The 142588-nt window shown below is 40.0% G+C and overlaps 8 protein-coding genes and 1 non-coding gene across 16 annotated transcripts; 3 read left to right on the top strand and 6 right to left on the bottom strand.

Moving 5' to 3' along the window:
* Positions 1–83924: 83924 nt before the first annotated feature.
* LOC101158815 (alpha-1-antitrypsin homolog) lies at positions 83925–86047 on the bottom strand. Its single transcript, XM_011491746.4, has 5 exons — positions 85918–86047; positions 85127–85739; positions 84778–85048; positions 84550–84697; positions 83925–84451 (listed from the first exon to the last, which is right to left on the bottom strand). Exons 2-5 carry the CDS (start codon positions 85728–85730, stop codon positions 84260–84262), a joined length of 1215 nt encoding a protein of 404 aa, XP_011490048.1. The 5' UTR covers positions 85731–85739; positions 85918–86047; the 3' UTR covers positions 83925–84259.
* A 4368-nt stretch (positions 86048–90415) lies between these two features.
* On the bottom strand, positions 90416–95829 carry clmnb (calmin b). Of its 2 annotated transcripts, none has more exons than XM_020714766.3 (10): positions 95622–95829; positions 95302–95363; positions 95133–95228; positions 94941–95024; positions 94767–94859; positions 94488–94699; positions 94207–94400; positions 94023–94105; positions 92667–93700; positions 90416–91764 (listed from the first exon to the last, which is right to left on the bottom strand). In XM_020714766.3, exons 1-10 carry the CDS (start codon positions 95695–95697, stop codon positions 91638–91640), a joined length of 2061 nt encoding a protein of 686 aa, XP_020570425.1. In that variant the 5' UTR covers positions 95698–95829; the 3' UTR covers positions 90416–91637. The 2 variants fall into 2 exon arrangements, with proteins under 2 accessions (XP_020570425.1, XP_004083858.2); XM_004083810.5 differs by having other exon boundaries at positions 90416–91767; positions 95622–95828.
* A 1468-nt stretch (positions 95830–97297) lies between these two features.
* Positions 97298–97573, bottom strand: LOC111947124 (small Cajal body-specific RNA 13). Its single transcript, XR_002872939.1, has one exon.
* Positions 97574–97638: 65 nt separating this feature from the next.
* On the bottom strand, positions 97639–98416 carry prkrip1 (PRKR interacting protein 1). Its single transcript, XM_004083661.5, has one exon. It carries the CDS (start codon positions 98414–98416, stop codon positions 97850–97852), a length of 567 nt encoding a protein of 188 aa, XP_004083709.1. The 3' UTR covers positions 97639–97849.
* Positions 98417–98817: 401 nt separating this feature from the next.
* Positions 98818–100297, top strand: glrx5 (glutaredoxin 5 homolog (S. cerevisiae)). Its single transcript, XM_004083663.5, has 2 exons — positions 98818–99115; positions 99477–100297. The coding sequence occupies exons 1-2, from the start codon at positions 98818–98820 to the stop codon at positions 99647–99649; spliced, it is 471 nt and encodes a 156-aa protein (XP_004083711.1). The 3' UTR covers positions 99650–100297.
* Positions 99194–111837, bottom strand: ints9 (integrator complex subunit 9). 2 transcript variants are annotated; one of them, XM_078942652.1, is made up of 18 exons: positions 111384–111837; positions 106018–106145; positions 105875–105935; positions 105730–105792; positions 105423–105562; positions 105229–105315; positions 104924–105044; positions 104660–104794; positions 103892–104003; positions 103625–103805; positions 103434–103494; positions 103112–103283; positions 102902–103026; positions 102043–102210; positions 101830–101928; positions 101631–101762; positions 101322–101552; positions 99194–100071 (listed from the first exon to the last, which is right to left on the bottom strand). In XM_078942652.1, exons 2-17 carry the CDS (start codon positions 106080–106082, stop codon positions 101376–101378), a joined length of 1899 nt encoding a protein of 632 aa, XP_078798778.1. In that variant the 5' UTR covers positions 106083–106145; positions 111384–111837; the 3' UTR covers positions 99194–100071; positions 101322–101375. The 2 variants fall into 2 exon arrangements, with proteins under 2 accessions (XP_078798778.1, XP_023808683.1); XM_023952915.2 differs by lacking the exon at positions 111384–111837 and adding an exon at positions 106451–106746.
* On the top strand, positions 107044–118339 carry pla2g7 (phospholipase A2, group VII (platelet-activating factor acetylhydrolase, plasma)). Of its 2 annotated transcripts, none has more exons than XM_011491747.4 (11): positions 107044–107187; positions 107296–107427; positions 107527–107677; positions 107765–107858; positions 110077–110145; positions 111837–112008; positions 112588–112701; positions 114743–114834; positions 115985–116155; positions 116226–116374; positions 116442–118339. In XM_011491747.4, the coding sequence occupies exons 2-11, from the start codon at positions 107335–107337 to the stop codon at positions 116540–116542; spliced, it is 1206 nt and encodes a 401-aa protein (XP_011490049.1). In that variant the 5' UTR covers positions 107044–107187; positions 107296–107334; the 3' UTR covers positions 116543–118339. The 2 variants fall into 2 exon arrangements, with proteins under 2 accessions (XP_011490049.1, XP_004083712.1); XM_004083664.5 differs by having other exon boundaries at positions 107265–107427.
* An 80-nt stretch (positions 118340–118419) lies between these two features.
* Positions 118420–138398, bottom strand: tdrd6a (tudor domain containing 6a). 5 transcript variants are annotated; one of them, XM_078942335.1, is made up of 21 exons: positions 138200–138398; positions 129890–134273; positions 129705–129772; positions 129528–129587; positions 129282–129339; positions 127020–127814; positions 126844–126911; positions 124808–124865; positions 123399–124373; positions 123162–123241; positions 123024–123080; positions 122754–122946; positions 122499–122575; positions 122373–122426; positions 122201–122264; positions 121897–121991; positions 121042–121095; positions 120906–120924; positions 120689–120756; positions 120566–120614; positions 118420–118866 (listed from the first exon to the last, which is right to left on the bottom strand). In XM_078942335.1, the coding sequence occupies exons 2-21, from the start codon at positions 134220–134222 to the stop codon at positions 118784–118786; spliced, it is 7308 nt and encodes a 2435-aa protein (XP_078798461.1). In that variant the 5' UTR covers positions 134223–134273; positions 138200–138398; the 3' UTR covers positions 118420–118783. The 5 variants fall into 5 exon arrangements, with proteins under 5 accessions (XP_078798461.1, NP_001347870.1, XP_078798462.1 ...); NM_001360941.1 differs by having other exon boundaries at positions 121897–121994; positions 138200–138369; XM_078942336.1 differs by lacking the exon at positions 122373–122426 and having other exon boundaries at positions 121897–121994.
* Positions 138399–139317: 919 nt separating this feature from the next.
* On the top strand, positions 139318–141072 carry sf3b6 (splicing factor 3b, subunit 6). Its single transcript, XM_004083665.5, has 4 exons — positions 139318–139470; positions 139795–139913; positions 140401–140539; positions 140636–141072. Exons 1-4 carry the CDS (start codon positions 139441–139443, stop codon positions 140723–140725), a joined length of 378 nt encoding a protein of 125 aa, XP_004083713.1. The 5' UTR covers positions 139318–139440; the 3' UTR covers positions 140726–141072.
* The last annotated feature ends 1516 nt before the right edge of the window (positions 141073–142588 follow it).

The following is a 142588-nucleotide window of genomic DNA, read 5'->3' as shown; positions in this document are numbered from 1 at the left end:
ATTTTATTGGAAACAAAAGACTGTGGGACAAGAAAATTTAATGCCAAACAAATGAAAGATAGTGCCAAACAAATGAAAGATAGTTGAAAAGTTTGACATAAAGTTATATTAAAACGAGGAAGGATTTAAGTTTCCACAAGAAACACTTGACTTTTAGAAATGTTTGTTAGTCTGACTTTTCACCATTTTGATTCTGGACAAATTTAGACTCTTGAATCCAGCTTTGTAGCTATGTTTCCTTTGTTTAACCTTCTGTGCAAGAAGGTAGCATTTTCTAGTCCCAGCTGGGTTACTTCTTGGTCGCTGATGATTCTAAATGGACTGTAACTAAGCAGCACATGCTCCTGCCTCTTACTTTTCTGGAGTGTTTGCTTTCCACCTTTTTTTTGGCCCGAGGGTACAACTAACACTGAGGAAACCTTCTCCTGACTTTTTTCTCCCCTCAAAACAGACATCAATAGATTACTCTTTTAAACTCCTATGGTTAATCCCCTCACAAACCTTTTTAGTATTCCTTTTTTTCCCACAGAGGAGACTCATCCATGTCTTGCAGCCTTATGAATTCAACCCTTTGCTTCATGTTCCTCAAGCTTCTTGGGGATCTTCTAGCGAATGCTCTGTTCCTGCATCAGTATTCTGAGGGTGGACCGTGCTCTCCCTCGTACTTCATGATCGCAGATGTCTACAGTTTGCAAGTGGCTCCCTGAGGTCTATCCAACCTAGAGTTGCCCCCTATTCCTACTGTCAGATGCACAAAAGGGGGGAGCGGGGCATCTGTTGGTCCAAACTAAGAGAGAAACAAAAACAGAGCGATTTCATAAAAAAATGTGCTGCATTTTCACATAGGTCCAAGAACAAATCATCACATCTGGAAATGAACTTATGGCATCCTTGGACGCATAATTAGGCTTTTGATGAAATGCAACGGACATTCAAGCAACCACTTCCATTGAATAGTCTGTGTGCATTGTGGGCCTCTTTTAAAACACATTTTAACTGGAATTAACACAAAAGTTCTATTTGTACGATGATTTTACAGATACTATTTTGTGTTTTGGAATTGTAGATTCAGACACCCTGAAAAACTGGCAAACTTCCTATATAGTTCAGTGAGTTTTTTGACACAACTGCTACAGGAACATTGAAATGCTAAAATGATCATGAGAATGACGTCAGCGTAGAGTCGGCCTCGGCAGCATGTCTGCTTTTCGCCCATGAAAAAGAAACAACATTCAAACTTTGGCAAAAATGGATGTGCATATTATTCATAGAAAAGGAAAGCGTTTTTGCTTATTACTGCTAGCTCAGCTGAGAAAGTTGGTGTGTGTTAGCCTGGGGGCGGTGCTGGCAGTGCAGAGTCTTCCTAGAAGGGGCCGTTCACCACTTTGTGACATCACAATGTGAGGACTCACTCGTTTTCGGGGATTGGGAGGGGCTGGTCCTCAGAGAGCAGGGTTTTAGAGAAATACTCAGAAACTGGTGAATGGATCAAAAAACACTTTGGGGTTGTTTTTAGTGAGGAATGAACAATATTATACACTTAAAAACTCAAAAAAGTTGACTTTGCATGATATAGGCCCTTTAAGAAAAACGAATTAATGCCAAAGAGGTTCAAAATGCTTTCCTTTCATGATACAAGAAATGGTCACATGATGCTAAAAAGAATTGGCAAATGATAGTTTAGCCTATACAAGAAACTACAACATAAAAACATCAATATAAAAAACTGAACACAACTGAAAAAATGCTAATTTAGACAAAGAAAAATGGCCAGGACAAATAAATCACTTGTACAGAAAATATTCTCGTAATTCAGAAAATGAAACAAAAAAGTAGGTTTTTAGCTTTTAGAGATGTTATGTGACATTTTTTGTCCAAAAAGACACTTTCTAAATTAGTTTTTAGGACTACATTTAAAACATAAGTTTTTTCAAACTGGATTATTCCAGTTTATTTAAAAAAATGTTTAAATAAAAAATGGAAAAATAGGATTTAAAAAATATGGTAAAACCACTCCTAACCATTACATTTTTAGAATAAAAGCAGCAAATACATGTTGCTACTCCTATTATAATTTGAAAAATAATTCAAGACAAATGTATTTGTGGTTTTGACTCTTTCATGGTGCACCTTTTGCAAGTAGCCTGAACAAACTCAAACTAGTCAACAATTGAAGCCAAATCCTTTTTTTTATGCCTCCTTGAGCTCGAAAAAGAAATATTTAATCTACCTTATGAATAATGAAAGACATATAAGCAAAAAGAATTAGCATTACATTATTGCATGCTCATAAATGATTCTGCCACGATAAAGCAACCATCTAATAAAATATTGTCCCCCACCAAAGCATCCAAGTGAAGCAGAGGGCATTTGCAGTGCTCTTGGAGATGGAGGGTTGTTGATTACATGCCAAGAGGCTGTGAAATTAACTTGCCTTTCACCTTAAATTCCTAGTGATTCCAGGTTCTGCCACTGAAAAAAAAATGGATAGAAGTGCAATCATGCAGAAGTGGGCTCTGCACTGAGGTTTGCAGTATGCTGGAGTGTGCGTAGGGACAGAGGGAGATGAATGTGTCCTGTGGCAAACCATGTTTAATTACACGATCAAGAAAAGAATATAAGGGCATCCGTTATATCCACTAACCTGGCAAATATTCAGCTTTAAGGTAAACACAGGGGTACTGGTTATTTTTGACAAATGTGCTCTGGAGAGCCTGAATAAATGTGAAGGTTAAAACCTGGGCCTGGCATAGATTAATATTAATGAATTCATTTTTTTCTAATTTCAGCTGAAAGCTTAGCTATAAGTAGGGCTAATGGGTGTATCTGAATAGCTTTTTTTTTCTCCCGCACAACCTAGTTAAATACAGACATGCCCTGTTCAGAAGGGAAGTAAAAATTCCAATTTTTGCCTAACTCAATCTGCAGATCAATGTGAGCCAACTCATATTTACTAATGTCGATGACAGCCACGCTAACTGTGTGACTCTTACAGCCTCATCTCCACGGTGTCGGAACTGCTTGTATAAAAGTAAAAACTTCAGCCTATAGTTCAGGGGGAAATCATGTACTATGCATGGCATTGCTGAGACAACAAAAGCATCTCTTCTTCTGCTCCCTACAGTTACCTCTGCAGGCATTGTTTTTCTTGTGTTTTCTGCCCTGATGCCTACTTTCACTGTGTCCGTTTGTTGCAGGGTTTTTTTTATGTTTTTCCCCTCATAAGGGAAGCGTTACACGTGGGTGCAGTCAGATTTCATTTCTCTTTGTGCTTGCTTGTTGTTTTAGCTTCATCAACCTGTCAATCAACCTTTGACCTAACATGCACACCAAATGGAAAACGCACAGGCACATACAACACCGAGGAAAAACAACAGAAAGTACAGCAAAGTAGGAATGAAGGAAAAACTTTTTTTTTTTTTTTTTGCCTATCTGCTGCTTTTCAGAGGAAACTGTGAAGTCTTTTGGTGCTTTGCATTGTGACTAATCATTACTACTAGACTTTATTCATTCATAATCCCATTCATTCAAGTTAGTCCTTGGAATTTTTATACAGAAATGGCATATATATGGCGTGTAAATGTCCTATAAATGTCATATACTTGTATAGCGCTTTTCTACCTTCGTCAAAGGCCCAAAGAGCTTTACAGTCACTTTCTATTCACACACTGATGGCAGCTGCACTGCCTAACACTGGCGTCGACAACCCTGTTGCTGCACCACGGCCTGCATTGGAATTCACAACAAATGTTGTCTTTCCTACGTTGGAGTTCTTTCATAACTTTATTTGTGGTCCGTAACTTTGTTAATGGCATGTGCTTTTGTTTTGACATCTAGCTCAGTTATGATTTTTATATCTATTTGACTCTTCTCAGTTGATAGGCCTATGTCCATTTTAACTCCAATGTCCGTCGGTCTGTTTTTAGCCTTTACAATGCTGACCTGTTTTCCATCAAAATATGTTTTCTGGGGAAAGATAGGTTGGAGTTTTGTTTGTTATTTTGGCCTTGGTTCAACCTGAAGCCTTTTTGCTTCACTTTAAGTTCTTGTTGGTTGTTATTTATTAATCTGTAAATACATTTGTCATATTTGTTTGGAGACAATTCTTTTGGTGCTTTTGTTCATTTAAATTTGGTGACAAAACCATTACTTTTTATGTTATGCTCCTCTAGGGACCCTGGACTTAAAAAGGGGTATAAGAGTTATAATGGAGCTTCATTCACCTGACCACATTTCATTAAGTTGCTGTGGATCACCATTGTGGTGTTATGCCATTATGTTAAAGAACTACAAACTAGCTTTTAGGATGACGTCACAGCAGCGCATGCCTCGTGACGAGACACAGTAAAGCATGTAAGAAGGGTTTTAAAATAAATGTTCTAACAAATACACAGTTGGACCCTATTTTTTGTTTGATAACACACAATCATTGCTTTACATTTGTTCGTGACGCCTTCATTCCTAATCTATTTATATCACGTGATCACCAGCTACGGTGGCTGTTTTTGTTTCGTTGTTCCGCTCCAAGGACGGATTGTATTCAGACTGAAGAATCTCAACCGAAGCTCAGTCCGATTGAAAATGAACCGAGACCACCTCAAGAGATGGGTCAGAGAGCAATTCCTGGTCCCAGACCAGTGTCCGCCTGGGTGTATTCAGGCTGAAAATATATTCTGCATTTTCGGGGGAAACAAACTCTGGTTCACTTTAGGCGAACTTAAATGTGTCCAGTCTGAATAAACTCCTGGTGTTTTTACCTGCCAGTCCAGTGAATAGGTCTGACTTTGTCTCTTTGAGGTTTATTTAGAACATAGAAACATAGAAAAAAGAAAAACAATCAAACAATAAGGTGCACTTAAAAGCCTTAATTCTTTTCAAAAGCAGCCGTGCGCCTCATTGTCGATGCAGCTTGACTGTGTTGGTTTCAAGAGGATTCAAGTTTGGGTACTCACAGTAATGTTTGTTTCAGCGGCATCAGCATGTTTTTTTATGTGCTGCCAACAAGGTTGGTAGTTAAAGGGGTTGAGAACACGCCAACACAGCTAACACAGCTAACCCAGCTAACACTTCTAATGTGTAGCGTGTAACAAACAAGCTCTGAAATTACTGTGAGCGCCGTAAATAGAGTCTGACTGACCGACGCACTAATCTGACTCTTCTGTCTTGCTTTATGAAATAATTTAAGCAATCGCCTTGTCACTGATGGTGCGCCCTATAATGCAGAAAAATACGAAGTGTTTTCTGCTTATCAATCAGATTATCAGTCACAGCTTGTAATTTATGGATTTAGCTCCCAGCCAAGATACAAAATTCATAAAAAACATGAATTTCAAATAAAATTAGAGAACAGTTTTAAGAGTTTAAAGGCTAATAAAGGAATGAAGGCCATTGCTACAAAGGTATTCTTGTTTATATGAAGACAATTACTATTGCTATGCAACCTTATCAAATGAGGTGTCAGTTTTTTCTACACTTTAATTTTTTTTTTTTTTTTTTAACTTGTCCTGTCCAACAGCTAGGCAGGCAGATGAGAGCTCAGGGCCTCTTGTGTTGGACATATTTTACTTTAACAAGAGGGGTTATTAATCTTCAGACAAACCAAAGGTATGTCTGAATAAACCCCTTTTGTAATTGGGGCCAAACTTTTATTCATTTCAACCATGATTGAAAATCTTTGGTGTTGGACCGGACGGAAAAGGAAAGAAGGGAAGAAGAGGGAGGGATGTGGGGGGGGGAATAGTGAGAGGGGGGGGGGGGGTAAGACCATGAAGCAGCATAAAGCAGACAGGTTTACTGGTTGTTTATCATTACGGTACAGTTCAAATGTAGTACAAAAAGGGCGGGGCCTGTTCACACGCACTCAAATATTATCAACACACCTGCTAGCTGCAAAAAATGTTCACATGTCAACATGTACACAAAACAGATAGTGTTCACGAACGCATACCTATGCCTTTAAACCAACTAGTGTGAAATCTTTCATTCATTCAATCATGCAAACTATAAGTGCAAAGTGAGCTAACACCTGTGCTCAGGTGAGTGTTTATGTTCTTCTAAAATGGATGGTGGAATGTGAAAAGAAGGAGGAGGAGCGCCCAGCCACCCCCACACCCAGACCCCCGCCACAGCAGCAGCGGCAGCTGGAATTCCCCCAACGCCACACGGGAACAGGCAGGGAACGACTGCCCCCCGGGCGACCAAGACCGCCACACAGGCCAGGGCCAGCAGGACCACCGCGAGGCCCCCAGAGCCAGAGAGCAGGGAGGCGCGGAGGGAAAGAGAGCGCCGCCCCAGCCCAGCCAGGAAAGCAGCCCCCCCGCCGCGCCGGAAGAGCCCAACGCAGGGCCCCACCAGAGAAGGACGCCCACAGCCCCAGACGAGCACCCCACCACCACCCAGGAGTTCCGGGCATCCCCCCGCCCCAACCCCAGGTACGAGCCAGGACCCCCCAAGGGTGACCCGCTCCGCACTCCAGGCAGCCACCCACCCGGCCCACGGTTGGTCCAGGGAGGAGCAAGGCAGGGGCCCGCCACCCCGCCCAGGAGGGGGGAACCCCGGGGAAAAAAGGGGTGTTATAAATATGGCCCGACCAGGCTCGGCCATGTTGGAAGTTTGGCGGGGCCCAGCGCTCAGGGGCAAGGACCAGGACCCACCCCCCAGGGACACGAACACCCCCGGCTCAGGTGTAATATGAACCCCCCACCGTGTGGAGAGAGCACCGCCGGGCCCAGGGAGCCGGCACCCAAGGGACACGGCCACCATCGCCAAGGGGCCCGCACCCCCCACCAGGGAAGGGGTAGGGGACAGATGGACCCAGGTCCCACCTTCCTTGCAAAATGTGTGTGCGTGTATGTGTGTATGAGAGGGTGTGTGTGTGCATGTGTGTGTGTTTATGTTGGAATGTATATATTGAAGGGGGAGGGGTGTGTGTACTAAGGAGGGTGCAGTCAAAATTGGCGAGTAGGGCACTAGGGGGACATCTCCTGATTACTCACAGTGATGTCCCCTCACCCTCCCCACCAAGGGGCCCTAAATGTCTTAGGTGCGGTTAAAATTGGCGGGTAGGGTGCCAGGAGGACATCTGCTGCTTGCTTGCAGTGATGTCCAAGCACCCCCCTACCAAGGACCCTTCATGTCTAAGGTGCAAATAAAACCGAAAGAGGGGGGGCCCACTCCATACGGCAACCATAGGAGGGGGGCCACTGCCAAGTAGCCCCCCCCAAGGCGCATCGCAGGCTAGACCCCCCACCCCCTCACCCTAATATGAGGTTATATGAGGAAGGGGGTAAGTTGGGGACAGATGGTAGACTGTCCCCCGGTGGTCAAACAGCTGTCTCCCAGCCCCCCCCCCCAGCAAAGAGGCCAGGGCCACCCAGCCCAGGGGCCCCACCCCCGGAGGTGCCGACACCCCAGGCCCGGCACCACCCACCCCACACAGAGAGAGAGAGGAGCCAGAGAGCGCCGCCCCCCCCGGAGCAAGCCCAGGCCCCCACCCCCAGACGCCGGCCCTAGAGGTGCTCTGGTTAGGCCTTGACGGGACCGAGGAGGCCAACCGGCCGAGGCAACCACTGATTGCCTCAGCGGAGACCCCGACTCGTTAGCCCCCCCCCGACCCGTACCAATAATGGGCCCCCCCCTCCCCCCCACCCCACCCCACCCCAGACCCCGCAGCCGAAGCGGATGACACCCAGAGCGACCGGGGGCCCCGAGAGGGTTGTCCCGTCCCGTCCCAGAGCCAGGGAAGGGCCGATCCCAGCCCCAGGTGCAGATGGGCAGCCCATCCGGCGCCGCTGCCCCCCCCCCCCCCCCCCCCCCCGAGCAGGGCCCCCCGCCAACCCCCCCCAGCGCAGGCAAGGGGACCACCCCCCCAAGCCAAGCCAGACCACCACCCCACCCCCCGACCACGCACCCCCACACCCAAGCCCAGAGGACCACGCAGCGCCCCAGCCCGCCCCACCCAGGCACCGGACCCGACCCCCGACCAACGGAGCCCCCACCGCCCCCGCCAGGCACCGGAGGCCCCGACCCCCACCCCAAACCACGGCAGAAGGGCAAGGAGCAGCGACGACCAAGCCCCCCACCCCTTAAGTCATGGAGTCAACCACAGGAGACCAGAGAGACCGAATTCCTTCAAAGTTAGTTGAGCTTTGGGCTGACATTTTTTCCAAGCTGATATGATCAAACAGCAGATTTCTATGTTGACTTATGTTTATATTTTTCTTGTTTTTCCAATTTATTAAAATAGTTTTTTTGGCAATACAAAGAGTTGTGAAAATGATAGATGCTAATCCTTCTTCTATATCAATGGCACTCATGTCACCAAGCACACAAAGTGACGGTGAAGCCGTGTTTGAAACCTTAAGCCAGACTGATAAATCGGCACATACCTGCTGCCAGAGAGCCTGGACAGGAATGCAGAACCACAGTGCGTGCATGTAGCTGTCGGTTAAATTATTATCACAGTGCTCACAAATATCTGAGTTACTGAGACCCATCTCAGAACATCCTCTGTCCAGTGTAGTAAATTCTGTGAAGAGTTTTGAGATGGATTAGCTGCAAATTTGGACTTTTTGTCAGTTTAAAGGTGTTTAGACAGAGTTCTGACCAGAAGCTGATGCTGTGCTGATGCTCAAATCTGCATCCCATTTTTTTGTTGGAAGGGCAATATTGTTATCTAAATTACATAAAAGTTTGTATATTTTGGAGAGAGTTCTATTCATTGAAAAATTAATCAGAGTGGTAACTACATCTGGTAGCTTTAAATCGTCGTCTTTAAATCTATACTTTTTAGTAATACTTGATTTAAGTTGCTGATATTCCAAGAAGTTATTTATTCCATGTTTGTCTTGAAGTTCCTGGGGAGTTATGAATCTTCTATCAATAATTACGTGCTCTAGTTGTTTTATGCCCCCTGCTTGCCAAGCTGGGAAGTGAATCATTTTTTTGTTAATAAGGATGTCCGGGTTGTTCCAGATGGGTGTCATTTTGCACGGTTGAATTGATGATTTTGATATTTTGAGAAATTCCCACCAGGCTGTTAAAGTGGCGTTTATATTAATGCTTTTGAAACAATCCTGTTTTTTAACTGTTTGGCTAATAAATGGTAGCTGTGACAGGTTGATCTTTCCACATAACGCCTATTCCAAGTCTAACCATGAGTTGGTTTCTGGACTTCTACACTTTAATTTTTAAAGTTTTTTGGACTTTCTTTTCTTTAAGATGTGACTTTTATTTTGGATTGCTTCTTTTGACAACCATATTTATCAATTTTCTTTTAGGAATTGACAACAACATTTTTAGAGCTGAGTTGTTTTTCGTTTCCTGATCATTTTTATCGAAAATAACCAACTCCAAATTGTTTGGAAACTGCTCTGAAGTATGCTTGTTTTCCCCCTCACTGATGTGCAGCACGAAATAGTTGTCGAAGGTCAGAGTAAATTTCTTTTCACCTCAATTTTATAAAAAACACAACAGAGCAGCAAAGGCATGGAGAGTGAGTTCAGTTCACCACACAATCCAAATTTATGGAGCATTTTTATTGGTTTAATAAAATCATTCAATTTATGCACCAGTACTTATCAGAAAATGTATATTTACATAATTTGAGACCAAGCAGGGGGCTTTAATTGTGTTTTTATAATAGACTAAATAATAATAATAATAATAATGCAGCTCTTTATTTAATGAAAACCACTTCAACCTTAGTAAAAAAATTGTATATAGTTTCATTAATATTTTTTTCCTGTTACTGTTACATACTTTCCTTCTTAATAACAATTAAATAATAGTTCAGTAGAAAAGTAAACATGTAAATTCATTTCCATGAGTTCTTTTGTCATGGTCGAAGTAAATGTTTGAAAAAATGGGTTTTTAAAGAACTAAACAAAGGTGCTTATACTCCACATAAATATAGACGTCAGTCACTATAACATAATAAATGAAATAAGTACGGAATGCCAATTCATACAGAGCTCCTCTTTGTTTTCCATCGCAACCCTCTTGAGTCTCGACGGCAGCTGGAAGTCACTTTTATTGAAATTCCAGGGTTCTCCTGAGCTACGTGGCAGATTGTTAATTACAACAAGTCTGAAAGAAAATTACTTTATTGATTTGCATCAGGCGAGCAACTCGTAACGAGAATACAGAGAAGCTGGGCTTGGATTTCCCTGATCTCGATACAAAACCGCCTATGTAGTCCCGGCTGCTCCACGGAGTGTTTTATGTCACTTTTGACAATCCTACCTTTGCCCCCGTGTTGTATGTATTTGCTATGCATCATTGGCAGTGGAGTCACTCAGCCTTGGGCCACAGTCCAGTCCCCCCATGTGGCTGACAGATTCTGATATGGCGCTGCTGCCTGGTTGGCAATAGCTCTGCTGGGGGAGCTACAAGAGTTCAGTGAGAGAAGCAGAGGCTGCCCATTTAAAAAAAAAAAAAAGAAAAGGAGAAAGGAAAGAAAAAGAGAGGTCATAGACCTTAAACAGGGGTAGTGGGACAAAGGAGGAGAAAATAAAAGGAAACGGTAATGCGTCGAGGCCAAAGCCGGATAAATGGAAGCACTTTGGGCAAATGAAGACATCAAGCCTGACACAACTGGCTGCAGTCCAGGTAAAACAAAGGGATAACAGGAGAAGATATGCTGTATGGGAAATTATCCGAATGGTCAGGGGCATGGCTTCAACAGCCATTCTAAAGAACTGACAACTGTAGATGAGGCAGAAGATGCTGAGGAAACATGTCAGGCAATCACCCAAAGCTGGAAACTGTAGCCATAGCCACTGAAAAGAAAAAAGAAAGCTTTGAAAGTTCCTCCTACAATGCACAAGGAGATGAGGTGGCATGGTCATCCAGCAATTTTTTTTTTCTCATGTCAAAGCATGAAATTAAGTCCCAGCAGTCAACATGCGTAGCAGGGTAAAAATGTAATCTTATCAGGCTGTCCCCGCCGCTGCGCTGTAATTGTTGTGATTTCCACTCAGACATGCAAAACTCCTGACAGCTCGCTGTTGTGCGTCTACAGACAAACACGTAACATCACACAATGAAAAACACATCATTCACACACCACAGTTCTCGTCTGAGCTGTTATGTATATCAGCATAATTAAAAAGTCATCTGCTACTCATCAAGTTTTGAACATAACTTCAGGCTCGGATGAAGAACTTGTTTTTCTTAGATGCCAGCTTCCATCTTTTTTGCTGTGAGATCTTGAAATGCTTGGAAAAATTCAACAACCGCCATGTGTTTTACCCCAAAGGCCTTGGTCTTTTTGTTGAAAGCCTAAGTAGTGAGATTTCGCAGCTATGGGTTGTAAAATAATGACTCATTGTTTCATTAAAGGTGTATAAACACAAAAAGTGCAATAAATGTATACACCTTCATTTGGTTGGTTTGCTTAAATGTTACCCTCCCAAGAATGTCAATTCTAGTGTGCTTTTACACTGGTATAGTCCCTGTAGACCAGTTTGGATTACAAATCCATAGCCTGAGGAAGCAGCTTGATTTGGTAACCAATGAGAAGGCATGGTTAAAAACATGCTGTCTGAACGAGGAAACAATGAGGAGGAGCTCAGAGAAGCGACTTAAGCCACTCAAGAAGTCATGCAATCATTTATTGATGCAAACTGTGCGCTGATTCTTCAAGCCCAAGACCTTGAAAAAGAAACCAATCAGCTAAAAAGGCAACTTCATGAGAGCACTAACCACACTCATGAAGAAGAACAGGGAGAGGAAAGAGACCAATGTCTGGATGTGGAGAAAAAGGAAGATGAGGAGGAAGAAAGCAAAGAGAAAAACAAGCCGGGCATCAAAGAAATGAAAGAAATAAACGATGACAGAGAAGCTCAAATTGCAAACAACGTTGAAGAATCGAACAAATGTCTTCAAACACTGCAGCAGGAAAATTTCCACAAAGAAGAACAAAGAAAAAAGGAAAAAGAAAACAGAAAAAGTCAAGGAGCCAGAAGAAAAACCACTGAAGAGGTTCTCTTTTGTTAAGTTCTTTTGGAGGTTGTTTGGCTTGAAGACGTAAAACCAGACAACCAACTACTGTTTTTCACTCTCCTGTCTTCCAAGTACCCCCCCAAAAAAAACCCTGCATTTCTTTGCACCTCCCCCCACCCACCCCCATCTAAACCACACACACACCTAAACACACCCATCTACACAAACACACTTACACACATAAAAATATTAATACTGTGATATAAAATAGAGAAATTAATGACAAAAAGGTAACTTGCTGGACTGAATGTCAAATGGTTCAACGTGTCTTTCTTTACTTTATCTATTTATTTTTCTCCTTTTACTTGATTTGTTATTTATTTATCATAAATCAATATTTGTATTATTGTTAGTAGTAGTATTTTCTTTCTTTTCCCTCATCTATTGTTATTGTTGTTATTTGTATTTTGTTTTGTGTTTTATGGGGGCCGGCTTCAATAAGCTACATTTCTGCCTGCACCATTTTAAAAATACATTTTTATACTATTTATGTTGTAGTCATAATTGTTATCATCTTCAAGTTAGCATCATATTGTTTTTAATATAATTTGAAACATTTTTAAAACAAATGTAATTACAAAAAAGTCACATTGAGTTCTCTGAGACCTTTCAAAGAAGAGAAATGAAAGACAAAACCAAAGTGCTATAGAAGACTAAGGAGGTTCTTTACTGTAGTTAGAAGGTTCTTCACGTCCCACATTATCTAAAAGACTTGAAGAACCACCTGTGGGTTTTCTCTAGGTGCTCCAGTTTCCCCACATTAAAGAAAAATACGTTTAAAGACAAAAGACCACAAAAACAAGACAAAACACAACATAAAACCCAAAAAAGTCACAGAAGGAGTTCTCTGAGGCGCTTCCTGCTATGTTAGAAAGGTTTAGGCGATTGCCATAGCATTTCGCTAGTCAGAATAGTCTACTTCTGCTCAGTCCTGACCTATGCGACAGAGCAGCCACTACAATATTGATTGTAATATAATTTGAAACATGTTTCCAACAAATGTAATTACAAAAAAAAGACACATATTGAGTTTTCTGATTAGAAAAACCAACTGTGGGTTTTCTCTGGGTGCTCCAGTTTCCCCACATTACAGAAAAAAATGTCTTTTTTCAAAGACAAAAGACCACAAGAGAATAAACTTAACTAAAAAAAAAGACAAAGCATAAAACAAGAAAAAAAACAATAATGAAACCACATGAAGACACAGTCCAGTGTCTTCATGTGCCAGTCCCAAATCCGGATAAAGGCAGAGGGTTGTTTTTGTGGCGAGGGTGGCTCTTACTCATCTCAGTAGCTCCTCGATAGCCGAGAAAACCATGGCTAGCGGAGATTTGTCAACAGAGTCATGGCCACTCCCCCTCCACAGGGACCTGCTTTCTGAGACACACAGGCAAATCTTTCATCCTCATCTAGGTCATTTGGTACTATGGGTTTGGCTATTGAGAGGTTAAATCTGGTTGCCACTGGTCTCTCACAAAACATTGTGGAACAATTGTGAAGGTGAACTAAAACCTCTGTGGTGGCTTATCAAGGTTCTGACATTCTGTCATTTCTGCAGGACATGCAGAAAGGTCTAGTTTTCTCTACCATCAAGCTGTACTTGGCAGCTTTCTTGGCTTGCCACCTTGGTTTTGGCTTTGGGAACAAAACGGTGGGCCAGCACCCGCAGTTCATGAGGTGAGCGCATTGGCTTTTTGGCCCTGTGGATTTAGACAACAGCTGACTTCCATAAGTCAGACCAGTTATTTGAGTCATGGGCTCCAGCACACAAAGGAAAACCTTTTACAAAACACCAGCTGTCATGTTCGATTGTGTAAAATATTGTCATGGCTTATAAGGACAGGTGATTGGAACCCCCTGCTAGTTTCCACGCGTGAGATGACCTCTTCCTGGGCGCTCTTTCAGGGGCATCCAACTGGCAGCCTGTGGCTTTCATACAAGTTTTAAGTAACTTGGACCGGTGTAAATTCAGGGTAAGATGCACCGTCTGCTGTAAATCTCCCTTGCATTGCTTAGGGAGTTCATCTCATGATCGTCAGTTAGTTTACGTTGTCTCCGTTGCGTCTCCGGCCATTCCCCCCTCCCCCCTGGCTCCTAGAGGAATGATTCGTCCTGCTACCCATGTATCGAGTTGTTGGTCAAACTCACTTCGCTCATTCAAAATTTAAGTAGTCAGCCCCCCTGCCCTCTCCCTTCTTAATGATTACTTGTAAAATGCAAGTTATGTGTCATAAAGCGCTTGTTATAGTACGCTTAATATAACATAACATTTTATAAAGTTTTATTTTGAAAATAGAAAAGAAGTATTAATTTTTAAACCAAGACCCGTTTCCTGTTTCTTCGGCTTTCTGCCGTGACATTTGCGCATCAACAGAGTGGAATTACAATTACTGTGTAAAACTACCTTTGGGGTACGGAGAGACCGATGTCATTGCAGACGTGAAGGAGACATTGTTAGCATTCCGATTGATTAATGAATGTTCTATATTTGATGACACTTGTTTTTTTTTTGGGGGGGGGGGGGGGGGGGGGTTACGCTATATTACAAAAAACCTACCATGCCTCAAACCAGAAGGTATTTTCCAATATCGATGTAATGGATTTTTTTTAAGACTGCGACAAACTGGTGACCTGTCCAGGATGTCCTATGCCTTCGCCCACAAGTGGCCAGATATTCTCTGGCAGCCCTGTGACCCCAAAAGGGACAAAACGGTTAAGAAGATGAATGAATGGATTTTTTTTTTTTCATTTTGAAATGATTTTATAGGTATAGGTCAGTTCGATTAACAACTTGCCTCAGACAGATTGATCTGGTTGGATTGTTGTAAAAAAAAAAAAATCAATTCATCGATGGAGTAGATGAATCGTTCCACCCCCACCACTAAGTCATGTTAATGCACTCTTTTACGCTTTGGCTAGATTTGATCTTGGCAGTTTGGTATTGGATGGGGCCAATGCTATGACTCAACTTCAAGATGTCACCTGGACGAATGAGGACTTTCACCGATAGACTAGAATTCTACCTAACTCACTCTTGGAAACGGAGAACTAAAGTCAGTTTGGAATCAATCAACAGTTGATGAAAACTGAAAAAGACTTTGCTGATAGCTTTAAAACACCTTAAGCAGTTCTCCGTTTTCTCTCGGTCAAATCCTTAGCATATTCCGTAGTGCCAGAAAAATCAAGACAGGTTTGTGGGCGGCCGCAAAATAAGATAGAAACAAAAAATGTAACATAAAGACACACAAAATGCCAATGTGACAACTGATTTTTGGGCGGCCATGGTGGAGCGGCCTCTGATTAGAGGCTTACAGGTTCGTTCCCGCCCTGCCTGTTCATTTTTTGAAGTGCCCTTGGTAAGACACCGAACCCCACATTGCTCCTGGTGGTTTTAATTGGGTGCCAGTGTCCAGCATACTGTGACTTTTGGACACTTTGGGTCTTCTAAGAAGGTAGTGAAGCGATACATAAGTACACACCCTTTACCATTTCCAGACAAAATGGAGTCTAGATCCGGCAAAATGTCAAAAGGTTAATCCACATTTTACCAGTGAAGAATAAAAATATTTATAGTATCTGTGTGGGTTTTTTCCGCTCTTAGACATCTAGATGCTGAATAAATCTGTCATCAACATGTAATTGCAGGGTTACTGATGCCAGTGTATTATCCATCAGTAAACTAAGGAAGGGGCGGGGCTTCAGGCCCATCGGATGAAACCAACAATAGAAATTATCTTTTTTTTCCCCCATTTGCTGGCCTCTAAATGAATCTCCCCTTTCTTCTTCCTTGCAGCCTCTAAACTTTAAAGCAATGAACAGAAATATTTTGCAGACTGATTGCTAATTGTTTTCCCATTTTTTAAAAGCAACTCTGCTGCACCGCGGTGGCCCGGCTAAAATAATGACACTGGCGGAGACTGGATTAACAAACCAATCATCCGGCATCTCTCCCGTTTCTCTGCCTCTAATGTCATTAAGCGTGATTCAAACACCTTGTTACCATCGACTGGGGAGTAAGGAGGCCTGATTACTCACACACTTTACGCTTTTTATGAGCTTGTGGGTTTCTCTTGCCTCTCTAACACTTTTTCTAGCCATTAATCTAGCAAAGCAGGAAAAGCTGAGGTAATTACGTATTGATTGCAGAGAGCAGGTAAAGTATTCAATATGTGGATTTGTTTTTTCATAGGATAAGATTTCTGCCTTTTCTCTTCCGTCAGGTTTGAAATATGAAAATTGCTAGTTCTTGTTAAGTTTATGGTGGTCTGTTTTGTGACTCATGAGTCTGAAGAATGGCTCCTTCTGTACGTCCAATGAGTCTTTCATTTCCGTATAAACTATGCGTGCGTCCTTGGCCGGTGTAATCTAAATAAGGCCTCTCTGTGGACTGTACAATAAAAACCTGTGCTGACTGATGAGGATGAAGGGATTAAGGGGATTTCTGATTTATTGGTGAGCAGCTTTACCTGTCTGTTTTATTCACAGAGGTCTGTGCAGCTTCTTCCAATTGGCGTCTTTTTTGACTCGATGACATTAAAATGACAATGTTAAAATATGTTAAGCCCATTGTTTGAATTTGTTTAAAATTATAAATCCTTTCTGGGATGTTTTTATGTTTCCGCACAATTCCGATAAGGTCACAACAATCGGATAGCTGTAAGTTATTAGGTATTTGTATCTTGACTATAACTTTTCTCTACTTTAGTTATTGTCAGATTTATTTTGGAAAACATGCAATTAAAAATTGACACATTTTTTGTCCCTTCCAAACTTCAGCTTTTAGATTCTTTGTAGACCTGTGAACTTTGCTAACGTCGCTCTAATATATCTGCAAAGCACATTGCTGCTGACCTCCATTTGTGGCAGCTGCCTTGGTTACAACTGGACTCACTTTTTGATCATCTGATTATGCCACGTTTATGTTTTGCCTTTCATTTACTCTAATATGCAACTTTGACATAAATCAAATAAATGTGCAAACATGCTAAGAAAAATAAACTTGCTATTTCAAAATCGAAAAGGTGCATTATCCAGTTGACTTGCCTCAAAAAAATAGATTGACCAGATACTTGGTGTGAATGTTAACAGCCTGAGTGCTCTAAATTATTTCCAATCAATTTCCAAATTTGCTGCGTTTATTTTATAACTTTGCCTCCCACTTCCTGAAATGACTATTGCTGATTTAACACGTTTCTTCTGAAGGCCTTTCTAAAGTCTAAACATTGTTAATTGCAGACTGTAATTGACCTAGCTGACTTAATAGCACAGCAGGCAGAATTTATCTAGTGAAATTCCTAAGTATGACTGTCGTGCTGCTTAAAAGGGCGTAACATCACAACCATTAGAATTTATCCAGATGCTCAATATGATAACACTGTCATCTCTCATTTATTCAAAAGTAGCTGTGAATGCAGTTTATTTTTCTTTCCATCAAAACTCTGGATGTGGATTTTCCCCTGTTTCTGTTATTTACAACTTTTTGCAAATTGTCTAGTTTACAAAAAAGCAGCTTTTTAAACCATAGAGTGTTTAAGTTGGCCAACTGTTGGGAAAAAGAAGTGGGTCTCTGTGTCTAGTGTTTGTGTCAGCCAGTGTAAGAGTAGTTTTTCTTTTTAAACCTTAAAAGCCAGAGGCGAGACCTGGTCGCAGTACTCAGGGACAATAGGAACCGTTTTTGTTAGAAGGAAATGCAAGAGGAGCATAAAGGACTGGGTTACGATACATATGAACTTAATTAGCCTACCCCAAAGTTGGTGTAAAGGTAAAATAAATTAGATTAGATTAGATTAGATTAAAACATCAAACAGGTAGAAGGAAAAATCCAGAGCCTTTTCCATCTCATTTCTTCCCCATCAGCTTTATGACTTATCCCCTAACACTACTACATTAACCATTACATTCTATTCATTGAACAGCATAACCAATAATTGGGATTTTGTTGCATAAAATGTATTTTACTCCTATATCGGTTATCAAAAAAAATCCTGAACGAAAACAAATCCTTGGAGTCTTGTCAAATTTCTTTTTAAAAGATAAAAAAGGCTAACTTTTCTGTCATTTTTCCTTGGGAAAAACTGCTAATTTAAATGCAACTAAACAGATATGTGCAACCTTTCTTCCCTCCCAGATGAGCCTTTTTTTTTAATCCACATGAATAATGTTATTAGACAATTTTTTCCAAAAGCCTATGACGATTTTCTCTTTTAATGCTTATCGGTGTTGCCATGACAAACAGGGAAATTACCTCATGTTTCCATGAAACTTCTGAGCATACAGCACACAGGCTTGCAACAGTGCTAAAGAGGCTACAGAGCCAATGAGGCCACACACCCTGATGTATTTGTATTCCCCCTCTAAGCCTGTCTCTTTAGGATCTGGGCAAACACAGCAGCAGCAAAATGAAAGTGACACAGCAGGGAGGGCAATGTTTCCTGCATTACATCCCACTCTTCATGACATGTTTACGCGTACGCCCGTGGAGCGTGCGCGCCTGTTTGTGTGGGAGTATGCAGATAGAGCGTGAGGAGGCAGCCTGCTCCCTCGGTGTTCCCCGCAGAGAATGTGATTAGCTGCTCTCTCCAGGACAGAGACCCCAGCCAGCATCTGCGCTGCCGCTCTGAGACCTTATTGATGAGCTGCCGTTGGCGATGACAAGTTTGCTGTGTGTCATAGCGCGCCTCCTGCAGGAGAGCCTTGGGCAAGAGCAAAAAGAAAACAAGGAAGGATTTCTGACCAGAATAGTACATGTGACTCAAACAGTGTGTGGTCTAATTGTTGATTTACTGTATAACAAATTTTAAGTCCTTTGTTGCATTGTTAAAATCAATTTAAAATGTGACATTTGACCCCACACCAGGTTACAAGAGCAACAAAAAATATAGATCTATTTAGGTCAATTTTTGATCGAACGATTCAAAAATAAACGACCTTTGTGCTGCCAAAATACCTCCACGAACATTTGTTTTGTCCCCCAATGAATATAGTATTATGTTAAAAAAGAAGATTGTGTTAAATGTATTGCTGACAGCTCTCTGTTTAATCTCCTGCTAGCTTACAGCCCCTCAAGTTAACATTACCAGTGCAACAAAAATTGTGAGCAAAATTGGAGCTGTCCAATATATAATCGAATGTTGAGCCAGATGTCAGCTCAGACGAGGAAAACAAAGGCATTCATGGATCTAGTCGTCTATTAGTCGATGCATCGGAATATGTTATCCAACATGAGAAAAATGCCACAAGAACATGTTAAAAACACAACATAACAAAAATTGTGGGTCTTCAGTTATCATCACATCTTTACTGACTTTCACAAAGCAGCTGAAACAGCATCCACATCCAAACATTAACATTATAGACGACACCCAAAACCTTTTTTTCAAGAGAGACTGGACAGGAATTAAAAAAAGAAAAACCAGATTTCAATACACTGACTTTTTAAATGATCTATAAAAAAAGGTTCTACTTTTGCCTGCATAAGCAAATGTTTCTGTGCCAGAGCATCTCAACTCTGGGCTTGCAGCCATAGGTCACCATCCAGAAGATCTCTGCCGAAGCCACTTCACTTCTTTTTTTTTTTTTTATCTCCATCCACGTTGCATATCTTCCAGCACAGAACAGTCATCCTTTGTGCACTTGTGTCTTATCTGGACGCTGCTGTCCTCACAGAGGCAAAGATGTTATATCAGCCCATTGCATCACTCCTTTGTCCTGGAGACAGGTAAGAGAAAGGCAGCAATACAAAGGAAGGTATAAATCATCTGTTCTTTGTTATTATAATTGAAAAATACTGGCGGGTTAAGCTGCTGAAACCAGAGATGGGAGCTATGAATGATATCAAGGCTGTGGAGGTGTTCACTTTGGAGAAACTAATTTCATGAGTTCATTTCCGCTGACTATACAAGCCATGATGGAAAATTACATTTTCTTAAAAGTATCTATATAAATTTCATATTTTACAGTTTAAATACAACTTTTACTCAAATTAAGTGGGATGTCATCATTAAATAAAAATGATTTTTGTTAATTTTTCAGGAGAAAAGTAAAAGAAAAATCATTAGACTCTGGGGAAACCATGTCCCTGAAAGCCAATATGGCTATGGCATATATATGGATATTATATCTCATGACACTTTTTTTAAACTTGTTGAGATATTACTCTTACACTTCTTGGTCACTCTTTTCCCAAGGGTAAAATAAAAACTGTATTTCAGATGTGTTTGTCTCACACAGCTTCTTGTTGACTTTCAGCAGCTTGTTCCCTGGAGTGCACTTACAGTAAGAAACGGTGAAATCGGTGAGTGATGTGTGACCCCTCTGTGGCTCTTTCTTCCTTTCCTCAACCAGCCAGGACAGAGCAAATATATGATTTGGTCATATTTCAGTTTGAGCCCAAACAAGTTATTACCAAGGGTGTGGGCTTGTGTTGCAAACAAGATAGATGAAAGAGGATCCCAGCCTCCTTGTTAAAACACAGAAGAAACAGAAACACACCCCCTCTTTTTTAGGAAAATTTGAGGGAATGGATCCAATTTGCCCTCCCATCCTCTTAGCTCAATACAAACAAACAAAAAAACCACAGCCCTCTGGAGGTTGTTCCGTGGACTTCCACGCATCTCTAAAGGCTCCTGGAGCTGTTTACGCTCCATAAATCTACTTGTCAAGCAAAGAAATGTTGAACTTCTGAAAAACACGAGGACACATGAGCCTCAGTATTTTTTTAGGAGTTCTTTTTTGTGAAGTACTGATTGATGGTCACATGACCCCAGGGTCCCCACGCCAGGAATTGGCCTTAAAGGGTTTCTGTGCTGACTGTGGACTGGACTCCATGCGACACAGATTCTGCACCTCTCCTCCCTTCAACGAACTCCTGGACGTTTCTTTCCAAAAGAAGGCAATATTTACTTTCATTTTGAGCTACGTACTTGCATTTGACACATATTTAAAAACACAAAACTAAACTTGGGTTTTTGTACGTGCTTTTACCATATTGTGTTCACACAGGTCTGTCATTACTTGCTGTTAACGCCGCATGTACTCGCAGTTGAAAGAGGCTTAGTTAGAAATGTTAAAGCAGTGCAAATCTGGTAAATCTTGCTCCAAGCTTTTCCTTTCACAGCTCTATTCCAACATGTGGCCACTGATAGTGTGTTGCCAGTTAAACCAGGATGAACTTTCACCAATCAAGGACTTACATTTGGTAGTAACAACATGAATGGTGTCCCTTTTAATTCATGTAAAGTGTTTATCGTTTTAAAATGTATCATGAAGGAGAAATTAATAATTGTCGTTTGTGCCCAGCCAGAATGACACCAAGTCTTTCATATATCAGAATAGAGCTGTGAAAGAAAACGCCTGGAGCAAGATTTATGAGATTTGCACCGCTTTGACATTCCACTCCAAACCTCCTCCACCTGTGCAACCTCCAATGTGCTAGTAAACAGTAGAAAAAGATAGATAGATAGATAGATAGATAGATAGATAGATAGATAGATAGATAGATAGATAGATAGATAGATAGATAGATAGATAGATAGATAGATAGATAGATAGATAGATAGATGGATGGATGGATGGATGGATGGATGGATGGATGGATGGATGGATGGATGGATGGATGGATGGATGGATGGATGGATGGATGGATGGATGGATGGATGGATGGATGGATGGATGGATGGATAGATAGATAGATAGATAGATAGATAGATAGATAGATAGATAGATAGATAGATAGATAGATAGATAGATAGATAGATAGATAGATAGATAGATAGATAGATAGATAGATAGATAGATAGATAGATAGATAGATAGATAGATAGATAGATAGATAGATAGATAGATAGATAGATAGATAGATAGATAGATAGATGACTTTATTAATCCCACAATGGGGAAATTTCATTTCTGTGGCAGCAACACGACATTCAGAAATAATCTATATAATATAACATCAATAAAGGACATCACAAATGACATTTATATTAGATCATTAAAAATATTACTAAAATTATTATGAAAAATTATTATCAAAAATGAGATTCTTATTGAATAAAGAAATAAATATTAAATATTAAATAAATACAGCTGCAAAAGTGTAAAAAACATGCGGTCTGCAAAACAAAACTGTAAAAATACATTACAAATTTTTTCAAAATACAGAAATAACTAATGAAGTTCACACCAAAAACAAAAACAAACAACTGTTCAGGAACAAAAAACAATTTAAAATTGAAAAACAACAACTACAACAAAAGTAAATGAATCAATGACTAAACAGAAAAACACCCCTGGGACCGTGGAGTGTCACTTTGACACGGTGTTGTACAGTCTGATGGCTGTGGGGAGGAATGACCTGCGGTAGCGCTCCTTCTTACACTGAGGGTGCAACAGTCTTGTGCTGAAGGAGCTGGTCAGCGCCTCTACAGTTTGGTGTAGGGGGTGGGAGGGGTTATCCATGATGGATGTCAGCTTAGCTAACATCCTCCTGTCCGCCACCTCCTCGATGGACTCAAGTGTGCAGCCCAGGACAGAGCCGGCCTTCCTAACCGGTTTGTTAAGCCTCTTCAAGTCTCTGCCTGCACTGCCCCCCGCCCAGCACACAACTCCATAAAGGACCACTGAGGCCACCACAGTGTCGTAAAAGGTCCTCAGCAGCTGTCTGCACACGCCAAAGGACCTCAGTCTCCTCAGCAGGTGAAGGCGACTCTGGCCCCTCCTGTACAGAGCATCCGTGTTGTTGGACCAGTCCAGTCTGTTGTTCAGGTGAACACCCAGATATTTAAATGTGTCCACGACCTCAATGTCTGAACCCTGGATGGTCACCGGTGACTGTGATGGTGAGGACCTCCTGAAGTCCAGGATCAGCTCCTTTGTCTTGCTGGTGTTAAGCAGCAGGTGGTTAACTTCACACCAGCTAACAAAGTCAGTGATGACCCCCCTATACTCCTGCTCATCCCCCCCTGATACACAGCCAACAATGGCACTGTCGTCTGAGAACTTCTGCAGATGACAGTGGTGGGAGTCGTAGGTGAAGTCTGATGTGTACAGGGTAAACAGGAATGGGGAGAGCACAGTCCCTTGAGGTGCCCCTGTGTTGCAGACCACAACATCAGACACACAGTCCCGCAGCCTCACAAACTGTGGTCTGTCTGTGAGGTAGTTGATGGTCCAAGCAACCAGATGTTGGTCCACACCTGCAACCTCCAGCTTCCTCCTCAGCAGTGATGGCTGAATTGTGTTGAAAGCACTGGAGAAATCAAAAAACATGACTCTCACAGTGCTCCCAGGGGCCTCCAGGTGAGACAGGGCCCGATGCTGCAGGTAGATGTTGGCGTCATCCACCCCGATGCCTGGTCGATATGCAAACTGCAGCGGGTCCAGTGCTGAGCTCACCTGAGTGCGGAGATGGCTGAGGATGATCCTCTCCATAGTCTTCATCAGGTGGGAAGTCAAGGCGACAGGTCTGAAGTGGTTCGGTTCCGTAGGACGAGGTACCTTTGGAACCGGAACCAGGCAGGAAGTCCTCCAGAGGACTGGTACCTTCTCCAGTCTGAGGCTCATATTAAATATGAACAGCATCACCACACAGAGCTGGTCTGCACACTCCCTGAGGAGCCTGGAGGTGATGCTGTCAGGGCCTGTTGCCTTCCTGGCCTTTGTTCTCCTTAACTCCATCCTAACCTGATTCAGGGTGAGGCAGAGGGGGGTTGGAGGATGGGTGGGCGGTGGCTGGTCTGGTGCTGTGAGTCGTTGGGGGGGTCCCTTTGCTTCTGTTGGAAGAAGGGGAGAGTGGACTGTTTGGTGCTGAGGTGGTAACAGCTGCAGCTGGGAGGAGACGCCTGAGCTGGAAAGGTGTGAAGAGGGGGCCGTGTGGGTGGAGACTGGGGGCTGGGCAGAATCAAATCTGTTAAAGAACAGGTTCAGTTCATTTGCCCAGGCTTGGTCACCTCTGACCTGGCGACCATTTCCAGCCTCAGACAAAGATGAACCCCCACCCTGCTCGTTCAGTGTGAACACCAGGGGCTAAATGCGCATTCTTGAATGTGCGTCACATGCTTGATGTGTACGTAGCTTCAGGGAGCGCCAAGCCACCCTGCCGAAAAAGCGAGTATTGGTCGCTTGTATTTGGGACCTGGTTTTTTCGGTTATGACATAGAGCTCATGACTATAGGTGAGTATTGGAACGAAGATTAACTGGTAAACTGCTGAACCCTAACCGCACAACTGCAGACGCTGCACTAATCAGCTTGTGTCACAGTTTGAGTTTTTTTGATATGTCATGTTTTGAGTTCTGCTTTCCTGTTTTATTATGAAAGGTTTCCTGATTTGTATCATGGTTGTAAGATTTGCTTTTGGTCCCCATCTGTCCTGATCGTTGTCACCAGGGACTCGTTTGTCTGTATGTATTTAAGTCCTGTCTTTCCCTTCCTCCTGGGCTGGTCCATATTACGCTGTTCCCCTCTTTCTGTGTAGTTTACTGGTTTCCCTTTCAAGTGTTTTTGAGTGGTTCGAGTTTCTAGTTTGGTTTGCCTGTATAGCAGTGGTTTTTGGTTTTTTATTAAAGACTTTGTTCACCTGGAACTCCTGCCTCCTCCTCTCTGCGCTTGGGTACTTCCTAACCTCCCTCCGTGACAGCTTGTCAAACTCACACCTAAATCTTCCATTCCAATAGTTCTTTTTAAAACTCTGTTGGGTTTCTCTCCTCCAGTTTGTGCAGTGCCATACTGGACTTACGATACAGGTCACTGTCCAGCTCCAGTCACAGTCTGGGTGGGTCAGAGTAAATTGAATGAAAGGTTGACTTTTTGAACCAAGTTATTTGAAGTAAATCACATTGTAAAATATGTTTTTGTTTACATTTATTAAGATACGCCTGTAGCTGCCAAGGCAAACACAGCTAAAAGTTCAACGACTTTATTGCTACCTAAATGATTCAATAAACACTTTATTAGGAGGAGTCATATGTCGAGGCAAAAGCGCCACACTTGTTTAAAGCAACCCCGCCGAATTTGTGTTTGGTTTCCCGCCACACCATGCAACAGAGACTCCAAAGCTTGTCGGCTTTGGGAACAAACGAACAAGAAAAGAGCGCACCCGAGCAGCCAAGGTCCTCTCTGCCCTCATGGCTGCTCACTGATCGCGGATGATAAATGGCTGAACACAGCCGAAGCCTCATTTGGCTCTCATGGCATCAGGTGATAAAAGTGGAGCCCTTGTCAGGGATGGAGTGTGCTCTGCTCAGCAAGGACAAGGCCTTACACCCACAGAGAGGAGAATGGATTTAATATACACTGCAGGCAGGCTACTAACACATTAGGAGATGGTGGAAGTGGAAGCAATGTGCCAAAAAGCAGGAATTCAAAAAGAAGGATGGTAGGTGGAATTGCAGTTTTTATTTATAGGGTAGGTCATCGTGAAGCTCTGTGTTAAACGTGCATACAGGGAACTCCCATTAACCTTAACTGATGGAGAGGTGTGGCATCAGCAGGACTGGGATCATCATTCTGCAAACTGTGGATCCAAAGAGTAGAATGACTAAAACAATAGACATCTTTAATTTTTTGATTTGAAATGGTTTCTTTCAAGCAATCAAGTAGGAATAATACACAAAAACAATACAATCATCAGTTATACATTCATACAATAACTAATCAAACTTAGTATAATTAGACATATTAATAAATATTGCTTGAGAGGGAGTGGAAGGAAGCAAACCTATACAAACCCACCCCTGTTCTACCGTAACCATTTTTTTACATGATTTATCAATATCCGGTTCCTGGAAAGCACATGACAAAGATGAATTACTTAAATTATTTTGTAAAAAATAACTTTTAGAAAATCAACATGGCAATGAAGTATCCAAAATATATGCAGATTATGTTACTTATAAAAGTCATTGATATGATTGAAAACAAAATACTGTATCAGTAAAATAGACAAAACACTGTTTCAGGAATTTTCATAGAAAAATTTGATCAAGTATCAAAAGTTAATAATATGTACAAAATTATGTTTCATTAGGAAAAATTCATGAATCAGCTTATTAAAAAAATATTTTTAAACAAGTGAAGTAATAAAATTATAATTAAATCAATTTGACAATTTTCAATAAATGATTAATCATTTGTTTTATTATTTTTTGTATTTTTTTTTTATGATAAAGTAATGCTATGAAGTAAAATAAAAAGTAAAAAAGGGTCCATATTTGTCGAAAGACCAAGGCTGGTATTCCTTCTTCTGCTGATTAACAGCTGTTCTTCTCGGTTTAAAACAAAGTACACGTTCACATAGTTCTCTTCGCTGTTATGTCTGCAGACATTAGACAGAGGTCTATATCCTTCTTAATTCTTTTCTATCAGTTCGTGTCTTAGGTACAACTACACTTGTGGGTGGGTATGGGCTCTCGGAGAGCAAAAAATGAGAAAAGGTCATAGTCAACAGGTCACGGTTATTGAAATTATGCAACACGTAAGTGCGAAATAGGTGAGACACAGGCGTGTCTTACAGATTTTTTACTTTTCCAACCCCCCTGACTCCAGTAAACTGCACAAGGAGGTGGTTAGGGCTGCTCAAGTGGAAGTTGTCCACTCCCTGCACGTAGCCTGGCTGTTATAATTGAGGAATTAAGACAGAGTGTAGTTTTGTGTGGGCATCCTGCAGATATCTTACTGGCACTTATGTATCATCTGCACACCCGTGAATGCTGCATTTGCACACGGTCAGTGGAGAGCCAGTACTTGCACAGTAAAGGCACTGTACGACAGTGTGACTTGTACGTATAAATGTAAGTAACTTACCCCTTACAGGGGTGCAGAGTACCAAAAAACCCACAACACCTGTACAGGTCAAGCCCATGTATCGCTGCATGTGACTAAGGCTTTAGAAATGTGTACCTCGTGAAGAGGACTTTAACACAGAGTTCTGTAATTGAGCAGCCAGTTTGCAAATGCTCGCCTTACGGAATACAGCATGCAGCCTCTGCTATAATTGATTGAGCTTCATCTTAAGACAGTGAACTGCAGAGTCTCAAAGGAAATCTCACTGCCGGATGCCTTCAACTCTAATATCACACTCAGCACCTTCAACTCTGTCTCCTCCTGATCTCCAAAACTAATAAAGCTGCATTGGCATGCATGCTGGTAACATAATGTGATTCACTTATTTACCCCTTCTAAATGAAACCTTAAAATCAATTGTTTTGTCATTGCAAGTCTATTTTTGGTCTTGTCAGAAAGACTGACAAAAATGTTCTTCATGGAGCTGGAGGAAACCAAAGAGAAATTTCAGCTTTCAAAACAATATGAATGTCCAAAAGTACAAATGTGCTACAACTTTGAGCTTTATAAACAGAATTTGAGGCAAGTACTAGTGTGCCCAAATCCTTTTGGAAAATAAATATCACTTGATTGTTTTTTTTTTTGAGAACCCGGGATCAGGCTTTTAAGTCACAATGGGGTTCAGAAAAGAAAAAGATCAGAGGCACCCATGAGGTAAATAACTATTTTTGTTCAAAAAGAGGGGAAAAAAAGAGACTTGAGGCTTATTAGCAAAGGTATCAACAGAAGCTAACAACACAGTTTGAAGGCACAGTGAGAAATCCGGGGAAAACAACTAAACCTTGCTTTTTATCTCACTGCAGTGTTCTTTTTAGCTGCAAAGAATTTATTTTCTATTATTTCAGTGAAGCAAAAAATGCTGCAGCTTTGAGATTTGTTTACAAAAACAAACCTAAATTTTAAAAAAATCCTGTAGATCCCTTTATATTAGGGAAAAATAAACTGCATCCACTGCCTTTTGGTGTAAATCTCCTTGAAAGACTAAAATGGACTTTGCTTTCTCTTAACCCTTTCACACCGGAGATGTCGCCGCGTCACCAAAATAACGCACGCTATTTGACATACCATAACTCTTAGACTGTTTACACAGCTGATAGTGACATGACGTTCAACCCTCTAATATTGGTGGTATTTACCCAAAAATAAAAACACCTTTTGAGCAAATTAGAAATACAATAACCCTGTTACTGTAATGTTTTTGAGTTTTTTGTTAATTTAAAGTTGGGAAAAAGACCTTATTTTAAAACCACCCTTTAAACATATAAAATGCAGATTTGGACATTTGCACTATGTCTATTTAGATACATAACATCATTATATTCATTATATAAGTATTCCTACTCTTTTGCGCTTGCTTGGATTTGTGGTTCCTTTGTGGACATTTTCTGTGAATATACGCACTGAGCCTCAAGCGAAGGACAAAGAAGCAGCTTTGTGTCATAACATAACCCTTTCAGTAGTGAAGTACTCATGCAATCAACATAAACCAGCAGCTTTACGCTGTTTTGCAGCATTAGTTTACTCCACGTCAGATCCAGCTGATTTCCACTAATTTCATAAACAATTGAAAAGTCAAAGCACGCCAATGAGCATCTGTTATTTAGGCGTCACCAGTGACATCTCTGGTGTTAAAGGATTCAAGTTGGAATCATTGAAACAGGAGCTACAAACAATCGTTGTGGCGCAGGATGCAATGAAGTGTGACCACAGTGCACTTCTCCACAAAAACAGAAGGAGAAACCAAACTGGGGGGAGCCAGAGATGTCTACAGAAAAAAGAAAAGCATAAAATTCACAGATTCCAATTTGCTTCAAATCTTATCTTTGTGCTTCTTTTATTGCAATCAGTGTTCACTTCTATTGTCATTTTCTTTCCACCTCACCCTTTCCTGCTATTTAATTAATTAAATAAATAAGTTACATCTTTCATTTGCACACTCCTCCTTTTATGTCCCATATTGTGAGTTCAACCATAACATCAAGAGACCCTCATGCGATTTAAGCAGCAAAAACATGTTGTTTTCTTCCCTCCAGCTGGTAGAAACCATGTAATGTCAGACTACAAACAGAGGTTCTGTTTAATATACTGTACACCATCTATGATGATTACAGTAATTATCCTTTTAAGCTATAGGCTTTCCTGTAATTATTCCGTCCGGTATTAATGTCAATATGTCAAGGTTCTAATTTACCTCCTGTCACTACATTGGGGCTTGCCAAATATTAGCCATCTGGCATGGCAGCGTGTGGGGGCACAATTCTATCTAATCTGTATGCTAAAGAGATGATTATAAATTATGTCTAATCGCAATCTCCTGAAGCTTTGGTGATTTCCATAACTCATAATATTGTAGGCTTAATAGCTGCAAACATTCCTCTTCTTGGAATACATGCATCAGTCAAACATATTAATATTTAAAGAATGTAGGATTCACGTTAATATGTTTTAATTAAATTCTTTGGGAGGCCAATGGTAAATTTGTTTAGAAGAAAATCAACCTAAAATCTCAAATCTGCACAGGTTTGTTGGGTATCCAAGATCAACCCAAAAAGAATAAGGAAAACCTTTATGCTACGTATACACCTTGCACATGATGCATGTTCAAGGACACGTTAAGCGGGCATTCTTGCACGTCCTTTTAGCATACAGTGGTTGTACTGGACTGTTGGTCCCCAATACAAGTGCATTTACTCACACTGGAGGCTTGGTTGAAAATGTTAAAGAGGTGCAAATGTCGCAAATCTTGCTCCAGACTTTTTCTTTCGTAGCTCTTTTCCAATAAATTAAAGACTTGGTGTCATTGAATTCCAGCCAGCGCATTTAATAATTTCTCCTTCATGATCAATGTTCAAATGGTTGGAATTAAAAGAGATGCCATTTATTTTTCTCTACCAAATCCGAGTACATGATTAGTCAAAGTTCACCCAGGTTTATCTTCTAATGCGTGTTTAATGGTCGAGCTCGCAAACAGACTTAAAAACTTGCGAAGTGATGCATGAGTGTGAGAGATTTGAGCACAGAAGCCGAAATTCTACATAGACTTTGCATTGGAAGTGTTCGCTTGAACGTTTCTGAGCCCGGTGTAAGCGTAGCTTTAGATGGATTAACAGACCATAGTGGGCAAATGCTGACATGTAACATAAAAGTGCTGCCCATTGTACAAAAACAAATGTACAAAAACAAAATAATAACAGCTAATGGCTAAGTCACAACTGCCCACAAGGGGGAATGCGGATTGTCTACGGGCAAAAAAATGGGCAAACCTGTGCGAGGTATACAGGAAACACTAAATGTCAAAGTCGTAGAACCTGATCTATGGTGAACATTTTTTTTCTACAGGCATGCTATGAGCTGCAGCCCATAGGGTACACTTATACACCACACAGCAAGATGAAGTAAGTGAGCTGCAGTCGTGTCATAAGAATTCTTCATCTTTTCAACCTACACACTCAAATCTTTGAACCAGCCACTCCTCTACAAGCCAAAGGACCCCAGCACCCGTTCAGGTCAAACCACTGAAAGCTGAAAACCTTTTGTTTTGATTTGTAGTTGGACTTATACAAACTACTCAGTTGACACTCCAGGAGTATATATATATAGATAAACTTTTCAGCTTGTCCTGTCCAACAGCTGAGCAAACAGATAAGCGCTAAAGGCCCCTTGTCGTAGACAGATTTTACTGTTACAATAGGGGGTTATGAATCTTCAGACACATAAAGTGTATATTTAAATAAACTCCTCTTGTATTTGAGGCTAAACTTTTTTTATATTTGTTGTTTTTGTATACGTTTCTTGTTGGTCCGGATGGTCTTATTAGAGTCAAAGTCTTGGTTTTTTTATGCTACAATACTCCAGACGGAAAAGAGAGAGTAGGAGTAGGTGTATGTAAAATAAAAGGACAAAGCATTAGAGACTGAGGATTAACTATTTTAAAAAAACAAAAGAGAAAACAGTAAAAGTTGCATGGGATTGAGTGAAGTGCACACACACAATTGTGAAGGAATTGTGATCATAAATTCACATAAACCTAAACATCTAGAAAATTACAAATAATAAGCATACATACTGTAAATACCCATTCACATATTCACACAACACAGATCAATGCATACACCAATGTAAAACTTAAGCTCTTATAAATATGGATTTTTCCCCCGCAAACTGTATTTCATAAATATTCAATTTGCACAAATGTGTTTAGACAGGAATGTGCGTGTGGGTTTGTGTGGATGATTGTGTGTTTCCTAGAATTTGGGTTTCTGACATGTGTTTACAATTGCACAAACGGCTGACTTCTCAAAGCTTCAGTGCTTAAAAACCTGCAGAATCTGCATAAGACGCAAGTGGCAATGAAAAGACTTGATTATGATAATTTTCTCAGTTTTGTGCTCTCGGTTTAAGAGAAGGAGTAGCATTTTGATTTTGATTTTTTTATAAATTTGATATTTTTACATGAAACGAGCTGCACTTTGTCAATAAACTGGAATAATATTAACATTGCTAATTATCCTATTACTTAATCAAACAAAAATTCTTAATATTTGCACAAAAGTACAGCAAAACAAGACTTTTAGCTCGTAAAGCCCAAAAACGGACTTGTGTAGAGCGCGAGAGTTTTGAACTAAGAAGCCCGAAACACAAACTTAAGAGCGTTGACATAGACTTTTCATTGGTCTTACCTTGCAGAAGGTGGTGTGAACATAACATATAATGTGTGACAAAGAACACCGTGTCTTTCTAGACACATTTTTTAAACATTGTAATCATCTAAGGACAAAGAAGGCGTGACAGTTGTTGCAACCTACACTCCTTCCTTCCGCTTTTCGTCCACTGATGCCATCTCTATGACAGGAAGTGTTTTAAGGCTGTGGGTGACACTGGATTGGCAGGTGGAAATATATCTGTGTGTGTGCAGGGAGATGTGTGAGCAGGATGATTGGCAGCTCAGTGTCTGCATGAAGCGCCACTGAATTGTCACTCCGACTCGACGGTTGGTATGTGCAGAATTGTTATGCATTTTTTTGGCCTCTTCGTGAGCGCTCTTAACCATTTTTCACTCAATTTATCAACTTCATTTTTAATATTAAAGTGGTTAGCTGTTTCTTGATTAAGTTGATTTAGTTTTGTTTCTGTTTTAAAAGAAAAAAAACAGATAGTCAATCAAACAATGTTTCTGACATTAAATTCTAAACAAAAGTTTGTTTTTTAAATCTCTGTCCCCGATACATGATTTCTTTTTACATGTTATGATACAATGTAGCACAACCACAGAAAAGACAGTTAGGTGTTCTTTAATCATGAAGCAACACAGAATCCGGTGAACTTCCAGACCGAAGCTTCTGTTGAAAACTAAGGATTTGGGCTGTTTACCCAAACTGCTAACCATGATGGCCATTGGATAGAAATAAACAAATTACCGGTACTCTATTAAGTTCTATATTTACTACTTTTGGCTTTGGATGGTTACCGAACCAAAACTCTGTGCCATGTTGCTGCTCGTGCCACATAAAAATCCGAATTGGGGTGTCTGTAGTAAGCTCCAGATGAGAACGAGTGACACTTGAGATGTGTCGCGATAAGTAATGCAACGCTAGACTTTTGCCAATATACACCCATAACGTAAAGCATGAAAACTGATCTAAAAACTTGCAGAGCGACGCATAAACACAAGAGTTTTGAACATAAAAACCTGAAACGTGGATGTACGTGTGTTTAAAAAGACTTTCATTAAAAGCTTTAGCTCAAACCTGATTTCTGAGCTCAGTGTGAATGTAGGATTAGAAAAACTACTTAATGGATATTTTTAAAAACTAAATACTTCCTTTCTATTTTAGAAATTGCCATTTCCTAAAAGGTTAGACATTTTAATGTTTGATGATTAAAGGTTTACAGTCAATTAATTAAAAAAATACACTTTTTTATTCATTTTCATTTTCATTTCATTTTTAACCTAAATATCCATCGTCTAAACTCCCTTAAACCTCAAACTGTTTTCCTAACCACAAACAGCATAAATCCAACGGTCACAGTAGAAATCGAAGTAGTTCAAGTGCAACTGGTTATCGTTTCATTTGGAAAAGAAATTCTGGCTCCTTGAGAGTGACAGCGTTGAGCAGCTGCTCTGGAGTGTCTGTCTTCTGTCACTCTCTGATGATTGGCAGCTCCCATTCTGGAGGGCAGCCATGAAACTGCCTCCTCAGCAGGAGCCCAGGGGGCCTGGCTGTACTGATATGATTTATGCAGGTGCTGATTGTGTCACTTGCTTTGCAAAATGATTGTGTCACTCTGGCCTGTAAACCAGTGCCCTGCAGAGACTCTCCTAAAATCCTTTTTTTTTTTTTTAAAGGAGTTGTGGTTAAATGTTTTAGCAAGTCTCAAGCTGTTAACTGAGAACATGTAGTGAAAAAGACTAAAAACCTGTTTAATTGCAGGCAAAATGAACATTTTCAATATTTTAAAAACAGGAAAAAAATGCACATTATAAAACATTTGATAAATACTATCAAATGCATTTGATTCAATTTCATTTTATGAATAGAATTAAGCTCATAATTAAAAGCTGAATATTTCTGGCGGTTGCTGGGCTGTAAGCTAGCAACAAACAGATGAATGACAGGAAGTGGGGCAGGCTTACCAACAGTCCCACCTACAACTCAGAGGAGAATTTCTAATGAACTATTGCTGCTCTGCAGAAACTATCAAAGACCGCTGGGAATGCTTTTAGTATAGATCATAAGAAATCTATTGTAACCCTTGTGCTATCCAAGGCACTTTCACGTTGAGAGTCGGGTCATCTAGACCCACTAGACAGTGGGCTGAACCTTTTTTCTTCAATGATTTGTGATCTTCACTGGTGTCCATGGATTACATGAAATCTTTCCACCTTTATCCACCTTTGTCATGGTAGGGAGAACACGTTAATGCAAAGGTGGGGTCATCTAAGATAGCACAAGGGTTAAATCAGTGCACCAGCAGCAACTTGTGGGGCTTTCTTAAAGCAAAAAAAGATGTTTTCCGAAAAAGTTTCATAGACTCCTTTGTCATTTAAAGTGTCTGTGCTGCTTCATAAGATAAGAGAGCCGAAAAAACCCTCAGTCATTTGTAGAACCTCGACTTGTGCCTGAGCCTCACAGCAGTTAAGTGGACAGAATTCAGATAAGTGTTCCTTTGGCCCCTCATTTGAATCTATAATTCACTCAAAGGACAGCATGAACAAAAAAAAGGATTTGAAACTCAAGTACAGGTTGATGATGCTGTGAATAATTGCAGGTCACAGGCTGGAGTAACAAGATGTTTTACTGTCAGATTTCTACATCAAGCAGCTTAAGCCTTAGCAGATAATATATACAAATATTTATAGTGTATGAGTGAACTGCATGTGTCAATTTTAATTGAAAAACAGTCAGTCAGAGGCAAGTTTTGGCCGAAGTCTTCTGATGTTTATCATCAGTCACAACGCTTTTAGTTTGTACCTGCAAAGTATTTTAAGTTCAGAAAATTATTTTTTTCCAAATAAGTTTAGGAGGTTGTAAAAAACCTTAACAGAAAAACCGTAAATAAAGGGCTACATATAGATTCTATTTTGAATAAATAAAGAGATGGAAGGAGACTGGAGCAAATAGATCAGTGAGCAGACTGACTAAACTAAAAGAGCACTAAAATAAAGACTGCCTTTATTGGATTTTATCATATTTTATATTGATTTTCTATCAGATCAAGCGTTTATTATGCATTACATTTACGATTGCAAAATAAGTGTTACAGTTCAGAGTGAAAAATCTGTGATTTTGATTAAGAAATTCCAAAGAACCTGCTGTGTGTTCCATCCATTCATCTATTGGTCAAATGTTCCATCCACTCAGTCAAACTAAGAACCTAACCAATCACATAACTAAGCCGCTACCCACCCAAACTAACCAACTAACCTTAGGGCTGGGCGATATAGAATTTTTATATGGCGATTTAGTTTTTTTTATTTCAGGCGATTACGATATAATCCAAATAACTATATTTGTCAAATTTGAACACTGTGATCATAAGAGAAATGTGTAATGATCAATGGGTTGTTTAGATCTAAATATTTATTTCCTATCATACTTTAAACGTAACTAATGCACTGAAGGAACATGATTAAAGCAAAAGCTTCCAAGTTTCAAAAAAGAGCAAAACAGAATGCTAAGCTGCTTGATCCGTTTCATTTAAAAACAAACTAACTAGATTTAACAACCACATAACCAACTAACTGACCAACTTATTAATTTAAAAAAAACAACTTACCTAACCAGCCATATAACCATCAAACTAAACAACTTACTAAGTAAAGTAACCAACCAATTAGCCAATCTACAAACCAATATTTACAAAAGTAACCAACTAACTGGCCAAACTATTAACTAAACCAACTGACTGACCTAAACCAAACAACGAACTAACCCAAACTAAACAACTAACTATCCTAATTAATCCACCCAATATTTATTGCAATGAAAGTATTTTTATTGTCATTATTTGTTGGTCTTAACACAGTCAGAATTAATAGAAGCCAAAAAATTCATTGTTATTAGCTCTTTTTTATTTATAAACAAAGATTTTAAACAGTTTTGTCTTTTGATAAGTGTCTTCATTTTTTAACCTTGCTGCTTTGATCCCTTGCTTATTGGCTTTTTTATTAGGAATATGTTCAACATTATCTTAATTATGTGTAAACAAAATCTTTTGTCTTTGTGAAATTAAAACAAATGAGTGATGACAACCATTCTGTTTTGTTCTAATGCAACAATTTGTATACATTTATTTCAAAAGTATATTCATATACATCAATTCTACACCATATAATAGATACAATATCATGATATAGATATATGTTAACTTTAACTGAAAAAGTTTAAACACAAGCACTAGATTTCCTTACTGAATGCTGAGGTGTCCTGTAGAAGAAATGCATGAGCGATCCTTCGCTCTCGGAGTCATCTTCACACTTCTTCAGAGTCACTGTAGCCTGTCACGGCACAGAATGTCACAGCCTGCTCATCTGTCCACAGGCGTCACGAGTGCTGATGGTCTCTGAAACACTGAGAGCAGCTGCTCTGATGCCTCGTGCTTGTCTGCTCTTTTAAACTGGCTTTGAGCAGTTGTCTTCAGGTTTTCAGTTCTGCTGAAGGAGCCTGGTGTCTTTTGTTGAACTGCAATGTTTTCTGTCAGAATAAATGTCAGGAGTTTCCAACGTGTTTACACGTGTGACCGTTCTGTCTCAATAAAAAGCAGATGCTGCTGTCTTATCAAGTAGATTAGATTCAAATGTCAATAAGGTGTACCATCAAACTGACAGAAGATTCAAAGAGTTTATCTATTCAAAATCCATTGTATTTCAGAACTAGATTGAGTGGCTCTGCCCACTTAACATTACAAGCAGGAAGTAGCCACTGGGTTCAAGAAGCCAAAATCCCATAGACTGAATTGACTTCATTTGGAAGTAAACTGTTTACTATGAGTTACGTCACACTCAGTCTAGTTCTTGTACACCAGGGGTGTCAAACTCATTTTGGTTGGGTGTTCACATTCAAGGCGTCTGATCCCAAGTGGGCCGGACCAGTAACATAAAAGCAAAAAACAGCTTTGTTTTTTTGTTTTTTTAATCAGTTTGAAAAGATGTCTCAACCAACATAGTAGCCTGATCACTTATTATTATACATTTATCTGCAAATTCTTAAAAGAATTGCAAAAAACTGGGGAGGAAAAATTAAGGTGTCTTATATACATCTTAGTAACCAACTAACTAGCCAAACTATTTACCAAACTGACTGACCAACCTAAGCCAAACTTACTAGCTAAAACAAAACAACTAAAAAAAAAATGCAAATATGTTTACATGTGATTTATTTCAGCAATTTATGAATTTCTAAATTGAATATTCCAAGTAGATGTGATATATGTTTGTATTTATTTCTGTGTTGTCAAGTAAAAAGAGCTTTAAAAAAAACAAAGCACACAACCCACATTCCTGCTTTCGTCCCACAAAGGAGTGTTCCTCACTTCTTTGTGGCACCATTTTAAAGCAAAATAAACAAGCTTTTATTACTTAGGAACATTGAAAAAGTATCTACCTTTACTCTTCCAGCTGATTCTGATATTTTGAAATGTTTGAAACAGGCAGGAAACAAAAAAAGGGATGAATTTACACTTTATTTTTTCTTTAGCCCCCCATACCAGACACATCCATTTATCAATGATGATATCTGCACTGAAAAAGACAGTTTCTAACAATCTAAATGTTTAATGGCCAAGTAAGAAGATGTGTCGGCATAAAAAGTGACAGGAAAAATAACTTTGACAATTGTTTTGCTACTACAAAATAAGTTGGTCCTTTGTTGTTTTTTTAAGTACTTTAGGCAGTAAAAGATATAATGGGAGCTTTGTTTATGTTGCTGCTGCAGAAATCTTTTCACACCGTGATGCAGTAAAAAAAAGAAATTGTAACAACGTGACATTTTTACCTGTGAAATGATCTGCCAGTGTATGGAAGGGAACTCTTGTGTTTCTTTTATTGTAAAATGAAGTCATTTTCTTAGTGTGTTCTGTATGCATGTGTGTGTGTCTGATGCATCCAGTTGGATATCTGGATATCTCCAATCATGCTTACCATTTTTGTTGCACCTGTAATGTTGAGAGAGGCTAAACGCTAGTGGGAGAGAGTGCAAACAAAGGGATGATGGGAAATGAGGCCAGGATCACTTCGTGCCAACAGTACCACCCACAACTCAAAGGTGAATTTTTAATGAACTGCTGCCGCTCTGCAGGCACTATGTCCTTCATTTTAGTGAAAAATGGCATAACTAAGAATTAAAAGACCACTTTAAAAATAGATCAACAGATAATTTGGAGAAGGTCTTTAAGGAAAAATAGAAATACAATATTGTCCTTTTGAACACACATTTAACCAGATGGCTGAAAAAGAGCCAGTACCATCCGTGTTTCTTCAAGGACAGCGGATAAAATCATGTCGGTCTTTGCAGGCCTTTTTGCAGGAGTCCCTGGCGGATTCCATCCCCAGCAGGCAATCTGCACAATTACCAAAACAGAAACATCAATGACCTCCTTCACGCCTCTAAACCTGTTAGAGACTCAAAGTGCAGATCCAAGGTCCCATCTGCAGTGGCGTTCCCTGGTTACCTGGTGTTAAGCGTGGATAAAAAGGTCAGCCATGGGTCCCACCAAGTATTTTATCAAATCACACAGCTGTACAACTGCTGAGGATTTGAGTGTGTGTCTGTGTGGTGTGCTGTGTGTCGAGCTTTTGGAGTCGGCAGCACTTGCCTGTCTGCCCATGCATTTAATACCGTCTTTAACTCAATAGCTACAGGGATATTCTCGTTGTTTTCAGAAAAAATATTCTTCACCCATGACTGAGCATGTGGCCTCTGTCGAGATATTCTGCAAAAAAAAAAAAAAAATACAAAATAAGGGTTGCATTAGAGTTGTGGCATCAAGCGGTGAGCTTGTGTTGAGACTGAAAATCCCATCAAGTTCAGTGACGTTATTGGAAAACTTATTGGAGAAGCTATGCCTTTGAGGCTTAGAGAGAAAAGGAATGGAGGGAGAGAGCAGAGAGACTGAAGAGGCCTGTCAAGATGTCACCGCAGCTGTGTGATGCCATCAAAGGTGACCCGTGACCTTCAAATCAGCAGTGAGTGGTTCATCAAACGATTCTGAGGGCGCTTGTTAATAATAATCAGCTAATTTCTCCATCCAGGGCGTGGAGTGAGGACGAAGGCTGCATCATTCAATTAAGCTGTTAAAAAAAAAAAACGTCAGGGAAAGTAGTTCTTTAATCTTTAATCTTCAGATTATAAACTGCAGTCCCTGCTTTCATACTTACATCATACTCTGTCATATTGGGAGGTGTCGGTTCTCATTTGAAAATAACAAAGCTCTAGCACTCAAATACATCACTGAATGGCATTAAAAATGATCTAATTATAATATATCATCTGTATATCCATGGTTGTGTACACAACGTACCGTAAAATTGTGTTTAAGAGGAATTTCAGTCTCAAATAAAATAATGAGGTTTATCAAATAAAATTCCACCACCAATTCATTCTAACCGGAGACAGGATCAAAAGTTGTCAGAACCATACTATAAATTAAACTTTAAGCTTAATTTATGTAAATATGTCCTCAAATATTAGAAAAATGCCAGAAGAACATGTTAAAAACACCATTTTCATTGGAGTGGGTCTTTACTAAACAGTGTGGTTGTGAGTGAATTATCTATTTTTCTACTCTTGCACTACCTTCTGTCTTTACTCAGCTCTCCTGGGTGCAGCTCACCTGCCTGCCCAACCTTTTTTTTTTCAAATGAATGCAGTTTGAGAATCCCCTCTTTGTAGAACATGATGGATGACGACTGGGGAAGAAAGTTTTACACCCTTTGGGTAATAGTTTTTCCTTGACCTGCTCTCACGCTGCAGCGCATGTCTGTATTTTACATTCTGACCGGGCTTTGAAAGATCTCATTTTACAGATGACAAGTAAATGCACCGTCTAACCGTGGAGAGGCTCCTCCAACATTTTCATAAACACCAATCATTTCCTCGCCAGGCCGCCGTGGATCGACGAGCGGCCATCCGGCTCAAAGAACTGCTTACTTAGCCTGAAAGCCCGACGTCGTTACTGAACTGTGCTGCTGTTAATACAGCTGGAAGGGATTTGGGCTCCAGCATGGTGCTTGCCTCAAACTTTCTCTGACGTTCAGTCAGTCAGGGGAGGCATTAGTTGGAGGAAATGTACAGCGCAAACTCCCATCAGTCTTTAGACAGTCATGAGCGTAATGTTGCTGCAGGGGAAAGCATGAGTTTGCCCCGACCGCAAGCCATAAAAAGTTTGTGGAGCGGTCGTCGAAAGACTCCTGTGATATGCGCCCAAATGGATCCGGTGAAGACGTCTGTTCCAAGATGAACAACACAATTTTCCGATGGAAAGAGGAAACATGCCTAGATTTGACAAATCAGAGCCAGCCTCATGGCGGCTGACATGGAAATGCCTTAAAAATATGTTGTCAGAAATCTTGTGTTGTTCGTCTAAACAACAAAAGATGAGCCCTGCAAAATCAGAACAGGTTCTGCTGAAGCTTTTATGCTACATTCCCACCTGGCTCGGAAACACGCTTTCAAAGCGACAGCTTAAAAAGTCTATGTAAACACATGTATATGTGCACTTCGGGCTTCTGTATTCCAAACTCCTGCATTCACGCAACGCCACGAAAGTTTTTATTTCAGTGCAAAAAGCGCGGCCATCGAACGCGTGTTGAAAGTTAAATCAGTCAAGCTTTGACCAATCAGGGGTAGTGACATATGGATAGCATCCTTTTAAATTCGTGGAAGTCCCAACAGTTAAAAATCATAAAGGAGTAATCAATAATTCAGTTTGTGCCTTGCTGGAATTGTATTGGTATGTATCGGAATCGAGCTGTGAAAGAAAAAGCCTAGAGATTTGCACCGCTTTGACATTTCGCACCAAGCCTCTTCTAAATGGAGGTACCTGCGCTCGTGTCGGTAACAGACAGTGCAAACACTGTACACTAAAATCACATACAAGATTGCCCCGTGTGTACATAGCATTATGTTCTCAATGAGCGGTTTTCTTCCTGTTCTGGGAATAGAAACACAGAGTGATCAACAGGACTCAAGCAGCAAAACCTCCACGTTCAAACCTCTCACTTATCTGTCATGTAGTTCTGTGTTTCAGAACATGATCACTCTGTCCAAGAAGAAAGCATGTTTCACTTCCATGCTCATCGGAGAGTAGGCACAGGGAGGGTGAACGCAACTTGCTCGCTCCTCAGTTGCTTAAAAAATGTAAAAAAAAACATGTATGACATGTTTTCCTCTATTACATTTTTACCGCGCACAGAGGGTGGGGGAAGAAAGCAACCTGGCCGCCACGTGCATTCCTCAAAGTTGACTTTACGCGTCCGCTGGGAGAGCAGTAGAGGGTCGGTTTTCACCGGCGGCTGAAGTGATGACAAACAGCATGAGAATTCATTAGAGGGGCGGAGGAGGCCTGTAAACTGTCCTTGAGGCTGTGGGAAATAGATGCAGTGGATCAATCTGCTATTAATTCAGTCATTCAGTTCATGCATCCTCATTCTGTCTGCTCCTTCAGGCTGAATTAAGCAGTGAACCAACCAGCACATTAGCAATACTTGGCTTGAGCTGATAAAGGATTATAACACATCAGAGGAAGATGATAAGAGTATAATGAGGATATTAGCAGCCGTCTATTTGGGACGTTACAAAATCATTTCAAAATATGTCAACTCTCAGAGGACTTAGTGCTTTCTGGGGCGACATGGACGTCATCGCAGATCAGAAGAGTCTTTTCAGAATAACTGTCAGCGTCTGCGAAAAGCAATCCTGCAACAAAACAAAGCAAACCGGCTCGTCTCTATCTCACTCTTCCAAAACTTTTACAGAGGCGCTTCTTATCACTTGACATAATTTTATTCTTCTGAAACCCAAACTGATGAACTCATTATGGTGCAGCAATCAAACGATGCTGCCTGGAATGAAATTAGCCTGCTCCCCTGGTGGTTGCTCGTTGTCATGGAGAAGAGAAGCCGTGTTAATCTAAAGTGTCAAAAAAAGGACTTTTGATAGCTTTATCCGGTTAAAGATCTTTCTCTGCAAGGATTCTCCAACTTTTTTAGAGCTGGCTCCTGCAGGGCCTGTAAAAATTCAAAGGCAACTAATTAGGCTCTTCGGAGCTTCCATTAAAAAAATAAAAAAAGGAACAAAACTGTGTCTTGAGGAGGGGATTATGTGACGAGAGTAAAAACAGTTTAATGGTCTTAGAGAGGAACGCTGCTGAAACAAAATGATGTAAATGTGTGGTCCAGGAGTTTTAATTTGAAAAGATCGCTTCCCCTAATGAGAGATTGTAAAGAGGTGAAATATTTTCCACCAAAACCGCGACCACACGTTTACGTCATCTCCGTCAACCAACAGCAGCTGAGATGTCCCGAGGAAGATTATCACCAACAATCAAATCTGGTTGCACTCTCGCTGAAATAATTAGCTGTGTTGGTGTGATCAGATTAATGTAATCTCGTTTGCATGCTTGTACAATGAGACCTTTAACGGCAAGCAGTTTGTGTTTCTGATGGGCTTTTTTTTTTCCTTTATCTAACGTTGCAGGGCTCACCGGCACAGCACATGTGAAGCGAATTTCTTTTCCCTTCTCAGCGGGAGCTACAACGAGCTAATCCTCTTCCAGCTAAGTTGGACTAGCAGCCCATTACAGTCGGCTCACAGCGAGCCGTGCCTTGGGGCCTGATGACAACAGGGCCAGCCATGAACATTCCTTTGATTTTGGCTGTATGATTGGACCGTCGGGCCTATCAGACCCCTTCAGTGGATCAGTGCAGGTTGAGCACCCACGAGAAAAATTTCACTCCCCCTGTTCGCCAGCTCAGTTTCGTACCATTCCTTTTTTTCTTTTTTTTTTTAACTCACAAGTGGTTCATGTGTGAATAAAATGTGCCTGTCTTCAAAGTGGCCAATATACGGCTGCAGATTGAAAGAGAGATTGCCAGGCTTAGCATCTGTGACCTTCCTCCCACTCCTCCTCGTCCTCCTCCCCTTTGATGCTGCTGTTCTCCGATTCGATGCTAGACTTCTGGTTGTAGGTTGGTTTTTGATTTTTTTTTTATCTGCGGCTAAAAACACACTCCTCCTGTCAGCCGGTGCAGCTGGCGTTTCCACGACATCACAAAGATGGGTGAAGTCATGCGTTAAATTGCCTTTCTCGAATGAAATGAACAAATACATTTAAGGGAATAATTCCTTGACTGTTCAACATATAATGTGTGCTTACATAAGGCTGGCTTAAACCTTCCTGTGTTGTGTCGTCTTCCACTGTGTTTGGTTCAGTTTATTCTGGAAGAAAAAAAAAGATTGTATGAAGGCTGTAACTGCAATTGTCAACAAAAAATACATTTGCAGCTGAAAGCCTTTTTTTCCTTATGAAGTAGAGTCTAACATGTGTCAAATGAAGCCATATATGGTCATTCAGGTGTCATTAAATCAAAATATTTCAGACTTCTGGATGCAGTGGCAATCTTTTTACAGCAGTGAGCAAAAATAAGTTGAGACACTGGATTCTGCTGCAGGTAAACAGACTTAAAATTCTTTATTGTGTCAGAAAAATACCACAAAAACATGCTCAAAACATGATTTTCAACAGAGTGGGTCTTTAAGCAGAAACACTTGCAGCTTTTAAAACCTGCAAAGGTACCGAAAATCTTTTTCGGTTAAATTTTGCATCCTTTTTTTTTTTAGCTGAGTTCTGCATCCTGATTGGCTGTTGACCTTATCAATCAACCTCCGCTTTGCCATATCCCCTATAGGGAATACATTCAGCGCGTCAAATTGTATAAACCGCAAGAGGATCTTTATTGTTATTCTATAATACTAAACTTATTTTTCTACAAAGCTTTGAACTCTGATGCTACATTCGCACCGGGCATCAAAAGGGCTTCCATATTCAAAAATCTTGCGCTCACATCGCTATGCAAGTTGTTAAGTCTGTTTGGGGGTTCTACATACAAAGCACACAGCAATTGAACCCGTTAAAGGTTAAACCTGTTGAACTTTGACCAATCGGGGACTTGTATTTGGTAGTGAGGTATGGGTGCCATCCTTTTTCATTCATAGAAGTGTAAATCATTTAAAAATTGATCATGGAGAAGAAATGAATAACTGCAGATTGTGGTCGGCTGGAATTCTATGACACCAAGTCTATATCGGAATCAGGCTGTGTAAGAAAAAGCCTGGAGCAAGATACGCAAAATTTGCACCGCTTTTACATTTTGCACCAAGCCTCTTCCAACTGGAGGTACCGCTGTAGGTACCGTAACCATTCTGCCGGCAATAAGCGTTCGGGGTCTTTTCAACTGAGGATAACATCTATGGAGAGAAATTAGACTCAGTCGGATTTGTGCGTGCGTAATTCTTGATTTGTGCGTAAATTAGGATTTGTGTATGCATATTCTTGCTTCGTGCGTGCGTAAATTAGGATTTGTGCATACATTTGGATTTGTGCGTGATTTGTTACTCACATAATACGTTTTGTGTATAAGTTAAAAAAATATAAAATGAAAAAAATACAAAATGCAATTTACGTATGCACAAATTAAGATTACAACAGCTTGAAACTACTTACACACACACATCTTTAAAAAACACGCACGAATCCCTTGTTACGCACACACGAAGCCAAAGTTACGCACGGATCTACCGTGAGACTGTTTTCACGTCTCACAAATTCATCCGTAAGTGCTGCATTTAAATGGTGGAATGCTCGGTCATTAGAATTTTCCTATCAGCCTTCCCTTCTAAACGTATCCAGACAATGACTCAATCACATGAAGACAGTAGATGTTAGTGTTGAACATAGAGGCTACTTACTTCGGGGCGCTGACCACCGAGATGGGCCGCCATTCTTCCCGTGACTCTCTCAGCCTGACTGCCTTTGATTTTTACGGAAGAAAAAAAACAGTGCCCCCTACTGGTCATTCCTGTTACGCATTTTGTATCAATTCAGTGTCTCTGAGAATAATATACTTTTAATAAATATATTAGCGTTTAAAAGTGAACGTCATATTCTAAGATAATAATTTTTATTTTCCTTTAAAGTTTTTTTAAGCCCTGCTACACCCACTGAAGGAAATACGTTTAGAAAGGAAGGCTGATAGGAAAATTCTAATGACCGAGCATTCCACTGGTATTTAAACGCAGCACTTACGGACGAATTTGTGAGACGTGAAAACAGTCTCACGACAGATCCGTGCGTAACTTTGGCTTCGTGTGTGCGTAACAAGGGATTCGTGCGTGTTTTTTAAAGGTGTGTGTGTGTAAGTAGTTTCAAGCTGTTGTAATCTGAATTTGTGCATACGTAAATTGCATTTTTTATTTTTTTTCATTTTATATTTTTTTTAACTTATACACAAAACATATTATGTGAGTAACAAATCACGCACAAATCCAAATGTATGCACAAATCCTAATTTACGTACGCACAAAGCAAGAATATGCATACACCAATCCTAATTTACACACAAATCAAGAATTACGCACGCACAAATCTGACTGAGTCTAATTTCTTTCCATAAACATCCCACTACGGTAGCCCCACTTGGACAAACTACGAAGCGCAAGATCTGCTCGGGCTCTACATATTTTCATTTCACGTTTCCTTTTGTAACCTAATGTTCTTTTCCTTCATAAGTTGTGTCTGAGATAATTATTTGTAATATTTATAGAGAAATTTAGCCACAACCCACTTTGTAAAAACATCTGTGGCCGTTAGAATGAACCTGCTGCTCCACACAAGTGAACCGTGTCTCTGATCAGAGCAGCTGGAGTCTTGTAGCTTCGTGTTTGCAGGCAGGGAAGGTGCTTTGTTATAGTGTGCGCTCCGGAGAAGGGTTTCGGAACGCAGTCTGTTCGGCTGCAATGCACGTAACCCTTGTGCTATCCTTGGCACTTTAACATTGGGAGTTGGGTCATCTAGACCCACTAGACCAGGGGTCGGGAACCTATGGCTCGCAAGCCATATATGGCTCTTTTGATGGTCGCATGTGGCTCACAGACTAATCTTTAATTATACTTTTTTCTTCATTAAACCAGTCCTTCTCGGGCGCGATGCGATGCCAGAGGCGCGCAGTAGTAGCGGTGCTTGGAGACAAAATTCTGCGCAGGCACTATCAGTTTACTATTATCTATTATTTCACAGAGTTTGTACCACCCGGAAACCTGTGAGTTGCCGTGCCTAAAACTGCGTGCGCGCTCCAGTCTCTGAGAAAGAGCGCGCAGTAGCGGGGACGGGATGTGTGAGGAAGAAAGCAGAGGGTGGGGGTGAGGGGTTGTGGGGACAGGCAGCAGGTGAATCGCGCAGGGATTGTAATAACGTAAAACCCGCTGCCCGTCACTCACTGCGGCGTGTGAGTGTGTGTTTGGGTCCCCGTCTGCATGTGATCAGTCTTTCTCACATCTACAGAACATTCATACCAACCAACGATCACGTTTAAAGTCTCAACGCCTGCATGAAGCAGAAACTCACCACGGATCAACTTGACTAAACCATCAGCAAAACTACCACGAGAAATACTCATCATTTATTAGCAACAGCATAACAATGTTATTAAAAAGAATCCACAGACTTATTGTACTTTAAAAATGTTGAAATTACATCAAATGCACACATTCACTTGTATGTTTAGTTTTAAACATATTGTCGCGATCTGAGTTGGACTGGGTGGCTGTCGGGCCGTGTTAAAGATTCTGGAGTTCAATGAACGCATCAAGCAGAGATCTGATTGGCCCTCAGTTCTGTCGCTCAGCCTGTTGTTAGGTAGTTTGGACCAATGGGGTTCAGCTATGGGCCAAATAAGGGAAATGGGAGGGCTGGAGCGGGAGCAGGGGAATATAAAGTTGGGAGAAACGCTCTCGTCTCAGCGGGAGAGATTCAGGAGTTGCTGAATTAGTTGTACGGCGTTTGTTGCGGTCTACAGTAACCAGAATGAAGAACCTTAAAATAAGTTAAGTCTCTGTGCTTCAGTGTGGGAAAGGGACGCTTCAATATTGTATGGCTCTTTCGAAATTACTTTTAAAAATATATGGCGTTTATGGCTCTCTCGGCCAAAAAGGTTCCCGACCCCTGCACTAGACAGTGTTTTTGAAACTTTTTTCTTCGATGATTTGAGAACCTACGGTAACTGGTGTCCATGGATTATAAGAAATCCTCTTCACCTTTATCATGGTAGGGAGAACACATCAATGTAAGGGTGGGGTCATCTAAGATAGCACAAGGGTTAATAATAATCATATTAATAATAAAAGCACGTTTATAAGATAATCTCGCTCTGCGTTGGAGCTCTGTTTGTTTACAACGGACGGCGTAATTTCCTCTTCTATGGTAGTATCGTAATTTGTCCAGACCAATCACTATCTGACACGTCATCGGACCAATAATGTGACGTCAGCACTTCTCGAAAGACCCCGAACGGTTGATTATGGTATCTCCACTGGCGCTAGTGTTAGTTAGCAACCGACAGTGTGAACACCGTACACAAAAATCACATTCAATCATGCGCGTTGTTGACTGTACCACACATTCCTAGTGGGTTCTTAGCATTATGTACTCAATGAGGAGTTTTCTTTACTTATCTTTGACATTTTGCACCAATTCTCTTCCATACACTTCAGGTAGCGACAAACCTGTATAAGCACTGTATGCTAAAAGCGCGTACAAAAAACCTGCATTCAGTGCATTCTTGAGCGTGTTACTCATGCAGGGTGTGATTGTAGCCTAACGGAGTGCAGTTACTGGAGTTTTACTATATGGCTGCTACAGCGTCGTGCACATTCCATGATCAAATGCTGCAGAGCTCCATCGTTTCAAAAACAACTGATGGTTAAAAAAATAAAATCTTTAGTGTGTTACTAGCACTTAAGGACACATTATTAGCTGAACATGTTTTTTTCTTTCATTCTCTTGTAGTTTTTCCTCATGCCCCTCAGGGCTGTTTCTGAAAAAGATTTAGATGTCATACATAATACATTCTTCTTCCCAGATTTTTACAGACTCATGACACTGCAGTCACACATGTTACAGTGATTTACCCAACAGTCCATAGAGAACATTTAGTAATGGTGTGAATCAAAGAGAAATGCACAGTTGGACATTAAACCTGGAGTGAACGCCCTCATTTGATTTCTGAAGCAAATAACACACGGGACTCACTTCAAAATTTAATTCAAAAGCATAATTTTTTTATTTATTGGTTCATAGCTTATCATCTTTGGCTTTTAAAACATGTTGCTTCTTTGGTATTTTTAGATCAAACCTTTAAAGCCTTACATTTTATTTTGGCAAAATAAAACGTAAAAATATCCTTCTGTGTGTCTGACATATTGCTTTTTTTTATGTTTCTAAATTTGCTCTAGGATAAACATGAGAAAAGTTACATTTGTTAAAAATGTATGTGTCAAACCCAAAAAATTTATGTCATCGAATTTCTGTCAACATAACCGATGACATGAGTGAGCTAATGCGTGCCTGCTCCAAACACCAAGGTACTAAAATAATTTTAAATTGATGGTGTACCTCTGTTCTCTTAATGTGACTCTTCATGGTACAAGGACACCTTTTACAAATGTTCACAAGAGTTAAATATCCACAGAAGACTATGAAAACAAGCATTAGACATGAATATCCCTCTAAAAAAGAGAAAATGACAAGCACTTGCACCAAAAAATAAATCATTTCAGAGAAAGTCAGCTGTATCATTTGTCAGCTTTTGTTACTTCCTGCAGCTATTCCTGCTTTCTTTTTTTATTCAGCCATCAATCAAGAGGGAAATAAGCACTGACAATGATTAAGACCCAGTTATAGAGCATGGTCCCTTAGAATATATGACAGGATGCAGAAAAAAACCCAAAGAAGTCAGAGGGAACCTGGAGCCATCAGTATCATGAGAATCAGTTGCAGAGTAAAAATTGACATTCAGCTAGGAGTTTCAGGACATGGTATGTATTTTAAGAAAAAATGCCTAAATGATGAATAGGACTGCAAATCCAATGTAGATGCACTCATCTTTTTTCCATCATTTTGTTGTAACATGCCCTTGACATCTTTTTAACTATTTTTTGTTAATTAATGCACAAAAACTGATCAGTTTTTTAAGAGTCCACATGACATATGCTTGTCTGTGCTTCCATTTTCTACTTTTTTATTTTTATTTTAAATGAGTTTTAGTTGATTAGTTTTCTTTTGACATCATTATGACACAAGGACTGTGTAGCTTTTGTGTTATTTATGTTTACTAAGACACCAGCCGTCCAACCAGGTTTTGTAAGGTTGATGAATGTTTGCTTAAGGTGCAAATGTACAGCGGTCGACCCTTACATATGCTGCGGGTTTTTGGGTTGTTCAGACCTAGATAGAAGCGTCCGGTTCACAGCGCATCACAAGGGGAGGGCGGGTGTGGCTTAAGCTACGTCAACACTGAGCATGTGTTCAAGAATGCGCTGAACGCCGGTTTTTGAACGCGCTTTTAGCATATGGTGTTCACACAGGTCTGTCGCTACTAGATACTAGGGTAGTGTATTTGGAAGAGGCTGGTGTGAAATTTCAAAGCGGTGCAAATCTTGGTCCAGGCTTTTTCTTTCACAGTGCCCTATACATGAAAGACTTGGCATTATATAATTCCAGCTGGGCACAATCCGCTTTTTATTAATTTCTTCTTCAAACAGTTGGCACTTCCATATATTGTAAAGGACACTATCCATATGTCACTACTAAAGCCAAATCCCTGATTGGACTGATTGGATTGAAGTTCAACTGGTTCAACCTTCAGAGCACGTTCAATTGCCGTGGAGCCCACGAGCCTTTTAAAAAACTTGTGAAGTAATGAACACAACACTTTTGAATGTGGAAGCCCGAAACACTTTTCCTTGGCAGCGATCGCCTGAACGTCTGTTTTGGAAAACAGTGTAAGCCTAGCTTTACAGTTCCACTTGAGGTTTGTTGAAAATGGAACGCACGATTGTCATGCGTATGGTAACGTTTATCGTGAAGTATTCGTTAGGCTGATGCAATGCATGATTTCCAGATATCCAAGCCCAACTCACGACTGATCACCTGGTTCATGTGTGTCCAATCAATTAGAACACACCAGAGTAGGGTATGTTGAAAGACATGCATGAATGAGGACCTCGAGGCCTGGAGTTGCCCATCCCTTGGTTTTGCTGTCGTATGAAGCTGCACTCCTATCGTTAGCAAAGCATTAGTCACAACTAGTCTTATGGCTAGATACAGGATGTCTGCAGGCAAAAAATGGGCAAACCAGTACGGAGCATGCACTTATCACGTGACCAACACTTACGCGTGCAGTCAATGAGGAGCCAGATGAACTGTGCTGCGTAAATGTACAGGTGACAGCATCACCTGTACGTGATTCATTAAAAAACTTCACGTTACACATACCACACGCACAACAATGGTATGCTCCATTTTCACAACGTTCTGTAAGGTTGCCACACGAGCCTGGAGGGAACTGCAAGACACACCTGCACTCCCCTTAAGATGCAGCCGCTTTCGTCAACGACCCTCTACTCAACCCAAAAACCAGCAACACCAGTACGGATCAACCCCCCCCCCCATACTGTTGGAGCCCCACATTCAGGGTATCTTGGAGTTTTTAATCCCCCCTTTAACTCTTCTCTCCGTCAAACTATACTATCTTTACTGCACGAACCTTGAGCGTTATCATGAAATTGATTCAAACGTAACTTTAACGTAACCCGAATGATTTTGTTTTTTCTTTAAACACGTTCAATGCAGATTTGTAACAAATTTTCTTAGGATTATTCTAAATAACACCAAAACTAGTTTGCGATGTAAGAAACAAGTAAAGTTAATGCAAATGTAGCATCTTCAATGAAACTCTAAGTTTGAAATGATCCAAATGAAATGAAGAAAACATGATCATCTCCATGTCAATTGTCTTCATTCTAGACATAATAATAAGACAGAGCCTAAAGACTGTCCAGCTACATAGTTAGACACAAATATTTCATAAAAGTATTAAAGCCAGCTGGATGCAGTGATCCCACCGTCAACACACAACAGAGGGCAGAGAAACAGCCACAGATTGTCCCATTATCTGGTCTAATGGATGCTCGTATGCTAGATTCCAAATCCCTGGGTTGCTGTGCATCAGCTCATTTGATGATTGGCCTATGTACATCCCACATCCATGAAGTCAATTAAAGGCTCCATCCGTCGAAAAGTTTCAACATCCTGGCTTCAAACCTCAATGTGAGACACACAAACTATTGTTCACTCACCAATTTACTGCCATGGATGTTGTTTTTTCCCTCTTTCTCCCTCTGATGTGGTCTTTTCTCCTCTTCTTCCCCTTTTCTGTCTGTGACCAGGCTACCAGGCCGGCAAAATGAATTCCATCTCCCTTGTGCTGTCACGCACTGTGAACACAATTTCTCACTGTCAGGTTTCAAGTCTTAGTTTACATTTTAAATAACTGGATATATTGGAAATATGCTGTGTATTTTGCATTTAATATGTGACCCACGTAAAAAAATGACAAAATACAGCAGTCACATTTAGGGAAAATAGCTGGTTTCACAATGAGCTCATAAAAATGTACATCGTGAGTTTGCATTTAGGCTTAGTCCTAATGTTCAATGTTGGGTTGTGCAGCTCAGATATTAAGAATCAGGGTTTGCAGGGGTTTTGCAGCAAAAACAGCTTTGAAGACCGCTAATAAAACATTAAAATGAGGGATATTTACTCATAATTTTAAAGAAAATCTTTTTATATGTTTGATTGTAAAATATAAGACTGCAATGCCCATGATGCTAAATAGTCTTAAATGCATTCGCCTTCCTGACGAGTTAGGGGTCGATTTCCACACTGCAAAAGAATAATGAAGAGGAAATAATTCCTCGTCCGTTCTGTAAAATCAATGAGGGGCACGAGGAGAATCTGCCTTTGAGGTCTGACTTTTACCATTTATTTAGGCCGTCTGGCCCACATCCACATTCCGCCATGGATTTACAGTCAATCCTGAAAGTGTGCACAGATTCCTGCATCTGTTTTATTAATGCTGTGATGAATAATTATCAGTTATCTACTCCTCTCTCTATAGTGTATGTGACATATTTTGACTTTAGAGTTGGGAGTTGTTAAAGTATAAAGTCAACACAAATGTGACCATCCTGACTTTGAATATGTCACGTACAATATCTATAAATGTAAACCCTTCTCAGCTTCCTATTTGTAAAGACACATACATTTATGCGTTAATGTTATCCAGTAATCAATTGCTTGGTTCCCCATGTTCAAGAATGTTCTAGACTCAGGGAAACATTATTCTGTTCTAGTTGCTGTTTCTCATTTGTTCCCTCTGGGATACGGTGTCCGGCAGGTGCCAGCTGTTTAAAAAGAGTCTGGGTAATTCTGTGTGCTATCAGTTTATCAGCCTGTGTGCACAGATGATGAAAGCGTTTTCTCAATGTGGCAAACCGGGTACGCAGATTTAAATAAAAAGTTTTTTCAGTTAAGCAAACAAATGCATACATCATGAAACTGTTCTCTCTGTTTAGCAATATGCGCGTATGGATTGATGTAACGTGTGCTTTTTTTTCTTAATTGATAAGATTAGCTAAAAAATACCCCTCGTTGGTGTAAAAGTAAAGGTTGGAAGTCTGCTATGAAAGGAAAACTTCTTAAAGTCACTTTTTTTTTGTTGTATTTTGATCCTTAATGTGCCAGAATGTCACAAACGTAAATGAAAAAGCTTGATTAATTAATTTGCACACAAAAATGTATCGCATTACCACACTAAATCCGTACACTTTTTTCTTCCTGGCCCCGTACTGGGATAAGTCAAAACTTTTGGTTCATCATTGCAGTTTAAAGCCCGTTTACATTAATGATGATATCAGGATCTCCTATGAATACAAAGTAGAAAACTAATTGATAGATGAAATATTTAACTGGTTTTAAAAAATTATTTCTAAAAAATGGTCATGATTTGAAACCACTGTATAATTCTAAAGTATGAACTATGCATATCTGACTGTCTTTATTGCAAATGAGCAAGGCTCCTTTTAGATGAATAGCCTTCCATCTTTTTGTGTGTAACAGGGACCAGCTGAAGGCACACTCCTCTGAATTAGACTAGATTAGCACAACATTGCAATGACTCTCCAGACAAATTTGGAGCTTCTTTTAGCATAAATGTTACAAATGTTGTCCAATACTCTTTACCTTGAATGTCAGGTTGTTGTTTTTGTCGCTTTAGCTCCAGTATACTTCATTACATTTAATTAACTTAATGGCTTGCAAACCCCTTTAAAAATGACTTTTTAAACTTTCTTCGATAAATGTGTAACAAATCTGGTGACTGAGGAAGAAAGAGACATGAGTCTTCCTCGCTTTAGGGCTTCAGTAAGCACCAAATGACGGGCGCAACGATCACGCTGACAGATAAAAAGCGCAGACGTCCTTAATTCTTGTGTATTCACAGCAATTGATTGAAGCCGTCATGAAGCTGAACCATCTCGACAAAGAGCTGAGAGGTTCATCATGACACAAGGAAGGAAATTTAATGTAACCACAGAACTAATACACTATTATTCACCATGGCGATGGGATTGCTTATGTCGGCTTAATGATCTGAAAACACCTAATGAACTTTGTTGGATCGGAGTAGAAGCAGCTCTGAAATAATTCCCATCCTGCTTAGCATTTATGACTTTCTGATGGATTGCAAACTGAGTGTGTCAGGCTTATTCATCTTGACCGCCTCCCCATCATTTCCTGAGAGCCGCCGGCTACATTGATTAAGCTCTACAATGGTCTTGTTAATACACAGGCCGAGAAATGAGGAGGCGTCGTTGTTGAGCCAAATTAATTACACACATTCATAATGAAGATGCCTTTAAGCAAGAAATCCAACGTCTATAAAACTTCACACACAGTTGGCTTTGATGGTGATGAAAATTATGATCACTTAGCTTTAATGTCTACTTGCGTGGATAGTACTGGAAATGACACGAGAGGAGGAAAGTTGTGGCATTGCAGTACAGAGAGAAGCAGTGTTCAAACCAAACTTTTTTTTTTTAAATTAGTTTTGTGTTTTGCTACAAACCTTTATTTTCCTTTTGCTTGTTTTTAAAACCTTTAACATTGGAGATGTTGCCAGCGACAGTAAAATAACATACGCTCTTTGAACTACTGCAACTCTTCAACATTTTGCACAATTCCAACAGTAAAGTGTTGCTTATTCTCACTTTTGCAAAGCTGATTTATGTTTCTTAGTGATTTTTAATTGCAAAGATTTTATTGGCCGTGAGGCCATCAGAGGGGAATTGCCCCATTGCAGCAGAAAGTGACATAAGATGATGCCATCTTCCGCGATTGGAATGGTTCGCCTGGAATACCATTCCGTTCCAACATCGCAGGAGTTCAAAGATAACACCGCTATTACTGTTTTTTTAAATACAAGAGAGGTTGGACATTTTTTCATTCAGACTCAAGTCCCAAACAATGGAAAGATACAACATATTCAACATGAAACAGACCGCAGGATTGCGATAGGTACGTAATAAGATTTATGTGATGGAAGATCGCTTTGAAGTATAAGAATCAGCTGATTTGCGTTGATTGTGTAAGCACTTCACTACTGCTAAGTGTTGGATGTTAAGGCAAGCCAGATTAGATCAAATGTCGCAGTTCATTAAATGACCACGGGAGGCTGGTTTAAGAAAGAAGCAATTTCTTATTGAATTCTATGTCAAAAAGTTGGATTTTACACCAGAAATGTTCTCTGTTTTTAGTCAGAATGCAACACAAAATTATACCTTGACTTTCCAAAATAATTTTGGCCATGAACCAAGTCTAATTTTGATCAAAGATTTATGTAGATTTATCAAACACATTCTGTACAGGACACACGGCACGGAGAAGATTGATTGATGACACTCACGGTGAAACTACAAAAGATCAACTGCAAAATAGTGAGGGATCACTATATTACAAAGGATCTCATTTTTTGACTAAATTGTGATTTTTGGAAAGAAAAAAATGTGCAGTTTTTCAAAAAAATAATTATTTTACTGTGAAAATAAAATTTAAAAAGTTGCCTTCCTGTCAAGAGGGAAGCTTCTGGAAGATCGGCCATATTTCCTTCAAAGATAATCTCAACGTTTCTCAGCATGTATAGCGACAAATACATTTACAATCAGAAAACGTTTACCACTTATCTCCTGTAACATGCGTGCCCTCTTTTAAATAACACTTTAAATCCATTGGTCAAGCTCTTTCATGGAGAAGGTCAGATCCATCATATCTCTGGCAGTAATCAGAGGGCATTTAGATTGGCTATTAACCAATCCAATTGACCCGTCCCATACATTAGAGTGCATTAACCTCCTGAATCTGTAAACATTAACCTTTGCTGGTAGTATTACAAGAACTAATCCAGTTAGCTGCCTGCTGCTGACATGCCCCCTCCCCTTTTACTTCCAGACTCACTTCCTCCTTCTGGCTCCTTCAGTTAAGCATGCAGACAGTTGATTCTGTGCTCAGAAAGTCATCATTTGATAGCCTGCGGGCTGCGCTTATCAACTCTAGGGTCATCTGAGCATATTCCTCACTGTTATAGTCTCTCCTTTCTTCAATCCATCCATCTGAACAGCCTTTATACAAACTCTTCGCTTAAACTTTCAATGATGCACTAAACGCTGAACTCGGGGGAGGGGGGGGGGGGGGCCTTAGGGGTGAAGCCATGTTACTCTAAAATCGGATGTGAATCATTATTCTTGAGCTGTTATTTTAGTCCTGCGTGTCACAAACATGGCTAGATTTAGTCTTTAAAGGACGGTAAGATTTTTTCAAACAATAACGTTTTGACAGAAAATGCAAAAGTAAAGAGCTAAAATATTTTTGCCAGGCATGGTGGTAGAAGTCAATGATTTGGGCTGATTAAAGCCACTTCAAAAAGTTTTATGTAACAATAGACAAACAGCTTGAAGGATGATTTACTTAGAGCTCAGAAAAGAGTTTTATTCACTTGCTTTGCCAAATCTGACACTATTAAAGTTCTGCTGTCCCTTTGCTGCTGAATTTGAGCCGTTCCTCCTTTTGTTATGCGGATTTAGCCTCCTCACTCTCCCCGACATAAAAATCAATGCCCACCCACCGAGTTGTAATCAATAGTTGGGCCTGCACTGCAGAGCTACAGAGGACTACTGGTGGCTTTCGTATTGTCTGTTCCTGTGACACTTTTTTCTTTTCCTGCACATCTTGATTGACCACAGCTATCATTGTCATTTCCAGCTCAGGTTGATTAAATTAAAAACTCTTACAGCACTTTCATAATTGTTTTGAAGCCATCTTCTCCCAAACTGATGACTTTCATTGTAAATTTAGTCTAAAATATACATTTCTTTAACAATTGAAGTCATCAGAAGTTATCAGTGAGCTACGTTAGTACTTGGAAAATACATAAAAAAATTGGTTTTTAAACTTAACTTTAAAATGTCATGCAAAAACTCAATACTTACATCTAAATGTAAACTTTTGTGCTTCAAAAGAAACCAATGTTGAGAAATGAGTTTGTCCTCCATGCCACAGATCACCCTGCATAAAAAAAAAACACTTTGGGACACCACTACAGCTTTAAATGCCCCTACAATTGGAGCAATAGGGAGGAGCCAAAGGGGTAGGGAAGGAATTTGGATTCGGCCATGGTCTTAGTCTACCTTTACTTCTAGGTCTATTTGGAATGGGTCACCTTGTTTCATTAACATTGAATGTGAACATGGCTACTGTACCAAGCCAATAAAGGTAGAAACAGGAATCACAATAAGATCCAGAGCCTTCTTAGTCTTTGGCCAGATGCACATGTAACACAGCTGCAGGACAAAACACCAAAATATTCTGGCAATTTCTATGTTAAGCAAATACATAAATTATCGAGGTCTTAAATTCCCAACCAATGTCTGGTAAAATATGAACATTGGGCTTGATTAGCAAAATAGCAGTCAGAACATGAAACAAAGTTCACACCAGCTCCTAAAACTTGCATTTTCCAGAAATTTAAAACAGTAACATGAAAAAACACAGTTTTTAAAATTGTGTCAAAATAAAAATGTCTGCACTCAATTGGGCCAAAGTAGTTGGCCAAGTGGCGTTTGTGTCCTCCTATCATGTTTACATGAACTGAGTTTTGATGGGTTTAGCAATTCTGTTTGTCTAATTTTAATTTCATGACAGCAGAAAGCAATTTCAAAATTATTATTTCCACTTAGATTTTCCTGAAAATCCAAGTTCCAATAAGTCTAAAAAACCTTCCATATATTCCAATAAACAACAGCCCTCATGGGTTGCAAAACCAAAATGGGATGTAAAACCATCATCTATTAATATCCTTTCTTGTAAAGCTATTTCTGAGCTCCAGTTTAGTATCGAGTGAGGTCACATCATGCTGTTTAAATGTAACCCAATCTTAGTAGTTTATATCTTAAGACATGCAACACTTTTTGCAGATAAAATGAATCCCATTCTGTTTCAAGCTGTTTGTGCTGATGCCCACACAGGGTCACTTATTTCTGTCTTCTTCCTCCTTGCCCATAGAATATCTAATATATATGCTATATGTTGCTCAAACACTTTAGAATATTACCAGAACATATGGTTCCATGGGAGCAAACTCAGGAATAAGAGAAAGTTTAGGACTCCTGCAGAGTACTGTATATTTGTGTGTGTGTTTTCTGCTTTTCTGTCTTCTTTTGACAGCGTACAGGGAGACAATTCCTCCACTGCATATATTAAAAAAGGAGCAGTGAAAAGTTGGGCACGATTCCTCAGGAGGAGTCCCTCGAGTTGGTGTCAGTTGTCTGAAAATGTAAAAAGTGTGGCGTTTGTAGAAAAACAAGCAAATAACCCTTGCTTGCACAACACAAATTTTGACTGACCTGACAGTAGTCAAGTTGCATTGTGGGTAATGTAAGTGCCAGGTTTTGACAAGAAAAACATGGTGTGGAATAAATAAATACATCCCTTCCTTTGTATTAGTTCTAGGCAAACAGTTTATGTCAGTAGTATTTATAAAAGTAGCAGCACATTTGACCAAATTTAGTTTGATAACTGGAGCCTTTCAGAAGCTGAACAATTTTCATTTAAATTCATATTAGTTCCCTAATGTTTTTATCCATCTGAAACTCCAAGTAGTTTCTATGACGTCTTTTTTTTTTCATTTCTTGAAAATTGATCCACCAATTTGGCAATTTAAGTTAGGCCATGCAGTTGGTAAGTTCTCAAAATCTTACTGCATGGCTGTAGTCGGGTTTCCGACCCAAAAAAGTGGTTGCTGGGTTTAGGAACATTTCAGACTCCCTGATCAACTCCTAGCGAACTAACATTTCGACAAACAACTTTTATTTTCTTTGGATTGTCTTGAATGATACGACAACTCTTGCGTTTTACAAAGTCTTGCAGCCAGTGACTCAGCCCCTCCCACATCCCAAAGCAGTCAGAAGACAGACATCCGAAGTAGACACATTCACAGAACGCGAAAGTCAATCCAACTTCAAGAATACTGTCCATGCCAAGAATATTCGATCATCTGTTGACTTTTGAGGTACCAATAATGATGGTAAAGGTACTACAGAATTCTATCAGTCAGTTTCTTTGTATGGCCATTCCGTCAAGTTACAGCTTGGAGTTCAACGTCACCTGCTCCAGAGTAATGTGGTAGACAAAACGACCATTCATTGGTCTAAACCGCGGGAGTCACTTACCGGTACTTGAGATTAAAACTTAACCAAAAACGATTCAGTCATTTTGACATTTGGGACTTCATAGAAACCACCTTTATTGATAGTATACATAAGAACAAACTGTTGCCTAAACAATAAGCATCAATAGAATTATATTATCTTGCACAAATTCTTTTCAAAGCTATATTACCAGTCTCTTTTTCTTCAACAAGAGAGCTGTCCACCTTGTTCTTCTGTGTGCTGATAAGACTGCACAATAATTTTATTGGTCCAATAAAGCTGAGGCTTAATAAGTGTAATCTGTCCGCATGCCCAAAGGTTAAAGCCCAGCCATATATCAGTGTCCCATCACTATATTGGTGATCTATAATTGCTTTGCTGGTGGCCTAATTGTCGAGGTGTACATGGAGATTATTTGGAACTGATTCATCTCTTGGTACTGAAAAAAGGGAGTTTGTGCTGCACTGAGGAGTTTGAACAGAGTGAAGTGTGAATTAGGCACTGTATGTATTAACTTTAAAATAATACTCATTGGTCCTCATAGTCTTTTACTGTTAAGGTGAGAACACTAAACAAGTAAAGATAGTTTCAAAATTATTTTCAAAGGCCCACTCTGACTGAAAAGAAAAATCATGTTTTTGGTGTTTTTAACATGTTCTTTTGGCATTTTTCTGATAATGGAGGACATATATTTGGATATTAAGCACAAAATAATACTTCTCAATTTCTCAGTATTTATTTATTTATATTACTGTGAATCGGAGTAGACATTGTGCATAAACTGTCCTAGAAAATGACCAAAGTTGTTTTTTTTTTTTTTGGCTAAAACATAATTAGTATTAAAAGACCAATGGGAAAGCTTTTAAAATATATCAAAAGATGATCGGGTGGGACTTTAAAGGTTAGGAGTTTTAGGAAGTGTAAAATCAAGCATGATGTGCAATATTTATACATTTCTTTTGGTATTAAGTTTTTTAAATGCAATTAAAATGTATGTTTTTATTGCCCAGAGACTTGTTTTTTCAAGTTAAACTCAAGTCAGAAGTCTTTGGTAACATATTCAAGTCAAGTCTCAAGGCGTAAAACTCTCAGTTAAACTAATATTCCGTTGTCACAACTTGTCGTTAAACTACTTTTAAACAGATTGTGTGGAAACAAAAAAAGGAAGATCTGGGTTTGCATGCCTAAAAAAAAAAAGGTTTACAAAGAGAGCTTTTACTTTGTAGCCACATCCTGCTGGTGAAAAACAAGAGTAAACAATATTCTCAAACAGAAGGAAAGAGAGTTGGAGAAAAATACACCCCAATACACCCGATACTAGGTTAGAAAATGACTGTAAACATAACGTTGAAAGAAATGCAACAAACTTTGAGTGTCATAATTTCCCACCAGAACATATTATTCTACACTACAACATTTGTGTTGACTGCAAAGACTGGCTCTAATGATTTAACTCTGCTTGACGTATCTTTAAAGGATGTTTTGATTAGAAAAAAGAGTTTCATGATTTACTAAAACAAAAAAAAAAGTCTCAACCCTAAAGAATTATTTTGGCAGCAAGCGATCATAAAACTAGTCAACAGTTTCAGTTTTTCTCACCATAATGGCAAGTAGCCATCTAATCTCACTGTGTTAATGCAGTCATCAGGATTGGTTCTTTTAATATTTGTAAAGTGGGCTGTCAATTTCACCTTTTCCAAAAGCAAAAAAAAACAATTGTCCACATTTACAGCAGCAATCCACCGCCATTGTACTGGTGACTAATCCTAAACGGTATAAACAACATGTCAAGGAGGTTAAAAGCCTGAATTTTAACAGCAGGCCCTTTTAAATGTCAACCTGTTTTTGATAATGCAGCCCTGTTTGCCATTAAAGCATCTCAAAAGACTGTAATGCACTTGGAGAACTGAGGTCCCACAGGGCTGTTTTTCTGAAAGGCTCCCCATTACCATGATAAAGAGCACAGCATTCCAGCATGGCAGCAATGCAGCTGTCAAATGAGCAGCGTGAACTCAAGCTAAAATTACTGTAATGTTGACACTTGCAAGAAAGAAGAGGGAGTTTCCTTTCTCTTTTAGGAACTTCACAAACGTGACAGGTGATGATGGATGATATGAAGAAAGGGAAACACCATCATCAGATAGGAGTGAGAGGAGTTGCTTCTGTCACATTATTGGGAGTTGCACTGAAGAAAGGGAACAACTCCAGCTTAGGGAGTCTTGTAATCCCAATGCTATGTTCATACCACCCTCAGGAACGGGCATTCCAGTGACCACTTTCAATAAAAAGTTGATGTAAACGTGTGCATATGCGCTTTTTGGGCTTCTACATTCAAAACTATGCATTTGCGTATCACTACACGTGTTTTTAAATCTGTTTTCGGGCACTTTCTATAAAACATTGAAAGTTGTACCAGTTAAACTTCCAACAATCAGGGACTCAGATTTGTTATTTATATATGGGGTGGGTCCTTTTAAAGTCACAGAACTGCCAAACGTTTGAAAATCGATCATGAAGGCGAAATTTATAACCGCGGTTTTCTTCCGGACGGAATTCTATGACACCAAGTCTTTCATATACCGGAATAGAACTATGAAAGAAAAAGATTTGCAAAATCTGCACTGCTTCAATATTATGCACCAAGCCGTTTCTGACTTGGTTCATGCGATAGTATCGGGAAGCAAAACTCCAGTATGAACACCATACTAAAACCCAGTGTGTACGTTGCACTTTGGCCATGCAGTGCTTCCCTGCATCTTTCTTATGTGAAAAATGCGTCAACAACACGTTTTAACAGTTTCTGGATTCTCAACAAAGCAACTTTATTATATATAGACCTACTGTTATTTATTCCTTACAATAAAACCCTTGTTTTTCCAGCAAAGATGAATTTCTGTCACTTGCCGAATATGTTTGCTTGCATAGAAGTACACAGAATGAATATTATTCCTAATCAGCGGCGTGTAATAAATAAAAATCTGTATTTATTCTGGTGACAGCAAAAGCAGATGCAACATATTTTTGATTTCCAGAGTTCTTGACACGTTTTCATTTTACAGTAATTGGGTACCTTTGGGGGACTTGTTCTTCACTGGAGTGTGAAATACAAGGGTTCTCCTTGATTTTGCAATTCCTCTTTTATTGTTGGAATAAGATGACCTAGAGGAAGCGGAGCAGACCTACAGACCCCTTTCCTTCTGTGTTTCCAGAATGATTTTTTTATATCAAAACTTAAGAAATTTGTCCAAAGGTTATACACAGGTAGTTTAATTCAAATTCAAATTTAGAACATATATACATATGTATGTACATATATTAGTCCTCTAACATCTCAAATGCCGGCAACACCTACATAGCTGACTTTTATGAGGAGAAAATCAGCTTTGCACTTTGCATAATGCCGCAAAGCCGCTGATTTAATTTTACCTATAACCGAGTGGTTACCTGGTTACATGCAACTTTTGTTCATAAACATGCTTAAATCAAGAAGTCAAGGGATCTAACTGGGTCCATGATGGGTCCATGACTACCCAAGAGTGTCAAAAACATTAATGCAGTGGTCTCTCGCGATTGCATTTCACCTTTTATCGTCTTGATGTTTTGCAGACTTTTTTTAGTGGAATTTTGCATGTTTTAATAGTGCACTGTGTTCTGAATCCTGATTGGTTGTAGACATTGTTAATCTTACGTTGCGATCAGATCTTTGTTTTCATTTTGTAATACTGGATATATTTCTCTATGGTTTAACCTTTGAGAGTTTAAACAAAAGAAAACTGTGTTAAAAATGTTCATATCTGTCTGAGAAAAGTTAATAAAGTGTGTAGTGAGGAGTTTTACAGCCTTAAAAAGTCTTTAATCATTGTAATGAGGATGCAGCTTTGCAGATTTTACCTATTGTGGGCTATTTTTAGAACATGACTCCAGCAATAAACGAGGGTCTATTATATATCATTCCCTTTCTGTTAAATGTAGACATTTAGACCATACACTATGGCCTGTACTGCAGAATATTTTAGGAAACATCAGTAAGAAACTTAGTTTGTTTGTTCTTTGCATCTACTATTGTGTGAAGGAGATTCCTGTCTCCTGTAATGCATGAAGTCACAGGCTCAACTCCTGAATGGGCCAATGTTATTTTAGAATTCAATTCAATTTTATTTATATAGCCCAGTATTAGAACATAGTTGACTCAATGCTAAAAATGCTAATGGCAATGCTAAATAAACAGACTAAGGAAACCTCAGGGATGTCCACATGAAGGAGGGATCCTCTCCCAGGACGGACAGGGAACGTACCAGGACTGTTAGAGAAGAATTTGCTTTTCTAACTCTACAACTACATGTTTGAATAGTGCAGCAAGCACTTGAGCTTTATCCATACAGCGCTCCTTAGAACCATTTTCCCCAAGGCAAGCTACATTTTCCTGTAATATGTTTCCTAAAAAATCATTTAACTACAGATGATGTTCTGAAGCAGTCCCCACAGCCCTCATCTTTTTCCCTCTACACCCACTATAATTTCCCATAAACATGGGATTTGTTAAAAAATACATTTAAATCTAGACTTGAGTACATATCATTGAATGAGGTCTTGTCTTCCTTATCTTTCCAGAATGTAAATACGATTCTCACATCCCGGCAAATGTCAAGCATTGCTTTTAGGATTAAAAAGTCAAATCACAAAATGAAAATCAAATACCGAGACTATTTAAAAATTCTGTGATATCTGTCTCCCATTCTTTTTTTTTTTTGCTTGAAAGTCACAGGCTGACGCAGGAAACATAAAATAGACTATAATGGTGTCATGAGCATGAAAGGCAGAAAACGCGTCGTTGATCTGCTCAGCTGGATATCAGCCTCTATAGGGAAAATAAACATACCCTTCTTCTGTATCCCTTTGTGATAACTTTTAAAAGGAAAAAAAGAATGTTTTTTAGATTTACAAAAGTCTTGGATAACGAGGAGTTATCCTTTCAAAAAAAGCTCCATTCTCAATTAAAATAAACACAAACTGAACCAAAGACCTTCATCCATCCATCGACCTTCCACCCCCCTATCCTTTCTTTTTTTTGCAGAGACAAAGGACGATTACATAAATCTGCCACCCAGGAATACCCCCCACTTTATTTCTTTTCAGCCAAAGAGCCAGTGACGGGTGATGAGTTCAGACCTGCTGTGGGATTTGACAGACTCTGGGGGAATAATAAAGCAATTTCAGTCTGCCAGAAAAAAAAATCTGAAAAGAGGAGAGGGGGGCAAAAATGCAACCCGAGGAAGAAATAAATCACCACTCTGATCGCTGCGGTTTTTGTTGCAGACTTGAGACAGTTAAATCGTACAGGGAGGTTTGACCACAGCGAATTTTTAGGTGTTGAAACTTTGTGACACTGTAAAAGCTTATATAAAAAGTTTATTGTTGACGTATTGTGGTGGTTTGTTGAGAGGGAAGGAGGGAGGGGGGTACCAATAAATGTGTCATCCTCACCTACAGAAAATCCATACAGAAACACAATAAAATCCACCAAAAGTCATAAACAATGTAGCTTCAAATCAAAAACACTAACAGGGAAATTCAATTAAGGACATTTCTAGGTGCATCGCAACGCCATTTATATTCGGAAAAATGTCCCTACCTCTGATTCTACAAAGATTCAACTAGTTATGATTAAAAACTTAAAGATCTACTTTCAGAATTCTTTTTGGTAAATGTAAACATAGGTTAAATTCTACATATTCAAAAGCTTTTAAAACATTGGTACTTAAACTTCGACCATATTTTGATTGACTGAAATGTCTGATCCCGTTCAGATACCAGGATTGCGCAGCCCTGGTTTCTTGATTCTGCACCAAACTCTTACTCTATGTCCACACTGGGCATTTGACGCGCTTTCAAGAGCGCATGTTGAACTCATGGTGTTCACACTGGACAGTGATCAACAAGATGTGAGACCACATACTTTCATTGAGGCATCAGTTGAAAACTTGCAGTACAGAAAAAATATGTGGAAAAAGGTAGCAGAGCAAGTATGGTGACAAATTTGACAATAAAAGTGCGTGGATTGCACTTCCATTTGTCTGTCCAAAAGTATGTTCATAAGATAGGCACATGAACTAGATTTCAGAATTATGACATCTGGAAAATGTGCACCCTTTAAAACTTGTGAAACACCAGCAGCTCAAATAATACACTTTATTACCAAAAGTACTGGCTCACCTGCCTTGACTCACATATGAACTTAAGTACCATCGCATTCCTAACCCATAGAGTTCAGTATGATATCGGTACACCTTTTGCAGCTAGTACAGCTTCAATTTACTGGAAAGGCTGTCCATGAGGTTGAGTGTGTTTCATAGGAACTTTTTTACCATTCTTCCAAAAGCATAGTGGTGAGGTCACACACTGATGTTGGTGGAGAAGGCCTGGCTCTCAGGCTCCGCTCTAATTTATCCCAAAGGTGTTCTATTGGGTTCAGGTCAGGACTCTGTTCAGGCAGTCAAGTTCATCCACACCAGACTATGTCATCCATGTCTTTATGGACCTAGCCTTGTGCTCTGGTGAACAGTAATGTTCCTGCTCCAAACTGTTCCCACAAGGTTGGGAGCATGGAATTGTCCAAAATGTTTTGGTATCCTGAAGCATTCAGAGTTCCTTTCACTGGAACTAAGGGGCCAAGCACAAGCCCTAAAAATCAACCCCACACCATAATTCCCACTCGGCACAATGCAGTCCGAAATGTACCATTCTCCTGGTAACCTCCAAACACGTCTAGACTCGTCCATCAGATTGTCAAATAAAAAACCGTAATTCCTCACTCCAGAGAAGGTGTCTCCACTGCTCTGGAGTCCAGTGGCGGCGTGCTTTACACCACTGCATCCGACGCTTGGCATTGCACTTGGCGATTTTTGGCTTGGATTCAGCTGGAACCCCATTCCATGAAGCTCTCTGCGTTCTGTACTTGGGTTAATCTGAAGGCCACATGAAGGTTGGAGCTCTGCAGCACTTGACTGTGCAGAAAGTCTGCAACCTCTTTCCACTTCGCGCTTCAGCATCAGCTGACCCCTCTCAGTCAGTTTACCTGACCTACTACTTTGTGGCTGAGCTGCTGTTGTTCCCAAACTCTTCCATTTTGTCAGAATCGAACTGACAGTTGACTATGGAATATTTAGGAGCGAGGAAATTTCATGACTGGCTTTGTTGAACAGATGGCATCCTACGACAATTCCAAGCTGGAATTCACTGAGGGCGGCCCATTATTTCACCAACGTTTGTAAAAACAGTCTCCACGCCTGAGTGCCTGATTTTATACACCTGTGGCCAGGAAAAGTGATTACGGCACCTGATTTTGATCATTTGGATGGTAGCGCCAATACCTTTTGGTAACATAGTGTATGTCAGTACATTGGCTTACCAGTGAAAATGGCTGCCTCTGACACAAAATTAGTGTGTAGGTAATGTTACTGAAATAAAGAAAAAACAAAAAATCTACAAAATCTACCCTAAGAGTTTGCTTTTCTTCAACAATAGTGAATCATCCTTAGAATTTAAATATGATCAATTTCTTGCACTGTTTTTTTTATACGATTTTGGAGTAGAATTGAATTTATGAGGTAATGCTTTTGTTACATTTAAAATGACTGTTGGGTAGTGATGTAAATGATGAACCCATCAAGTCAAAAATAGGCCTTTTTTACTGACATCTTTTGTGAAAACTAGTCAGTTAATTTTTTTTTCTTAATGAATCACTAGATCACTTTATTTTTTAAATTATCTGATGATCAACATAAGTAAGTGGATTATGGCAAAATCTTATCTCACTAAAACAAAGTTGGCGCCCCACAGACTCTTTTAATCAGACTCTTGTTTCTTGTACATCTATTATTACAGCCAAGTTGGCTTTAGTTATGGCAGCTGTAAAGGTAAAAGGCATCATGAAAGAAGAACCTCCTGTTGAGTTTAACACCGACTCCTTTTCATGAATGCCTTCCCACGGTATTTTTTCCGTGTTACAGATTTGACCGTTCACGGAGGAGGACACGTTGAAAAACCTTAGAAGTTCTTTAATCAGCTCAAGGGTTTTGCTTTTAAAGGTGAAGATATTCATAAAAATCCAGACACATATATATCCAAAAGTACTGCAAGGTCACTGCTGGCAGAGAAACACAGAAGAAATGGAACAATGCGCCAACTTTTTCTCAGTTTGTTGAGAGTCCACGTATAAAACTATTCCCTGTGCACTTTAGAGATTACCTTTATGGCCAATATACTTTCTGACAGCAATAATTGTCTCCTAAAGACACAAAGCCAACTGATGTCCTTTGTAGTCGGGTTAAAGATCTTAAATCACAAAACAGCTTTCACAATTACAAGACATGTCATTAAAAAAAATCCAATCAAGTAAAATCCAGGTGTTATTTCTGATTCTGAGCTCTTTTATTCCACACGGACAATAAAACAGTTTTTTCTTTTTTTTTAATATCACTGTAGAAATTTTAGTGGTTTGCTTTTATTTTCTGTTGTCAGAACAAAAGTGTTGATGTTTTCGTCTCCAGTCGTCTCAAAAACAGCATCTTAAACCTTTAGCTGCTTTAGATAATGGCACATCCGTGTTGACCAAGACCAGACATTTAAACTATTTTAAAGTCACTGCATTGACTCTGCGTTTTATGATTTAGTTTGGGATACTTTTAACCATTTCAAAGAAGACCAATCATGAGCCTATTTGTTTTTAGGCTAAATATCTTGTGATGATGCAATGTAGTAACATTAAATATGTTGAAATATTTAAATTTTTCATCTCGCTCAACCACCCTCAGGGAGTGTCTCAGGATTTGTTTGTTTCTTTTAATTGATGATTGGTCCTTGTGATGTCAGAAAACGTGGTTGTCATGAGTCAACCAAGTCACGGGTGCAGCACAGCCTTTGGCTAGTTGTCTGTCCAATTTTCTCAAGGTAATATCTGTGATGTGTGAAAGGAGTCACGCCTCAACGTCTTTCGCTGTGAAAAGCAGTAGTGTGTCCTCATTCCAAAATAATTTTTATACCATTCAGTAGTGGGTCCAAGAGAATTTTCCTGAAAAGGTTAGAAGGTTTTGTCAACAAGCTTTGTTGTTTAGGCATGGTTAAGAGATATAAATGTTCTTTTTTACAACCATATTTTCTGCACTATAAGGCACACTTAAAAGTCTAAATCTTTTCAAAAATGAGAAAGTGCATTAAAATAAACTTATATATTGATAAATCCCAGTTAATACTTATGCCACGTTCAGCGTGGTCTTGAACGCGCCACGCATTTCCAATGTGGAAGTAGCATAAGACATAATTGGCAATTCTGTTAGGTCTGTCATGACCTTACAGAATTGTAAGGTTACGACGGACAACAAACATGCTGTAATAATGGGTGAGGCCAAACAAATTAACATTTTATACAATGAATCAGCTGTCACTTGACTGATTCTGTGACGCTGACTGCTTCTTATGTCTTCACAAATGGGATATTCCCCCTGAAATTACAATTTCCTCTGATGGTAATGGGGTCTTTATTGTACAAAATCAATTGTTTGAGCTTTTAGGTTCATTATAATGTTCATGCCTCACAAAAGGAAACCCCAAAGAGATCCATTCACACATTTTTTAGTATTTCTCTAAAACCCATCTCTCTGAGCACCAGCCCCTCCCAATCCACGAAAACGACCACAGAGTTAGCGGTGATTGGCAAAAAGGCTTTCCTTTTATAATCATAATATATACAAAAAAAATATTGCAAAAAAACTTTGCAAAAGTTTAGATGTTGTTAGATGTTGACACGCTGCCCAGGCCGACTCTAGGTTGACGTCATGAACTGGGCGGCACTCACATGGAGACAAAGGGTTACACACAGATCTTTCAGGTTGGAAAAGAACTCAGGAAAATAACTAATCTTTAATAGAAAAGGTTTTATTTTATGTGCCAACTGTAATATATTATCATGCAGTATGTATGGATGTGGTTTAGTATAAAAGGCTTAAGAATAGCATGGTATAGGCCCTTCAAAAGGATCTGCTTGATTTTGATTCATGTAGTGATGTGCAAAAACAGTCAGTGTAAAACATTAAATTATTCCCAAACCAATAATTTAAAAAAAGATTAATAGCTCTTGCTTGATTATTGTACTTTATTTTATGTTCAATAATTGCAAATGAGTTTTCCCTTTGGAGATTGTGTTAACACTGTGAATGCTCCACAGCAGCCAACAGATAATAAATATGGAAAGTTGTGCAGGTTTTATTGCTGCCTGTCTCGTCACGCATGTTATTCTGCGTTCATTTTAATGCGTGGTTTACTTTGCCTCAGTCACTGTAGCTCCAGGGGATTTATACACAAAATGAAAACCCAATTTTTTCTAAAGGTGTTCCAACCTGAACACTATCAAGCCCCAAAATTGTCATAAGGTCTCTGCCAAATTCTAAGGTGAAAAAATGTGGAGAGCCTCTGTTCTTTCAAAGGGGCAGATCATTCATAGATTACCTTCTTTTTTCCATGTGAAAAGCCAGAGTGAGCTTGTTAAGCCACCCTGATTGTTCTCTGGAACCCCATGTCTTTCCTCTCCACCGACGGGGATGTTACCCACCATCACACCGGCTCAATTATCCATGAAATATTCTCCCACACGCGTTCTCTGATGACGCATCCTGTGGAGAACGGCTCTCAGGTTGTGCTTTTGAGCCCAAGGAACGTAAATCGAGGAAGAGAAACGAGCACGGCAGAAGAATAAAACACCAGCGAGAGCTCTGTGGTGTGTTGGGCTCTAATTAGACAGCCGATGGTCAACATTTTACGGCTGTTTACAAGCAAATTGAGATGGATGTTCATGGTTTCCCTGACAACAGGAGCTAAAAGTTGTGTTTTTGTCTGTCTAGATTTCTATTATTGATCTATTTATAATAGGAATGGGGCTTGAAGGAGTTTCCCACTGATATGAAGGCTGTGCAGAAATATGGCAGGATGTGATGTGGATGTGTCAGCGGTCAAGATTTGGATTTATAAAGCTTTTTGGTGGCAGACACAAGGCGGGAAAATCTCCGGCTTAACCTTTGACTCACATTTTGCCAAAACAAACAAAGACAAAAAGAAAACTTTTCCACTGCGGCTGCCATCCTGCATAACCCTGGAAAACCCAATTATAATTTTCATCAAGGCTTTTAAAATTAATTTGACAATGTATTTATCAATTTTTTTCAATTTGGGGTAAGAGCAAATAACAGCGATCCAATAAAAAAGAATAGAAAAAAATTAAAAACTAAAATAGAGAAAAGATAAACTCAACAAAACAAAAGTAGCCCTTGTGCTATCCTAGGTACTTTAACATTGGGAGTTGGGTCATCTAGACCCACTAGACAGTGCTCTGAACCTTTTTTCTTCAGTGATTTGTGATCTTCACTTGTGTCCATGGATTACATGAAATCTTTCCACCTTTATCCACCTTTGTCATGGTAGGGAGAACACGTCAATGTTAGGGTGGGGTCATCTAAGACAGCACAAGGGTTAAGCAGCATTGCATGGTTGTAGGTTCTTCCCACCCTTGCTGCTTCTTTTTGACCCGCCCTCACTGTTTAAGCGGCGGCCACACATCCTCTCACTCTCCACATCTGCCCCTGCCACCCTCTGACCAGAGCTGCATGTGACACACTCATGACAAAAATACCCTTTTTCAATGGTGGCTTTTTTGTTTGTTTCATCTCTAAAGCAACCTTTCTTTTTTTTTTTTTTGATCACCTGGGAGATCTAGCATAATTTTAAGAATTCACAAAAGCATATTTCTGGTTTTCCTTAGCAATTGCGATGGGTTTTGTTTTTGTTAACCATGCCGACATTCCTAATAGTCATATCATATCTCTTGTTTTGTTCCACTTGAGCCAGGGATTCATGTATTCAATTTTCTAAATAATTTAGTAAAACATGTGTGAGCAACAGAGGAACCCCACTTTTGCGACAATTACAATGTTCAAAAACTGCAACTTTTAACTCCAACATTTCTTTTCTCAAGTAGCTTCCCAATGGTGCTCAAGACATTGGGAGAAGATAGATGAAAGTCCCATAGAGGTGATTTTTTTTTTTTTTTTTTCATTCAAGATGGCAACCTCCTCCCGAGGTCAAAGTTGTGGTTGTAGACTTCGGCTAGTGGTGTGAATTTTTTGTTTCCAATATTGTGGGAAAATGTGAAAAATTATTAAATTTCACACTTTGTCACAAAATGGCCACCAAGCTGATGGTCCTGTGGCTGTCCCATAATTTTAAAACTTTCTTTGAATATCCCCAACATATCAGTTATGTTGTCATTAATACATTTTGAAATATTTTTTTAACCCTGGATTCTTTTCTTTTTTTTTCATGTTTTCGCCTGTGGTGATGTCATCATTTTTTGGGGACGGGTCGTTCACAATGTCAAAATTTCATTTTCACCAGACAGTAGGTGTGTGCAAATTTTGGTGAGTTTTCAAGTATGTAGTGGGGGTAAAGGCACAATAAGCTGCACGGTGTTGTAGTGGTTAGCGTTCGCGCCTCACAGCAAGAAAGTTAGAACTCCCAGCTGGGTCCTTCATGCGTGGAATTTATATTCTTCTCATGCATCTGTTTTCTCCTGACACTCCGGCTTCCTCCCACAGTCCAAAATCATACTTCATAGGTTAAGTGGTGACTCTAAATTGCCCTTAAGTGTGTGTTTGAATGTGTGCAATAGACTTGCAACCTGTCCGGGGTGCAGCCCACTTTTGCTCAATAGTAGCTGGAAAAGGCACCAGCAACCCCATGGCCCCAAAAGGGATTTTGTGTGTTCTAAAAATGGATAGATGGACGGTGCAGGAAGAAGGAGAGATGCAAAAATAATCAGGACTGCTGCTAGTCATAAAAAGCAATCCAAAATTTGACCCGTGGGCTCTCCAGGGTTAAATCAAGGTGGAAAGCGATAAAAGGATGATGCAAAGTGTGTTTTTTGTCAAAGTTCCCTTCATAAAAATAATACACTGTTAAGTCAAATACCCGACCCTACAGGTCAGACCAACATCCAGAACCAGTTTGTCGCTAATGCACCCGCACAGTAAGATCAGCAGCTCCATGCAGTGCAGTCCTTCTGCAAAATCAAAATGCTGTTGCCTTGATTGAACTGCTTTTAGAACTCTTGGTTGGATAAATATAATCATTCAGAGAGCACAAATTTCTTTTTTTTTCTGTCAATGTGGAATGAATTTAGAAAAAGTACTGGTGTGCATTCACTTAGAAGACTTTTTTTGTCTTATTTTTAAGTTGAGATTAATAAATAACTAAAAAGGAGTCAACTCTATCACGGAGTGGGGAAACCAGGTGTGGCTAAAAGCTAAACCAAGCTGGAATTTTTTATAGAACGCTGATATAAGTGTTTAGAGTGGAGCTGCTTGGCTGAGAGAATCTGCAAAGAAAGAGCACACAACAGCTCCCCAAATGGAGGCTTTCAGCTCCTTTGAACTGCTACTGGGTTCGTAGGAAGCAACTAAACAGTTTCCTTTAGGAAGAAGATGCCAACTGAACTACGATCAATTATTTGTATTGTAAAATGTAGAAACAGATGCCCTTACAAAATGTGCTGACTGCCACTTGTGTTGTTTTCCTGTCAAAATAATCACATGAGCTGATTTAAAGGGAGGTTATTGGTTTTGCAAACACCCATTTGCCACATGGAAGTCTAGCAACTATGTTGCTGTTGACACATAGATAACACACATTCTTTGACATTCTGTAACTCTTCAACTGTTTTTGCTATTAACCTAAATGAACTGTCTGAAATGGCTGATTGATTTTGATTTTGTAAGCTCTTTACAACTGTAAAGTATTGTACATTAGGCTGCTTTTCTCTGCTTCAGAATCCGCTCGAGTTACGTTAATTGCATAAACGGTTGCAGAGCCAAAGCTTTGGTGTTAAAGGGTTAAACCCTTTACACAAACAAACCCTCATTTAAATCAAATTCCAAAAGAAGAAGGATTTACTGTAATGTCTGCACTATAAATAGACTATATTTGAACCTACATTACAAAAGGCGCATTAAGTAAGATGGGGGTGGGGGGCTCAGGATTCCTGGACGGTGGCGTGCCACTCATCTGGGCATAAGTCTAATGTGGTGGGGGCATTGGGTCTGGGCCTGGAGCGCCTGCAGGTGGGGTGGGTCCCTGCCCTGGCAGGGGCTCTGGCTCTGCGTCCTTCTCTGTTCCTCTTACTCCTTGGCCGGGAGGCTGCCCGGTCTAGTCCTCCAGCTCCATATGCGTGGTGGGGGTCCGGTGCACGTGGGGGTGGTTGTTCCCAGGTCTTGGTCTAACTGCTGCGTTATTTGCCGCCAGCTCTGGGGTGTGGGGTGCCGGTCCTCTTGCCTTTGCTGGATTATCAGTGGGGAGCAAGGTACACTCTAAGAAGCACAGATTTGTTCCCCTGCTTATTCACTGTAGCTTAAATATGGTCACAGTTTTTGTTTTCAAACACTTCTTTAAGAATATTGGTTTTGTAACTCTTGCGTGTACCTTTCTGTGTGCATAAGTCAATTTCCCACTGTCTCTCTCTCCTGTGACTGATTGCCTTGAGGTCCACGGTCATTAGCTCTTGATGAGGGCCATTTCAGGGTCTACCACTACCATGGTTTTCTACCATGTAACATTACGACAGAGTGCCACAATCAGACACAATCCTGTATTTAATCCAGGCTGGGGACCGGCACAGGTCCAGATGTGGGCCCCCTTGTGGCCACATAGTTAGGAAGTAGCACGAATGGTCTTGCCCAAGGAACCACACTAGATGAAGCTCATCAAGCCCCCTGGGAATCGAACCCTGGTTTCCCATGCGGCAACCAGAATGAATTCATGTATAATGGGCTCTGGATTGAAAGGCGCACTGTTGTTTTTTTGAGAAAAGCTAAGGCTTTTGCGTTGTGAAGTAAACCCTCCACAGTGAGTGGATTGCATTTTCTTTTTCTTAAGCAAGGAAACTCAGTCATTTGGCTTTAATCAGGAGCTGCGGCTCTTCTAAGAGGCGGAGGACGGCGAGTATGCCGTGTTTTGTATGCTTTGATGAATCACACTTCATCTTGATATTAACTTGATTCTATCAGCAGAATAGGAATTGAAAGCGAGTAAGAGAGCAAAAAAAAAAAAAAAATCATTGGTTCCCCTCAGCTGCACTAATAAGACACATCTCAGCTTTGATGTGGAAGTGTGTCACCTCCCGAGGAGAGAAACGAGGGTGGGTGGGTGGGTGTGTGTGGCTTTCATTTATCTCAGGTATGACAGATGCATCAGTGTGACACAGTAAATAATCAGCAGCAGCCACAAACTGACACAAAAGCGTGTGGCCAAATAAGATCTGCTCAGAATCCATTGGTTTCAGATGCCACCTGCGATCTGCAGCCTTCACCGTACATTTTCATACCTCCACCATCATCCACCCATCCGGCGTCTTCGCCCTTCTGTCCGTCTTTCAGCCACCTGCTTTCCCCATTGTCCTCCCGTCATTAGCGGACCTTTTAACTGCAGCATGGCGATGACGTTTATGTATAAATCACACGCGTTAACATTTGCTAACATGAGGGTTTTATGATGGCTCCGTAATGAGCTGCTGTAAATCCCTGGGCTGTGGTTGGCCGTGCCAGCGGACGCATAAACCGCAAAGAGCCCTTTAACAAGGACACACCATGGCTTGACTCCTGTCTGCCGTCCCCGGAGACGGCAACATCGGGGATCAGGTGAAGCCGCGAGATGATTGATTTACCAGCAGGAGACATTTGTATTCATGTACTGTGTTGGGTCAGCTGACATATTGATAGAAGGGCTCTCAACTGAATCAGGTTTCAGTGTTTAAGACATGTTTTTAAATCACACAGGAATAAAAAATACATTTCACAATTTACAAACTCTCACCACCAAGGTGTAAAAATATAGAACAAGTCTCTTTGTTCAAGTTGAGTCTCAGGTTGGGTGAAGTTGAAAACAAGTCAAGAAGCTCAACTAGAATCAGTAAACTTAAAAACCAAACAGTTCAGTTTATCTAAAAGTATCAGATAGATGGGTGGATGGATGAGTGAATCAAATTATTTTAATAGATGAGTGAATGAATGAATTGACGGATATATTGGTGACTGAATTAATAGATTAATTAAAGGATGAGTGGATAAATGTATGTATGAAAGACAGATCAATGCATGAATTGGTTTGATGGATAGATGAAGGAGTGACATGATGCATGAGTGGATGTATAAAGGGATTAATTAATTGATAAGAATAAATGAATGAATCTGATGGACAGATGAGTGGATGAATGGATTTAATAGATGTAACGATAGATGGGTGAATGAATTCATAGATTAATTAAAGGATGGATGCCTCAATGAATGGATAGATGAATTTATTAGATGGGTGGGTGTATTAATGGATTAATGAACTGATTGAATGAAGGAATCAATTAATCTGATGGGTGAATCTCATGGATGGTTTTAAAAGATGCATTGCTGAGTGGATAGAAGGATAGATTTGATGGATGGTTGGATGTAACAATGGATCTGATAGGTTTATTGATGGATGTATGGGTGGATGAACGGATGAATGGATTTGTGCATTGTCATACATTGAGTGATAAGTAGAGTAATAATATCAGCAGCTTCAGTAATATGGGTTTGTTGAATTCTTGCGGAAGGAAACATATTAAGCTCTGAGTCAACAGTAGAAGACCAGCAGAGTGAGTATTAAAGTGATCATTGCATCAAGCTGAAAACAGAAAAAGCTTTTGCAGCCTTCACTTCCTTTTGGCAACGTTTTATTCATAAGCACTGGACATAATAGACAATGCATCGATTTTCTCCTCCTCTCTGTGCCAGTCTATCTTTATCAGCAATTCCACCACAATCTCGACTCCGGCTCTGACTTTCTGACAGAGTGGCCGATCTAAAACAAGCATTCATCTTGATTATAGTCCACCCTAAGCCCTGGGAACAGAATCGTTTTTGTCTATTCATCATGTCACCGCCTCCCAGGAAGAAGTGGGCTGGAAACGAGGCGTTGGCTGGTTTCAAAGTGCTCCCATCCTGTTGTCTGTGTTTAATATAAAAGAAGGTTCAGGGGAGGCAGAAACAACCACAAAAAAACAGAAATCTAAACCTGGATCACTGCGCTGTTTAGGCAGGAGAGATGCTGCGCATTCTTCCATTTACACCAGAGGAAATAAACCTCCAGGTCTGCCATTTTATCAGACTCAATTCCCCTTTTCTCTTCTAATTTCTCCAAATCATTTCTAAACATCTTCCCTTTCACCTGCTCTACCTGACGCTAACCTTCATGAACCCAGATGGTCGACCACAGCTTCAGCTCCGGTGTTGCTGACATGCTTTCGACAACAGTAACACTTCAACCGTTTACGCAATTAACATAATTCCCACAGATACCAAAGTGGAGACTGTGCGGATATGCAACACTTTAGTAGTGAAATGTTTACGCCGCTTTTCTCTGTGTCAGAGATCTGTATCTCTGTATCAGCCAAATTACGTTGATTGGTCGAAGTGTTACAATTGGTCAAAGACCCTGTGTTATTTAGGTGCTGACGAGTGTTAAAGAATGAAATAATAACTATTGCTCAGCACTGAAGCTCTTTTGAAATTAAAACTGTTGCCGTGAACCTTCACTAAGTAACCACTAGCTTTTGGCATCAAAGAGTCAGTGCTGTTGTTTAACAGAAACATTCTCTATTAAATATTCTTGATGGATGCAATTTACAATTTCATTCTAAAGGTTTATGAAGACTCTCATTCATCCAGGTAGATTCCATCATAGTAGTAGGTTCAAAGGTTGTCATCTGGACTTGGTTTTTAAAGTTGAAGATGGAAGGCTTTGTCAATTAGTCAGTCTATTCTAAAGGTTTAGAGATCAAATATTATTGAAGTTTTTTTTTTAACTAGTTTTGTTAGTTGGCATTAAAGGGACAAACAAAAAGATATAAACTAAAATGGAAAAGAAGAAAAACTAATGAAAACATGAGGAAGGTTTTTAACACGAGATTTGTCAAAAAAGGGTTATTAAAATGAAATGAAAGTCCTTTGACAGGACAGATAAAAAGAACAAACTGGAAAAAGGGAATTTTAACTTGAAAGAAACACAAAAAAATTGGGAAAATGTGGGGGGAAAAGTTGAAAAAAAGAGAAAAATTATGACAGAAATAAAAAATAAAGCTGCCTGCTGCCGTGTGGCGTTGGGGGTTCCGGCTGCCGCTGCTGCTGCGGCGAGGGTCTGGGTGTGGGGATGGCTGGGCATTCTCCTTCCTTCTTTTCACATTCCGCCGTCCATTTTAGAAAAACATAAACACTCACCTGAGCACAGGTGTCACCTTTTCACTAATAGTTTGCATGATTGAATGACTGAAATATTTCACACTAGTTGGTTTAAAAGCATAAGTATGCGTGTGTGAACACTATCGGTTTTGTGTACATGTTGACATGTGGACATTTCAGAGTGTGTGTGAACAGGCCCCGCCCATTTTGTACTACATTTGAACCTTACCGTAATGATAAACAACCAGTAAACTTGCTGCTTTATGCTGCTTCATGGTCTTACCCCCCCCCCCTCCTATTATCACCCTCTTAACCCCCCCCCCCCCCCCCCTCTCTCTAACATCCCTCTCTCTTCTTCCCTTCTTTCCTTTTCCGTCCGGTCCAACACCCAAGATTTTCAAACATGATTGAAATTAATAAAGTTACAAAAGGGGTTTATTCAGACATACCTCTGGTTTGTATGAAGATTAATAACCCCTCTTGTTAAAGTAAAATATGTCCAACACAAGAGGCCCTTAGCTCTCATCTTCCTGCCCAGCTGTTGGACAGGACAAGTTAAAGAAAAAAAAGAAGAAAAAAAAGAAAAAATAAAGCTGTAAAATTCTGAGAAAAAACTCTAGAAAAAGTCACATTTAGTAACAATTACATCATAAATTTATGATTTACAAAGCCATGTTTTTTAAATAAAAAATAAATAAGTTGTAAATTAGAATAAACTTTTATTTTTATAAATTGTTGGAGTTGTTTTTCCTTGTTGTACGAGCTTTTTCGTATAATTATATAACTGTCTTTGTAGATTGTCTGAAAGAATTCACAGTTCTATGACTTTTTTTTCATCGTTTTACCACAATTTACACATAACGTGTTGCACTTTTTTATTCATAGTTGTTAAGAAAAATAATTTCCAAATTTACGACTTTTTTCTTAGGATTGAACAACTTCATTCGCATAAATTATGGACTTTTTTTCAGTTGTACAACTTTGTTTTCATAATTGGACGACTTTATTCCCGTCAACTGTTTGGGGGAAATTGTACGACTTCTTGATTGTAGTTGTGCTACACTACCTTATTTTGTAAAAGGTTTCTTTTTTTTATAACTGTATGACCTATTTTTAAAATTGTATTCTTTCACAATATGCCTCCTGAAAATGTGACTTTATGACATAATTCTACGAATTTATTGTCATATTTCTGTTTATTTTTCTCCTTTTATGTTGGCCCTAAAAACTCATTTGTAAAAAACAGAAACTAAATGGGGAATAAATAAATACTGGAATGGAAAGGAACTAGGAAGCCGTGTTGAAATCCCTGAGGGTGAAGGCAAAGTAAATTAAGTAGTTTTTCTCAAAAATATCATCTGCACGTCTTCTTTAGGAGATAATTATTTGTTTATTTTATTTGAGACCATGGATGGACCCTAAGGGCAGAAACTGATAGGGAAATTACAGAAAACAAAAGTTAATATGAAACTCAAACCAAAATAAAAGCAGAGAAGAGGCCAGCAGCTGCTTTACTGCTCATTAAATCTGGCGCTGTGACTGCGCTGCTTTAAAGCTCCAGGTGGAACACCAGCTGTGAACACGTGGATCAAGCTTCTGAAGCCTCGCTGGGATGTGACACGGAAACAATAATGAAACGCATCCCGCCGTCTTCGCCGTGACCTGGATTGATGCGGTGAAGAGTCAGTCAATCTTCCAGCACAGCTGGTTTTGCTCTGAAACTCCCAGCGTCTAATCCCACTCATCAGCGCCGGAGACGGACTGGGGAATTTGGGGTCACGGTGTCGAACGGCGAACCCAACAAGCAGGCCGGCCGCTTCGGCTTCAAGGATGGAGCAGCTGTATGCATGTGTTTCTGCGTGTGGGCACTGGCGCTCAGGTCGCCATGAAGGGTGAGGGATGCGCTTTGGGCTGTCAGCGTGACTTAACTGTAATAAGACGTCACCACACAGAAGCAGAGGCCTCCACATGAAAAAGGTGTCAGATCTGTCTGTTTACACCACAGTATGTGAAGAAAAAGAAGACATGAACAAAAAAACAAAAATACAATCACCTTTTTAAACATCTTTAATGCATCGGAGGCCTTCCTCTGTCAGCCTGTCCCCTTTTTGCTAGCTTTGATGCACGTTTAACAGCCACTTGTTCAGTATGTTAAGTGGATGTGGCTCCGCTGTGTTGCTGTTTACTCAGTGGATTTAATCATTGACTGTGGCGTATTGGCAAATCGCTGGCTCTTGTTCTTAAAGGATCATTGTCCTCCTGGCTGCATGAACAAAAATACACCTTGAAATAGATCCTTAAAGCAGCTCTGCTGTCTGGACTTGTTCTATATCTTTGTTTTAAAAACACAGAGTTTTTTTGTTTTTTGGATGCAAAGCCGGGACCGACTTTCCCTTGAAAGATTTTTCTGTGTTGTAATATTAATGTCCCTCTGTTTTTAGATACTTTCTCTCTTCAAGGTGTTTTTGCTGGCTCAGTCTGAGCACACAGATGAGAACAGATGATAGAAGAGTGAGCTTCTCCACGACCTTCCGAGCATTTGGCTCCTTTGACTTTGATGTGTAAAGTAGACCAATGAATGGAGGAGCCTTTTCTTTTTCTTTTTTTTTCTGGTCTAAATTACAAATTCTGATGAGATTAGCATTAAATGAAAAACAGTGAGAAGACGTACTGTTCTATTCTGTGACACAACAGTGACACCTACTGGCTTGTTCCTGTTATTTGACCTGGAGAACTTTATTGGTAAACAAATTCAATGTTTTTAAGCTTTAATTAAAAAATTAGGAAATAATTACTCAAGTGTTTTTTAAAAACTGAGTTGAAACAATCTATCAAAAATAGGAAGTTAATTTTGTTAAAAGAAAGAAAACTAGGTTGTCAGTAAGCTGACGTTTTTACCAAACTTTTCATTTTCAAACAAGAAATAAATCTTTTAGAAACACCCGTATTTTTTCATTTCCTTGTCTTATAGCATCTTTTTAATCCCAAAATGTTTGTATCTTTTTTTTGTCACCATTTGAACACGCCTTTTTTTTTTAAATTGATTTTCTTTACATAAGCCTTCAAAATTTTGTTTTATAATACTGTAAAATACTTTAGTGGTTTTTAGCTTTTCCTTGCTAATTCTATTGTCAAGCTTCTAAATAAACAGCAGGTTTTAATAAAATAGAAATGGAATTGAAATCAGCGGTTTTAGTTTTGCTGAAAAAACACAAAGAAAAACGAAATTATAAACCCAAATGATGAGGCCAATGAGCTAGCTGCAACAATAAATATTTATATTGAAAAAAAAGTCTGTCACTCTTATTATTTTTCAACCAGATATGAGCAATTTTCTCTTTTCCAAAAGCATGAGAATATATGATTTCTTTTGATCAGCTGTAGCTGTCAAGCATATGTTAAATTTTGGAGGAGATAATGTGGAGAATCTCATCGCTGCATGATTTCTCATGTCTCCTTGCTCATTCCTCAATCAGCCTCCACTCTGTGACAGTTTTTTTTCCTGCCTGTTTCCCAGCACTAAAATTATTTAAGAGTTTCAACATTTGATGGTTTCTTTTAATGCTGTCATTCATTTATTACAGTTTTTAGATCATTCTAAGACATTTTAATAAGAAATTTAGTTGTGTTTTAAAATTAATTTATATTATTTATAGTACACTATGAAAATATATGCATTTATAACATAACACAGTATTATAACCATATGACATGTGAGAAAATTGAATTTATTTAGTACTTCCACCCTGTTGAATCAAAGCAGCGACTGCTCTGTCACGCATTTGTAATGTGAAAAAAAGAATTGGTGAACTCGTCACATTTTTGGGTTTCCTGTTTCTTTCACTTGCATCCATTCGTGTGAGAGCAACAGACTTAAAAAGCATCTTCAGAATTTTATGAAGAAAAAAATGTATTATAGATGCTGGCTTCGCCATGTGTCACATCCTTTCTTGGTTTGATTTTCAACAGGAAGAGGAGTTAAAGCAGAGAATGATGGAGTTTTTACATGAGGGAGGACTGTGAGTAACCCAGCAGATCTTTGCAGAGCTTCATTTTAAATTAAGAATTCTTTAACAATAACTAATCAAACAAACTTAATCAAGTTCTTTTCACTAAGCAGCCAAGCTGTGCATTTCCTCACTTTTCATATGCAAAGTGAATCCTTGCCCCATTGTTTTGTTTATTGAGTTATAATTATAGGTGTTTGCTAAATATGCTGAAAATGATAAATGGGTTATATTTTCTTTTTATCTGTGTCTTTATAAGCTTTTTAAAAATGTGTTTTGTAATATCCCGTTCAGACATAAACTGTGTTATGCATTGAATCTGTGTGTCTGCACTTTTCCATTCAGACATGACCAACAATGCAGGACGATGTGGGCCGTTGCACAAAAACACGCATCGAAGGGCCAAGAACCAAACCGATTTTCCAGTCTTTTTTTTTATAAACTGTTTCTTATTCGCTCATCTACATGGATTGTATTCCAAACATTTGCATCTCTAATGCAGTATTTGAACCTTTTTTGAGCCAAGAGTCACTTTTTTCAGGAAAAGAATCACAAAAAAATCACCAACCAAAAATGTAGAAACTCTGTAGTCTATAATAATAATATAATCATTTCCTGTCAAAGTGCCTTGAATAAAAATCAAATAAACAGAAAGAAAAAAGTGAATAAAGTCTGACAGACAGAATTATCTCTGGCTAGCCACGTTCAAACCACCCTCAGCAACGCTTTCAAACCGTTCGCGCGTAGCTTCGCAAGATTTTACGATCCTTTTCGGTCTCTATGTACAAAATGCGTTGCAAGTTAGACCAGGTTTGACTTTGACCAATCAGGGATTCGGATTTAGTAGTGACGTAAGGATGGCAACCCTTTTAATTCACGGTAGTACCAACCATTTGAAAATTGATCATGGGGTAGAAATTAATTATGCAGTTTTTAGGACATGGAAGTCTTTCATATATCAGAATAAAGCTGTGAATAGAAAGCCTAAAGAAAGATTTGTGAGATATGCACTGCTTTGACATTTTGTATCAAGCCTCATTCAACTGTAAGTGGTGGACATGCACTAGTAAACAGTAGAAGAAGAAGAAGTCCCTCCCTGTTTGTTCAGTGTGAAGACCACGGGGGTTCTTGTACGCGTGTCAAACGGCTGATGTGTCCGTGGCTTTATGATCTTTCATGTTTCTACTCAATCGGTGTAAAACATAGACCTGTTTGTATGAGCAAAAAGCAGATATCCAGTCAATTGTAAATGTTTTTTAGACCAATTCATAATTTCCCATGACACAACTGACGATCTCTCACGACTCACTTGTGTACTGTGGCACAGTGGTTGACAAACACTGCAGTAATGTATCTTATGTTTGCTGCAAAGAAGCTTCGCTTATGCTAAGACCTTCAGAAAAGATGTGAGCAGTTCCCAATGTTAGTTTCCATGTGGATCACAACTAATTTCAATGGAAAATAGAAAAAGTCCTTTCCATATGGATCATTTCTTTCACTTGCTTTCTCTAAAAACACTAAGGTGGAGGATTAGTCAGACATACTTGGGTTTTCCACTTTAGTACAAGACAAGCCCATGCTTGTTGGATGACAGAAGAAAAATAAAAATACTAGAGGTCTTTATTGCTTCTAGAATAAAAAATGTGATGCAATATGGCAAACATCAATAATCTAAGTGTGACACATGAGCTGAACTCCACATGTTCTGCTACAAAGGAAGAGTGAAAACATGACTCATCTGAACACATGAAGAAACGCTGTGGCTTTGTTGTGTGACACTGAGGAACGGCTCGTTTCACTACACTCACACGTTAGTAAAACTGGCTGTTTGGTAATTAACTGTTGCGACACGTGACACCAGATTAGCGTCCAACACAAGTTTGAAAAGGAGACGCGCATGGAGTCGCCACCTGCCGCTGACCTTGTTGGGCAGTCTGGACAGATTGAGTCTTTCAGCGCTTCTGAAGAGCTTCCCACTCAGCTCCCTGACTCAGACACAGCTTACTCATGTTCTGTGCAGAAGTGTGTGGGTGCTGGAGAGGGAGACAAAGTGTATGTGTACCGATTGTGTAAAAAAAATAAAAAGAAAAAAAATGAAGTCAATTGACCTTTCTATTGACAAGTCAAAGGACAAGTCGTATGAGGCCGACGGCCTTGGGGTTGCACACACACTCCATGCTGCTCCGCTGGACAAAAAGGTTGCCTAACAAATCTGTTCACCAATATGGTTACTCAGGAATCTTATTATTGAGGAGAAACAGTGATGAAAATGGCCTCTTTGGGGCAAATAACAAGGATGAAGCCTTCCAACCTGAGCTTTGTATTAACAATTGTTGTTTTGCTTATTTATTTAAAAACTTTTCATACTGTCCTGTTTCATAAAGAAACTCCAAAACACCATAAAACACTAAAACTTTGACACACAAACTGTAAAGATTCAGTAGAATTGTGACAATGTCTACTCACTATATGGCTTGAAAAGATTCACACAATTTCAGTGCGTATTTAAATCGAGAATTCTGTTGCTGAATGTTTCCTGTAGATATTGATCCCTTTTTATAGTACCTGTCATACTAATAAGGTCACCAGGAATTACAAATCCCTTGACTAAATGTCTGCAGTCGTATCTCCATAAATTTTGGAAGGTTTGTGTGAGATTAATGAAACATCGTTGGGCCAAATGTTTGCCAAAGTCCAGCTGCTCCTCTCCTTTGCTCAAAAGATGCTTGCAGGCATCCCTGACCTTTGTCTACTTAACGGAGTTCATGCTGGAACATAGCCAGACATCAGTGTCCCCACATGAACCCTGCAGACAGTGAGGGCACAGAGATGTCCTGAAGATAAGTCGACTTTGAAGGTTTTGTGGAGGACAAAGGCCCTCTGCTGATTTCTAGAGCTGGAGTCATTCTGGTCCAGAAGGAACAATACAAACACACCATGGAGCAAATTTCCCAACCTTTTCCCCCTCTGATGACAAAAGTAAAAAGAGCTGATATCCACTAAATAGGGTTGACATTCACAGAACTTTAGGGAAAATGCAAACTTTAGGAAAAGTGTCTTTTAAATTACACAACAGTCTGCTTTTACCGTGTGATCAGGATTAAATCCTTATAATTCACATGTAATTAGGTAGGTTGTGTAGATTATTGCCTTAGAGGAGAACATCCCATCTTATTACAAGCTTTTCCAACAAACACAACATGCACACAAAGGGTACACTGTCCGTGCTTCATGCTGCTTCATGTTGCTTGTTAGTTGGCAAAATTAGGCAAACAGCAAACGATAAATCTGTATGGAAATAAAGATAAAGGGGGAAAAAAAACAGTTTTCTCTCTGGTAAATTGTTTTTTTTTATATGATCCAAAATCACAATGAAATGCAATAAATACACAGGTCACGTCCTTCATGAAAGTTTATTTTATTTCATGGGAGATGCAGTCCTCATACATCAGCTATAGTACATTAACATTGTGGACTGATACTTTACAAACTGTCCAAAATAGAATTTGACTATTTCTATCACTGAAAACAGTAAGAAAAACCTATACTAGTATATGTAAACAGTAATAAACTTCACTGGTGGATTAATCAATGGATGGTATTTGTTGTCTATTTGGTTGTTTCAGTTTTTTGTGTTTTTTTTTACGTCACTGTAGACATTGAGGTAAACTGCCTGCCTTTGGCGAGCTGACCGCCGTGAGTACCCGCGGATACTAGACGCCGCCTGGGCACCTTTACACAGCAGCGGGGTTGTTTATCTTGCCCATGAAGAGGACGCTCCTCGTTGAGTGCTCCAAGATGAGGACGACGAAGGGCCTGTTGAGCATCACGGTCTCCGGCATGCTCATCGGCATGATTTCCATAGTGGTGCCCGCTGCTGCCTCTGTTCCAGTTTCATCCACACTCAGCACAGCCTGGTGGGATGCCTACAGGAAAGAAAAAACAAACAACAGCTCACAGTAAATAGGAATTGGTTCAAGAAAATAAGGTCTTGGTAGACTACAAGCGGTCATTTTTGCCATACCCTTGAGAGCTTGAGCATGACTTCACTGGACATGCCAGAGAAATCCGCCTTGTCACCAAAAGCATTTGTCACTCCCATTTCTTTTAGAGTGTCATCCAAAGATGTGGGAACAGAGATGGAGAACTTTGGCATGTAGAAGTTCACGTTACTGGGGGAAACACAAAAATGCCGATTAGGATTCTATGAGATGAGCAAAAAAGGATGGAAGAACGAAGGGAGGTCACTTACTTCTTGAAGAGTGAGTTGTGCCAGTGCCAGATCTTGTCCTTGTCAATAAAGTCCTCCATCTGTTTCATCTTACCCTCATTGGGTAGAAGAATCATCATGGAGGTGTTTCCCTTGTAGGGCAGGACAACGACGGTAGTGTGGTTTTCATTGTCGTCGTAATGGTCAAAACGGCCTGTTTTTTTCATCATGTCCACCTCAACTTTGGTGTTCTCGTCTACATAGAAATCCGCCTTGGTTGTTAAATTTGCATCAAATGGTTTTTCCCACTGTCCTGTAGGAGACGACAGTAATACATTTGTTGGAATCTGGTTCAATCACAATGGAAAATGTTCTTAAAAAGGGCCTTTACCTCTGAAGTACACATAGTTGATCAGAACCATGGCCGTCTCAGGGTCCAGGTCCTTTACCATGTCTTTGATTTTGTCGTTGGTTTTACTGGCAATGTGCTTGTTGAGCTCAGCTGTGGCCTCCTGGGGTTTACTGAAGTCAACATTAAAAACTTCACCGGAGAAGTGCTTCTTGATACCTTTTAGGAATGACTCCAGTGGAGTAAAACCAGAGCGCACCGCTGCGGTGTTGCCCACATCCAACTGCTGGTCTTGTTGGCTATGGCCAAGCATGTGAAAGAGATGCTCGTACGCTTCGTTGACCTGTTCCTGACTGAAGGCGCTGTAGCCCAAGGTGGAGAACAGCTGGCTGTGTGTGTCGCCACGCGCCCCTGTGGACAGCATGGACAAGGCGGTGGCAATGCCAAGAGAGGAGAAGAAGATGTTCTGTCCAGCAGCAGTCTTGGCATTGAAGTTTTTGTAGAGGGCGAAGGCAAAGTCAGCATTTGGAGGGGCCAATTTGTGGCAGGTCAGTTCGCCGTCGTGGCTGTGTCCATGGTGGTGGTCTGCCCAAGCTGCTGCCAGCAGCAGGGCTGTCAAAGCACAACTAAGAAAAAGACCCCGCATCTTCACAGCCTGTGCAAAGAAAGACGCCAGTCTTAGGAAAGCAAGCAGTATTTTTAATGGGATGTACCACAAATCCTTAACATTTTAAAACTAAAAAGACTGTGAATCAATATAAGCATTTTGTATTTTATTGTGTCATTTTGTTTCATACCTTCTTTTCAAACATTAAACAAATCTGAAGGCTTACCTTTACTGTCCACTTTCTGCTGCAAAAAGCCCCACAGAAGTTTACCGTTTATATAGGAGCTCAAAGAAACGATTGATACGGGTCAAACATTAACCACGACCAGTCCCTCTTCTCTGTGAAATTCCTCAGCTCTGCACTAAAGCAAGATGATTTACTCAGCAGTGAGATAATGGGCTGCTCAAAAATAATGCACAAATGATTTGTGTTGCATCATGTGTCTGGTTTCAGTGTATGAAATACTTCAACAAAGTAGTTTAGAGTCACAAAGAAGTTCAGAATGAACATATTGTCAGCTTTAATGTGTGGGTTTTTTTCCTTTATCTTTGCTTCCATGCAGATTTATCGTTTGGTCATGACTACCCACAAATCCATAGCTAATGTGGAATTGTGGAAAAAACTGTTTTTACTACAATCATTGTCGGAATATCTTTTGTTTCAATGTATTTCAGTATCACTATCCTATTATCTAAAGACAAGAGTTTTTTAGAAATTAGCCTTTAAATGGTTTTGCATTTGAAAAATTCCAAAATAATTAAATAATCTGCATTCATCCCATTGTACCAAACTGCCGCAAACACCCATTTTTTAAACTATATGTGACCTTTAATAACTACATGTTAATGTATAAATAAAAACGTAAATTTTATGTGTTTTTTTTTAAATGTTGGGTAAAATTGACAAAGATTAGTACAAAAAAGTACTAATAAACAGAATAAATATAGAATAAATAGAAATGTGACTAAAAATTTGGGATAAACTGAAGGTACAATGTAGGCAAGCGCTACAGAAAAGAAGTAAATTAAAACAATGACAATTAACTGAATTTTGGCATCTGAGACCCTAACTGACTGAAAATAATGACAAAGCTGATTTTTTATATAAATGTAAAATTTAAAGTAATAAATGTATCATAATGATCTTTTATTTTGTACTACACTTGTTCAGTTGTGCTTCTGTCTCATTATGAGCTCCGTAACACTGACTCCTTTTTGATCTTTAAATCCGTTTAAGCTTGCATTTCCGGAACACAATTTCACATTTTCTGTCAGCTGAATTTACTAAGGAATCCAATTTATTTATTGTTTTTAACATGTTGTGATTTTATTGTGTTTTACCTCTAACTTTGTACGGTGACCTTGGGTGTTTTGAAAGGGGCTTTTAAATAAAATGTATTATTATTATTATTATAAGTTAGCATGAAATAGGCAAAAGAAAAAAGAAATGCTAAGCTGCTGACAGAAAATAATCACAAACCAGATTTTCTTCAAAGATTTAGAAATAATAATTATCAAAGGGATGATGGGAAATGAAGGGAAGCTTACACTGCGTAAAAGTCCCACCACAACTCTGAGGTGTATTTGTAATGAACTCCTGCCGCTCTGCAGAAACTATGTCCTAACAACACATAAAAAAACGACAATCATAATGAAAAGAACACTGGGAACACTTTGAAAATAGAACAAAATATGGACACTTTTTTTTACTAAAATGTCTGCAGCAGCGAAAATGTCCAGAATAAAACATTCCTTTCTGTATTTTTGTTTTAATATTAACTACGACTCAATAAAAACATATTAAATGTGAAAAATAGAAACTAACAGTTGTGTGTCAGTCTGTTTTTTGAAGCATATATCCTAGAAGTTATAGTGCAGGTTGGCAGATGCAGCAATTACCCAACTTTATATTTAAGGGTTGAAAGATAAGCAATGAGTTACAATAACTGTACATAGCTTTTAGTAGTTCATTGATGAGGTCATTCTAAATTGAGATGAACATATTAACCCTGAAAGAGAAGCTCCAACCTTGCCTGTTGTGTCACCTCTGCACACATGGCCCTTTGCTGCTTTGGGTTGTCGCATGTTTGCCATGAATCAGCGGGGCCTTCCTGATTAATAGGCTTTTATTTTTGCGACTTGTGATAGATATGCTGTCCTTTTCATCCAATTATTCTCTATTCATCATCTACTCTGTGAATTTCAATGCGTTATCTCTTCAAGGGTGGCTGATTCTCCCTGCGTTAAATATGACACTCTTTTTTTATAAACCTTTTTTTTGTGGTTTGATGAAAAAGCCGGGATACTATTTCAAAGCAATTTTCCAATAATTGCGTAAGATGATAAAAAAGATATTTAAAGAGGAAATTGGTTTCAGAGATGGGAAAGTAGGACTGCAGGGAAAATGCTTCTGTAATGGCAAAAAAAAAATAAAAACGTGTGTTTTGCAAAGCAAAAACTGATTTATACGCATGGATAAATTGCTGACGATAAAACTTCCTTTTTTTATTTTTCTCTGAACAGAGCAGAAATTAACTTTAAATCATTTTGTGTTTGGGGAGGGGTCAATAGGGAATCATTTCCACAAAATAGCTTGAAAGTATTTGATTTTTCCATTACATGAAGTCAGGTTTCTCTGTTTCTCACCTCTTCCATCAAAACCTCTTTTAGAGACTTAATGTTTCACAGTTTAGTAGAAAGTACTGGGGTTTTGGTTTTCTTATCTCACTCTGAAACGTTAAGATGTTTTCTACTGTGTTGATTTTCCTGAATTTACAATGAAAGTAATTGTTTTTGTATTTTAAATTAAATTTTATTTGTCAGAAGGATGATGAGTTTAGGTTCAGTTTTCAAGCTGATCTTAAAGATCCTTTAAAGAATAAGACAGGAAGAGCTAAACACAATATTTTTAATGAGAATGGGATTGTTGTATTGTGTTATTTGTCACAATCCGGATCTTTTTTTAGTCCTCTCCAACCTGACCTAGTCAGAGCAGATGGTTGTCCTTTCAGAGACTCATTATTGGTTTCTTCCAATTCATTACCATATTTGGTAAAAGTAAAAGTCATGTTTTATTTTTATTTATTTTGCACGGTTTGGCTAAGGGTGCGGCTTATCCCCAGGGGATGGGTCAAATGCGGAGAACAATATCCCATTTGTGGGATAAATAAAGTAACAATTATTATTATTATTATAATAATAATAATTACTATTATTATTATTATTATTATTTATATTATTATACTCAGGGACTTACGTATGCAAAAGAAAAAAAGCTAATTTGTTGTTTTCCCACGGACAACCACTAGAGAGGACTGTACCACAGAAAACATAACATTACATCATTATCAGTAAATTGAGAAACAAAGATCCCAAAAAGACAATTAAATTGCGCAGATTGTAAACTGCAGGTATTTGAAATACGCCGCAGAAAGTGGATTCAGGGAGGCGGGAGTAGTTGAAACAGACGCAGAGTCTGAAGACGGCCATGAAGACGAAAAAGCCTCGCTGCATCTAACTTTAGCGGTGAATGACAAGTTCAGTAAATGATGAAATGATATCGAGAGTTTTGGGTGACTTGTTAGCATGTGCTTTATGCTATAGTTATCTGAATAACTGTTCACACCGGAGCTGTTGCTGGAGACACAACAATAACACACGCTCTTTGACATACCGCACATCCATGACCGTTTACCCGATCAGTGAATCAGTTGGTTCTGACGCAGACATAGGCAGCACTTAACGAATGTATATTTTTGCATCTTAGCCTAAAGCCACTTTTCTCCTCTTTATATTTCACCGGAATTACATCACTGCATCAACGGTTGAAGAGTTACGGTAAAAAGCTCCAGTGTTAAAAGGTTAACATGCTGTGCTGGCATGCGTGTTCAATTCACTGTCTATGCTACATGTAACTAAATAATCTTAAATGTGCTACGTTATCAACAGGATGATTCCCAAAATTGAGACTTTTTTTAATGTTCTTTGTTTCACATTTTTTTGGCTGCAACGACTTATAGAAAATACAGTAATTTGTTAGCAGTTTTCTTTTCCACAGTTGCGCAAAAATCTGAAGAGTCTCATGTTATCAATGGATTCTGTTCCTTATGGTAACTGGACTTTAACCCTTGTGCTATCCTAGGCACTTTAACATTGGGAGTTGGGTCATCTAGACCCACTAGACAGTCCGCTGAACCTTTTTTCTTCAATGATTTGTGATCTTCACTGATGTCCATGGATTACATGAAATCTTTCCACCTTTATCCACCTGTGTCATGTTAGGGAGAACACGTGTTTGTTGTGTCAAACACAACACTTTTGAAGTCAGTGACGCGACATAAACTGATCCACCACAAGGGCAAAACACAGAGAAAGAAGCAGAAAAATGCAGTTTCTGTAACAGTTCTTAAGCGTGTGATCGTAAACGTTTGCATTTGGTCACATGACATCCAGCATCTCTGCTGTATTCAGCACATACAGAACATGAAACCTCCATTAAGCTGCTTAAACAAGCAGCGAAACATTTCCTGGGTCAGCTTTTAAAATCCAGTTACGCTAAAGAACAAAATCCTGCAACAGTCGTACAAATGCATGCACAAAAAACACAGTTACGTGAACAAAATCTGAAGGGAATTGTTATCATTATATAAGAACTGGCTTACAGCTAAGTTCTTATAAATGCAAATATTTTCCGTTAGGTAAAAAGCAGAAACAGCATGTTCATTGATGTTTGTTTCTTTTATTGCTGTAAATGGTATTTTGCTTGTGCACCAGGCACCCTAGTGGTTACTGTGTGAACTGATCTGGCTCCAATTTGAATTTGAAAGCAGCCTCAAACAGGAAGTGAGCAGTTTTGGTCCTTTGGCTTCCTGCGAGAACACGGAGGCTTCCAGTGCGAGGAGTCGCTTCAAGTGGCTCTGACTACTACGACTTCAGTTCAGGCCCATGATGCTGCTGGTTGTTCAGAGCCCCTTCAGAAGAGCAGGTTTTACTCAAAGGTCAAAACCTGGAGTCAGAATCAGTTCTATGCAGATTAGTCCCAGGTAAAGACACACCTGTCCAGGTTCGGAAGCACTGGAGACAGGATGAGCTTCTTTTTAGGGGAGGTGAGGGATCCTATGGGGGCGGTGGCAGCTGTGTTGAAAGAGCATCGATCTCTGAGGTTCAGTTTTTGACCTTTGGGCAGAGATTTGAGCAAACAATGGCCGCCTGCTTTCAGGTTCTTAGAATTCCAACAGCAATCAAAGTGCATCTGTGGCACAGTGAGGACAGGCTGTGGTCTCGAACACTTACATAACTGGTTGCTTCTTTATTTTCCGCTGATTTTTGGCTCCAGTATTCAAACAAAACGTGCATACGGCCTCCAAAAAGCAAATTTAGTTTAAGAAAGTGAAGCTTGAGGAAAGCCGGCTCAAAGCAGTTCACACCATCGACTGGTAGAAGTGAGACAAAAACATGGAAACAGTGTCGATGCTGCGCCAGGAGTAACCCTCTGAGAGTCGGCAAAATGTCAAAGCCGTTATTAAATATTATCAGCCTAATCTCAACCTCTAATTAAACAGCAGGTCATGTGGGGATTCTCAGCAGGCGTGGGAGCGCTTCTCTAGCCGGCTGTGGCGGTGCGGTGCCACCATGTGGCCGAAAGAGAGCACTTTTGGGGGAAGCTTTACCACACAACCAGTGGCTTGCCTGTCGACTAAACAACAAGCTCACAAATTACCTGTTATGACATTTAAAACATATAAAATTGCAGGGATTAAAGCTGTACAGTTTTATTTAAATGGACAGCAATCTTATTAGTAAAAAATTACATTGAGACTTAGCAAGAAACAAACATAATTAATAAAAAAGAAGGAAAAAGGAAATTCTCCAGCAGATTTAGTCCAGCTCTAGTTTCCCGTTTGACTCATTAGTGGAAAGTGGGCTAATGTGACGAAGCAGAGAGACTCAGGGGTTCATGTGAGGCAGGAGGAAGAAGCAGTAAAGGAGGATCCAGAGGAGCAGCAGCATTTCCAGCTCTAATGGGGTTAGGCCACAGGAGGCTGCTAAAGAGTGAGGGGAGCGCCTGTCCTCTCTGCTGAAAACACAGAAACACAGAAGATTAAACGGTCACTCCTCAAGTTCAGGTATAAAAAGTGAAAATAAAATAAAAATAAAAACCAGACCTCAGTTCTGTTTAAAGATGTCAGACTTTTTGTTTTAAAAAAGAGTTTCTTTGCTTTATGACATTTGAGAGGAAATTAAATCAGGTTAAAAAAATACTTCAAACTGCTGGAAAAAAAAGCAATGCCCCTATTTTTACAGGTATTTTGAAAATGCAAACCTGGCTAACGCTTCTAACATGCCTAAGGTGTAACATGTTACAAACAAGTTCTGAAGCTAATGTGAACGCTAATAAAGTCTGACTTGCTGACGGGCTTCTCCTCAACTTTTGTCTCACTTAATGTGCTTTTTAGCTTGATGTGCCGTATAGATGACACTATGGGTCCCATAGTGCAGAAAATCTCCCTTCAACTCTTTATTTTACTGTTCATCCAAGTTTCCACTGCACTGAACCGCACCATGGTTCACTTGCAAGTGGACTGAGCTGCTGCTCTTGTTTCACACTGACACAAGGGACACAGACCGAGAAATTGAACTCAGGTCTGAATTTGACGGCCCAGTAGGAACCAATGACTGTAGATGAGCAGTGGACTGAGTGACTGACTGAGTGACCCCGCCCCCCTCCAGACAGGAAGTACCCGCTGGCTCCAACAAGCCAAACTCCCATTGACTTCGAAAGAGAACTAAACAGCTATCATCCTAGTTGTCAGAATAACCCTTCTTGCATTGAACCTTTTATAACACGTTTTTACTAATCCTTATTTTTTCTGGATATTTTTAAGGTAGTACAAAAATATTCCGGTTATAAAGTGGCCAATCAGATGCTTAAATGAAAGGATGTGGGCCCACTTTTGCCCAGCTGTGAATTAGTACCTGAGTGTTGGTGAAGCTGCATCAAACCCAGAGGTCGACCTTGTTTTGCCATCACAGGGGTCTCCATGGTGCTTTTCCAGGGGGCTCTCACCAGACTGAACCATTGCTGTGATCAGATCGTTAAATCCCCTGATTTCCAGTTCAGTGCTCCTTCGCATGGCTGGAGGAGAATCCATCAGAAGAGGAGCTTCCTCCTCCTCTGCTTCCTCCTTAAAGCCATCTCCTGAACTTCTTCCAGCAGCATCGAGCCTCTCTGAGCTTTTGTCTTTGGATTTTGTACTTCTTGCATCCATTGTGCTTGTTTTCACCTCCTTTTGCTTCTCTCCATCATGATAGTCTCCCTCTCGATCTTCCACAGCCGTCTCCTCTGTGTTCTTGTTGACCACTGAAAGCATCGCTTCGTCTTTACTTTCTGTAAAACTTTTTTGGTTTTTGTTCAACTCAAAGTTCCTTTGAAGCCCAAGATGACCCCAAACTTCAAATTCTGAGTGGAAATCTAAGTTCTGATTGGGCTGAAAGCCGTTCACAGTTCCAGCTTCCATGTGTTTCAGCTCCTCTCTCATCTCCTCCACTGTTTCCTCCTCTACTTTTGACACTTGCTTTTTCAGCACCTTATATGGTTGAAAAGCCTCTTCGTTCAGGTCTAGGATGTAGCTGTATGCGTCCTCCTCATCAGAGTCCAATGATGACAGGCTCCCATCTTCTGAACCAAAGGAAACTGGACTTTCATGCCCTCTCTGGCTTTCATCCCTCCAGTCCAAACCCTTGCTGACCCACATGTGGACCTCCTGATCGCCTGCTTTTGCGTTTAGCGGACTCGGCAGCTTCAGAGCTCTTAGAGGAGAGATGCAGGAGGCAGAGGCGGGAGAGGTTCCAGAAGATTTCCTCGACCACCGCTTCCACAGCTGCAGCTCGCTGCTTCTTTCAAAACTTTGCAGCTGAGCTTGGGCTTTTGAGGCTTCTGCGATCGTCTCTTTGGACTGGACTGATCCAAAGCTAGGAATCTCAAAAACATCCGTATCCGGTGTCTGATTCTAAGAAACAACACAAATAGTAAAGATAAAAAGCTAAAAGTTCTTGGGTTTAAATATTGGAAAAGCATTTTTAGTAGTCGTTAAGGAAACATTTGTGTAAACAATCTTTGGTCACAACATTGCAAATTCCTGGCTTATAATTTCATTGGTGCTCTAAAGTGATGTCATAGTGTGTTTTCTAAGAATCATGCATAATATGGAGTTAATTCAGTCTCAATAATCAGAAATGCACATAACCTGTTTAACAAATACACACGCTCTGATTCACAACTGCAATTTTACGCAAATGTGCAATGTTAATATGTCAAACAGTAAAACTCACCTCATCCATGTCTGACCAAAGTCCCAGGAACATAGAAACATAGGTGATGATGGACTGCTCATCCGGCCAGTCGGCTGTTACATCTGTGGTAGGATGGCAAACCGTTAGCCATTTAAGCTACTGTCTGACCAATGAAGATGCAAACGTCACACATCTTGTCATCAGAGCTCCTGATGGTGTTTACCTTCAGGCTCCAGCAGAGGCGGCACATCCAAACTGCGGTGAGCTACTGTGAAGGCCTGTTGAAGGTTTTCTTCAGGCGGTTTGGACAAGCTCTCCCTCAGGTCCACCAAGTCAGGGTTTATGGACTTGATCAACGCTAGGAAAGCCAGACCAGACCTCCAGCTCCTCCCAAAGTCATGGACGTCAACACCGTACCTGCAGATTTATGACAATAATTATAATAATAATTAATATTTTTAACACCAACAAAACTTTCAAAGGTCACTTTGGGGTCAGACTCACTTTGATGTGCATTTCTGAACCCACTGCAGGAGCGTCCTGATTGTTTTGCCGTGGTACTTTGGCTCTCGTTCCGGCTTCCTACTTTTCCTCGGAAGGGAGTTGCAGGAATAGCAGCCGCCATCATCCGGCGAAGGTTGGAGGTCATTTTCAGATGACAAGGAAGACAGGCTGGAGGACAAACGTCTCTGGAGTCTTCCAGTCACCTTCTTTACCTGAATTATAAAGCATGTAAGAAGAAAACAGACAGCAAAAACCACTGGGGAAAAATCAAAGTCTGACCTGGAAATGCAGGATAATGTTCCAAATGAGGCTGAGAACAACGGAGGGAACGCCGTCAGCGACGCTGGAAGCATCGATGCCAAGCAGCTTCACCTGGAAAACATGGGTTAGGAATCTAGAAACACAAGTGAAGGTGTTCATATTTTCATTTTTATAGCGCTCAAAAATTCTCACATGTCTGTCATCCAGGAAAGCCAGAGCCTTGGAAATGTTGTTCAGTTTGAAAATGCGATGGGAGGGGGTTCGAAACCTGTAAAACTGCCGTGGAAGATCAGAGGTTGAGTGCGTATGTGTTTAGAAATGAAAGTCTGATGTATAAAATTCTATTTAAAAAAAAAGAAATCCAAAATAAGATGTGGATCGTACTAGCTTGCACCCCGTCAGCTCCTCCAGAAGCACCATGAGCACTTTTCCATCCTGAATATCATCAAAAAGGTCGCCCACTTCAAGAGATGCTTCATGCTTGTGAAAAAAAAAAGGTTGTTGAAAACTTTTTTTCAAAACAAAGTTTAAAAGAATGAAACAGATTCCTTACTCTCTGCAGAAAAATGTTTATCCATCTTGTGAAGGTTCTCTTTTGCGTCGCTTTCCTCTCATCTGTTATAAGACAAAGTGGAAATTCTGTTCTTATAACATGAAAAATGTTCGTATTTAGCTAATTTGTCTTTAATACCTTGTCATATTTTACATTTTTTGAACAAAAAAATCAACAGTTTTATTTATAGTTAAGCAATCGGAGGTCATGAAGCTAAAGAAATGTCTATAGAGCTAAATTTAAGGTATTTATGTTAGTTTTTTTTAAATAAAACATTTGAGGACTCCTTGAAAAAGAAAAAAAGCAGGCTAAGAAGTTACCTTTCTGCGGCCCAATTGGACCTCTGATCCCTTCTGCTGCTTTCCCCTGTGAATCCCAGCTGTCCGGCATTCTCATTTCCTTTTCTCATCCTCCATCGTAGCGTTGGGAGAAAAAAAAGAACGGCTCCAGAGGACGGGGATCGAAGCAGCTCAGAGGTTTCCTCACAGAATCAGTACTGAGGCGAGAGAAAATGAGGAAGCTGTCCTGCCCCGACACGCTGAAAAAATCCCTCTGAGGCGTTCAGATACCACCCCCTTACAGGACAGGGCTTCCAAAATCCAAGGAGTGGAGAAAGGAAAGTCTTTTCGGGATTATTACGAGGGAAAATGAAGAAACGCGGAGATGTTTTGCAGGTCGTTGACCTCTAACTACATCATTCACCACAGTTTGCCTGAACACGTCTTGACTCAGGAAATGTGTTCATATTTGGTGATTCAAGATGATTAAATCGTTTTTTTACATTATTGCAAGTTTTTTCCAGCCTGCATTTATGTTTTCAAATGTTTATCGCAGCTCATTTTTGTGAGTTTATTTAAAATTAGTAAAAAGTTGAAAACATATAAGAGGAAAACCTCAAAAACTCTGAGCTTTAACATGTAGATTTATGGTTAAAGCCATAAAAATGACACCGTATTGACAGATTTTAGAGTCACCTACAACATAAAAGAGTATTTTTTGTTGAAAAGGAGGAACCAAAGTGTGTTTGTAAATGAACAGTAGGAGGCAGTAAAGCTCCTTTTGTCAAAGCGTTCCCAGTGTTCTTTTACTCATGATGATGATGCTGTTTTTAGAAAAATCAACAAACATGAGCAGCGGGAGTACATTAAAAATTCCCCTCTGAGTTGCGGGATAGAGCACATCTAAGATAGCACAAGGGCTAGTGGGGTCTAGATGACCCCACTCCCAATGTTGCCTAGGATAGAACAAGGGTTACAAAAAGAAAAAACACTTTAATGAATTTTTTTTAAAGCTATAGAAATATAACTAATAGAAATATCCCAATATTTTTAACAGTCGTTTATTAATGATTGTAACCCTTGTGCTATTTTAGATGACCCCACCCTTACATTGACGTGTTCTTCCTACCATGACAAAGGTGGATAAAGGTGGAAAGATTTCATGTAATCCATGGAAACCAGTGAAGATCACAAATCATTGAAGAAGAAAAGTTCAGAGCTCTGTCTAGTGGGTCTAGATGACCCAACTCCCAATGGTAAAGTGCCTAGGAAAGCACAAGGGTTACAGAGTCCAGGGCCTGATCTGCTGCTTTAATCAGATCCTTGAAGGACAAGTCCTGAAGATAAATATAAAAAAAAAAAAAATTCTTTAACTTGTCCTCCCATGGGAGCAACCCCCTTCACACGCACCGGACCCCCACCACGGAGCCGGAGGCCAAGACCCGGCAGACCCCTGGCCGAGGACTAAGAGGTACAGAGAGCATGCAAAGCCAAGAAGTCCTGCCCCGCCCCCCAACCCAGAGACCCCAGGGGAACAACCAGCACCCCATCCCAAGGGAGTCATCCTGACCTGGACGATGGAGCTCCCTCAGAAGTCAGAAAAGAAAAGATTAAAAAATGTAATAAGTTGAAAGTTTTCTTTATTTGTAAGAATGTTTATGGAAAATTACCAGCTGTACAAGAACAGAAACAAAACGTGGAAAATAACAGAATGGTGTGACTGTGACAGCTGACAGTGTCTGAAAGGAAACGCTTTCCTCATCTCAAACAATATCCATCTGCCTGGCTTTTACTCTGCCTGCCTCTAGATCAGCGACGGCCACTGAGCCGGACGGTCGCCACCGTGGAAAGCAGGACTTTGTCCGAAGAAGATCGCACGTGGAACCCCCAACCCTTGAGGGGTCACGCCTTTTCATTCTTTGAGATGCTCTTTGCAGCTTTGTTTGGCCCACAAGCGACTGGTTTCACCAGGGGCAGCTTCACAACACTGCAAAAATATGTCCCTAATGTCATGCACAGCTCAGAGAATAACATGACAAAATAAAAGCATACAGAGAACTGAGCAAATACATTTTTATTTAAAAAATTCAAACTTAGTGGGTTCAATTTGACAGTCAGGAAAGAATTTTGATTTACTCAAAATCACAAATGTATAAACTGATGTCAAAGTTTGTTATTTTGACAACATTTGTATTTTAGTCCACTGGGTCATCAGAGGGAGCCTGGGTCAGTCCAGCTTCAGAAACAAACAGCTCTGCAGTGTTCTGCTGTTATTTTCTTCCCATGATAAAGCTGGGAGCCTCCGCATCATCCTCCTTCTCAGCCTCATCCTCCTCCTCCTCTTCATCACTGCTGCTCGCCGTTTTCTCTGCTGTGTCCGATTTGTCTTGATCCCCCACTTTGGCTTTTTTCGCCATCAGCTTCTTCTGCTTCAGCTTCTCTCGCTTCTTCCGCCGCTTCTCCGTGCGTTCCTGCGCCGCCTTCCTGTTCTCCTCCAGCTTCTTTAGGTAGTCCAGGTCCTTCTGCTGCTTCTCCGACAGCTTGTCCAGGAAATCCTGTCTTTGGTACTCCCTGCGGCGCAAGTGGCGGTAAACGTGGAACTCCCCACTGCCCGCGCCGGCGCTCGAGCCCATCACGTCCCTGACGAACTCCGGCGGCGCGCGCGGGTTCCACTCCTTCGGCCTGTCCGGAATGGGAGCTGGTTTCTCGGGGTTCCGCATGAGCCGCTCAAGCCGTAAACGTTGCTCCTCTGCCGGGTTCTTGGGAATAATTAGAGGCTGAGCCTCTTTGGCTCCAGATTTCCCCGGCTTGTTATTTTTTTGTGTGTTCGCCGCCATCTTTCAAAGAATTTTCGTTTTCTTCCGCTTTGTAGCGACTTGCCCCGGAAGTACCCCCCTCCCTAGCTCTACAAATATCCTTTTTATTGATCACATTTTTTATTTTAAACGATATGACATTAATTTTTAAGCCTGAAAGTTTTATCTGTGCTTTAAAAATGTTTTTTTAAAGAGTTTTCCTTGCGTAACTGTCCGTCATTTTGACCTACGTCATTGATTGACGTATGGCTCCGCCAATGACAGAACGTGCCTCAACTTGTGAAGGCGGGGCTGTCCAATCAACTGCCGGAATCCAGCGGAACGACTTAGTAGTGAGTGGTGGCCGACTAGTTTCTGTCTCACCAGAGAGCTAGAGTACATTTGACGCTTTGACTTATCCAGTCAAAAATAAGTAATTAGCCATGAATAGTTTGTTGAAGTTGTCAGCCAGGTGCCTTCGGTCGGGTTCAGCGGTCTTTTTGTCGAGGCCCGCGGAAGGACGCGCGTGCCTGGCCTCGGCCCGGTTTCTGTGTGCGGCGGCGGATGTCCAGAAGACTCTGGGTGACATGGTGAAGAAGGACAAAGTGGTGGTTTTTATTAAAGGCACGCCGGCACAGCCAATGTGTGGCTTCAGTAATGCCGTGGTCCAGATTCTGCGCATGCACGGGGTGGACGACTACGCCGCTTACAACGTCCTGGAGGACCAGGAGCTCAGGGAAGGTCAGTGTTGCGCGGTAACCTGTCCGACACCCTGAAAAAAAGTTGCCAATTCTTTAAAAAACAAAAAAAATTCAAAAGTTCTTTTTTAGTGTGTACTTTATTCTTACTTTGTTGGTACTTGGTTAAATGGTTCTAAACATTGTCTATTCAAAACAACCTTTATTTGTATCCATCTGTTATCAGTGTCTTGCAGCAGGGTGTGGTGCTTCAAGACAAACTGTCACAGCTGGATATATATAAGCAGCAAAAAATACATTAAAACAAATCTATACCATCTCTAAAAGTATTGAAGTCTAGATTGCCATGCTGGTCAACAGTTGTCCACTCTCTCTGGATTCCTAAGTTTTCCCTCTGCTTTCAGGAATCAAAGTCTTCTCCAACTGGCCCACGATCCCTCAGGTCTACTTCCAGGGGGAGTTTGTGGGAGGCTGCGACATCTTGCTCCAGATGCATCAAAACGGAGATCTAGTTGATGAACTGAAGAAGCTGGGCATCCGCTCTGCCCTTCTGGATGCAGAGAAAGACTCCAAGTAAAAAAAAAGAAAAAATCTGTTTTAATGTAAGAAGTTGAGGATAGGCTTAATGGAAGAAATCCTCACCCACATTCAAATGATTACAGAAAGTTCGACTCAGTAGAAAGGCTGAATCACATGGTCTATCAAAATACAAACACAGAAAGAGTCCAGAGTGCTTGAATCATTGGTTAGTTGGGAGAAACCCATTTGTATTTGGATCCAAACACACTTTTTTTTCTTATTAACGTTCATCATGAACAAACCTGGCCCTCAATCTCCTGCATCAAAACAAAGGTCATGATTAAGCTGCCAGTTACATCACAGAATGTCGACACTGGAAACCTTCCAAATGCACTGCCTCCAGGGGGAAGAACTCCATCCCTTTCTGCAAGAAGCAACGCCTTTTTCGAAACCAACCGGACACAGTGGCTGCTTTGCTGCCTGTTGAGAAAAGCAGTTCATATCAGCTTCCTGTTACTAAAGGAAAAGTTTGTTTTTTTACAGTCATTTGTGTTCGTTTCCTCAAGCCCTGACTTTCCAAAGCTGCTGCAGTTGTATCATCACGGAAACATGTAGTACACTGTAAGATATTGTACATTTAAAGCCTATTATCACATGTATTTGGGATGCATGTAAATCTGCAAAAGTAAAACAGTTTGAAGACAAACTTTCCATTTGTGTGGGAACATTTTTCATTTGCATAAAGATTTGCATAAAAGACTAAAACTAGTTTAGCCTGGATGTCCTTATTTAGAAATAGAATTTTTAGTTTTCCTGATGACAAATCAAAGGACATTTCATTTGATGGGAGTTTGTTTACAAAATAAAAGCGTTATAGAAAAATGAATTCTGCAGAAAAACCTAACATTAAAGTTAGGCTTTCAATATTAAATAGGGTTCAGAATTGGACTCTGATCAATCAGTGAAAATGCTGTGTCATCATAGACCATTCCTTTGTCATTTCAGCTTGATGTATTTTGACATCGTCATCTTGGAGTATTTCCGTGCTATCGGGAAAGAAAAGAATCCATTGATGGAATAATCTGGTGATTCCGTTTTTTCAGGTCGTCACTGACTTCGTTCTTTGAGCTGAAACCGTTGCTACGTTCACACCGCATCAGCTCACCCCAGCACTCTGGAAGACGGTAAATCTGGACGCATCAGACCACATGATCTATCAATGCTCCAAAGTCCAGACTTGAAAAACGGAAACTTCTTTTTTTGTTAGCCTACTGATCTGCGGTTTTCTTGAGGCGACACAATAGTTCAGTCCCAAATCCTTCAGCTGGCTTTTCCTTGTTCCTGTGGAAATGCTTTGACTAGTAAACATAAAACTTGTTCTTTATTTCACTAAGTGGTTGCCGATCACCATAATTCAGGATTATTCCAGACACATTTCCTCAAAGACAACAGCTTCCCTTTCAGTCTTTTAAAGACCTGCTAAAATTGTGTTTTTGGTATCGTCATGTTCTTGTGTCGGTTTTCTGATGATGTAGAAAACATGCAGGTCAGGCCACAAGCTCCCTGCTTCGCTACATTCTGATGCATCCACTGATCCATGCACGTCTATAAATAATGACAGTTTGCTTTGATAAAAAAGTCAAAATATTTTTAATACTGAAAAAAAATGCATATATTAAACAAGGTAACTGGGCCTAACATTACATAACAGTGCAGACTTGAACCCTCACCTCCTCCTGTTGCTGTACACCAACAGTGCAGGAGGACAGCAGCTCACAGAGCCCTCAGAGTTTCTGCAGGAACCGCAGGACCAGGTCTCGCAGCGTTGTGCGCAGCGGCTCATTGTTGTCGCAGACGATGTGCGTCCCGTCCTCCTCCAGCTGGATCAGGGTGTCCTCCGCCTGCAGGTGGAGAATGTGACCGTCCGCCGTCTCTTCCACTTTAACCTCTGTGATGCCGTGCTGCAAACAAACATAAAGACGGATCGTCAGCTTCAGAAGACAGGTCAAAGGTCAGGGATGGGTTTTTCGTTTCCACACCATTTGTAATGTGGCTAGGAAGGCTTCCAGGGGCACAGCGCCACTCAGCAGCGGTTTGGGGGCCACCGGGGGCTCCTCCATCACCCGTTTCCTTTTCTTGGTGGGGGGCACAGGAGGGGGTTTGGGCACCGACTGTTCACAGAAAGATGTCAGCGGGTTGCAAGAAGACGTCACATCTTCAGCTCACCTGCCGCCTCACCTGTAAGGTGTGTTTATTGTCCTTTGAGTGCAGCACTGCAGACACGGTTGCTATGGAAACGCCAGGTTTCACCTCAGTGGGAACAAGTGAGTGGGCCAGCTGTAAAAAACAATAATAAATGAAAACGGGCAGAAATGAAAACTGGAAGCGTCTGTTTCCTGCCAGCATGAAGTGACGTCAAACTCCAACAGAGGAGCAGCGGCTCCGACTGACCTCCGGCAGGATGTAGACGCGCTCGTAGCGGCGTCTGAAGGGCAGGTTGAGGACTGAGCAGCGTCTGTAGGGCATAGGGGGGGGCTGCAGCTCCAGCATCAGGTCTGAGCGGTGGGACTGGGTCATGGGAGGCTGGGTGTACTGCTCCGGACACACCACATGGAGGGGCTGTGAGGAAAAACACCACACAAAGACATCACTGCTGCTTCTACAGACACAGAACCAGAGGAGGACAAAGCACCATTTTCCATTTCTGGAGAGACAAGTCAGAAAAGTTTAAACGAAAAGTTTAAAAAAAGTTTTAAAAAAACAGACCATCTGATTTTTTTTCTCCCGCTCATCCGGGTCCCATGGAACGGGAGTCTAAGTTAAAGATGCCTAGACTTTCCTCCTCCAGCCACTTCTTCTAGCTCCTCTAGGGCGGACCCCCGAGGTGTTCCTGAGAGACGTGGTCTCTCCAGCGTCTCCTGGGTCTCTGCCCAGCAGGACACGCCCAGAAAACCTCAGAGAGGCGCCCAGGACCTCAACCAGCTCCTCTCAAAGTGGAGGAGCATCGGCTCTACTCCGAGTTCTCTGTGGATAACTACCATCCCCACCCCCACCCCCACCTCTGAAGCTACATTCACACGCATGTCCAAGCGGACACTTCCTAAGTGATTATGTCTGGTGTGAACGTATCAAAAGGGAGCACCTAGTGATCCTGTGGAGGACGGGATGTTCAGGTTTCATCGTCCCTGATCCGATCTGCCGATATAGAGTCCCAATCCAAATGATTTGTAACACATTATAAAGATGAAGAAATGTAATAAACAGAACCAGATTGGTCTAAAATGCTCCCCAGGATGGCGCTCCTGCATACCTGAACCTCCTTAAGCAGCTTGGCCACCTGGTGGAAGTTGAGTCTCGTGTCGATGGGACAGTACACACACTTCATGGCCAACGGCTGGTATGGAGCCAAAGCGTCTAGGTATGAGAAATCCGGCTCTGATGGGGAAAAGCCAGAAAAGCTTCAGCTTCTTCGTCTCAGGTTCCCCTCTGTGCTCAGGTGGGGGCGGGGGGGGGGTCTCACCTGTGAATATGATGGTGTTCAGGCCGGATTTGCCCCACAGCTCCATGAAGTGAACTACATCCCCGAAGCGGAGGGAGGGATGGCCAGTGAAAACCACGCAGGGCTGCCGGAAGTCGCTGCTGAAATCTCCATGGATGCTGGGGTAGTGCTTCAGCTTGTTGGTCTGAATCAGCTGGAAACGAAGCAGCAGAAGAACCACGACTCATCAGAAAATACAAACCAGGAAAGTCTGTCAGTCTTTAAATAATCTAATTCTCAGTCTTTTATTTGTTTTAAATAAAATGATTTTACTGTCAGACAATCAAAAACCACTTCCTGTCACCTCTGCATGTGGAAACGGAGGCTCTGGGAGATAAACCTTTGTTTGCTTGTTATGGCAAAGCCTGAAACACACAAAAAAAGAACAGTTGAAAACAAATTGCTTCATTAAACGAAGAAGTGAAACAGTCTTCTGACTGAAGTTGGGCTGAATTTGGTCCATTGATTTTTTAATAACGTTTTTAAGCCGCTCACCACTCTGCAAAGATCTGAGAGAACTCCAGCGAGCTGTTGGCTACAGGGGAGATGAAGTAGAAGGGCGTGGTCCCCAGGTTTGCGCTGTCGATGAACTGGTACAGACACTCCAAGAGGTCATAAATGACTCCAGAGGAGTAGCAGGGCACCAACACGTTTCCTCCCGCCCGGATCGTCATGGCTGCAGGTCATCAACAGGAATAAAGAAGATTGCTCCACACATTTAAAAAAAAAAAAAAAAAAAAAAATCAGGTTTGGAAAACCCACCCAGGTTACTGCAGAATTCTCCCAGCATGCCATCTGGGTTGGCTGTGGGCATCTGGGTGAGCCCAGTCAGAATGAGAACATCGCTGTTCTTTAAGGAGCTCTGGTCCATCGGCTGTGAAAGAAGAAACTGGAATCGTTTCAAACTGTGGAGGACATTCCTCACAGAAAACAACTGAGCTCTGGTTTCTTGTTTTGATTCACAAAAAAGCTGCTTAAGGACCCACTCTGATTAAATTGTGGCACTTTTCTGATGATGGGAACATATATTAAGAAAATAAAGCATAAAATGTCATTTCTGAGTATTCCTTTAGTCAAATCGTTGTGAGTCAGCAGACAAAACTTCAGTTTGAAAAAGAGCGCGTTTGTTCTGTAAAACACGCTGGGTGGGCCACAAGCTTCCTGCTCCGCTCCATTCTGATGGATCCGCTGTCAAACATTTAGATTCATGTACATCTTTGTTTTCCCCGTCTGAGCTGGAATCTAGATCTAAACTGTACGGCTGGATAGATCACATATTGCTCACCATTTTTGTTGCACCGCTAATTTTAGGTTGTGGCTCTGAGGGGCTGTAAGCTAGTGGAAGCTCTCAGTAACCGAGAGAGGAAGAAGGCTGTGTTCATGTTAAATGGTAAGCTACGAACGCACCGGGAATGTGGAGCATGTTAAGAATGTATGCTTTTAGCCACGTGGTGTTTATATTGGAAAAACATGGAGGGGCTTCATCTTTCCTAATCTTTCTCCTGTGCTGCTCGGCTCTCCTCCTCGTACCTGTGGGTGTGTGGTGAGCAGCGATGAACCCGACACGTACGCCACTTTCTCATGATGGGACTGGATGATCCAGTTGGAGCTTCCTAGTGAGTAGCCAGAGCTTAACGGGGAGACCTGCACAGCTCCAAACAGCTCCTGGAAAGAAGTTAATTTTTTTTTTTTGAAATGGTAGATTAAAATCTTTAAAAAAAACAGTAAGACATGTATTTTTAGTATTTATTTTCACATGCAAGAACAATGTGTTGTTTCAGATTTTTTTTTTACCACTTTCTGGGAATAACCCACGAGCTGCACTCTGCTGAGGGCTGAGTTAACCTCCTGGATGCCGTAGCATCGTTTCCACGTCCACACGTCAACCGCATCCTTCAGCGGCCCCGGAAGCAGCCTGATGTTACAACATTATTCAGTGATGAACTGTGTTTATTTGACACTTCTCAACAATCTTTTACATGTTTGTACCACCTTTTTTCACCCCTTCCTTTGTGTCAAACAGATAAACAAAAAGCACATCTAAAGCTGAAGCTAGTAGGATTTGAATGATCTAAATATCCATTTTGCTGCAGACTAACCTTTGCATGTCTTTATTTTTCCATGAGGTGGCACTCTGAGCTTTAGGAACCCTCTCCATGAAGTTCACCAGCTCTTCCATCAGCAGTCTTCAGAAAAAAAGTTAAATTTTCAATTGTCTGAAGAAAACTCAAAGCATGAAAGATATTTTGGTTCACATAATATTTACTGGAGTTTAGTTTGTCTCCATATTTACCTCCCGATCTGTAAGGTGGGCTCTGTGGCGTACACGGTCCCTGTGAAGCCAGTGTGTTCAGTGATGTATGGCAGGGCCATCATGCAGTGGTAGTTGGAGATAAGGATGACATCAATTGTTGACAAATCCAATAACTCTTTCTGTATTTAAAAGATGTAAAAAAAAAAAGAAAAAAACCTAAATATATAAACATTTGATGGAGAGCAGGTTTGGTTTCCTTTGATGTTTTAGCTGCAGACTTTTACATCTAAAGATAAAATGGAAAAAACAAAGTTCAAATTTCAGTTAAGGATGGATAACCAGCAACCTCAGGTAGACAAAACTCAGGCTGCGAGTCCACAAATACTCTTCCGGCACATTCCTTTAGCTCCTAGGAAGATGAAAAAGAATAATTTTAGTCAAAAAAAACAAAAGGTATATGTGAGCCAGTTTTTACACATCACACTTCAAACCTTTTCCAAATTTATTGTTCCATCCTTTGAAATCCAGCCAGGGAGCTTGGAGAGTCTGGGACTGCAGAAATAAATCAAATATCATGGTTTAACGAGTCTAATGCTAAAGCATGCATGTAAAAGTGCATAAGTATGGCAGTCACCTGTGCACAAGAGGAAGAGGCAGGAAGTTGAGGACAGATGTAGTGTCCAGTCCACAGTCCAGCATGATAGTGGTGGACTTGAACTTGAGCACATTGCAAGGCAATGTAGGATGACCTGACAAACAGTACTGAGGGGGGAAAATACGTTTTTAGTTGAAAAGCCAGTCAGTGCAGAGTAAATAAAACTACAAGTATAGTAACTATGCTAAATTGTCTCTAAACGAAATGCAAACAGTTGCGCCAAAAAGCAAAACAAATAAGCTAAATAAAATGTCCAAGACTGTATTATGTTTGTTGGAAAAGTAGTACTATAAGCTATTTATCTCCATCAAAGTCAATACTACTTTCTTGCTACATAGTTTCCCGTGGATTGTAATAGTTTCTAAACATTCAAAGATTAACAGTTTACACTTTATTTGTGTTTTTGACTTACCAATTTCATTTCTTTAAAGTATCGAGGGATAAATGACTCTAACGTAGCAGGTTTAGCTAACACGCCATATTTCTATTATTGTTCGATTCCCAAGTTCGCTCTCTACTGCCCCCTACAGGCTTGGAGTCACATAAAACAAACCCAGCAATGTTACATAAATTCGTTAAAAATTAGCGAACATACTTAACCTTAAGTGCAATTGCTGGCTAATATTGGTAAATAATTAAAATATATATTTATGGGGGGAAAAGGTATTTTTTATTAAAATAAAACTTTTTGATGGAGTCGGAGCCGTTCTTAAAAGAGCTGACCCAATGTGAGCAGAAACAGATGACAAGAAGTAACCCGTCTATACTAGAACTGTGAGTGGGCGACTCTATTCTGTTCCGTGCATTAGTCATATAAACCAGTCACGCCTCGGTTGGATGAGGTTTTGCCCGCGAGCAGAGGCGGAGCGACGGGCTGGGGATGGTGCAATAGCCGCGCAGCGTTTAGCCCCGTCACATGCTAACAGCTGCTGGAAGTCATGAAGCGGTTAAAAAGCTCGCAGGTGACTCAGACTGGCACAAGACAATAAACAACGCAGGAATGTTACGAAACTGACGCCTTAAGACGAACCGTTCACCTGCGTCCAGATATAAAAACGGAACATTTTGGTTTCGCCCAGTTTTCGAGACGTGGATGTTTCCTCTCGGAGGTTTTGTCGTCAAGAGGTTCTACGAGTGGGTCAAAGTCGGGTAAGGGAACCTGTCCGCCTGTGGAAGACAGGAGCGGAAGTTTCCGACACTTAACAGCAGTCCTGGTGTCATTTTAGGGTAATCGAGTTTTCTTTGACGCGTCTAAAGGCAGAGCAGAGGAAGAGGTTTTCGCCTTGGCTCGCTGCCATGGGGAACTCATGCAGTAACTTTGGGATCCCTGCAGGGAATGGCCCCAATCCTGTGGGGTGCACTGATTTGATGATGGACCACACAGTGAAGGTAAATAAACACTCATGTAAATCTTGGAATTACTAGAATTTCTGCTAAAACAGTGGAACTAAAATTGTTTTTGTGATCTTGTTTCCGTCCCTCCAACAGGGCTCCTTCTTTAGGCTCTACTACCCTTGCCAGGAGACCGAAAAGGCAGAAAAACCAGACTGGGTCCCTTGTAAGGAATATTTTAATGGCCTGGGAGACTTCATGAAAATCAACAGGAGGCTCAGTGAACAGATTTTTAAATACCTCTTTGGTAAATAAATAAAAACGATACTTTTTTTTTTCTAAATCTACAGATTATCACAATTCATTCTTTTCGATTGTGTTTCATTCGTTCCAGGGTCCTATAAGATCCCGGCCTTCTTAGACGCGCCGTATAAACCGGACGGAAAGCGTCCAGTAGTCATCTTCTCCCATGGCCTTGGAGCCTTCAGGTACACAAACATATTACATTGACTTCATAGGGCTACGTTCACACCCGGCATGTGACGCTCATTTTTACATGTGGTGTTCACACTGGACAAGCTGGGCTGAGCAGGAAGCAGCTGCAGGCCCGCCAACTGCAGTAGGAAGAGACTTGCTGCGAAATGTTGAAGATGTGCAAATCTTGCTGCAGGTTTTTTTTTCACAGCTGTATTCTGACATATGACCTGGTGTAACTTGCCACGCGTGTTCGATGGTCACGCATAGAACCGGAAAACGCTTGTAAAAAGTGCGTTTTAAACTTGAAATTCAGAAATGTGCATTTACACGCGTTTACTCAGACTTTTCATTGAAAGTGATCGTTTGAACGCGTGTTGCTGAATGCAGTGTGAACGTAGCTTTAGAGAACTCAGTGATGAAAGTCAGGCAAGGAAAAAATCCCTGAACTTTTCTTTGAGCGATATGGCGGGCACAGAGCGAAATTTTGGAAAAATACGTAGTCTTAGATGCATTCTGGTGCATTTTGGCAGCTAGTTATTCACTTCTTTATCAAGAAGCTAAGACTAATTGGAGCATCATGATTTGTCATTCAAACCCCTAGTTTGACTCTCCATTAAGGACTTGCTGGTCCTAAAAAAGAATTTGGAAAATTGCTCAAAGTAACACAATCCTACAATCTACGCTTTTCCTTAAAGCTGCAAAACATACAATTGCTAAAATATAGTATCAAAGCCCCAAATGGCAAAAAGAACACCAGTAACTATGATATTCTATGAAAATACCTCAGTTATTTATACATTATTTCTGCTTTAGAAATGACTGATGTACAACATCCACTTGCACTGTTTTCTCAAACTATAATTACATCAAAATATGGGATCTGCTTTAAACTATAATTCTATAACATAATACATCAATTCTTTAACACCAATACTAAGTAATCTGGAAAATATCAAAACAAACATACAAACTAAACTAAACATTGTAAACATTATTTTTTAAGGGAGTGCGGGTCCAAACCATCAAATACTTATAATTAATGTCAACTATACTGAACTAAATCATGGTAATTAGGAAATACAAATAAATTAGATAGAGAAATGTATTCAAAATAAAAACTGAAACTCAAAACTAAAATTGAAATTATTTCAAAATGTGGTTTTGAGATTATTTTACACAAAAAAGTATTTGACCTACACTACCTTAAAAATCTTTTTTTTCCAGCCAAGACCACTTCAATTTGTTTTTTATCGTCTTCTCACAACTGAGGTCGTGACCACGCTCAATAATGACGATGCCTGCCATTATTTTAACACAAATTAGATCGCAAACTCTTCAGATGTGTTTGTGAAAGTTTAGCGTGGGTCCGCCAGTTTTGGTCTCTAGGGAAGCGAGTCACGCTGACCACGTGGTGCAGACAGAGCCAATCAGACCCGTCGACGCATCCGAAAGCAACTAAAACGTCCCGTCATTGGTCAATTAGGCCGGGAAGACGAGAGATGGCCACGACCATAGAGGAAGCGATCTGCGGAGAAATATAGAAAATAAAGCTAAAATTAGCTGATTTCAGACCATTTTTTAATCCGGAAAGCGATTTGTCCGTAGAGATCAGGTCTTTATTTCCCGGAAAGTACGTTCGGTTTGCTCAAAAACCCGGATTTCCGGGAATTCCCGGAAGACTTTCATCACTGAGAACTGGACTGAGTGACATCCCTCCACCCCCACGTTCTGAATAGGAAGTACCTGCTGGTTCCCAGAAGTCAAAGTCCCATAGACTTCTGTTGAGAAATACACAGCTGTGTAACTCAGTCATTTTTCTGTACTGCAGGTTAGTCAAGTTCTAAACTTTTAATCAGGCGCCTCCTTAAAAATATGGAGTGCCCGCTGGCCCCCCATGACAAACGTTTGATAGATTCTCCTGAGCTTGCTTTCCGTGAAAGGACTTCCAACAAAGTCACTCCTGATTAGTAAGAGTGACTGCCATAGCAATGATGCAGACCCATTTGGACCAATCACTGCTTACTGATGTCGCCTGACTCCAATATGGTGGTGTCTGTACTGTGAAAAGATAACGACTGAATTGACTTCCTTTTGCTGGAAGTAAGCTTTTTTCTAAGGGTGACGTCCCGCTCACTCAGTTCAATTCTCTTCTACAGACGGGGGTTTTACATCCAAGCCACTTGCTTACTTGTCAGCTGTGTACTGATTTGTGGATCTTGTGTTTTCCAGGACATTGTATTCAGCTATCTGTGCAGAACTGGCCTCTCAGGGCTTCATCGTGGCCTCTGTGGAGCACAGGTGACCCGCTTCATGACATCATATTTGTTTTTTTGTTTGACTGAAGGGTTTCTTGTGTTTTGTGGAGTGACAGGCCACCCAAGAGCTGTAATTTGAATGTGCATCGGTAACGTGAGGGGGTGGAATTTTCATTTTGGAGAACATGAGAGTTAAACAAACAAAACAAGAACCGCGCGGTTTCCTCTGCGAGCGGCTGTTTCTCTGTTGAGTAGGAGGGGAAAGGGTGTGCAGACAAAGGTATGAACCAGGTCATCACATTTCCTTTCAGTATAGAGACAAGGGGACCTTATGGAGATGAACAGAGTGGCCTCAGTTTGTAGCGGCGTGTCGCAGCAGGTTAAAGGCCCATGGGTGTGGCTGTCCTGTCATCGCTGAGTCATCACAGGCACACATTTTTCAGAATTAAAAACAAAACAACAAACGTCAGCCTGTCTGTCACATTTGGCAGAGAATTTAAAGAAGTTAAATTCTCAAAAACAGGATCTTGATTAACCACAATGTTTCATCTGTGTACTTCAAAAGGAACAAGCAGAAAAATTTCTAACACACAAAACGAATGTTTTTGTTACTTATGCAAAACTGAGAATGGATTTCTCAAAAAATGTGATTGTTGTGAAAAATAAGTCAGAACTCCCGGTTTCACTCTAACCCCTGAAGAGGCTTTTAACACTGGAGCACTGTTGATATTCTGTCGTCTACCGTAACTCTTTGATTGCTTACATAACTAACACGATTCTGAAGCAGAACCAGCCTGATGTGCAACATTTTATGTTTGTAAAGTGTTAAGGCAGTCGATGTAAATCAGCTCTTTGTATCAGTAATGTGTTGCGTATCGTAACACGCAAAGCCGCTTTTTTCTGCGTCAGAATCAGCGGATTCACGTTGATCGTTTAAACGGTTGAAGAGATTCAGTATGTGTTATTTAGATGTCGTAACATCTCCAGTGTTAAAGGGTTAAAGACCGTTGGAAAGGTTTTCCTGGATCTTCAAATGCTCCTAACAGTTGTACAAAAGACAAAGCAGTTTGTTCAGAGTAATGTATCCAAAAACTTTAATCGGTCAGAAGAAAAAGTTTTTCAGAGAAGCTGCACAAGCAACAGATATAACTTTAGCCTCAATTGCCCTCAGAAAACAGAGTCCATTCAGTTCAATCTGAACAAGTTCCAACAAGAAAGAGCTTCAGGAAGTAATGACAGATACTATTGTTAATGCCACATCTTAAGAAACAGAGTTCTTACCTGGTGGAAAGACCAACTTTATCTGGAAATGGAGGCCACTTGTTGACTTGATAATATCGGTGGGTCAAGGAGGGACGTAGTCTTGATCCAGAGTCTGCACACGTGACCAACAGGAAGTCTTAGAGCACATCATGCCCTCTTTTGAGGAGCTGCTACTGGTTCAATTTCCAGCAGTACTTGGCACCGCTCCACGGTGCTGAAAGTAAAAACTCTGGGATTAAGGACCAGAGATTAAGTGAAGAATTTTGTGAAGAAGTTGCGACACACCAGACTGAACAAAACAGAAAAGGTTATAGGCGGATCATGTCGCACCACACTGAAGCAGTACAGGGAGTACAAGCCAATAATGAAGAATTCATTATACCATCTGATCTCTCTTTGTTTGTAAATTCAGTGTTTATATTATGGGATGGCACCAAAGTTTTCCCTTGTCTGTCTACGGTCTTTCTGCAGAGACCAATCTGCCTCGGCTACGTACTTCTTTCGTGAGAAGACAGAGTCTGAGATGGCAAAAGAGACGTTGGCGAAAACCTCTACTTCCACCGACAATACCCTCGTAGAGGATTGGATGTACTACAGAGCCCTGCAGCAGGGAGAAAGAGAATTCCCCCTCAGAAACTCACAGGTGACTTGAATTTAGTCAGTTAACCCTTAAATTTCAATTTCCCCATTGTGGGATAAATAAAGTAAACTTTCAACTTTCAAAATTGAAGTATCAGGTAGCGACAGACCTCTATGAACTCCATATGCTAAAAACCTGTGTTCTAGAACAAGCCACACATGCCCAGTGTGTACGGAGCATTAGATGTTCAGAGATGCACACCCCAGGTTACCTGGTAACCACAAATGAATGCTGCTTCATTCACCTGAAGCCACTTTTTGCATGTGTCACAGAAAATTTCCTTCCTTGTCAAACAATGCCCCTTTAGAGGTTACTGGACATAAGGAATGATCTTGATATTTGTAGATGTAAGACAAAGAAACTTAAGATAGCTGTTGCTGTCATTATTTTTACTCAAGTCAACAGCTTGAGGCATAGAAAAGAAAAAAACAATCCTGTGTTCACTGTAACTACAATGCAAACCACATCCCTAAGCCCAATATCTACACCGCTCAACAGTGTTATCTACAAATAACAGGAAGTGATTGTCATGATATGAAGCGCTGTCTCTTGTTTATGCCAACATTTATTTATCTTTTCCAGGTCAAACTCAGGGCTGATGAATGCATCCAAGCTTTGAATAAACTCATTGAGATCAACTCGGGAGCAGCGGTACAAAACGCTCTGAAGACTCAGTTTGACTGGACCACACTGGAGGTAACGGTTAAGGGAGCCAGCATGAGGGCAATGTCACTTTGAGTCCAAAAGTAGAAAAAAAACGTCGTACAGGGTTTTTTTCTCTCCCCATTTATCACCGCTGAGCAAATAGAAGCTCAAAGGTTATATATATTCTTTCAAAGTGGTGTTCTGTTTATTCTACTTGGACAAATCAGGTGTGTATTTACATACAGTGGTTGCTTGTTTGTTGCCGGGAGTACAGTCTAAAACTAACATGCACCGCTGAGCAAATAGAAGCTCAAAGGTTATATATATTCTTTCAAAGTGGTGTTCTGTTTATTCTACTTGGACAAATCAGGTGTGTATTTACATACAGTGGTTGCTTGTTTGTTGCCGGGAGTACAGTCTAAAACTAACATGCAATCTATAGTCTGTAAAGTAGTAACTTTTTTTTTTTTTTCAATTATTAAGTAGTTTTAAGGCTGTAAAACCCTCAGTACACACTTTATAGACTTTTCTCAGACATGAAGATTTTTACAATTTTCTCTCATTTAAACTGTCAAAGTTCAAACCTTTGTAGAAAAATAAGTTCAGTGTTATAGAACGACAAAAGTTTTTAAAGAAAAGACTAACAAATGTAAAACAATGTTGGTGCACTAAGACTTTGGATTTGACTTATTTGTGAAATCAATGCTAAAGTAACGGCCTCCAATGTACTCTGCGCCTTTCATACTGAAACTCATTGATTCTTCTTTGTTTGTACTTTTCTTAGTAGAAATACTCATATCATAAATGTATGACTTTAATCTCGTAAATTCTCAACTCAAATTTTTATTATGAAATATTACCTTTTTCCTCACAATTTTGACATTATTATCGCAATTATATTTGTTTTATTTTTATAGTGAGACCGCGAAAGGTGAACCGGGCTACAGCGAGAGACCCCTGTAGACATCGTTTCCATTTAAAGCTAAACTCCAGTTTAGTTTTTTTTTTAAGTTAAGGACCAAATGGTAAAAAAAAAATAGAAAAAAGAATAGATGTTTGAGTAGAACAGAACAAACAAAACTGATAGACATTGAGAGACAGCAAAAAAAGAGCTGAAGCTTAACCACAGATGGGAACTTGTGGCTTGAGTCACACTTACAAACCCACTCTGATGACAATTGTCTTTTTGAACATGTGGCATTTTTCGAAAGAAATAAAAGGCCAAAATGACATTTATTCAAATTATTGTGAATTGGAAGCAGACAAAAAAAATACATTTTGAAAAAACATTATGCAACACATTACATTCTACATTTATAATGTAGAAAATATGCTGGCCAGACCACAAAGGTCCTAGCTCTGACCTCTCAGGAATGGGGAGAGGAAGGGGGGCGGGGTTGCTCCACACTATTGGTCGTTCCCAAATTCCAGAGAATTTTTAATCAACAACTGCCGCTCTGCAGAATCTATATCCTAAAAAACGAGAATAGTTTCAAAGATAAAAAACAGCTCTGGTTGCAAAGCTTTGCACTGAAAAAGCAAAACCACCAACTTCCTTTTCCTGTGTCCACACAAGCTGTTTAAAAGCAGCTTGGTGGCAATTTGTGACAATATTCATTTGAACTGAATGCTTTAAACCAGAAATGAGAAGGATTTGGACTTGCAAAAAGTCAAAGATGCTTAAAAAAATTGTCATTTTTATGTTACAAATATCTAGTTTACAGAAGGGCTGCATTTGTTTTGCAGACGAGCACAAAAATGTCTGGGTTGCTTTTCTTTTTCCTTTTGAAGTCTTAATCTGTGGTTGCGGCTTGACCTCAGTAAACAAATGTCCACTGAAGGGAAATGAAGTTTTATCTTGCGTACGGGTTTCACATGCAACCATCTCCTCTTCTTTGACATACAAGGCTTTTGAACAAGTTCAAAGAAGCGTTTTAAAGTCTCACTCCACTCATCTCATCAGAAAAATGCCACAAAAACACATCAAAATATTTTCATCAAAAGATGAATTTACCTGTACTATCACTTCAAGAAATGTTAGTAAATTTAAGAATTTTCTTATGTAAGCCGTGGGGCTCTTCTTTGTCGACAGAACTCCATGGATCTGTGCAGGATAGCGGTGATGGGTCATTCCTTTGGAGGGGCGACGGTTATAGAATCTCTGTGCAAAGAGGTCAAATTCAAGTAGGTACCAACAGAAGAGCTGCCGTCAGAGACGGAAAGTTGAAACTTTCCAGACTGCGTCAGGTAGCAACAGCATTGAAACGGATTTTACTGCGTGTGGTTTGATGCACCAAGTTTGAAGTCACAAATGTTTTATTAATCTGTCACGCCTTAAAGTCCGCTCTGTGAAAATAAAGTCCGATTTTAAACCAGTTTGTGCTAAAAATGCTACATGTCCCTCTGCTCCATCTGCCTAAAGCGCTATGGGTTTTTTACGGCCTTGCTGCCAGAAGCTGTCATTTTCCCAAATATGAATAGTCTAAACCCCATTTAAATGAATCAATAAAATTGACTTATTGGCCATCCCTAACCAAATGTAAGTCAATGGGGAGTTGTTCCTTTAACACCAAAGCTTTAGCTCCACTGTTGACATTCTTTTGACTACTGCTGCTCATCAATCGTTGACGCAATGAACATAATTCCAGCGGGTTCTGAAGTGGGATAAAACATCTTTGAGGTGTTATGCAACACTTGACAGTAGTGAAGTGTTTTCGTCATAAACGTAAATCAGCGGATTCTGTCGAGGAAAATAAACGCTTCAGCTAGTACTGCATAATACGAGGAGTATTCCCGATTAGCAATGGTGATCAATATTGCAATGGCAATATAACTTGCTATACATGAAGAAATCGCAAAACAACTAAAGACAATTTCTATTTCACTGCAACAGTTTAATTTAAATATAGTCAACATAACTTATACTCCAAATGACCCTAGACTATTCGATTGCTCAAATGCATTAAAGGGTTAATTTGAGTTAAGTAATTCAAACTGCCATAAAATTATTTTAGCACATTTAAGATAACTATCCCAATTTTTTTCCGTCATTTGCGATAGTAAATTTGCGATTTATTGTGCAGGCTGATTCCCATTGATCATGTTAACGGTTTAATAGTTACGGTATGTCAAATACTACAGTACTAGGGTGTTGCTATTAACATCTCTGGTGCTTAAGGGTTAAAAACCAGCCCCCTGTGGTCATGTGAGGCATTGCAATATTTGGTTCCTCCATTTTATTTGGGGAATGGAATCTGGAGATTTTGTTTTTTTCATCAAGTCCTTTTTATGAACATACAGAGCCAAGTGTGAGTGTGGAATTTGTATCCGTCAGGTGTGGAATTGCACTGGATGCCTGGATGTTTCCTTTAGACGACGAGATCTTTCCTCGGGTGAAGCAGCCGATCTTCTTCATCAACTCTGAAAAGTTTCAGTGGGCGGGGAACATCAGCCGCATGAAGAAGCTGGACTCCACAGTGATACAGAGGAAAATGATCACCATCAGGTAAGGTCAGAGACCGGGGAGGCGGTGGGAAAGAGAACCAGGACGTGAAATCGGTTTTGGTTTTCTTCAGGGGCACGGTGCACCAGAGCTTTCCAGACTTCACCTTCCTGACGGGGAATTGCATCGGGAAGCTGTTGAAGCTTAAGGGAGAGATCGACCCAGAACTTGCCATAGACCTTTGCAACAAAGCAACCTTAGCTTTTCTGCAGCGACACCTTGGTAAGAAAAATTCTAAAAACGGATTCACAGAAGAAGCTTAGTTTAAGCTCATCTTTCATTTTTCCAGGCTTGGAGATGAACTTTGACCAGTGGGACCCTCTGATTGAAGGGGAAGACGATAACCTCATTAAAGGAACTAACGTGGTCTTGCTTCAGTCTTCCATCTGACGCCTTCACAAGGACCTGACGGAGACCACTTCCTTCTGTCCTCTGGAGTCATTGCAGCCTTATCAAACGCCACCCCAGACTGACTCTGCGTTTTTCCGACAATCAGCGAGGAAAACACATCTACCTCAACATGAGCAAGGATTTAGCTTTTCCCCCAGAGGAAGCCCTCCGTACTGTTCCCGTTTTATGGGGTCTGTGTTGAGGACAAGCAGCTCAGGACTTCCTGTTGCTCAAACTTTTCAAGCAACTGTTTTTTTTAAAAGACTTCTTGTAATCAGTTTCTTTGTTCAGAAAAAAAAAAGATCTTTGAGAAATCTTGCAAGTAATCATCCAGAAGAAACAAAACTCTGCTGTACTTAAAAATCCTGATCCTCCAATCAAACTAGTAGCAGATCATTAAAACACTAAGGATCTTGTTTTGTTTGACGATACGTTTCCTCACTCCTGCAGTAGGTTTTCACATCATTTCTGCCTTTTTTTTTTTTTTTTACATGACAGACCAACACCAGCTAGGGCTGAGGTCCACTGTGACTCTGTTGCTGGGCAACAAAGCACTTTGGAGTAAACAGCTCATGCAATAGTCAACAAAAATGGGTTATATTATCCACAACGATGAAATAAAACTAATGATTTAAAGACCCAATCCAATTAACTTGTGATGTACTGTGAAAGCATTCTCTGTGGTCTTTTAGTATTGCCACAATAGAAAATCCTGTGGCATTTTCTGGAACAGTTTCTAGAGCAGCAGGAGTTGATTAAAAATTCAACACAGAGTTGTTGACGTGAAGCAACCCCGCTTCCCTTTCCGTCACCCATAACGGAGAGCTCTCTGATCACACGCTGTCCACGCAGTGCAAGCTTACAGCCCCAACCAAACATTAGCGCAGGAGTGATGTTGGAGCTGTCCAGCCGTACAGTTTAGATCCAGATTCCAGCTCAGATGAGAAAAATAAATAAATGTTCATGGATCTAGTCGTCTACAAGTGAATGTATCAGAATGGAGTGGAGCAGGGAGCCTGTGGCCTGCTCAGTATATTTTCAACGTCACAAATACGATCTTTTTCAAACTGCATTTTTTTTTTGTCTGCTCCTGATCCTCAGCAATCTAATTATAAGCTTAATTTTCTGAGAAAAATGCCACAACAACATGTTAAAAACACCAAAGATACAATTTTCATTTGAGTGGGTCTTTAAGAGGAAAATATAACTTCCTCTCATGGTATTAAAGACAGATCAACAGTTGTTATGCTTTCTCTATGGTTCTACCTCTTTATGCTATCGGACAAAATGAAAAGCCTAATGGATTTGATTTTACAAAGACTATTTTTTGATTCCAATGTGTTCTGATGACAACTTGGATGGTTTATCAAAAATAAATGTAAATACATGTTTTGTTTTTTTCAAATGACAAATTGGTCTTTGCATTGTTCTCTATTTTCACCAATCTAGTGAGCTTTGATGGACACTATGGTAGTTTTTTTGTGACACTTCTGTACAATGGATATTGGGCCACCCCGGGAGAATGGCGAATGCCCTTTATAGTGCACCAGTAGTGAAGGAATTCCGAAATAACTTTTTCATTAGCGTACATTTTAAGTCGATCAGAAGAAAATCTGACAGAGCCGTTCCGCTAAAGCAATAATCCGAGCTGTGGAGAAGCAAAGAAAAAAAACATTTACCACTGAGGAAGTGTGCTGCCTCTTGTAATGACATCATTTCCTCTCCAGGTGCGAGTTCCTTTAACACTTTTACACATTTGTACTTGAATCCAATAAACCTAGTTTGTATGTTTTTAAAGCTTCATTCTTTTTTCCGCAACATCTTTAAAAAGCACGATGCTTCCATCAGTGCTGCAGTGATGAGAAATGAAAAGATAATTGTCTTTCCAACAAAAATAACAATTTATTATATTTAAGATGCTAGTGAACAAAACAACATTGGCTCATCTCTTCTCAGCAAAGACGTCATATATCATATGAATAGGGAACAGAAACAGATCCACAAAAACAAAGAAATCATATATTCAGAAATTCACAACCCATTTTTTGCTTTATGAGAAAAATACCCGACTGGAAGGAGGAACACTGACAGCTTTAAAGAGTAAATAATGAAGTTTAAGCTTAGACTTGAACTAAAGATGGGATGGACAAAGCAAACGGATCAGAACATCAGAACTCATTAGGAGCGGAACACTTCAACAGGCCTCAGATGCCATTTCTACCATAAATGAACAGAAATCAGCTACTTCTCTGTAAGCTTCTCAGCAGGAAGAACCTCAGCTGTGATGTCCTCCATGCACATACATGTGAGGGACAGCTGGACACCTGGAAAAAAAGGCAATTGTTGCATCACTAAAGCATGCGGTTGCATACGTTTACACTGAAAGTGTAAAACACATATCGTGCTAAATTTAACATTATTTTATTAGGTTACACCAGGCTCACTGTAAGCCAAAGGAAGATGTTTTCTTCATAGTTCCTCACATGTTAGCACATCCAAAAGAGGATTTTTGCCCTGAATTCTTTGTTTTTATTTTCTAATACAATAATCATGTTGAACCAAAACCAACCTGTGACCCCCCCCCCCCCCCCCAATCAAGAACTGAACCCAATCTTGGGGAGGATAAATTGTTACATTTCTACTAAAATCTTCCATTTCGAATAGACAGTTTTCTTTTTATATTCATTTTTAGTTTGTTTTTATATCCAATGTTAGGAGCTAAAGGAGCTGAAGTCATCAACATAGATCATTTAGTATCACTAAAAGTCTTTAGATGAACCATGATGATCAGCAACAAACCCTTTAAGATGGTGGATTGTGAAAAAAACATGTTTTTTAAATTCACTACGACACCAACAGAAAACACAGATGTTTTTTCATTGTTAAAGTCTGAGTGAACCCCAGAACTGAGGTAACAAACCCCCTCTTTTGTTGTTAAATCACAGCATCAGAGTATCTGATTTCTAGGCTTTTTTTCTAACTCAAAGGGTTCTTTATCAGGCCACAGACCGGTACTGGTCCATGGGACTGTTGGTACCGGGCCGCAGAGGAAAAAAGGAAACACAGGATCTATATTTTTTCAGTTTCATTTATAATCAGTTTCTGAAGGAAGTTTTACTTTGGAAAACTCTTGGATTCAAGCATTTTTGGGAAGTTTCTATTTGCAGAAAAAACAACGAGGACACAAAAGAAGAACCTTTGACATAAAAAGGAAAAAAGAAAGCATTTGTAGTCTAAAACAGTTTTTTGCTCAAAAATTCTGGAATAAAGTTGGAATAAAGTGTGATGTACCAGCTCCACCTAGTGGCCAAACTAAAACGCCCTCCAAGAGAGGCAGAACATGGTGAGCTGTATATTTTTGTGGGAGCTTCTCCTTTTAAAAAAACAGGTATCACTGTATGGTGTTAACAATCTCATTGGTTTATTATTTTGCTAATAGTTTTTACAGTATGTGAACAGTATCAGAATAATTCTTCAAAACAAAAGATATATAGATTATTAATGGATTACTATACAAAAATGTCTAAATGTGTAAAGCCTGTAAATTCAAAATTGAATTGAAGCAAGGAGATTTAAAGAATGGAGAAAATCGAGTCGATCCAGGCTTTGATGAATCGAATCGACTCTGGAATTTATTGGTGATACCCAGCGCTAATTTGAATGGTTCCTTCAGGAACCTTAGAGTACAAATAAAGATCAAAACAGCAATAAATCTTTTACAGAGGATAACGATAAACTTTACCGCCCACTTCAATCTGCAGACCAATCCATGAAAATATTGACTGAGAATCTGCTCGGTGGGCTTACAGCCCCCTGCTCTTAATGACTCGTTTGTGTGTCCAAGACCATAGTTGTTTATTAGTGTTGAGGATGTATCCTCTTGTTTTCCATTGCCAATAAATATAAATATATTGTAAATTAAAATGTAGTAACAATCTGCCTTTTAATCAGGCTTTTTCAAATGAAGAGCCAAAAGGAAAATTTTCATGTAAAATAATTTTAAAAAGAAGGATTTTGACAAACCAGAACATTCGTCTCCACTGATGGACTTCTCCTGACCAGTGAAGACGTCCTGAAACACAAAACCTTCCATTAGCGTTCTGAAGCTTCTTCATTTGAGGTCAAAATGATTCATGAATGATTCACCTCAACAGACAGACTCGACGCATCGTCCTGATGAACTTCTTCTGATTCCTCAGAGCTTCCAGAACTCTCTGAGGACAAAGTCACACTTTGCAATGATAACGATGCTCATGAGAAGAACGCAGTTTAAAGCGGTTTGAGAAAAGCCCAGAAAAATCCCAAACAAATCGAAACTTCAATTTGGATTATAAATTCTGAATATTTCGGAAAAGGGACTTACCTTTTTTCTCTAGCTTGTCCTAAAGTTAAGCATAATTTAAAAAAAGAAAAATTGTAAAAACACTATTTTTAAATTAACTAAAAATCAATCAATTCAAAACATTCAGCAAACAAAGAATATAAAACAGCAGGTTTACATGAATGTAGTCTCCTCCACCTTTGACCTCTGGTCCAACAGCTTCACAAGGAAACTTTAGAAAGAAAAACAATAACTTTATATATTTAACATCAGCTGATGCAGCAACACACATGTGCAGACAAACCTTCATATCAGATATACTGGTTTCAAAATAAGAGTCTATGGTAAAGCAGAGCTGTGTAGAAGTGTTTAATGAAGAAGAATGTATCTGGTAACAGATTGGTTTTCATCAAACATTCAAATCACCTAAAACTTTATTCATAAAGTACATTTCTTACCCTAAGAAATACAGTGTTTCAAAGAAGAAACTCGAAAACTAAAATTAAAATTTTACATTAACATAATTATAATCATAATAAAAAATGATCAAACATGTTGCCTGTTAGCATGTATATATGCTGCACGAACATGTTTAAATTTAAGAATCCACCTCCTAAAGAAAAGATTCCCGGCCATGTCTGACTTCCCACCCTAAACACTAAAAAACTATATAATGCGGCACAATGTAGTGGCTGTTATGATTTCATTGATTTCACAAAGTTAAAATCTCATTGATGAGCGTTTTGCAAAGATTATTTATGAGTCCACTGTCTTTTAAGATGAAAACGATGATGGTTTATTTAAAAAATACATTGAAATATTTTTATTTTGGCAAAAATTGTTCCGATCCAATACATTGTGGTCTATATTCGCCAATCTAGTGAGCATCGATGCACACTGGTTTATCTCAGAGACTTCTGGGAAATTCCTAGGGCACTTCAAAATGGCGAACGCGCTATATATAGTGCACTATGTAGTGAGTAAGAAAGGAATTTGGACAGAACCTCAGACTAACCTTTCATTTGAAACTCACCGTGACAGCAGATGTTTCTTCCTCTGCTGCTGCACTCAGATGATCATCTGAACCTTGACTCAGAGTTTCTCCATCAGGACTCTCATCTTTTAAATCTGCTATTTGGGGAATTAAAAAAAAACAAATTTCCCATAAAATAAACTTTTAAACATTGAATCTTCTCTTCTTATTATTCCTTTATCTTACACTTGGCATCCAGTTTCTTTATCTTTAGGATAAAACTAATAAGAAAATGCCATGAAAAAGCTCCTCCCCTCTATCCCAGAATGCATCAGATGTTCCTCATGCTTCCTCAGTGTCATACCTGTGCAGAAGTCTGCAGGACAGCTCTCCTCCACGCAGGTGGACGCCCCCCTGCTCTCATCATCCTGAACATCACAAAAACAGAAAAACAGCACTTACAACTCTTTTTCAAAGTATTTTTTGAAAGAAATGAAAAAGAGAAACTTTAAAGAGAAGCCAGGAAGAACATGTGCCTGTTCTGGGACATTTGGATCCTTAATCTCTTCAATAACAAAGTCTTGAGGAACCTATGCAGAGAACAATTGGTAAGAATTTCTGGATTCTTTCAGAATTTTTCCACAATAAAAGCATTTGTTTACCATTTGAACTGCTGTAGAGGTTTTCCCAAAGGATCTCCATTCAGAGGCTTCCTGTTCATGTTTCTCCTCACCTGGCTCTACAGGAAAAAGTCAGGAAGAAATGATCACAGACATCACTACTGTTGTTTCACTTTGCTCAATTTCTAGTAAACTCTGCTGGAAAGGGGGAAGCAGGATTGGTCAACGACTGGGGTTTGAAGGCCTGAGAACGCTGGAAGACAAACTTTTATTTAATGACATCCATTCATTTCTCACCAGAAAAACTTTTTATTTCTGAGCTGCAGGGTGAAGCTTCCTTCTCCTCTATTCTGGTTTCAGGTTCATCAATGTCGTCTCCAATCTTCTCCTGTGACAAATCAAGGCTTTCGCTCTCAGGAGCATCAACAGGTGGAGAACTCGTCTCTTCAGTTTGGACAGGTTTCTCTTCCACACCACTATCAAATGACAACTTGAGTACAAAAACAAAGAAAAAAGAAAAATCAAGCACAGAAATAAGCATAAAATGTCGGTTTTTCTTTGTTGTACCTGTTTTGGAACGTCTAAAACTGGATCTGAAGTCTCCAGATCAGCTTTTCGAGGAATCTAAATAAACACAAAGCCACTTGTCTACATTCATGTAAAAGCAAAAGCCTCATTTTAGTCAAAATTGAAGTGCAACTGTACCATGTGCACAGCTCTGGAGGCCGTCAAAGAAGGAACTGATGTGATCCTTTCATCTTCTTCATTTTTCTCTTGAATTGGCTCTGTGGAAGAGCAGGAAAAAAAGACAACTAACACCAGAAAATTATCTGTATTAAAGTGATTTCAAAACATAAAACTAAATGTTTGACATACAAGCAGATTTTTGATAAGTCGGTATTCTGAAATATGGAACAGAAAAACTAAAGATGCATTTCTCACCAGTGAAATTTTCACTCTCCAAGTAGCAGGTTGACGTTTCCTTCTCTTCTATGTCACACACTTTGGTTTCAGGATCATTTACGACGTATGGTGAAGAGTCAAAGCATTCACTCTCAGGAGCATCAACAGGTGGAGGACTCTTCCCTCCACTTGTCTTCTCTTCCACACCACTGTCACCTGACAAACTCTTCTCCTTCATGGTTGGAATGAATTCCTCCAGCTGCTGCTCTTCAGTGCATTCTTGTTCCTTGTGAGGAGAGCAGACACTGACGGGAGATTTCTCTGATATTTCTGCCTCTTGCGTGACGGCGGGGATATTGGTTGGCTCCTCCTCCTCCTCGTGCTCCTCAGTGACCACGTCAGGAACTTTACACCCAACAGCCACACCGCCGTCTTCCAGGCTGACCTCCCACACTGACCCCACCCGCTTGATGAAGCAGCATCTCAGCACCTTTTCTCCACCCACTCCAAGCTCTTCTCTAAAGAGTGACACCACCTCTGGATCCAGCATTCTCAGGCCCAGACCTTCAGCATCTCCCAACATGCAGTGGGTGCTGTAGGCAGGAAGCTGGAGGAAGGACTGCTGGAGTCTGCGCATGTTGGAAACTGGAGCTTCGGCCGTGTTTCCAAAGTCAACAAACTCGATCAGAGCCGTGTGCTCCTCCTGGATCTCTTTCACCACGGCTCGGTACCACGAGGAATCTTCAGAAAATTCTGCCAGGACCAGATCACCAACATGCACATCCTGGATGGGACTGTCCTTCTGTGTCCACTCTGGATCGTTCAGCTGTTCCACCAGAGAGAACAGTTCCTCCTCTTCATCAACACGCTGCACGTAGAAGCTGAGTGGACTGTTGTAGTGCGAGACGTAGACGTCCACCCTCAGTCCTGCTGTGATTGTGCTGGGAGGAAGTTCTGGGAGCTGAGGGACTTTTCCAGCATCCACTTCCTGCTGAGATTCTGTTCTAGACCATTCTGAGAGGACAAATGGCATTAGATTGTTTCTTCAGATCGTTTGACTTTAGCTACATAATCCCAAATTATATGAACTTCACTACTATCGTTAAGGATAGAATACAGGACACCGATGCAGCCTTAACAGTTCAATTCCCCAAAGTCTGCTGACATCATCTTTTATAAATAAAGCTTGATTTTATTTGAGATTAGATTTAATTTTTAGTTTTAACAATCTATTTTCTTTAAAGACCAAAAGAAACAGCTGTAATAAAGACTAAAGGTTGTTGTTTTATTAACATTCATGACTGCCTGCCTTACTAAATGCATTATTTTCTCACATCTGTTTTGATGCACCAATCAAAAACTTGGGTTGACAAGACCTTAGAGTCCAGTCTAGTTCTTCTTGTGTTTGTATTGTTGGACTCTTGCTGCAGGTTTCCAGAGTGTCATACCTGTGCCCACATCTGCTGTAGGCTCGTCCTCCACACAGGAACGCTGGCTGCTCTCAGTCTGAACAACACAAAAATCATTTTTATCGCAAACATCCAAAGAAAACAAGATCAATTTAAGAAGACCAAAAAACGATCTGTTAACCGTTTGAACATTTCTCACCGAGAATTGTGCATCGAGCTAAAAAGATACTAGAAAACAGTTTTTTACAGTTTTTTAGTATTACTTAGAAACGTAGAAACATTTTGTTAAAGACCCACTCCAACAAAAGTTGTGTTTTGGGTGTTTTATTATTCTTGTATTTTTTTTATAATGGAGGCCATAAATAAAAAAAATAATCGTAAAATATAATTTTGGAGTATTTCTTCATTCAAATTGTTGTGAAAAGAGCGCATTAGTCACGTAGAAAATACGCTATGGCCATAAGCTCCCTGCTCCGCTCTTTTCTGATGTATCAACTTTTAAACAACTAGATCCACGTACGTCTTTGTTTTCCTCGTCTGAGCTGCATCTGGATCTAAACTGTACGACTGATAGCTCCGTTTTTGTTGCACCAGTAATGTTAGCTTGGGGGTGTGAAGAACTGCAGGCTAGTGGGAGGGTGTGTAAACAGAGAGCTGTCAGAAACGGAGAAAGGAAGGGGGGGGGGGGGCACTGTGCGCTAACATTTCACCCAACAACTCAGTGATGAATTTGTGATGAACTACGGCTGCTCTGCAGAAACTATGTCCTGGAAAACAACCCAGGTTTTTTTATTTGGGCTAAAAACTGCATCATCATAAACAAAAGAAACCTGGGAATGCTTTGAAAATGGACCAAAAGATGATCGGAGTGGGACATTAAAGTCAATCAAATTGTCAATTCACATCTTCAGCGTTTAACAACAGAAGTCTGTTTTAACTTCTGGATGCCTATTGATGCAAAAATGCATGAAACCTCTTTCGGCTCTAAACTTACCTTAATTTAACATCTACTTGAAAGTAAAAGTAATGTGCTTTTCTCAAAGCTGGAATTAAATGTAGGCGTCAAGGAGTTAACTGTTTTACACTTGCCAAAGATAAAAGAGGCGGGAATCCATCTCTCTGCGCGTCTTTATAAATGCACACAAAACAAAAAATAAGATTTTGCCAGAAAATATTTTCAAACTTCGTATGAAACCCTCTGAAAAATCCTCTGCCTCTTGGCCCGACAAGACATTCTGGGTAGTGGGGTTTGTTAGACTAATTTGGGATAAAAACTATGATATGAGAACCTGAACTAACAAGGAAGCACTTGCTAAAAGACAAATAGCATGCGTTATAAATTATTCAGCCAGCTTACAATTATAATAATTAGCAAAAACTTTGTGTAGCAGAAAACTCCTGAACAACCATGGATGATTTTTTTAACCATCACTGCTGTTGCTAAGGATGCTTTAGGAACCAACATGCAGGTTCCAGTTTGGAAGAAAAGTCTTCACTTTTATTTCCACTAAAAGCATCTTCTCTGTAAATGCATCCTGCATTTTATCTTTTTTTATTTATTTATTATTTATTAAAACAAAAATAAAACCTTGGCTGGGATTTTTCACATTTATTTTTACTAAATTGATTAAAGCTTCATCTCTATCATTGAAGATGGGATGGTTCTGCTGTTCCCTGAATTAAGAGGAAAAAAAACATCTGTTCTAAATAATAAACAAAAATGATTTATTAATGTTCAGGTTTTGTTGCTCACATAATGACTGTAAAGTATTGCAGTTTAGGCAGAGAAGAAAACAAAACAATCATTTGTTTTGATCCACACCGATTACTGCCCCCAGCAATGGTTTCACCTTTTCTCCACTGTATTTGGATTTGTTCGTTAACTTCTTTCTTTTACTGAAATGCGAATTATTTTGGGGCTCATTTTGAAAAAAGTTTTTTAAACAAGAGCTAAAGGAAAATTTTTGTTTTTATGTTTTTAACTTCTACACGTTTGGAGACATTCCAAAGTATTTGTGATGTTACAACATAAATGTATCTTCAATGGTTATCTAAACAGAAATTATAGAATTTACCGTTTGGATTGCTCTCCTGGCAGACAGAGGAACACATGCAGTGCCGTAATTTTCCTCTGTAATTGGCTCTGGAAGAGAAGAATGAGAAAAGGACAATAATTAACTTTCAGTAATGTATTTGCTTATTCATAATCCTTCATCTGAATGTGTAAAAATAAAGGTAAAGTGTACTTTACCTGAAAAACAAGTCTTTTCTAAAGAGCAGGTTGAGGTTTTCATCTTCTCCATAAATGCTCCTAAATCAAGTTTGGTCTCTGCTGAACAAGCCAAGACAAACTCGGGGGCATCAACTGAAAGGATGTTCTTCCGTCCTCCTCGGGTTGGCTCCTCCTCCTCGTGCTCCTCAGTGACCACGTCAGGAACTTTACACCCAACAGCCACACCGCCGTCTTCCAGGCTGACCTCCCACACTGACCCCACCCGCTTGATGAAGCAGCATCTCAGCACCTTTTCTCCACCCACTCCAAGCTCTTCTCTAAAGAGTGACACCACCTCTGGATCCAGCATTCTCAGGCCCAGACCTTCAGCATCTCCCAGCATGCAGTGGGTGCTGTAGGCAGGAAGCTGGAGGAAGGACTGCTGGAGTCTGCGCATGTTGGAAACTGGAGCTTCGGCCGTGTTTCCAAAGTCAACAAACTCGATCAGAGCCGTGTGCTCCTCCTGGATCTCTTTCACCACGGCTCGGTACCACGAGGAGTCTTCAGAAAATTCTGCCAGGACCAGATCACCAACATGCACATCCTGGATGGGACTGTCCTTCTGTGTCCACTCTGGATCGTTCAGCTGTTCCACCAGAGAGAACAGTTCCTCCTCTTCATCAATACGCTGCACGTAGAAGCTGAGTGGACTGTTGTAGTGCGAGACGTAGACGTCCACCCTCAGTCCTGCTGTGATTCTGCTGGGAGGAAGTTCTGGGAGCTGAGGGACTTTTCCACCATCCACTTCCTGCTGAGATTCTGTCCTAGACCATTCTGAGAGGACAAACGGCATTAGATTGTTTCTTCAGATCGTTTGACTTTAGCTACATAATCCCAAAAGTTTCTAAATCATTACAGACATTTCTATCATCTTCAAGGAGAAAGTACAGGAAACCGATGCAGCCTGGACAGATCCAATCCTGACAACACTTTCAGAACCAAACAGGCTCTCACACCTTGTTCTGTATAAATACTTCCAAGTAAAGAAGACCAAAAAAACATATAATAAACATTAAAAGGTTCATATCCAACATTTTTGTCATTCTAACCTTCTTATTGTAATTAGTAGTCCCTTTAGGATTTCGCAATATTGCGATCGTACCAATTTCTGTGACCATCACCAGAACTTTGCAGCAAATATTTTTTATGAAAGTAGAACTAAACGCTTCTGTTTTCATGTTGGCGCACAACCAAAGTTGATCATTAATGAGAACGTCTGTTCAACCATTCTATCCATCTTCTGAACCCGCTGAATCCCTCACAGGGCAATAAGGCTTCCTGGAGCCTATCCCAGCCGCTGCAGGACAAAGGGAAGGATACGTCCTCCGCTGCAGCATCACATACCCACAACAGTCATCAGAAAGTTGAGTACAAACAATGCAGGTGTGTGTGTGTGTGTGTGTGTGTGTGTGAGAAACAAATTTAATTTTAAATTCAAACCACTCCACAGAAAAATGGAAGCCAAGATGAAATATTGGCCAAAAAAATGTATAGAAACTAAAATAAGGCTATGTGACCAAAAGCCACATTTAACTTTAAATTACCGTAAACTAAAATATTTGTACTTTTTTTTGGTTGTTAAAACAAGAGAAACTAATACAATCTCAGAGTGCAAACTATTTCTCTCTGGTTGATTTTTCACTATTCTATATAAATATATAGTTTTAGTCTCTTCTGTGTTATATTTACTAAACATGAAGCTTTTACAGATTTATTTTAGTTTTCTTGTGCTTTTGAACAAACATGAAAAAACACACGTGATTAAACCCATGACAATGCCAGGTGACATCAGGATAGCAGAAAAACCTCAGAAATGTGTTCTGTGGTCCACTTGGTCTGGGTTATATGGTACATTCTCTTCATTTTAGGAAAAAGAGGTCTGAGTTCTTCTGAGTTAATATAAAGCAGTTTAATGAGGATTTTTACTAATGCTAAGCATTTCTTACGGGATTAAATATATTTGCAATTTAACAAACTGTGGGGGAAAACTACTGTTTCTAAGGAGTACATCCTCCAATAGCCTTTATACAAAAATTCTAATGCAAAAATATCCTAACTTTTATCACAACTTTCTAAAAAATAAAAAGCTGACTCCACTTCAGGTTTTTGTGTCGCAACATTTACAAAAAATGCCTGCTGGATCCTTAAGGACCGTAGACTCTATTCAGGTTTGTGTTGGTCCTCTATGCTTTTAGAATTAGTGTTTGTGTTAGAATAACGTCTGCTTCTACAGTGTCATACCGGTGCCGACATCTGCTGAAGGCCTGCCCTCCACACAGGGACGCTGGCTGCTCTCAATCTGAACACAAACATTTTCATCCCAAACATCCAGAGACAAAAAATGACACAAAATGATCCGTTAAAGGTCAAACATTCTCATACCTCTAAAGCAAAAAAAGACTTAAACAGGTTTTTCAAAATTACTTGTTTCAAGATTTTGAAAACACAAGTTAAGAGTAAAATGTTGGTCTATGTTTTGGCTTTTACCTTTTCTGAAACATCCAATAGTGTTTGTGATGTCGCTTGGGGATTCGCTTTTTGAAAGAACTTAAGAGAAGTGCAAATAACACACAAACATCCAATAAATCAAATGTATTCAGAATACATAAATTCATCTTTAACTCAACAATAACTTCAGTTTATGATTGTCGGATCATAGTTTACCAATTGGATTGCTTCTTTAGCAGTCATAGGAGCCCTGGAAGTGCCTCTATCTTCCTTTATAAATAATTCTGGAGGAGAAGAATGAAAGCAAAAACTAAAGCAAAAGCAATAATCCCACTACTTTAATAATGTATTTGGTTGTTAAAAAACATTAAAGTGTAAAAGTGAAGGTAATGCAGTCTCACCTGAAAAACTTTTCTTTTTAACTGAACAAGCCAAGACAAACTCGGGGGCATCAACTGAAAGGATGTTCTTCTGTCCTCCTCGGGTTGGCTCCTCCTCCTCGTGCTCCTCAGTGACCACGTCAGGAACTTTACACCCAACAGCCACACCGCCGTCTTCCAGGCTGACCTCCCACACTGACCCCACCCGCTTGATGAAGCAGCATCTCAGCACCTTTTCTCCACCCACTCCAAGCTCTTCTCTAAAGAGTGACACCACCTCTGGATCCAGCATTCTCAGGCCCAGACCTTCAGCATCTCCCAGCATGCAGTGGGTGCTGTAGGCAGGAAGCTGGAGGAAAGGCTGCTGGAGTCTGCGCATGTTGGAAACTGGAGCTTCGGCCGTGTTTCCAAAGTCAACAAACTCGATCAGAGCCGTGTGCTCCTCCTGGATCTCTTTCACCACGGCTCGGTACCACGAGGAGTCTTCAGAAAATTCTGCCAGGACCAGATCACCAACATGCACATCCTGGATGGGACTGTCCTTCTGTGTCCACTCTGGATCGTTCAGCTGTTCCACCAGAGAGAACAGTTCCTCCTCTTCATCAATACGCTGCACGTAGAAGCTGAGTGGACTGTTGTAGTGCGAGACGTAGACGTCCACCCTCAGTCCTGCTGTGATTCTGCTGGGAGGAAGTTCTGGGAGCTGAGGGACTTTTCCACCATCCACTTCCTGCTGAGATTCTGTTCTAGACCATTCTGAGAGGACAAACTTTGTTTCAGGAGAAAGATCATCAGATCTTTGATTCCCTGAAACTTCTGCATTCTTAGAAGCTGTGTCTGGTTTGGTATTATTTGACGTCCTTTGATGTGGAGGTTTGTACAGCTCCGATGGAGCGCGTCTCATCTTTTTCATACTATCACAAAAGCCATTTTCATTCTTCTCTGAAGACTTCAGGTTCACACTTGGACGATTACTACCCAGAACCCCAGCACACACAGAAAAACTGCTCTTAGATGCGGCTTGCTCTGAAAAACCTCTTGCTGTCCTCAGAGTTTGTTCCTCTGGAGGCTGAAAATCTTTATGACTCTGTTGTTTCTTCTGAGCTTTATTAAGAAACATGTTCTTTATGTCAAAATTGATCTGAGAGTTCCCATGGTACAACTCAACTAGCAACTTCCCATCAGGCTCTTTGGCCACAACTAACCCCTTAAATTTGCAGCCAGCCACGGCAGAAGCAAACCACTGGTCCGCCTCGCTGGAAACATCAGGAGGAACATCTGCGAGGCCACAGAGCACTGCTTGTATGGGCACAGACAGTATGTCATTGGCTTCTTTAGGAATTGGGATCAAGTCGGATTTGTCCACCTCAATCGTGTCACCATAATCAACAAAGTGAACCAGTAGAGCTGGCTTTGTTTGCTTAATCTGAGCCCTGTACCACTGCCCATCTGTGTACTTAGCAAAGCACAAAGATGCAAAGACTTTTGGAAACTTCACCTTCAGGAGCTGATTGCACAGACTGTTCAGCTTCATCGAGAGTTCTTTTATCACATCCTGGTTCTTGTCCAGATGACAGTAGAAGTGGTTGACACTATCCACACACGTCACAGTCACTTGCTCTTCTGTCCCTACTTTGATGTTGTGGGTGGAGTAGTAGTACGTGCACAGACTGGCCGACTGGCCGTTGGGTTTCTGTGGAGGTGGGCTTGAAACGAGATTGGCCATAATGCTGCAAATACTCTCGAAGGGGGTCTCTAGGTCCACAACATTATAAAGGGTTCTCTGCTTATTGTACATGACAGCGTACACTGTGCATTTCAGAATCCCAAAGTTGGATGCAGCAGTTTTGACAAAGTTCAAGAACTTTGCTTTAGCCTCTTCCTTCCAGTTGTTGACTAGAGTCGTGGGATCTGTGAGATTTAACAGGCTGCATCGGAAAGCTTGGCCATCCAGAGTCAGGAATTCCGGGCTGATCTTCCTCAGCGCACTGATGGAAACAGTCTCCGTGTGTCCGTAGTCGACAAACAGCACGTCCACGTGTGGCGTTTTGTGTCTGCGAACCACAAGGGCTCTGTACCACATTCCATTGCTAGGATGTTGAGCTACACATGAAGTTTCAGCATCATGCTGGAACTCGCTGTTTGCGTAATGATACTGCAGGTCACCCATGAGCAATTGCAAGTGCTTCATGTTCTGCACCAGCTGACACCAAAAGTCGTTTGGGCTTTCGATGTAGGACACGGTGACTTCCAGGACACTTCCGATGCTAAACATGCGGGCTTTAAAGAGAGGGGCTTCCTTGATGCCAAAACCACCTTTGGTCTGAGGCTGGACTTTATCGTCTCGGCATGCTGGGAGATTTCCATTAACATGTGCTGGAGGCATAACAACCGATGGTTGAATCACCTCAAGCCATTTAGCGTGACCAAAGTTGCACATCAGTCTGCCGACATCCTGCTCACTCTGCGCATTGGGATCGGTTAGCTGGACAACATATCCATCTGCATTTTTTGCTTTTACTTGTATGTTAAGCAACTTGTCAATGACTACTTTGGTGAAGAATTCCGTCGCACTGTCATTCCACCTCCCATCTGTCGGTCCAACACTGGCCAGGGTGCACTTCAGTGCTAACTTTGGCAGCTCTTTGAACTCTGGAGGGAGGCTTCTGATGTCATTCTTGTCGACCACTTCTGTGTTTCCATAGTCTACAAAGAATACTTTGACTTTTGCGTTGCCAACTTCACACACAGACACTCTGTAGAAATTGTCGTCTTTTGCCTTAGCGACACAGTAGAGTCCAACAATTAGATCCTTCACATCTGTGTTTACTGAACCTTTGTGCAGGTGGCAGATGTTGTCCAACAGCTTGTCCAACTCTTTTCTGTAGGTCTCCGTTTGGATCCAAAACTCTGACGGACTGATTACGTGATGAACAACTGCCAAGTGTGATGAGTTCAGGGGGAGGTTATCCAACAGAAAACACTCATCTCCGTTTCTTACATGGTTTTCTCTGGTTGTCTCTGGTGTCAGATGCTGCTTGGTAGATGTTATGCTTTGGATGGAATACCTTGCAACTGTTTTATCCCCCTCAAGCAGACAGCCTTCCCTGGAACCAAACAACTTGTTCAGGTTTGTGTTGTGATCTCCATAGAGTGTTACAGAGTAAACTCCCTCAGAGATGACATGATACTGAAAATGGGCAGAGACTGTCTTGTGGAGAAGGAGGGATCTGAGGAAGTTGATTTGCCTGACTTCCCATCCTGAACCTTTGTCCGTAATTCCATGGAGCGAGCAGCTGTAGGTGAACACTGGCATCCTGAAGAACTCTGCAGGCAGCTCTCTGATGTTCTCCACAGGAACAAACTGCTTGGTTCCATAGTCGACATTCAAAACTTCCACCAAAGCATTGGTTGGAAACAGCTGCTGTACAACAGAGCGATACCACTGGCCGTCATTTCCTTTTGCAGCATACGGGCAGCCAATCATTTCAGGACACAGGATGCAACGGACCCTTCTGCCTTCGCAACTCTGTGTGAGTTTCTCTGAGAGTCTTTTTAGTTCCTTTGAGAAGATCTTCAACTGGCAAAAAATTCTCTTTGGACTAATGACCTCTGTTACTGTGACAGCTGTCGTGTTTTCCACTGACAGCTCTGGATATACAAATAGCTCCTGCTTTTGCTGCCCATGGATTGCTTCTCTGAAGAGCTGCATCGTCTCTGGAGGTGCCTCTCCCCCACTTGGAGATTTCAGGGTCAACAGAACAAAGTCCAGGAACATGGCTGGAGAAAGTTTCCTTGCAAACCCCATCTCGTACATTTGTGTAGAAATACTGGGGATGTGCAGCAAAAAGATTTTGTGCGACACCAGAATGTCCTGCACATGTGCTGCCACAGATTTCCCGGTAAAAGATTTTAAATACTCTTGCGCCATTGGAGACCATCTCTTCTCCTGTGCCCGGGGTAACACATTAGCCAGCACACAAAATTCAACTTCAGGAGGCACCTGAAAGTACTCCTTCTTACCCCATGCTAGCATGCTGGTGGTGGCACTGCAAGTTATTCCTTTGTCAATAAGGAATACTTGGTAATTAAAGCCATTTCTTGACACTATTCGAGATCTGTGCCAAGTATCGTCTATCTTAACCAAACACTGGTCACCAGGATTCCCTTCCAGTTCCTTAAAAACTGCTCCAGGAGACTGAATGTTACTTGCAATGTGCTGATAATCTGCTTTGCTCTGCTGGCTAAATTTGGCCCAGAACTCCACAAGCACACAAAGAGGATGCAAGTGAACCCTCGTGATCACGGCCGTTACATCCGACCCTTGCATAGGCATACCCTGGATGGAAGACATTCCGGAAGCTTCATGAACTTTTGCTTCTAGTGTTGTGTGCTAGATTGTAACCTGGAAAGCAACAAAAATAAGGGAGAGGAAGGACTGTAAAGGATTTGAAATTTTTGGACAAACGAATAAAGCTGCAAAACATGTTACTGTAATATATTTACGAAGAGAATGTGTTGCTTATTTTAAAAGGGAAAAAATCAGAGCTAAAAAGTATAAAAGAAAAGTCCAGTTTTCCTATTTCAAATCACATTTTTTATGTTTGAACGACAGAATTTTCTTTATTTCTGATGGAGGACATACAGTCAAGACCATAAATATTTGGAAAATTTAGTTTCTGTACATTACCACAGTGAGTTTTAAATAAAACAACTCAGATGCCATTGAAGTGCAGACTTTCAGCTTTTATTCCATGGGTTGAACAAAAAGATTGCATAAAAATGTGAAAAACTAAAGCGTTTTTTAAAGACAATCCATTCATTTCGTCGGCTCGTAAGTAATTGGACAGATGACTGAAAACAGATAACTGAAAACAAAATGGTCATTACTAATATTTGGTTGAAAACCCTTTAATGGCAATGACAGCCTGAAGTCCTAAACTCATGGACATCACCAGATGCTGGGTTTTCTCCTTCTGAATGCTCTGCTAGGCCTTTACTGCAGCAGCTTTCAGTGACTGTTTGTTTGTGGGCCTTTCTGTCTGAAGTTTAGTCTTCAGATCAAGATCATGTGACTGATCATGTGACTGCCATTCAAGAATATTCCACTTCTCTGCTTCAATAAACTCCTGAGTTGCTTTGGCTGTAAGTTTTGGGTCGTTGTCCATCTGTATTATGAAATGCTGCCCAATCAGTTTGGCTGCATTCACCTGGATCTGTGCAGACAGTCTGTCTCTAAACACCTCAGAATTCATTGGGCTGCTTCTGTCCTGTGTCACATCATCAATAAACACTAGTGTCCCAGTCCCACTAGCAGCCATGCACGCCCAGACCATCACACTGCCTCCACAGTGTTTTACTGATGATGCAGTGTGCTTTGGATCATGAGCTTCTCCACGCCTTCTCCATACTTTTCTCTTGATATTCATTTTGGTAGAGGTTGATTTTGGTTTCATCTGTCCAAAGAATGTTTTTCCAGAACTGTGCTGGCTTTTTTTAGATGCTTTTTAGCAAAGTCTAATCTAGCCTTCCTATTCTTGAGGCTTATGAGTGGCTTGCATCTTTCAGTGTACCCTCTGTATCTACTTTCATGCAGTCTTCTTTTTGGTAGATTTGTGTATTGATACGGCTACCACCTGGAGTATATGTAAAAATATGTTTTTGTGTCCACTGTCTGTGTCTTTGGTCCATTGTCTATACTGTCTACTGAACAAGTTCATTGAACATTGGTTCATTATTTTTTAAACTTTGCATTTGTCTTTGTTATTGTCGTTACCCCCTGTCGTCTGACTATGTCTTCAGGAAAGTCCTTAGCAACCGTTGCTAGTGTCATTAGTTACGTTTCCCCATGTAGTGTCGTTAGATCTTGTCGTTTTTCAAGTTTTGCCCCAAAGTCGTCAGAAAAGTCCTTTGTACGGGCGATAAATTGTTTCCTGTACTCCCACGGAACGAAAAATAATTTTTCATTAAAGCCGCGTTAACCATGACTAAAAAGTTTTTTTAAATAAATTTGATTGATATTCCCGCAAACGCACATTGCCAGAAAGGGGGGGGGGGGCATGCGTACAACGCTTTCCCGTTCGCGAAGCAACTCTTTCCAATTGTTTCAAGTTCTGAGTATGGCTTCAATTAAATCTGGTGATTAAACTATTATTTAAGTCTTTTAAAAAAATAACTGATCTTTATCAAACATGTCACAAATCGGTTCGATATACGAGGAACAGACGGGCCAAAATCTTTGACTGGATTTTGATCTCTTTTTAATTTGTTATGTAGTTATTTGACCATGACGTGGCGCTCTGGGGACCAGTATAATGCTATTTTGGGCGCCTCTGCTCCTCTTTTATCCATCAGATTTGTAACATGTTTAAAAAGATCAGTTATTTTTCAAAAGACTTTTAAATAAGTTTCATCAGCAGATTTAATTGAAGCCATACTCTAAATACCTTAAAACTATTGGCAAGTCGCTTCGGGGACGCGAAACTGTTGTACCAATGTACGCATGAACCCCCCACCTTCTGGCAATGTGCATTTGCAGGAATATCAATAGGATTTTTTTATTTTTTTTAAACACGTTTCTTTCCGTTCCGAGGTAGTACAGGAAACAATTAACCGGCCATACAAAGGACTTTTCTGACAACTTTGGCAAAATTTGAAATTCGACAAGTTGTAAGGACACAACATGGGGAAACGACGTAGCTAACGACACTAGCAAGTATTAAGCATAAAGCAAGCATATACATCACTAAGCAAATACAAAGTAATGATCAAAGAAGCATGGGCACGGAGAAGATATTGCTTAGTAGTACATAGACATGCACCAATATTCAATGAACTTGTTTAATAGACAGACAATGCACCCAAAACATAGGCAGTGGATGCAAAAACAAAAACATATTTTCATATATTTGGCACAAATGGAACCTCATACTGGAGTGTTGTTCACTTGGTAGGCTGTTGTGAACGGGTTCCTCTTCACCATGGAAATGATTCTGCAATCATCCCCCACTAGTGTCTTCCGTGGACGCCCAGGTCTTTTTATGTTGCCGAGTTCACCAGTGCTTTCTTTCTTTCTCAGAATGTACCACACTGTGGATTTTGCCACTCCTAATTCTGTAGCAATTTCTTGCATGTTTTTTCTCCTGTTTTCTCAGCTTAATGACGGCTCCTTTCACCTGCATGGACAGCTCCTGACTGCATGTTTGTTCAATGCAAAATCTTCAAAATGCATGCACGAGTCCTCTAATCAACTCCAGGCCTTTTATCTGCTCCACTCATAAGGATATAGCAAGGGAATTGCCCACACCTGCCCATGCAATAGCATGGAAGTCAATTGTCCAATTACTTACGAGCCCATGAAATGAAGGGATTGTGTTAAAAAATGCTTTAGTTTTTCACATTTTTAGGCAATCTTTTTGTTCAACCCATGGAATAAAAGCTGAAAGTCTGCACTTCAATGGCATCTGAGTTGTTTTATTTAAAACTCACTGTGGTAATGTACAGAAACAAAATTAGAAAGAATGTGTCTCTGTCCAAATATTTTTGGTCCTGACTGTATTTTAAAAAAAAATTTAGGCTTAGGGAGAAGGAAATGTTGGCGTCTTTGACGCGTCTTCGACTGCTGCCCCCGGGTCCCAGTACCGGATGAGTAGAGGAAGATGAATCAATGGATTAAAGATTATACAGTGTTTCTTTATCAAAATCATTGGAAAAAATGAAGTCTTAAAAAAGAGCGCACTCGTGCTAAAATACACTGGGCAAGAAATAAAGTCGAGTCTTTTTCAAAACTGCTTTGCTTTTGGTCTGTTGCTTATTCACAGAGATTTGAACAAAGAAATGCAATTATAAGCTTAATTTTCTTAATATATGTCCTCCATGATCAGAAAAAAATCCACAAGAAAGACTTGTTAAAAACACAATTTTCTATTGAATAGGTCTTTAAATTGTCATGCAAGCTTTGCTAGATAAATATTTGGACTTTATTTGTTCAGGCTTGCCTTGAAATTTTTCATTTCTAATATCATGTTAACTCAAACTACTTAGCTAAATACGTTTTTTTCTATTGTCAGTCCTACAATGAGTTTATTATTATTATTACTTTCTTATATATTTTTATGACTTCACAATTTTTGTCGTAACTATGGTCAAAACTTAAACAATTTATCCAATCGGACCGTCAGCAGCTAGCACAGTCCGCTGGCTAAGCTAGGTTAGCCATTGAGGACGGGTTTCTGTAAACGGGCGTTTTGCGAATAAAAAAAAACAACTAAAGTCAATACGAGGAGTTCGGCTATCGTTTTGGTTTACAAAAAATGTTAAACTAAAACTCACCCGTTTATTCATCTCAGACTAAGAAAGCTCTCCTCGCCGAGTTGGTCTTCAACCGTCGATCTTTTTCCACGTCGCGAGACTTCAATAAAACGTCCCTTCTAGATTTTCCTCGAGAGACGCCAGTTTGCCGTTGGAAAAACTCCCGCCGTAATCTGCAACCGTTACCGGACCGAATCATCAAATCCCACATGGCGCCTGCGCACTAATACTTTTTCTTTTCTTTTCGTTTCTTTAACCCATAACCTGTTAATTGCAGAAAATAAAAGCACAACAGTTCAACAAATCATTACCCCATGTTGATTTGTTTTCTCATAATTTTATGACTTTATTCTCATGTCGTCGTTTATTTTTCCTCTTTTATATTGTAATACTTTATCACAATTCTATTTAATATTCTATATATAGTTTTTTTTCTCCGAACATTTTAGAGAAAAAATATTTTTTATTTGTGGTTAGATTTATAAAGGTGATTGTCATCTCGCTTTTTTTTTAAATGTCACAAAAGAAGAGGAATCGAGTACTTTGAATTAAGATCTTTTTTAGACTGTATTTTTTTAAAGAAATTAAAAGCACAGCTTTGTTTTCTGTTTGTTTTTTTATGAGAGATGGTTATTTTTACTAACTTCCCCCTCATAAATATGTATAGAATTTGGATTTTATCTTTAAAGAAAAAAAAGACACAAAAGGGGAGTAGATTCATTTTAACGCCAAAACCCCAATTGTGGGTAAACAGGTCAAACTGCAATTCTAACTAGTGCTCAAATCTCCAATATTTTTCTCCAAAAAAGTTAAATACATAGATTTTGTCAGTGTAGGGAATTTCCTAACACAAAAATGACAAAAAAAACTGTTTTGCATTTTATTGATGTTTATAAGTAATTTTACTTTTCCCTACACATATATCTCATTGCACAACACTTTGATGAGAGAGGTACACATAAGTCTTTTTATTTCTTGTGTCTTGTGAAACCACAAAACCACTTTCATGGCCATGTTGATTTTTTCTAGGTCAAAGAACAGAATTACAAAGAAATTTAAAAAAAGTTGTGTTAATAGTATCTCAAAATGTGTGTGATTCCTCTTTTAACCACACGAGGGAAGCACATGCCTATTGCTGTACCTATTGGTATTATCCGTTAACCGGATGTTCGTCTTCGTTTTGTCCCTCCATTTCCTGGTGAAGGCTAAAGGCATTGCGTGTTTGTTGTTTAGCTATTGTTCAGACGAAATAAACTGTCATCATGGCTATGCAAGCTGCGAAACGCGCTAATGTAAGGTCAATTTTTGTGTTTAACTTTACTATATAACAACGAGTATATGTTAATATGGTTTTTGGTGCTCACGAAAGGGACAATTAGCCCTCCGTTAGCCTTTAGCAGCTATTGGTTACTAAAAGATAGCGTCGCTACGTAAAAAAATTAATAAATACGGCATTTTGAAAATGAGATGGTAAAATTGATTGTTTTGTCATCTTAAAATTTTAAAGAATTATTATTGTTTTAGCACGTTAGAGGGTACACTTTAGTGAAGAATTCTTATACCGTTTGTTTACATGCTAGTCTTTCTGTTACACATTTCTTTTTTGTGTGCTGCAGATTCGGTTACCTCCAGAGGTGAACAGAATCCTATACATAAGAAATCTGCCTTACAAGATCACGGCTGAGGAAATGTACGACATTTTTGGCAAATATGGACCCATACGTCAAATACGAACGTAAGTGTTTTGTCTTCATACCTTCAGTTTTATTTGTTTATTTTTAATTTAAAAAAATGTCTGTCCTAAACACACAACCACGTCTACTAACAATGAATATATATAAATGTAATTTTTTTACATGGTAGTATTAATGAGAAGCAAAATTTATTTAAAAAATCGTTTCATTCCAAACTGTGGTGTAGCATTTGCTTAAATTTGACATTTAAATCATTATTAATCATATTAAAAATGCTTGTTTTGTTTGTTCCCCTCACATGTTATCATCATTTAAGAGTCCCTCTTAGATCACTTTTTCATATGTTTTCAGACAATAAAATAAATATGTAAATAAGCTCAATATTCTTTCATATATGTTGTCCTTCATCAGAAAAATGCCATGAGAAAATGTTTTAAAACAGTTTTCATCAGAGTGGGTCTTTAAGGACAATATTATTATGGAACAGGTTAAGATGTGTGACCATTTCATGCTTTTGCTGTATTTTAGGGGTAACACACCTGAAAGCAGAGGAACGGCGTATGTTGTTTATGAAGACATATTTGATGCCAAGAACGCTTGCGATCACCTGTCAGGCTTCAACGTCTGCAATCGTTACCTGGTTGTTCTTTACTACAACGCCAACAGAGTACGTATGCTTTTTATTTCATCCATTTACAACCTTTTTGGTTCCTTGTTTGTTTGTTTTTTTCTGTTTACCATCAACCCGCTCATATTTTTGCAGGCTTTCCAGAAAATGGACACAAAGAAGAAGGAAGAGCAGTTGAAGCTCCTAAAAGAGAAATACGGCATCAACACAGACCCTCCCAAATGATCTCCACGACTATCAAAACCTTCTCACACACCTTAGATTTCTCTGTACCTGTACAAATGTTCCCTTTTTTGAAAATTTTTGCTTGGTCAGGTTTTTGTTTTGGTGCTTTTGTCAACCTTTTATGCATGACCTGCCGTCTGCTTTTTTTAAAAATGACTTCTCTGATGTTAATTGAGCTTTTAATTTGAAGTGAAACCAGGCATGTTTTCAGTTCAGTTCTTTCCCCCCCCCCCACATAATTTTATTTGAAAGTTAACAGGTCTCTGCCTTGTGCTCCAAGAACATCAATGGATGTAATGTTTGTTTAAACCCATTTATTGTAAAATAAATGTCTCTTTTTCTTTAAACCCATTGTCTTTTGTTTTATAAACACCACATATGAACTCACTTTACTCTTGTTTTGTAAACCTGTCACATCAGCTAATTTTTCTTTTTTCCCCCACATTTACACACAAACAGAAAAGTATCTTTTGAGAAGCTGACCGTCATTCAGTCTTTTCCGTCCATCCATCTTAACCTGCTATATTTGTTGCTGGAGCCTATCCTAGCTGTTGTAGGGCAAAGGTGGGGTACACCCTTGTTTACGGAACAGTCAGCCAGAGGACCTGAGAGCTGCAGAGAGCATAGCTGCTTTTAAGAAAAGCTTCAAGACCCATCTTTTTCAACTGCCTTTTAGCAAATGTTTTAATAGTTTTTATTTATTTTGAATTCTTTAATTTATCCACTTTATCATATTTTATATTTTTACATGGGACTATCCATTTGTTTTAAAATTCCTCATTTCACATTTTATTGTTAAGTATTATTTCTTTTTACCAACTATGGTTACTTTTTTTTTTTATTTCTGGTGCTTCCTCAAAAAAAGAAGCTGGGATTTTACTAAAGAGATTGATATCAAGAATTGCAACAAAAAAGTTTTAAAGATCAATTAATTGGGGAAATTTTAAAGAAGAAAAGGTCAAAAAAGCTCTGGACCACCAAGGAATTAGGAGAAATCAGAAAAAGTTTTTATATATTACCCTTTTTTCCCTTTTAAATCATTTTTCATTTAGAAGACTGGGTCTGAGTCTTTGCAGATGGCAAACTACCAGTAACAGGAAGTAAAATGTGCTGCTCTCTGCTTCAAATTGAGTTGCAGCATGAGGAAACTACACCTGTTTTAAGAAAAACGGGCAATAAAATGAAACATTTCACTAAATGTTTTTCCCCATTTATACAAAAAATTTACTAAATCAACTGAAGGGAGAAATATATGACAATAATATGCAATTAAAATAGCAAAAACTCAAAAAATGACTAAATTTGAGCAATCATTGTTAGGCCGGGGGTCAGTAACCTGTGGCTCTTTTACTCCCCCATTGTGCCTCTGATTAAAGATAAATGAAAAGGTTTAAATTCTAAAAAGTAACTGTAAAGTAAAACAAGTAAATTTAAAAAAAATAAAGTAACTCAAACTATATTCAACTCATCCACAAACATTTGAAAGACTGTCTCACAAGTCAAACTAAAACGTCGTAACAAGAATTCTGAGTCCCGTGTACCAAACAAAATCAATTTGAGGTTAGTAAGCCCAACCAGAATTAGGGCAAAGTGACTTTTTGATTTTTGAACAAATTAAAGGATTTCAAGTGTGTTTTATGGTTCAAAAATACAGTAAAAGTCACTTAATTTGCTCTGATTTAATTTTGGTTAATTAGATCATCAGATGTCTGGGGGAGTTTTACCACAAATTGTAAAATAAACAGTTTCTTGTTTGTTGGTTGTTTATCACTGTTGACACTAATCTACCTAATACTATATTTACATGAATTGAGATGATCCTTTGTGACACAGTGTGTCTTTTATTTTGAAAGGAACTCATAT

Source organism: Oryzias latipes, chromosome 24, assembly GCF_053564925.1.
Source record: "Oryzias latipes strain Hd-rR chromosome 24, Olatipes_Hd-rR_3.1".
Classification (NCBI taxonomy): domain Eukaryota; kingdom Metazoa; phylum Chordata; class Actinopteri; order Beloniformes; family Adrianichthyidae; genus Oryzias; species Oryzias latipes.
Note: the sequence above shows the minus strand (reverse complement) of the source record. Positions and strands in the feature narration are given on the sequence as shown.

Bases quoted from the DNA above. Each gene is read 5' to 3' on its own strand.
- LOC101158815 (XM_011491746.4), bottom strand. From the start codon at position 85,730: ATGCGGGGTCTTTTTCTTAGTTGTGCTTTGACAGCCCTGCTGCTGGCA. The intron at 85,049-85,126 runs GTAAAGGCCCTT...CGTCTCCTACAG, and splicing joins CAACTATGTGTACTTCAGAG to GACAGTGGGAAAAACCATTT. The intron at 84,698-84,777 runs GTAAGTGACCTC...TGTTTCCCCCAG, and splicing joins CACAACTCACTCTTCAAGAA to TAACGTGAACTTCTACATGC.
- clmnb (XM_004083810.5), bottom strand. From the start codon at position 95,697: ATGAGAATGCCGGACAGCTGGGATTCACAGGGGAAAGCAGCAGAAGGG. The intron at 95,364-95,621 runs GTAACTTCTTAG...GTCTTATAACAG, and splicing joins TCCAATTGGGCCGCAGAAAG to ATGAGAGGAAAGCGACGCAA. The intron at 94,401-94,487 runs GTGAGTCTGACC...ATAAATCTGCAG, and splicing joins GTTCAGAAATGCACATCAAA to GTACGGTGTTGACGTCCATG.
- prkrip1 (XM_004083661.5), bottom strand. From the start codon at position 98,416: ATGGCGGCGAACACACAAAAAAATAACAAGCCGGGGAAATCTGGAGCC.
- glrx5 (XM_004083663.5), top strand. From the start codon at position 98,818: ATGAATAGTTTGTTGAAGTTGTCAGCCAGGTGCCTTCGGTCGGGTTCA. The intron at 99,116-99,476 runs GTCAGTGTTGCG...CTCTGCTTTCAG, and splicing joins GGACCAGGAGCTCAGGGAAG to GAATCAAAGTCTTCTCCAAC.
- ints9 (XM_023952915.2), bottom strand. The intron at 101,763-101,829 runs GTGAGGCGGCAG...TTCTGTGAACAG, and splicing joins ACAATAAACACACCTTACAG to TCGGTGCCCAAACCCCCTCC. The intron at 101,553-101,630 runs GTGTGGAAACGA...GTTTGTTTGCAG, and splicing joins TCCTAGCCACATTACAAATG to CACGGCATCACAGAGGTTAA.
- pla2g7 (XM_004083664.5), top strand. From the start codon at position 107,132: ATGTTTCCTCTCGGAGGTTTTGTCGTCAAGAGGTTCTACGAGTGGGTC. The intron at 107,859-110,076 runs GTACACAAACAT...TGTGTTTTCCAG, and splicing joins CATGGCCTTGGAGCCTTCAG to GACATTGTATTCAGCTATCT. The intron at 114,835-115,984 runs GTAGGTACCAAC...TGTATCCGTCAG, and splicing joins TGCAAAGAGGTCAAATTCAA to GTGTGGAATTGCACTGGATG.
- tdrd6a (NM_001360941.1), bottom strand. From the start codon at position 134,222: ATGTCTTCCATCCAGGGTATGCCTATGCAAGGGTCGGATGTAACGGCC. The intron at 123,242-123,398 runs GTGAGAAATGCA...GCTCTTCCACAG, and splicing joins GGAGAGTGAAAATTTCACTG to AGCCAATTCAAGAGAAAAAT. The intron at 121,096-121,896 runs GTGAGTTTCAAA...TTCTTTCTAAAG, and splicing joins AAGAAACATCTGCTGTCACG to TTTCCTTGTGAAGCTGTTGG.
- sf3b6 (XM_004083665.5), top strand. From the start codon at position 139,441: ATGGCTATGCAAGCTGCGAAACGCGCTAAT. The intron at 139,471-139,794 runs GTAAGGTCAATT...TGTGTGCTGCAG, and splicing joins AAGCTGCGAAACGCGCTAAT to ATTCGGTTACCTCCAGAGGT. The intron at 139,914-140,400 runs GTAAGTGTTTTG...GCTGTATTTTAG, and splicing joins CCCATACGTCAAATACGAAC to GGGTAACACACCTGAAAGCA.